The sequence below is a fragment of the Archocentrus centrarchus genome, chromosome 18, assembly GCF_007364275.1.
Source record: "Archocentrus centrarchus isolate MPI-CPG fArcCen1 chromosome 18, fArcCen1, whole genome shotgun sequence".
NCBI classification, from domain to species: Eukaryota; Metazoa; Chordata; class Actinopteri; order Cichliformes; family Cichlidae; genus Archocentrus; species Archocentrus centrarchus.
Window position 1 is genome coordinate 23,588,116 of NC_044363.1, and position 121,896 is coordinate 23,710,011.

The window sequence follows — 121,896 nt, forward strand, 5'->3', positions numbered from 1 at the left end:
TACCATGGATGTATTTCATTAGCTCTTTAAAAGATTTGAATAGTATTTTTGTATTACCACATATAAGCTAATATAATTAGTTTTATTGAAGTGTTGGTAATATTTGACAGTGATAACTTGAACTATATTGTTGTACAACAGAAAAAACTTGAAAAGTGACTGAAAAACCCTTTAAATTGTAGCTTTAAGCTAATGGATATTAGTTTACAAGGTTTTAAGCTACTTTATTCTGGCCTTGTTCTAGGTCAGGTTTTTTGTTGGTGCACTATTTGATCCATAGTGCTACAGTGAAGACTGGATTGCATTTCCAGAACTGGATGGCGAGCCCCAGCCCAAGGATCGGACAAACCGGTAGATAGTGACCCAACTGGTCACTATAACTGAGACATTGCATGAACAATTGATGGACACTGTGACAAAAGACTAAAAAGGAAAAAAGACTACAGACTGGATTATTTATTTCTAATTGTTTATTTTCCTTGTGTTGTTTTTGCTTTGGGTTTAAAAAGGGAAAAGCGCGCAGTTTGTTAATTGTATATATATATATGTGTTGGTTTAATGACATTTCATTCAGTAAATTCTACTCTTTCTATAAACTGTGCATCTTCCTCTGTTGTTGCTCACACCTAGGCTCCCCCACGAATCCAGAGTCTTCTGATTAGGCCAACATCCCTTTATGTGTGTGGTATTGGTATTAGTTATTGAAGTAATTTACTCTACCATATTTCACAACTGTCAAGGGTACTTGAAGGTAACCTCTTGTGGGTTACACACGTGTTATACACGTGTTACAAATAAGTGGCGAGCCAGCCAGGAGCCTAGAGTTGTGTAACAACAGTGGAATAACGATTGAAACAAACTTGTAAACGCATTGCTGCAATGGATTTCATCTCAAAGTTAGGTATTAAGATACCAAATGCAGTCATTATTAGCGGTGTAACAGGATCAGAAAAAGACAATGAGGTTTTTGAATACTTACGGCAATGTGGTTCGATAAATAGGACACTAACCGTTGAGGATAGCTCATCTGAGTTTTACCAGAATCAGATTGTGGAATTTACCTCTGGTTTAGCTGTTCAACAGTTAGCACCTGCGTTGCCTTACCTCTACCCATCAGCTGATGATCCGGATGTCAAATATTGTATCCGTGCCTTAACAGATGTTTACAACTGTAGGGGGCAGTGTTACCGACACTTACCTCGCTGAACTAAAGGGTTTAGCCAAACTAAGTGGGAAGGATTTTGAAGAGGTGTTACGGGAGGTGATGTCAAAATTTGAAGAGTCCATGGGGTCTGTTGAGGCAGCCGCAAACCCATGTCCAAATAGTGACACAGAACCCACACAAAGTGCTGGTTTCCCTACACACCACATTGACACCCCCCACTCACCTAAGCTCTTTCAGAGCCCTGATCCAAGTGCCTTGAAACCCAACCAGACGCCTCACATGTTAAGTCAAACTGATCTAATCTCACCTGAGGTGCAGAGAATCGTGGTTGAACATGTTGTCAAAACTACAGAGAAGACACCTAATAATCATTCCACCCTTAGGTTGAGAGCTTTCTCTGGAAAGAATCCTAGACCATACACTGAAGTTGACTATGAGACATGGCGTTCCCATGTTGATTTGATGATGGGAGATTCATCGCTTTCCAACTTGGAAAAAATTCGAAAAATTCTTGAGAGCCTTCTTGCTCCAGCGTCAGATGTTGTTCGGCCTCTTGGGCCGGACGCATCACATGCTGACTATCTTAGGCTGCTTGAGTCAGCGTTTGGCACCGTTGAGGATGGTGAGGAACTGCTAGTGCGATTCATGAGCACCCTGCAGGATCCTGGGGAAAAACCATCTGCTTACTTACATCGCCTGCAGGTGGCGCTGAGTCTTGCAGTGCGCAGGGGTGGTGTAGACCCCAAAGAAACAGACCGACAACTCCTAAAGCAGTTCCAGAGAGGCTGTTGGGATGATAACCTGCTGACTGAACTGCAGTTAGACTTAAAAGATAAAAATCTGCCCACATTTGCAGAACTGTTACTCCTTCTCCGTACTGCAGAGAACAGACAAGAAGTTAAAAACGCAAGAATGAGAAAACACTTTAGTGCTGCAAAACAAAAAGCAGTCTCCCATGAACAAACAGCCACTGAAACAAAAATTAACTCTTCTGAAACAGTTTCAAGTACCCTAAATGATCTAAAGAAACAAGTTGCTGATTTAAAAAGCCAATTAGCAGCAGTTGTGAAACAAAAGAAACTGACAGTACCTAAGAAAATCCAAACAACAAAACCTGACGATGCAAAACCTGAACCCAACTCCCCTTCCCACAGCCGCTCTAGTACAAGGCCCAAGCCCTGGTATTGCTTTCGCTGTGGGGAGGATGGACATATTGTTGCCAACTGTGACTCTGAGCCAAACCCTGCCTTGGTGGGAGCTAAAAGAAGAGAGCTAAAAGTGAAAAGACAAATATGGGACAGTCAGCATAGCGGCTCCCCCTCTTTAAACTGAAGTCTGCCTCTGTTGTGGGACAAACAGAGGCTGACACAGAGTCGAAACGTCCCTTTGAAACCAAACCAAATGTGCCAAAAAAACAACGTGCCACTATAAAGTCGCATACTAAAACTGACAGATTCAAACTGCCTCAAGGCTTAATCGGCAGTAGATGCACAGCCCAAGTGAAGATTAATGGTAATACTGTTAACAGTTTACTAGATTCTGGCTCCCAGGTGACTACGGTCCCTCAGTCATATTATGAACAACATTTGTCCAGTCATGAGATCAAACCACTTTTTGACTTGCTCGAAGTCGAAGGAGCAAATGGCCAGTCAGTACCTTACTTAGGTTACATTGAGATGAACGTCACCTTTCCAAAAGAGTTCCTTGGCATTGAAGCTGATGTGTCAACACTTGCCCTCGTTGTACCAGATATTCGAGCTACTTCCCAGTCCTCAGTGTTAATTGGGACCAACACCTTAGATGTGCTTTATGAGTTGTATAGTGAAGCATGTCCCGGACTGCAGCCCCCCACTTCAAATGGTTATAAGGCAGTGCTAAAAGTCCTGGAGTTAAGACACAAACAGACCCAAGACAGTAGCCTTGGCCTAGCAACCCTGTACAACAGAGGCCCTCAGCTGGTCCCAGCAGGCCAGACAGTTGTCCTAGAAGGCTCAGTAACTATGTCAACCAATACCACTGAGAAATCAGTGCTGCTAGAGCACCCATCCTTTTCAACCTTGCCTAGTGGCGTCTTAGTAAAACCAAGTCTCATCAGCTTACCTGAGCGAGCACCTTACCTGATACCAGTTGTTCTCACCAATGAATCTGAACACGACGTGACAATCCCTCAAAAGTGTGTGATTGGAGAGATCCATGCATTCCAGAGAGTCCTCTCTCATGAATATTCAGTGAAGCCTCCCCAGTCTGAGGTCAGTCACAAAAACAACTTGGCCTTTAACTTTGAGTCTTCCCCTATCAGCGCTGAGTGGAGAGAGCGTATATTGCAAAAACTCAATAACATGCCAGACGTTTTCGCACAAAATGATCTCGATTTCGGTCGAACTGATCAAGTCAAGCACACCATTAAACTGATAGACGAAACTCCATTCAAACACAAAGCACGACCCATACACCCCAATGACCTGGAAGCTGTTCGTAAACACTTGCAAGAGCTGCAACAAGCAGGTGTGATTCGAGAATCCACTTCACCATTCTCTTCGCCCATTGTCGTGGTGCGGAAGAAGAACGGCGAAGTCCGCCTCTGTATTGATTACAGAAAGCTCAACCTGCAGACTGTAAAGGACGCTTATGCGCTCCCAAACTTGGAGGAAACATTCTCTACTTTGACTGGATCCAAGTGGTTTTCAGTCCTTGATTTAAAATCTGGCTACTACCAGATCGAAGTAGAGGAAGCTGACAAACCAAAAACCGCATTTGTATGTCCTAGTGGTTTTTGGGAGTTCAATCGAATGCCACAGGGCATTACAAATGCTCCAAGCACCTTCCAGCGCCTTATGGAGCGATGCATGGGTGATATGAATTTGAAAGAAGTGCTGGTGTTTCTTGATGACATTATAGTCTTCTCTAAGACACCAGAGGAGCATGAGACTCGCTTGATGAAGGTTCTTAACCGCCTCAAGGAGTACGGGCTTAAACTCTCCCCCGAGAAGTGCAAGTTCTTTCAAACTTCTGTGCGATACCTTGGACACATAGTATCCCAGAAAGGGGTAGAGACCGACCCTGAGAAAGTGAGGGCTCTGAGTACCTGGCCTGTGCCCAAAGACCTTAAGCAACTCCGTTCATTCTTAGGCTTTTCAGGGTACTATAGGCGCTTTATCAAGGACTATTCAAGCCTTGTTAAGCCCCTCACTGACCTAACATCAGGATACCCACCGTTGCGTAAGAGCACGAAAACCAAAGTTAAGCCTAGGGAGTACTATGACCCTAAAAAACCCTTTGGTGAACGGTGGACTCCTTCTTGTGACCTAGCTTTCAAAGGCATCATTGAGAAGCTCACTTCTGCTCCTATCTTGGCTTTTGCTGACCCTAAGCTGCCGTACTCACTCCACACAGATGCCAGCACTACAGGTCTTGGCGCTGCCCTTTATCAGAAACAGGACGGCCAAACGAGGGTCATTGCTTATGCGAGCAGGGGGTTGTCCAGAAGTGAAGCTCGTTACCCCGCCCACAAATTGGAGTTTTTGGCCCTAAAGTGGGCTGTAACAGAAAAGTTTGCAGATTATCTTTATGGAAACCAGTTCACTGTCATCACTGACAGTAACCCCCTCACTTATGTTCTGACAAAGGCTAAGCTTGATGCAATGAGCTACCGTTGGTTAGCTTCCCTGTCTACTTTTGACTTTAAGCTTCAATATAGAGCAGGCAAACTCAACTCTGATGCAGACGGCCTTTCGAGGCGACCGCATGGTGAGTTGTTAAACGATGCTGTGTCACAAAAAGAGTTTGACAGAATACAGCAGTTCACCCAAACTCATTTGGCACAGCAAGAGACCAGTTTAAGTCCAGAGGTGGTGTCGGCCATCTGTGAGAGACCTTTGTGTTGTAGTTTCTCCGATGAACCTACCCCTCTAGTGCACTCATTAGCTATCTCTGTAACTGCATTACCAGATGACTTTGTCAATGAAGATAACTGTGGTGGTCTTCCAGTTGTACCTCATCTGTCAGCTGGGCAACTTAAAAAAGAGCAAAGAGCTGACCCCTGCTTGCGCGAGGTCATTGTCCAAATGGAGACTGGAGAAAAGGTTCCACCTACAGTCAGAACCAAACTCCCTGATATAAACTTGTTGCTCCGAGAACTTAATCGTCTTGAACTGCACAACCAAGTACTGTACCGAAGACGCCAAGATGGCGGCAATGTCACTTATCAGCTTGTCTTACCTGAAGGGCTCCGTGAGACAGTTTTCCACAGTCTCCATAATGATATGGGCCATTTAGGCATTGAGCGTACCCTTGATCTTGCCCGAACAAGGTTTTATTGGCCTCGTATGGCAGCTGACATTGAGAACAGGATCAAAACATGCAACCGCTGTGTACGGAGAAAGACCCCTCCAGAAAAAGCTGCAGAGCTTGTGAACATAAAGTCCGCCAGACCACTCGAACTGGTTTGTATGGATTTCTTATCCATTGAGCCTGATCAAAGCAACACCAAGGATGTGCTTGTGCTAACAGATCATTTTACCAAGTATGCAATAGCCATTCCTACTCCTAACCAAAAAGCCCAGACCGTGGCAAAATGCCTTTGGGATCACTTCATAGTTCATTATGGCATCCCTGAACGTTTACATAGTGACCAAGGGCCAGATTTTGAGTCACACATAATAATGGAACTTTGTAAGATCATGGGCATTCATAAGATTCGAACAACCCCTTATCACCCCAGGGGAAATCCTGTAGAACGCTTTAACCGCACATTGTTAAGTATGCTTGGGACTTTGGAACAGAAAGACAAAACGCAGTGGCGCAACTTTGTAAAGCCATTGGTCCATGCGTACAATTGTACGAAGAATGACACAACCGGATTTGCACCTTATGAATTGATGTTTGGTCGCCAACCAAGGTTACCCGTTGACCTCGCGTTCAACCTACCTTTCCGGACCAAAAGTTTTAAGTCCCACTCGCAATATGTGGAGAAGCTGAAAACAACCCTTCAAGAAAGCTACAAACTAGCAACGGAGAATGCTAACAAAATGGCAGACAGGAATAAAGCCAGATTTGACATGCGTGTAAAACCTTCCAAACTAGAACCAGGGGACCGAGTTTTGGTGCGAGCTGTTCGCCTTAGGGGCAAGCATAAACTAGCCGATAGGTGGGAGACAGACATTTATGTTGTGGTCAAACAAGCTGGTGATCTACCAGTCTACACCATCAAGCCTGAAACCAGAAATGGGCCAGTGCGCACAGTCCATCGTGACCTTCTCTTACCTTGCGGGTTCCTTGCTCCCACAGAAGAGAATTCCACTCCACCAAATCGCGTCTGCAAACCTAAAACACGACAGTCCCCTGAGCAAACTGAAGAATGTGATCTTTCTGAACCTGAAAATGAGGATGTCTACTGGCTTAGAGAACAACCTGTCCCAGAGCCAATCAAATTTATGCAAGTCTATGAGTTCCCACGGCAGATATACCCTGACAACTTACCTGAAAGCGACAATGTACCTGGATGTGAAAACTTACCTGAAAATGACAATGTACCTGGATGTGACAACTTACCTGAATGTGACGATGTACCTGGATGTGAAAACTCACCTGGAAGTGACAATACGCCTGGATGTGAAAGTGTGTCAGAATGCAAGAATCTACCTGATTGTGATGACACTCCTGGCAGTGACCCAGTAGTCCCTACTGAAGAGGAGCTTGAAACAGTAGCAGATACAGAACCTGTAGTCCAGGACAATGATCATGAGAGTGAAACTAATGTACCCAGTGAAAAGGGATGTAACAAACAGGTATCAGAGGATACTCCAATGCACCCAAGTCATGACACCACAAATCCTGTGAGACGCTCAGAAAGACCGTCAAATCAACCAAACAGGCTCCAGTATAACCAGTTAGGAAACCCACTCTTAACTATTGCTCAGTCCCTATTTCATGGTTTAAGCCTTGCTTTTACCAGTGCCTTGACAGAGACTGACCTTGAAGCTACTTGGAAGGAATCTAGTTTTCCTGTTATTTCAATGCAACCCACCCCATGCAAAGAGACTTGCATGTTCCAAGGGGGGAATGTGTAACCCAGTGTTAAAAACACATGCGAGAATGAATGAATATTGATTTAATAGCTTATTCTACAATGAGGTTAAAAAGTTATAAGTTAATATTTAAAACCAAGTTCTTAAATAAGTTTATAAATATATGTAAAAAGTGTTAAAAATCTTTACAAATTGTGCCATACACCTTTAATAGTAGTTTTAGTGATGGCTTGACCAATCAATAGCTGGCATGGTCTGATATCACATCAGCCAATGAGGTTGGTTGTCCCGCCCTCCCGCTGCGCGGTGCAGGGAGTCTGCTCGGATTGCGTCAGACACAGACACAGCTCCATGCTACTGTTGCTTCTGCGGTTAGCCTGAAGAAAAAACTTGGAAAATAGCGAATAAACTTGGAAACTGGTTAGAAAGAGACATCCTAAATAATCGCTTTGCCAATGAGGAGGTTCCGAATGGTAATGTCATGCTTGCCAAACTTTGGAGACTTCTGATGCGACCGGGTTGGAAACTGGAAATCTCCGTGTAGCCTCGTGTAGCATCGGTGAGTGATTGCACGTGTGTAGTTAGCATTTTAGCACAGGCAATGCACTGAAAAGTGGCTAACATCCTTAGTCATCACTAAACTCAGTTAAAGATAGGTTGATGCTTTATGGTGTTGTATAACTATTGTTGTGTATGTTGTATTTTTCATAATGTATTTGCCGTATTTTATTATTAGCACCTGTCTAGCATTTTCACTGATGCTAATTCCGTTCATGGTGCTACTGCCTATGTGAAGTGCCTTTTATTAGCACTTGCTAGTATTTTAATGCACTTTGCTACTGTTCTCATTGAGATAAAGCTAATGTGTTTTTACAATCCACCTTCTGATGGGAAATCATTACACTACCATGGATGTATTTCATTAGCTCTTTAAAAGATTTGAATAGTATTTTTGTATTACCACATATAAGCTAATATAATTAGTTTTATTGAAGTGTTGGTAATATTTGACAGTGATAACTTGAACTATATTGTTGTACAACAGAAAAAACTTGAAAAGTGACTGAAAAACCCTTTAAATTGTAGCTTTAAGCTAATGGATATTAGTTTACAAGGTTTTAAGCTACTTTATTCTGGCCTTGTTCTAGGTCAGGTTTTTTGTTGGTGCACTATTTGATCCATAGTGCTACAGTGAAGACTGGATTGCATTTCCAGAACTGGATGGCGAGCCCCAGCCCAAGGATCGGACAAACCGGTAGATAGTGACCCAACTGGTCACTATAACTGAGACATTGCATGAACAATTGATGGACACTGTGACAAAAGACTAAAAAGGAAAAAAGACTACAGACTGGATTATTTATTTCTAATTGTTTATTTTCCTTGTGTTGTTTTTGCTTTGGGTTTAAAAAGGGAAAAGCGCGCAGTTTGTTAATTGTATATATATATATGTGTTGGTTTAATGACATTTCATTCAGTAAATTCTACTCTTTCTATAAACTGTGCATCTTCCTCTGTTGTTGCTCACACCTAGGCTCCCCCACGAATCCAGAGTCTTCTGATTAGGCCAACATCCCTTTATGTGTGTGGTATTGGTATTAGTTATTGAAGTAATTTACTCTACCATATTTCACAACTGTCAAGGGTACTTGAAGGTAACCTCTTGTGGGTTACACACGTGTTATACACGTGTTACAAATAAGTGGCGAGCCAGCCAGGAGCCTAGAGTTGTGTAACAACAGTGGAATAACGATTGAAACAAACTTGTAAACGCATTGCTGCAATGGATTTCATCTCAAAGTTAGGTATTAAGATACCAAATGCAGTCATTATTAGCGGTGTAACAGGATCAGAAAAAGACAATGAGGTTTTTGAATACTTACGGCAATGTGGTTCGATAAATAGGACACTAACCGTTGAGGATAGCTCATCTGAGTTTTACCAGAATCAGATTGTGGAATTTACCTCTGGTTTAGCTGTTCAACAGTTAGCACCTGCGTTGCCTTACCTCTACCCATCAGCTGATGATCCGGATGTCAAATATTGTATCCGTGCCTTAACAGATGTTTACAACTGTAGGGGGCAGTGTTACCGACACTTACCTCGCTGAACTAAAGGGTTTAGCCAAACTAAGTGGGAAGGATTTTGAAGAGGTGTTACGGGAGGTGATGTCAAAATTTGAAGAGTCCATGGGGTCTGTTGAGGCAGCCGCAAACCCATGTCCAAATAGTGACACAGAACCCACACAAAGTGCTGGTTTCCCTACACACCACATTGACACCCCCCACTCACCTAAGCTCTTTCAGAGCCCTGATCCAAGTGCCTTGAAACCCAACCAGACGCCTCACATGTTAAGTCAAACTGATCTAATCTCACCTGAGGTGCAGAGAATCGTGGTTGAACATGTTGTCAAAACTACAGAGAAGACACCTAATAATCATTCCACCCTTAGGTTGAGAGCTTTCTCTGGAAAGAATCCTAGACCATACACTGAAGTTGACTATGAGACATGGCGTTCCCATGTTGATTTGATGATGGGAGATTCATCGCTTTCCAACTTGGAAAAAATTCGAAAAATTCTTGAGAGCCTTCTTGCTCCAGCGTCAGATGTTGTTCGGCCTCTTGGGCCGGACGCATCACATGCTGACTATCTTAGGCTGCTTGAGTCAGCGTTTGGCACCGTTGAGGATGGTGAGGAACTGCTAGTGCGATTCATGAGCACCCTGCAGGATCCTGGGGAAAAACCATCTGCTTACTTACATCGCCTGCAGGTGGCGCTGAGTCTTGCAGTGCGCAGGGGTGGTGTAGACCCCAAAGAAACAGACCGACAACTCCTAAAGCAGTTCCAGAGAGGCTGTTGGGATGATAACCTGCTGACTGAACTGCAGTTAGACTTAAAAGATAAAAATCTGCCCACATTTGCAGAACTGTTACTCCTTCTCCGTACTGCAGAGAACAGACAAGAAGTTAAAAACGCAAGAATGAGAAAACACTTTAGTGCTGCAAAACAAAAAGCAGTCTCCCATGAACAAACAGCCACTGAAACAAAAATTAACTCTTCTGAAACAGTTTCAAGTACCCTAAATGATCTAAAGAAACAAGTTGCTGATTTAAAAAGCCAATTAGCAGCAGTTGTGAAACAAAAGAAACTGACAGTACCTAAGAAAATCCAAACAACAAAACCTGACGATGCAAAACCTGAACCCAACTCCCCTTCCCACAGCCGCTCTAGTACAAGGCCCAAGCCCTGGTATTGCTTTCGCTGTGGGGAGGATGGACATATTGTTGCCAACTGTGACTCTGAGCCAAACCCTGCCTTGGTGGGAGCTAAAAGAAGAGAGCTAAAAGTGAAAAGACAAATATGGGACAGTCAGCATAGCGGCTCCCCCTCTTTAAACTGAAGTCTGCCTCTGTTGTGGGACAAACAGAGGCTGACACAGAGTCGAAACGTCCCTTTGAAACCAAACCAAATGTGCCAAAAAAACAACGTGCCACTATAAAGTCGCATACTAAAACTGACAGATTCAAACTGCCTCAAGGCTTAATCGGCAGTAGATGCACAGCCCAAGTGAAGATTAATGGTAATACTGTTAACAGTTTACTAGATTCTGGCTCCCAGGTGACTACGGTCCCTCAGTCATATTATGAACAACATTTGTCCAGTCATGAGATCAAACCACTTTTTGACTTGCTCGAAGTCGAAGGAGCAAATGGCCAGTCAGTACCTTACTTAGGTTACATTGAGATGAACGTCACCTTTCCAAAAGAGTTCCTTGGCATTGAAGCTGATGTGTCAACACTTGCCCTCGTTGTACCAGATATTCGAGCTACTTCCCAGTCCTCAGTGTTAATTGGGACCAACACCTTAGATGTGCTTTATGAGTTGTATAGTGAAGCATGTCCCGGACTGCAGCCCCCCACTTCAAATGGTTATAAGGCAGTGCTAAAAGTCCTGGAGTTAAGACACAAACAGACCCAAGACAGTAGCCTTGGCCTAGCAACCCTGTACAACAGAGGCCCTCAGCTGGTCCCAGCAGGCCAGACAGTTGTCCTAGAAGGCTCAGTAACTATGTCAACCAATACCACTGAGAAATCAGTGCTGCTAGAGCACCCATCCTTTTCAACCTTGCCTAGTGGCGTCTTAGTAAAACCAAGTCTCATCAGCTTACCTGAGCGAGCACCTTACCTGATACCAGTTGTTCTCACCAATGAATCTGAACACGACGTGACAATCCCTCAAAAGTGTGTGATTGGAGAGATCCATGCATTCCAGAGAGTCCTCTCTCATGAATATTCAGTGAAGCCTCCCCAGTCTGAGGTCAGTCACAAAAACAACTTGGCCTTTAACTTTGAGTCTTCCCCTATCAGCGCTGAGTGGAGAGAGCGTATATTGCAAAAACTCAATAACATGCCAGACGTTTTCGCACAAAATGATCTCGATTTCGGTCGAACTGATCAAGTCAAGCACACCATTAAACTGATAGACGAAACTCCATTCAAACACAAAGCACGACCCATACACCCCAATGACCTGGAAGCTGTTCGTAAACACTTGCAAGAGCTGCAACAAGCAGGTGTGATTCGAGAATCCACTTCACCATTCTCTTCGCCCATTGTCGTGGTGCGGAAGAAGAACGGCGAAGTCCGCCTCTGTATTGATTACAGAAAGCTCAACCTGCAGACTGTAAAGGACGCTTATGCGCTCCCAAACTTGGAGGAAACATTCTCTACTTTGACTGGATCCAAGTGGTTTTCAGTCCTTGATTTAAAATCTGGCTACTACCAGATCGAAGTAGAGGAAGCTGACAAACCAAAAACCGCATTTGTATGTCCTAGTGGTTTTTGGGAGTTCAATCGAATGCCACAGGGCATTACAAATGCTCCAAGCACCTTCCAGCGCCTTATGGAGCGATGCATGGGTGATATGAATTTGAAAGAAGTGCTGGTGTTTCTTGATGACATTATAGTCTTCTCTAAGACACCAGAGGAGCATGAGACTCGCTTGATGAAGGTTCTTAACCGCCTCAAGGAGTACGGGCTTAAACTCTCCCCCGAGAAGTGCAAGTTCTTTCAAACTTCTGTGCGATACCTTGGACACATAGTATCCCAGAAAGGGGTAGAGACCGACCCTGAGAAAGTGAGGGCTCTGAGTACCTGGCCTGTGCCCAAAGACCTTAAGCAACTCCGTTCATTCTTAGGCTTTTCAGGGTACTATAGGCGCTTTATCAAGGACTATTCAAGCCTTGTTAAGCCCCTCACTGACCTAACATCAGGATACCCACCGTTGCGTAAGAGCACGAAAACCAAAGTTAAGCCTAGGGAGTACTATGACCCTAAAAAACCCTTTGGTGAACGGTGGACTCCTTCTTGTGACCTAGCTTTCAAAGGCATCATTGAGAAGCTCACTTCTGCTCCTATCTTGGCTTTTGCTGACCCTAAGCTGCCGTACTCACTCCACACAGATGCCAGCACTACAGGTCTTGGCGCTGCCCTTTATCAGAAACAGGACGGCCAAACGAGGGTCATTGCTTATGCGAGCAGGGGGTTGTCCAGAAGTGAAGCTCGTTACCCCGCCCACAAATTGGAGTTTTTGGCCCTAAAGTGGGCTGTAACAGAAAAGTTTGCAGATTATCTTTATGGAAACCAGTTCACTGTCATCACTGACAGTAACCCCCTCACTTATGTTCTGACAAAGGCTAAGCTTGATGCAATGAGCTACCGTTGGTTAGCTTCCCTGTCTACTTTTGACTTTAAGCTTCAATATAGAGCAGGCAAACTCAACTCTGATGCAGACGGCCTTTCGAGGCGACCGCATGGTGAGTTGTTAAACGATGCTGTGTCACAAAAAGAGTTTGACAGAATACAGCAGTTCACCCAAACTCATTTGGCACAGCAAGAGACCAGTTTAAGTCCAGAGGTGGTGTCGGCCATCTGTGAGAGACCTTTGTGTTGTAGTTTCTCCGATGAACCTACCCCTCTAGTGCACTCATTAGCTATCTCTGTAACTGCATTACCAGATGACTTTGTCAATGAAGATAACTGTGGTGGTCTTCCAGTTGTACCTCATCTGTCAGCTGGGCAACTTAAAAAAGAGCAAAGAGCTGACCCCTGCTTGCGCGAGGTCATTGTCCAAATGGAGACTGGAGAAAAGGTTCCACCTACAGTCAGAACCAAACTCCCTGATATAAACTTGTTGCTCCGAGAACTTAATCGTCTTGAACTGCACAACCAAGTACTGTACCGAAGACGCCAAGATGGCGGCAATGTCACTTATCAGCTTGTCTTACCTGAAGGGCTCCGTGAGACAGTTTTCCACAGTCTCCATAATGATATGGGCCATTTAGGCATTGAGCGTACCCTTGATCTTGCCCGAACAAGGTTTTATTGGCCTCGTATGGCAGCTGACATTGAGAACAGGATCAAAACATGCAACCGCTGTGTACGGAGAAAGACCCCTCCAGAAAAAGCTGCAGAGCTTGTGAACATAAAGTCCGCCAGACCACTCGAACTGGTTTGTATGGATTTCTTATCCATTGAGCCTGATCAAAGCAACACCAAGGATGTGCTTGTGCTAACAGATCATTTTACCAAGTATGCAATAGCCATTCCTACTCCTAACCAAAAAGCCCAGACCGTGGCAAAATGCCTTTGGGATCACTTCATAGTTCATTATGGCATCCCTGAACGTTTACATAGTGACCAAGGGCCAGATTTTGAGTCACACATAATAATGGAACTTTGTAAGATCATGGGCATTCATAAGATTCGAACAACCCCTTATCACCCCAGGGGAAATCCTGTAGAACGCTTTAACCGCACATTGTTAAGTATGCTTGGGACTTTGGAACAGAAAGACAAAACGCAGTGGCGCAACTTTGTAAAGCCATTGGTCCATGCGTACAATTGTACGAAGAATGACACAACCGGATTTGCACCTTATGAATTGATGTTTGGTCGCCAACCAAGGTTACCCGTTGACCTCGCGTTCAACCTACCTTTCCGGACCAAAAGTTTTAAGTCCCACTCGCAATATGTGGAGAAGCTGAAAACAACCCTTCAAGAAAGCTACAAACTAGCAACGGAGAATGCTAACAAAATGGCAGACAGGAATAAAGCCAGATTTGACATGCGTGTAAAACCTTCCAAACTAGAACCAGGGGCCCGAGTTTTGGTGCGAGCTGTTCGCCTTAGGGGCAAGCATAAACTAGCCGATAGGTGGGAGACAGACATTTATGTTGTGGTCAAACAAGCTGGTGATCTACCAGTCTACACCATCAAGCCTGAAACCAGAAATGGGCCAGTGCGCACAGTCCATCGTGACCTTCTCTTACCTTGCGGGTTCCTTGCTCCCACAGAAGAGAATTCCACTCCACCAAATCGCGTCTGCAAACCTAAAACACGACAGTCCCCTGAGCAAACTGAAGAATGTGATCTTTCTGAACCTGAAAATGAGGATGTCTACTGGCTTAGAGAACAACCTGTCCCAGAGCCAATCAAATTTATGCAAGTCTATGAGTTCCCACGGCAGATATACCCTGACAACTTACCTGAAAGCGACAATGTACCTGGATGTGAAAACTTACCTGAAAATGACAATGTACCTGGATGTGACAACTTACCTGAATGTGACGATGTACCTGGATGTGAAAACTCACCTGGAAGTGACAATACGCCTGGATGTGAAAGTGTGTCAGAATGCAAGAATCTACCTGATTGTGATGACACTCCTGGCAGTGACCCAGTAGTCCCTACTGAAGAGGAGCTTGAAACAGTAGCAGATACAGAACCTGTAGTCCAGGACAATGATCATGAGAGTGAAACTAATGTACCCAGTGAAAAGGGATGTAACAAACAGGTATCAGAGGATACTCCAATGCACCCAAGTCATGACACCACAAATCCTGTGAGACGCTCAGAAAGACCGTCAAATCAACCAAACAGGCTCCAGTATAACCAGTTAGGAAACCCACTCTTAACTATTGCTCAGTCCCTATTTCATGGTTTAAGCCTTGCTTTTACCAGTGCCTTGACAGAGACTGACCTTGAAGCTACTTGGAAGGAATCTAGTTTTCCTGTTATTTCAATGCAACCCACCCCATGCAAAGAGACTTGCATGTTCCAAGGGGGGAATGTGTAACCCAGTGTTAAAAACACATGCGAGAATGAATGAATATTGATTTAATAGCTTATTCTACAATGAGGTTAAAAAGTTATAAGTTAATATTTAAAACCAAGTTCTTAAATAAGTTTATAAATATATGTAAAAAGTGTTAAAAATCTTTACAAATTGTGCCATACACCTTTAATAGTAGTTTTAGTGATGGCTTGACCAATCAATAGCTGGCATGGTCTGATATCACATCAGCCAATGAGGTTGGTTGTCCCGCCCTCCCGCTGCGCGGTGCAGGGAGTCTGCTCGGATTGCGTCAGACACAGACACAGCTCCATGCTACTGTTGCTTCTGCGGTTAGCCTGAAGAAAAAACTTGGAAAATAGCGAATAAACTTGGAAACTGGTTAGAAAGAGACATCCTAAATAATCGCTTTGCCAATGAGGAGGTTCCGAATGGTAATGTCATGCTTGCCAAACTTTGGAGACTTCTGATGCGACCGGGTTGGAAACTGGAAATCTCCGTGTAGCCTCGTGTAGCATCGGTGAGTGATTGCACGTGTGTAGTTAGCATTTTAGCACAGGCAATGCACTGAAAAGTGGCTAACATCCTTAGTCATCACTAAACTCAGTTAAAGATAGGTTGATGCTTTATGGTGTTGTATAACTATTGTTGTGTATGTTGTATTTTTCATAATGTATTTGCCGTATTTTATTATTAGCACCTGTCTAGCATTTTCACTGATGCTAATTCCGTTCATGGTGCTACTGCCTATGTGAAGTGCCTTTTATTAGCACTTGCTAGTATTTTAATGCACTTTGCTACTGTTCTCATTGAGATAAAGCTAATGTGTTTTTACAATCCACCTTCTGATGGGAAATCATTACACTACCATGGATGTATTTCATTAGCTCTTTAAAAGATTTGAATAGTATTTTTGTATTACCACATATAAGCTAATATAATTAGTTTTATTGAAGTGTTGGTAATATTTGACAGTGATAACTTGAACTATATTGTTGTACAACAGAAAAAACTTGAAAAGTGACTGAAAAACCCTTTAAATTGTAGCTTTAAGCTAATGGATATTAGTTTACAAGGTTTTAAGCTACTTTATTCTGGCCTTGTTCTAGGTCAGGTTTTTTGTTGGTGCACTATTTGATCCATAGTGCTACAGTGAAGACTGGATTGCATTTCCAGAACTGGATGGCGAGCCCCAGCCCAAGGATCGGACAAACCGGTAGATAGTGACCCAACTGGTCACTATAACTGAGACATTGCATGAACAATTGATGGACACTGTGACAAAAGACTAAAAAGGAAAAAAGACTACAGACTGGATTATTTATTTCTAATTGTTTATTTTCCTTGTGTTGTTTTTGCTTTGGGTTTAAAAAGGGAAAAGCGCGCAGTTTGTTAATTGTATATATATATATGTGTTGGTTTAATGACATTTCATTCAGTAAATTCTACTCTTTCTATAAACTGTGCATCTTCCTCTGTTGTTGCTCACACCTAGGCTCCCCCACGAATCCAGAGTCTTCTGATTAGGCCAACATCCCTTTATGTGTGTGGTATTGGTATTAGTTATTGAAGTAATTTACTCTACCATATTTCACAACTGTCAAGGGTACTTGAAGGTAACCTCTTGTGGGTTACACACGTGTTATACACGTGTTACAAGTCTCTAGGGGGGGTTGGGCTTTAGGGGTTTAGGGCAGTCATTCTGTTGGAATACGTAATTAGTCTTTATTAAAATGAGTTGCTGAATTTGTGGGTCCCTGCCTTTTGCAAGCAGTCATTAGACTGGGGGAACAAACCTGAGATTGGCTGGGACCCAAAGCACATGAGTTTTTTGGTTTTTTTTGTCTTTTCTCCACCGAATCTCATTTCCTCACTGGCTTGCTTGTTGCCGATCTGAATCACCTATTTGAGAAAACAACAAGTAAGGCCTCAGAAACATATGGCAAACTTGGCAAGAACTTACCAGCCTCACCTTGGCTGCTGTTAACATCTCCTCTCCTCTTCAACAGAAACTCCAGCCCTGCTCCAGTAGTGAATACTCCCTCTCAGTTCGCTTACTGGTTCTCTGATTCATCATTCCACTGTTTTAACAAAAATGTTCAAACTGCTATCAGTTGCCTGAGTCTGTTTGTGTTAAACATGGCCCAGACATTTCAACACTGAGTAACTCTTGGCTGATAGCCTTGACATATTGACACCTAACCTTGGCTGAAAAGTATGTAGTTCCAAAATAAAAGTGGTCTTGACGTCAGCGGTGTAAGTTCACTGTCAGCAGATGTTCTTCTTGAAACGTCGTTTTGGGTGTGCTTTTTAGGCTTTCCAGCAGGAGAAACCTGGTGGTCAAAAATTGTTTTATAGAATCATTTTATTGATTAAAACTCAATGAAATAAACTAAGCAGTCTTGATTAACAAAACTGCAAAAGTGAAAAAAAACAACCCCCAAAACAAAGATGAATGGAATAAATTTTTTCTTTGCAATAATCTGATTGCTTTGTCAGAGAAAGTCTCACTATTCTGCAAGGAAAAAATGTCAACATCAGTCCATCATTGATGCAGTTATTAGATTTGACCTGGGAGATAAAGTTACTGTTTCAACTGCTTTACAAATTGATCAGATATGTGTTTTTATTTATTTATTTTTATTTTCTTGTTTCCACTGCCCTCAATTGGCCCAAATTTCAGCCACAGAAGGTATAGAGATGTGGAATAACTGCAACATATCATCACCCTCTTAAAAAATGGCCTACATTATTTTTTCAGGTTTTTCAAAAAGACAAAAAACTGAAAATATGATGATTTGGACAAAGATAATTTTCGTCAAAAATTGTCTTAGGTCATTATTTTAAGAGGGTGACGATACTTAACCTTTTGTCAGTTTTACTGTAAAAATATTGTAACCCAGATCTGCCTTTGAAACCAATAAACACACACTGGCTATCTAAAGATGATAGCTGAACTGCTACATTTGTATCTACTGCTGTATTCTAAGACTTGTGGTTATCACATGAGATAGAAAACCATTATAGATTCTCCTGAGTCCTGGCATTGGCTTTTTATTTGTATTCATTTTGTGGGTGCTGTTGAGCTAAATTTCCCAGGTCAACCCACTAATATAAGTCCTACCCCCAAACTCTAACCTTATCACCATCCCTTAATTTCCACTCAAGTGTAGATCTGTTACAATGAGAGCATACAACGGTGCATGAGAAAGGAATAGAAAATCCCTTCAGTTCCCATAATAGCCTACACCATTCACTGTGTTGCCAAAATTATTCACTCACCCAACCAAATCATTGAATTCAGGTGTTCCAATCACTTCCATGGCCACAAGTGTATCAAACTAAGCACCTAGGCATGCAGACTGCTTCTACAAATGTGTGAAAGAATGGGTCACCCTGGAGTACTCAGTGAATTCCAGCGTGGTACCGTGATTGGCTGCCACCTGTGCAACAAGTCCAGTTGTGAAATTCCCTCACTACAAAATCTCTCAGAGTCAGCTGTTACTAGTATTATAACAAAGTGGAAGCAACTGGGAATGACAGCAACTCAGCCATGAAGTGGTAGTGACAGAGTGGGATCAGAGGATGCTGAGGTATATAGTGTGCAGAGGTCACCAACTTTATACAGAGTCAGTCTCTACAGACCCCCAAACTTCATGTGGCCTTCAAATTGGCTAAAGAACAGAGAGCTTCATGGAATGGGTTTCCATGGCTGAGCAGCTGCATCCAAGCCTTACATCACCAAGCACAATGCTAAGTGTCAGATGCAGTGGTGTAAAGCACACTGCCACGGGACTCGAGAGCAGTGGAGATGTGTTCTCTGGAGTGATGAATCATCTGGCAGTTTAACAGACGAGTCTGGGTTTGGTGGAACGGTATTTGTCTGATTGCATTGTGCCAAGTGTAAAGTTTGGTGGAGGGGAGATTATAATGTGGGGTTGTTTTTCAGGAGTTGAGTTCAGCCCCTTAGTTTCAGTGAAAGGAACACTTAATGCTTCAACATACAAAGACATTTTAGACAATTTCATGTTTCCAACTTTGTGGGAACAGTTTGGGGATGGCCCCTTCCTGTTCCAACATGACTGCACACCAGTGCACAAAGCAGGACGTTAAAGACATGGATGAGCAAGTTTGGTGTGGAAGAATTCGACTGGCCTGCACAGAGTCCTGACCTCAACCTGACAGAACACCTTTGGGATGAATTAGAGCAGAGCCTGTGAGCCAGGCCTTCTCATCCAACATCCATGTCTGACCTCACAAATGTACTTCTGGAAGAATGGTCAAAAATTCCCACAAACACTCCTAAATTTGTGGAAAGCTTTCCCAGAAGACCTGACATTGTTATAGATTCAAAGGGTGGCCGACATCATTTTAAACCCTCTGGAATAAGAATGGGATGTCACTCAAGTTCATATGTGTGTGAAGGCAGACGAGTGAATACTTTTGGGAATATAATGTACCAATCAATACAGAGAAGGGGAGCACATTTACAGGTCAACATTGCTTCCTATATGGAGTTTGGGAAAATAGGTATGACCCTGGGCTAAATTGGGCTAAATTGTGTACTGTTAACTGTACAAATAGCTGCAGTTTAACAGCACACAGCACAAAACCCATGCAAATGATTTTTCATTTTGAATAAAAAAAGTTCTGCCACACTCCTCTAACTGGTTTCGCACCAGACTTACAGATGCAGAAGAGTCAGCCATATTGTTTGTTTTCATTTCCTTCCCTGAGGCTGGATGAGCTCACAGGTGTAAACAAAACACTAAAAGTGACTTAAGGTGTGTTTAAGGACCTGCCTGTTCTCCAGCATCTCAGTGACACTGTTGTTCCACATGAGCATGAGTCATTAAAACAGTAAATGTAGAGAAAACTAGCATTTTTTTTTGGTAAGTGTTCATAACCTTTTTTTTTTCTTTGTCAAAATATTAAGAGCATTTGGTATGTGTTTATCCTTAGCTGTAATTATTTAAAGTGCAAGACAGAGTTGAGGTATTTCAGATGATTCTTGGAGACGTTGTCATTTAAAGCTTCAAACAGTAATTTCAACTGAACAGAAAATCAGCTGAGTCTTTTTCCAGCTGAGTCATTTACATATCTGAGCTGTTTGACAAGACGGCTTTCTGCTCAGCCAGCGAATTGTGAGCTCAGCTGTGAGGGCGTTAGTGAACGCCGTCTAAGGTGCTCTCCATCATTATATATGACAGGCGCAATGCGATGCGTTATTGGCTAGAATGAAACGGGCTAATTCATCACATTGAAATGTAGATTTAAGTTCATAGCATCCTGCTGCTGGTTCAGCAAACCTCTCTGTCTTACATCAAATACTAATCTAATGTCAAACACTTTATTATGCAGCATCTTATAAATCTTATCGAGCAGTCGGTGCATTATGAACACAAACAGTGTAAAAACTGGGTTTTATTAGAAGATTTTGAGGCCCGTCTTCAGTTTCTGCAGCTGCAGAGATTCTTCGATGAACTCAGCATTTATGCATTCAGTGCTCAAAGAATGAAAAAGTAGAAAACTTATTTTCAAAGGGAAACACACATTTGGATGAAACTGTTTCTTCCTTCTTCTTTTTTTTGGAAGAGCTCAGTCACCAAAATGGTTTTTGGGAAAAGTGTACTTCTGCAATCTCGTGATAGCCTGTCCATGTTTTCTCACTGCTGGGGTCTGATGTCCTGCAGAAAATTGAAGCTGGTCAGGTGTGGCAGCATCTTATCCACAAGACTCTGAGGCCTTTCATCTTCTACAAAAATGTGCCAGGTTTGATGACACGAGAAGCCCTGCCTGCTTTATACTGAGTACAAGTCTTATTTTCAACAAATGCACCTATAAAGCAGCTGAAAAACACTCGATGTGACTAGACATCATGATTTAAGATGTATTTTTATGGCTGTAGTCTTTTCACATCTTACATCATGCGGTATCTGTTAAAGTGCTAATAAATGCATGTCCACATTGTAGGGTTTATGGATTTTTGTGTTAGCTCTCAGCTGTCAAATTTGAATTTACTGTCTTTTGTAGTTTCCACACAGCAAGGGATGCTGACATCTCACTGAGGAAAGATGCTCCAGCACTCAAACCTCCCACTTAGAAGCAAGGATTGATTATAAGACAAAGAGCATTAAAAGAAAAGAGAGAGAGAATTAAAAATAACTCCAAGTACAAGAACCACAGAAGTACGTTTATCTGAACGCAGTAGATGGATGTGGGCCTCCCTGTGTGTGTCACAGTTTTGGCATCTGTCTGTTTCATCTTAAGTCTGGAGTTTTCTTTGAATTCACGTTGCAGTTTTATGGCGTTGTTAAATTAAAATCTGGACAAGACAAGAGAACAAAGTCTGAGACAAACTAAGTAACACAGAACTGTCCACTGAAGCTGAGTGAAATGAGACACCTGTCGATCCTAAAATCCTCCAGAGGAACTTATGCTCATATTTATCGCAGATGCACTGCTGTGCATTTAAAGCAGAGCCAGGATGCCTTAAAAATCATAAATGTCTTGGTAGACTAAAATATAATTTAATAAAAGCAATTTGGTCAGACCTCTGCATTAAACGAGTTCAAGGTACTGGAAGAAGGTTGTTCCAAGCATCGTGGAAATCTTGTTACAGTTATTTTGGACTTTTTGCTGAGCTGCAGAAAAAAAAAAATTGGACCCAACTTTAAGTACCTTGAAAAAAAAAAAAAAAAAAAAAGATAAATGGCACTGTTTACTCATAAAGGAGCGAGGCAGGAAGTTTGAATCTTTGTGTTAATCTTTGTGGTGACTACAGAGTGAGTATCTCCTTACAAAAGGAGCTTTTCAGAACCTCACAGGTTTGACAGTGAATCTACTGGAGCTGGAGCTACTGAGTGGAAACAATGGGAAAGTAAGACTATATATCAACAAGCTGTGGTATGTACTGCATCTAGAAAGAATTAGAAATGAGTAAAAAGACTAACTGTAAGCTATCTACAAAACACCAGGCAGACAATATCTATTGACTATCTGCTGAACATAATGGAACAACCTTCAGCTAAAGGCTCAGATGTTTCCCTCAGGAGGGTGAATATTGGACTTACATTCATTATGTGGCCAGAAAATAAACTCCAATTGATTGCTAATGTTGTTGTGTGTCTGCTGGATGTTATTTTTGTTGTAAATGGGAACATGTACATATTGAAAAAACTGTCAGGTTCCTTGTAGAATCAGCTGATTGAATACTTTGCGTTCTGTTGATTATTTTTCACTTAACGTACCAATGAAATGTATTTAAAACACAGTTTGACATTTTTTTCTGATTTTTCTCCACAACACTTCCATCTAAATTTCAAGCCTCAAAAGAAACAAACTGCATTTGCTGTTCAGGAATCGGTGTTTCACTGACTTTTAAAGCAACATTGAATCACCACAATCAATCACACACTCTATTAAGCCCCTTTGTTGTTGATTCTTGAGGACATATTTTATTTATCCTAGGTGGGAAAGCAGCACTTACTAAACCTATAAAAATAACTGAGAGAATAACACCGCCACAGTTCTTGTTTTTTATGAAGAAACCCATCTACTTTTTATAAACGAGCTTAGCATGTTACCTTTGCAGGTGCTCACAAAGGTTTGATCACATGTCCATTCTCAACAAATTATGTAAATAATGTGCATATCTTACTCTTCAAAAGCTGGCTACTCTGTCATTTGTGTCCCAACCCTGACAATGGATGACATAATGAGATAATGTTCCCCACCATTTATTATTTAAAAACTATGTAAAGAAAATTCAAATAATTCTTCATAATTCCATTAAAGAAACTTTTGGATTTCACGTCCTCTTAAATACAATTTTGAGATTTTTTTTTTTTTAGCCTAGAAGTAAATGGTTCCTAATTATTGCATAATTATAAGCAGTGAATGATCCCGTCAGCTAAACATCAGCATGTTAAATTTGCTTTGCTTCTTTAATTTCTTGCATCACTTCATTACGGTTTCTGGTGAGATTGACAGCTCTCTCACATTTTCTCCCAGCTTTTCAGTTTATTGCACCGTGCAATCATAAACCTGATATTTTAGGTTAGATCTGCTTTTTAAAAATTATTTGCTCACTCAGTTTCTTCAGATTTAGTAGAAATATGAAGAAAAGGTTCTGCAAACCCACCCCAGCCTTTTTTTGAAAAAAGTAATAAAAACTGCATCTTCGCTGCTGGAGCAGTTTAGTCAAATATTGCTACTATTGTGATATTAATGCAAAAAAGACAGAACTTACTTTTTTTGCTTGGTACAGTATATCCATCTGCTGATATACAGTATAAATCAACCACTCTGCATCTCCTTACATATTCTCGGTACTGAAACAATTACACAGGCTGGGAAAATGTTTGCTTGTTGTGTTTTTTCAGACATAAATCTCTGGTGGCTGCAAACAGCAGATGGGCTTGTAACCCGTTACAAATGGCTTTTGGCTGCGCACACTCAGCCACAGCAGAAAGGCAGCAGGACTTTGGTGTGTGGAGAATTCTGTTTCACCTCAGTCTTGCCCACAGGGGCTTTGCTGAGTATTAGATTATGACACTGCCAGAACCAACATCAAACCTGTTGTGCAGAAAGGTCACCAACACGCTGAAACGCACATGGCCTCAGTCCATCAGAGGGACTGAATCCTTTTTACGGCCCACCATGGCAAGTTCAGGGATTTGAAACTGCTGAACGATGCGTGGACTCAGACAAGACTGACTGAACACATTAGGCTAAAATCTCTGGGTAAATAGTGATAATGAGCAGTTTTGGAGTCACCAGTTTGCTCTGGATTGTGAAACTGTTCCACATAATTAGGACGCTGTTTACACGACTGCTGTGCATCACAGTCAAACAAAACCCTGGATCCCACTGGATGTGCATAAATGGGGATTTTCTCCTTTGGATGGAAAGTAAACTTCTCAGATGGATTAACTTTGGGTGAATTTTAATTTGATTAAAGTTCAAACATCTACAGATAGAAAGATGATTGTAAGTTACTGTTGTGGTTCTGTCGGTAAGTTTTATCCAAACGTGTCCATGAATTTATAAGGCGTTAGATTAGAATATAAATTTGATCTTATGTTGAAAAATAAAACAACAGCGTCTTATAATTTCATAATATCTTCTGAACTATTTGATCCCCAAGTCCATGACCATTAACAGGACTTCATGTTGCAAAATCACAACAGCAGGTGACATAAGATTTCTTCATCTTTTATTATTGCACAACAGCAGACAGCTTAAGCAGAGGAAAAGATGCAATTTGCAAAATGTCACTCCAAAATCAGCAGCAAATAAACAGAGGTAGTTTCTTGGAAAATAAATGCAGGATGAATGCATTTAATCTGAAATGCTCAGTAGTTTAGGGCAACTGTGAAATTAATGACCCCTTTTGTACGTAATATTAGAAAAATAAAAGTCAAACCAGTGATCTGTAATCTGCACTGACTTATTCTGCTGTCGCCCCTTCCCATTTGTCAGAGTGATTTATGAATTCCATAATGACAGTCAAAGCACCGAGGTACATAAAGAGCTCAGTTTCGAGTCTGTTTACAGTAGAGATGCTCAAAAAAAATACAAAAGAAAATATGACCAACAGTATCAAGGCAACTGAAAAAACAAACCACTGGTTTCCAACCTGGTGCTTGGCTGTCTCAAAGAGGCCAGAAGTAAAGATTCAAACATGCTTGCACATAAAAATCTTTTCAGACTTTTCCACAGTAGCCCCCATTTCCTTAAAATAGTAGATTTGCTCTTTAAAAGGTAATCAAAATGAAACTAAGTAAGAAAGGAGAATCATTTTGGTTTGACTCCTCAATAACTGAATATATTTTAAAACAAACAACACATATAAACAGAGTTTCATTTGCAGGGGAAGGAAACGAGGTTGGGAACCACAGCTATGTGAGTGTATGAGCATTATTAACCTGGGCCAGGTGGGCAGCCTCCAAAAGGCTTCATCATTTCCGGGGCCCAGAAAGCTCCAGGCATAGTGTGTGTGAATTGTTTTGTGCTTAATAGATTGAAGCCTTTTTTTTTTTTAAAGCTTTTGTTAAAGCACATCACTGACCCGTCAGGCATTAAGACTGGTCCTGTTTTTTTGTTTTGTTTTTGTTTTTTTGAATCAAATCTTTAAGGAATAGTTTGACATTTTGGGAAATATTCTTCTTTCACTTCTTGCTAAGTTAGATGAGAAGATCAATACTACTTTCATTTCTCTATAGTAATTACATAGTATCAGCCAAAAGCTGGTAAGCTTAGTTTAGCATCAGCAACAGCTGCCCCAGCTGTGTCTAAAAGTAGCTGTTTTTCTAAACGCACTGAAGCTCAATAATAAACACATCACATCTTTCTGAAAAAAAAACTGAAGCAAAAAAGAGGAAAAGAACAGTTTTATGACACTATTAACCTTCCGTAGTCCCACCTGTTGCATGCAATGACCACAAGCACAGACCCCTTTCTCTGTCACGGTAGTTCTTATAACCCAGTCAGACCTCATCAGGTGTAGATCTTTTAAATGTTCCTAGAATCAGATCCAAGCATGCTGAGGGTGCTTTCAGTTACTGTGGTCCTGTTCTATGGAACAGGCTGCCTGCTGACCTGAGATCAGTTACATCTGCGCCGACATTCAAAGTGCTTGCTCATAGGGGTTTTCTTTCTAATACTGTAAGCGCTTTGCTTTACAATAAAAAGTATGTTGAGGCAACTGTTGTTGTGATTTGGTGGCATACAAATAAACTTGAATTGAATTGAATCTATCTGAAAGTGCATGTGCATTTTTCTCAAAATGTCACACTAATTTACACAGATTTAAGAGTGTCTGAAGAATCTGGTGTTATCACATTTTGTGCTTGTATGTTGCATATTTTTATATTTTTAAATAATATGTTAAATAATATGTCTTAATATGTTTGGTCTAATTACCAAAGCGAAAATGTGTGATCAAGAAATATCTTAGTGCGCACCTTGCATGGAATGGGACAAACTGAGCTGAACTGGGGGCGGTCTTGGCACGTAAATCACCCATGTGTGCATCTTTTGTGGATGTACAGGGAGCTTCATCGGTATTGATGCTTTAACACAGAATTACAGCACATTTCAGTGGGAGTAAAATAAATGTGGTGCACACCAATCAAACTGGGAAAGCCTGTAAGAAGTCTGTAATGAAAACATCTATGCTGAAGCTTGGAGGGACTCCTTGAAGGGTGTACGCTGTCATGACTGGAAAAACAGCAGGACAATGAGACATGAGTGGCAGAAACAAACACAACAGATTTCCTTTTTCTTTTTCCCCCCGTTTTTTTGTAAATTCAACATGATATTTCCAGTAAGATTGTCACAGTGATGCAGCAGCTCTGCTTCACAGCTAAAAGGACTTTTTCCAGGACTTGCAGAGGATCTTATGGAAGGCATGTCTAAAGTCCCGGTTGAAGATGGTGTAAATGGCGGGGTTGAGGGAGCTGTTACAATAGCCAATCCAGAAGAAGAATTTAAAAAGTGGGTCCGGAATCTTACAGGAGTCCCTACACACACCATACAGGCTGTAGCTAAAGAAAAAGGGGAACCAGCAAACAACAAAGACCCCCATGACCACAGCCAGGACAAATGTGAACCTCTTCTCCCTGGCTTGAGAAATCTTCTTTCTGGCTAAGGAGTTCCTGCGACGTTTCCTCCTGGAGGCGAAAAGATCCCTGGATTTGTTACTAACCCTGGCGATGCGTGTGGATTGTTTGGAGAGGGAGCTTTTCTTTTGGCTGGTCCTCTTTGCTCTCTGGGACTCCTGACACTGGGACTTGGGATCTTTGCCCTCTGAGGAGGAGGTTTCCTCCATGTCAGCCTCCTCAGTCTGTTGCCCGACGGTGACCGTATGTTGGCTGGGCGTAGGAGGGCACTGACAGTGACCATTCTCTCTCTCGCCGTGGAAAGGGGAGGTGGCTTTGCTCAGTCCATTCTCAGTTTGTGTGACACCATCTGGCCTGGGTTTTTTACCCGACATGCTTCTGGTTCTGGTTTTGGCCACCTGGTATATTCTGATATAGACCAAGATCATGATTAAGCAGGGAGCGAAGAAGGATGCGATGCTGGAGGAAAGAATGTACCAAGTGTCATCATTCAGCTCACACTGAGGCTGAGAGCTGATCTCGTTGTTGCTATCGATAGATATGAGCGGCGGAGATGAGATGAAAGCAGATATAAGCCAAACGATCAGGATGATGCACTTGACGCGTTTAGGAGTCCGCTTCAGGTTGTACTCTACAGCCTGCGTAACGGACCAGTACCGGTCCAGGCTTATTGCGCACAGATGCACAATGGATGAAGTACAAAACAAAACATCCAAAGCCAGATAGATACCGCACCAAACTTTTCCAAAATACCAGTAACCCATAAGTTCATTCGCCAGAGAAAACGGCATCACCAGAGTGGCGACCAGGATGTCCGCTGTGGCCAAAGACACCAGAAAAAGGTTTTGGGGGGCTTTCAGCGCCCGGCTCGTTAACACAGCGATAACCACCAGAATATTTCCAACAACGGTAAAAAGAATGAGAAAACTTACAAGAGCAGCGATGCCAGCTATCGCTGCTAAAGAATATCCACTGTCCAGCGCCCAGGAGGAATTCAAATGGATCACCGTGAACGCATCCATTCCGCTGGCGTTAAACGAATCCATTGTTATGTGGGAGCGTGCGTGTGTTTATGTATATATATATATATTTATGTATATATATATATATATATCCCAGACTGGATGGATTTTGGCAGTTTGTTTTTTTTTCAGATCTCTAATGCCCCTGTCATTAGAGTCCATCAAAAACGCGCGGCTCTGCGGTTAATTTACGAATCTGACGACATGGATACGGGCGCACGCAAAAATTCCCAATTAACGGAGTCCCTGGAGGATTTTTCAGCCTGTTGATCAGATGTATCTAAAGATAACTTACTTGTATTGCAAAAAAAAATATCCCATACCCCCTGTGATAGTTTTGTCACGGGTCCTGCTCGTCAGGAGTTGAATGACATCCAACCGCAGATCTTCCTCCTTCAGCATGGTGCGCTCTCGCTCTTAATGATGCCCCGTGTGTTGCTCTCATAAAACTCACCCACTGCCGCCACGCCCCCGGCACACATTATTTTTTACATTGTTGGAATTTTATAAGGCCGGGGACAAACCTGTGTCCAGTTTATCTCAACCCCAAACTCATTTCTAAACACAATTCTCAAATAAGGATGTTATAAAAACGTGCGAATGTACAAATCGATACGAGCGAGATGTCTGTATATTGAAGTGCTGGTTGAGTTTTAACTGTCTATATAACCTGAAAGACTTTCTCTCCTTTTAAAATAAACTTCAACTTACTGGAGGTCAGTACTGCTGCGCTCATAATCAAGTATTTTACTAGTGAATGCTCCTCAAGGTTGTCTGTAGCCGTCAAGGAAAGAGACTGCCAGCCAGAGATAAAATAGAAAAATGTGTGATCAAGAGTCTTACAGGTCGTGTGCGGGATTTAATTTCTGGATCAGTGTTTGTGTGTGGCAGCAGTTTTGAGGAGATCACGAAGGCGGAGTGTGAGAGTAGGTGTGCTGAGGGAATTGGGATTTTGAAGCTGAGCTCATTGCTGAGAGGCAGGCTGCTAATCCGGACACACCGCCGTGTAAATCAAGTATAAAAGATGGATTGCACTTTCAACAGTCTGCTGCGTTTCACCTCTTCGTACACACCTCCACGCTACACGCTCTCTCTCTCTCTCTCACACACACACACACACACACACACACACACACACACACACACACACACACACACACACACACACACACACACACACACACACACACCTATATGCACTCGTGTGGGCTGGACTTGAACATCTGGCAGTACATCTGGGGGATGCACAGCACGTGTGTTAACAGGTTGAAAAAAGACGCCTGGAGCTATGCCAGCGTTAACATTTCTGAGCCCCATGGGATCCGTTTTTGGTTGGGTGTTTTTTTTTATTGTTGTTGTTTTTTGACAGGAATAACACTTTTTGGTTGTGAAGAAACCTAAAAAAAATCCAAAATGGCAGCTCCTTTTACCACAAATATATGAGGTTAAGAGACTGAATTTCACAGCTTAAATTCTATTCTATGGGACAGCCAGCAGATAGTAAGTGGATCATATTTTCACATCTGTATGCACAAACAATCCTGTAGTCCTTCCTATATACACGAGAGCTTAAGTGAAGTAAACGCTATGTCACAACATATTTCATTGTAGCAGCTGAGTGATATATCCACTCACTCGAATGAGCACACACACTAAAGGATAGATCTGAATAGGATTAAGATGAAGAGGTGCCTCACTTGGTGATTGTGACACCGCTGATCTCAGTCAAAAGCAATCATCACTCAATTATAGTTTAGTTTGTATTCAAGACAAGACAGATGTGACTGACTCTGTGAAGACATAATATACCAAAAGCAGTTCTTGAAAATCCAGCAGAAACATAACTTTTACTTAGTCCAACCATCAAATTAAGTAAAATGAAAAAGGCACTGAAAATGAGTTAAAAGAAAACCTAATTTACATATTTAATAAAATGATAAGTGCCTTTTGATATCTACATGGACAGCTCGACAACAGATGATACAGTTATTCTCCTTAGAAATACTTCATATGCAGTATTAATTAAGAGCATCGTGTATCTTCACAGCAGCTGAGTTAAAACAAGTTAATTTAAATGAATTTGATTGTTCAGACATTTAAATATGAATAACTGGTGGCATATAAACAACGTGTCCTGAAGATACAAGGAAGAAAAACTGATTTGTCTTCTTGCTTCTCTGTGTTTTTTCTTTGGCTTATTTTGTGAAAATCAAGGGACAAAAAAAGGCTTATGACACGTTGGCTCATCTATTTTATGTCTATGTGTCCCTCCCTGTTTTTCTAAGGATTTCCTTCCAGTTAAAGGGATGTTTTTTTCCTTCTCAAAGTGAGCCCTGAAGGGAAATGGAAGTTCATAATGTGTCATTTCTGGTTATTTCTGTATCATTTACTTTCCAGTGCTAATAATAAAAATAAGATGTTTAGGATATGGCATTTATTTGGTTGGTACAGATGCAATCATGCATCTTTAGTACATATGAAACAGCCTGTGCTGTAGTGGTGGCTGTAAAAGCTAGTCCAGGGAATCAAACCTGTGACCTCCTAGTCACCCAGCCTGCCTCTGTCAGCATTGTAACACGCCTCCCTGCAGCTCACGCAGATGCAGCAGCACACCTAAAGGTCAAAGCTCACTTCACCAATCTGGACTTACCAAGTGAATACCCAAAAGTTAGAATGCATTGTCTTTACAGCTCCTCTTAAGAGACCAGGACAACAGTAGCAAGTTTCAGTACTTTTACACTGCTGCCTCATACTGCCTTGTATCTATATGAATATTTCAGCAGTTAACCGGTGTTATACTATTTCTCAATTATTGATTGGAAGCTCTTATCAGTGTGATAAGAGCTTCCAGCTCTCACTGATAAGATGAGTAGGTATGCATCTTATCAATGTGTGCCTACTCTTTTTTTGTGAAATAACAGAGACATAAAAAACTGCACCATCTGTATTTTAAAAGTCCATGATTCACCCTTTTACACAAAGTGGCGTCACTTATCTGGGAACATGCTGCAGAGGTAGATGGTGCTCAGGTAGCAGTAACCTGCAAGGCTTAGTATGTGTGGAGTGTGCGAGATGTTCTGACAGCAACCAGAGATGTTATTTTTTTTTAAGGAACTCAGTGATGGTGGGGAATGATCCCTCACTTTCAGCCATAATTACTGCTCTCTTCTTATTGGTCTTGCCTCTCAGCATGTATCACTAGAGTAGGAATGGTCTTCCTTTAAAGGGACCTATTATGCTTTTCCTTTTATTCCTGTCATGTACAGTATATACTGACACACTGGTGGATACTTGTATTAAACAAATTTCAAAAAGCTCCAGGCTGCTCCAAACATTTAGTTTCCGAGACCTTTACTTTACTCTTGACGTCAGTGAAAGTGGACATCCATCCATCCATCCAGCCATCCATCCATCCATCCAGCCATCCAGCCAGCCATCCGTTTTCTTCTTCTTACCTGCCTAAGCAGAGAAGCCCAGACCTCTCTCTCCCCAGCCACCTCCTCCAGCTTGTCCGGGGGGGGGGGATCCCAAGGCATTCCCAGGCCAGCTGAGAGATATAATCTGCCCCGGGGTCTCCTCCCGGTAGGACATGTTCGGAACGCCACACCCAAGAGGCGCCCAGGAGGTATCCTAGTCAGATGCCTGAACCACCTCAACTGGCTCCTTTCTATGTGGAGGAGCAGCAGCTCTGCTCTGAGACCCTCCTGAATGGCTGCACTCCTCATCCTATCTCTGAGAGGCCAGCCACCCTTTGGAGGAAGCTCATTTCTGCCACTTGTATTTGTGATCTCATTCTTTCGGTCACTACCCAAAACTTGTGGCCATAGGTGAGGGTAGGGACGTAGATCGACCGGGAAATCGACAGCTTCGCTTTTACGCTCAGCTCTCTGTCTTTACCATGACAGACAGGTGCAGCGTCCGCATCACTGCAGATGCATCCCCAATCCCTCTGTCAATCTCCTGTTCCCTTCGCCCATCACTTGTGAACAAGACCCTGAAATACTTTAACTCCTCCACTTGGGGCAGCAACTTGTCCCTGAGCTGTTGACATCCTCAATATGTCCTCATATCTCAGACACAGAGTTCTTCCTGTGAGCGTGCATCCCTGCCTACCTACTGTTTAAACCTTTTGTTTATTAGGGGCAACTATTGAGGAGAAAGTTGGCTTAATGGGAGTGAATGCAGCTTGTTTCACAGAGTGCATGAACTGAGAAGTTGCACCAAGGCCCAGTATAAAATAAGTAAGGATTATTCTGAATCAGGAATGCAAAAGCCATTCTGGTAGAGTCCAAGAATAAAAATATGGAAATGAGCATAATAGGTCCCCTTAATGAGTTCTGAACAATGAAGTTGTCTTAAAAAGATGTTTTGCAGGAGACAGCAGTGATCCCAAATATTAAAGGATGGGCTGAAAGTCTGATGTGTTGTGTTGAGAATTTTTCAGCTACACCCCAGAGAGACTAACAAATACCACACATCCAGACCTGTGCTGTGGACCGTCTGATTCGAGCATCTCGTTCAGCTGTCAGGACTGTGATGTCTCTGTTACAGACACAAATGCAGTTCCTGCAACTGTTGTATTTTATATTTTAATGATGGCACAGAGAAACAGTAAAAAAATATTGTTGTAAAATTCCAAATTCACACTTTGCGTCACATGAAATTAATGGGCAGCACTTGCTTCATGCACATTAAACCACTGCACCCTGTAGCCACTGAGAAAGCCTGTTTTTTAATAGAAAATGATGTAATATATTAAACAGCTGCCCTTAGAAGAGTTGGCCCTTTCATGTTAATAATTAATTGTGTGCCTTTTACTGATTAAATATTGTCTTATGGTGCTTTTTATGTTAGAGCACATAAAAAAATGACACCTTTATCTGTTCTTCTTCTGTCGGTCTTTTGTTTTCTTTCCTGGTCCTGTTTTTTTTTTTATGACTAATGGTGGTCTGTCTCTGTGAAACTGTTGACACTATAGAATCAGTCAGGAGAAATAATTCAGTCCCTAATCTTTGCCTCCAGTTGTGTCACAAACTGTCAGTGTCTCTTCATCACAAGCATCCAATTATACTGACGTTTACCTTTTATAAAACTAGGACGCATTTAGGATTCGTTCAGTGTGACGGATTTTCTCGAGTAAGTGCCCGTGTTTGGTGAGGCAGTGATAGTGGGCTGTTTGCCTGTTGGGCGTTTTCACAGCCTAGCTGCCTGTTGTCTAGTTTAGGGTATATAAAGAATTTTCTGTGGAAGGGTGAACTTCACAATAGGAAGACTGTACCTGCAGTAACATATGTTACACTGTACGTATGATCCCCTCTCTTCTCCTTGATGTCAAGGATTTCCAGCGATATTTTATACTTCACATCTGCATCTCCTTTATTTCCATTATGACCACCAGCATCCTGGATTGGAATGAGAATATTCAATTCCACGGGCTGGAATTGATAAAGTGTGTGAATACGCTATTATAGCAGCTTCAGTGTCATTAAAACTTGGGGCCAGCAGCATTGACTGGACTTCAGAGCCAAGCAGCCCCTCAAGCAGAGCAGAACTAGTCTGAGCCCAGCCGCCGAGGATGGAGCAGCGTATTCTTAAAGGAGCACAAAAGGCATCGGCGAGGTATGACAAGGACTTGTGAGGCTGAGTGAAAGCTCAGCATGAACCTTTTGTCCGTGAATCATTATGGATGCCAAGCTTGCAGCCCTAATTCCACATTTATTTGCACACAGAATTATTTATTTCATTTACATGTTTGGTGTCAGGAAAGAGATTTTGACTATTTTTAATGTGTCACTATTATCTATGAGAATAAAAAAATATATAATTTATGCTTCCCCCTCCGTGTTTTATTCAAATGTGACGGTCATACAGCAGCTTTAACAGTTCCTCCTCCCAGCAGGGTTTTGCTATTAGTTGCTTAAATCACAGTTACTTGAATTTAAACTCCAAATCACAATTCTCCAGTTTCTGTGAGCTTTCAGAAGCAGTGCAGTTATTTTACCTTCCTTTCCTCTCCCTGAAAGCTCTCTTCTGTTTGTCTGCTGGATGTTTGAGCAGCGGGTCAGTGGTGCTTCTGTGCTTCCAGCCAGAGATGACCGTGTGCTGGGGGTTGGGCGGCTCTCGGGCACCTGGGGCCACAGGGCCGCGTTCTCAGCTCACACTAGGGGACGGCCTGCAGGGGGGTGGGGGTGGTGGGCTGCTCACTGCCTCTGGCTCTCTGGGGCTCTTGCCCTTTGGCCATGGGAGCGCCGTCTAGGGCAGGGATCCTCAAGTCCAGGTCTCGAGGGCCGGTGTCCTGTAGGTTTTAGATGTGTCCCTGATCCAACACACCTGAATCAAATGGCTGAATTACCTCCTCAGTACGCAGTCAAGTTCTCTTCCTGCCTATAAACGACAAACATTAACAAGAGAAGCCTACAGAGAACTTATAGTGCTCTTCCTGCAAAAGCAGAAACATTTGGTACAATAATGCACTGTAATGCATCATGATTCCATTTGTGAAAACTGCCAGACATGACAGGTGTAATAAAAAAACAAAAAACATTCAAACAGGTAAATCCTGATATATTTTACATTCATTAAATTAAAAAGCTATTTTCAGCTGCTCTCTTCCTCACAGGGGTCACCACAACATATTTGATTTGGCAGATTTTTATTTATTTATTTATTTCACACCGGGTGCCCTTCCTGATGCAGCCCCAAAGGGAAACAAATATAAACTGAAATATTTCAATACTTCTTGTTTTCATTTTAATGATTTTTACTCATAATTTGTGCAAATCAGAAATTCTTAAGTTATTAGAATTTTTCATTTCAAGTTTGAATAAATTACTATTAAAATAGTATAAATACCACATATGGCTCTCATTTGGTCAAAATCAGAGTCAGCGCAGTCATCTACCAGGAGATTCCTTCTGCTGATGAGCTTTATGGAGATCCTGATTTCCTTTTCCCACAGGTCTTAGCGACTGCATACAGTAATAAAACTACTACCAAATGGTTTCCTGTGCATGTCATTTCTGTGCTTGATTGGCCAGCCAACTCATCTGAACTCCACAGAGAATCTATGCAGTCCTGTCAAGATGAAGATGAGAAACGCCCGACCCCAAACTATAGATAAACTGTAGGCCATTATCAAAGCTTTAATAACACCTCAGCAGAGCCACAAGCTCCATGCCACGCCGCAGTGATGCAGTAATTCATGATAAAGGAGCTCCAACTGAGTAATACATAAAGGAGATGAACATTTCTATGGTAAATCCTTCATTTGAAATATTATGATCATCAAAAGAAAAGAAGAAGAAGAAAAAAGAATGAAATATTTGAAAATATGTATAATGAATCTAGAAGATATGAAAGTTTATGTTTTTGAATTATAAACAAAGGATTTTTTTTAAGATATTCTTTTTTTTTTTAGCTCGAAAATGGGTTGAACCACGATAGGCCCATTTCAAGTTGCAGATCTCGATGCATTTCGTGTGAGAAACTAATGAATAACTCAGTCTGCAGCGATCAGCGGCCAACGCGAGATCAGCTGACCAGCTAACACCAGTAACACCTTGATGCCAAAGTCTGATGGAAATCCAGCACATCCTAGTCAGCATCACCGAATGAAAGAAATCACCTCTCATGAGTCATTTAGATTCTGTGGCAACATTTGTCATAAAAAGCAGCATCCTGTCAAGAAGGTTATGTTAATTTAGTTGTGAAATCGAAGAGCTTCCACAACAGGAAGGGAGCACAGAGTGCTGAAATTGCTGTTTTTCCTCTTGTACATTTAAAAAAAAAAAAAAAAAAAGAATGATACGGTGAAAACGTTTAGCAATTTTAGATCACATACCATCATCTGACCCATTTCATATATGTTGTTGCATGATAACTGTCTTCACAGACAAGAAAAGCAAGAGTCTTTCAACAGGTTATCTTAACAGCAAATATCAACAGAAGAATCCTGAAAATTACTTCTAAAGAACAAAATGAGAACTCAACCAAAACTCAAAGGCCATCAAGATCAGAGTGAAAAAAAGATCATTTCAGTTTTGCAAATTTAGCTCTAGTTTGGAACTGAACCCTGGCAGAAGGGAAGCTGGTGAGGGCATGAGAGTGGCTGGCACTGGCCAGAGTACAGAGCTGTGGCTGCTGAAGGGAATGGGAGCAAAGATGGCCAGCAGGTGTAGAGTGGAGCAGAGACACGCAGGCAGGTGAGCTTTACTGAGAGAGAATTGAAAATTGAAAGCTGGGCAAGGCTCCTCTGCTTGTCAGTTTGCCATCTGACAAGCAGAGGAAAGAGAGCGTGAGACAGAGATGTGAGGATAACTCTGAGGTCAAAAATAAATTGGGGAAAGCTAGACAACAACTTTTGTAGCACATAGAAGGACTGAACAACCTGGCATCAAATGATGAGATGTGCTGGATTTTAAATGCTGCAGAGCCCCGATGAGTGGATGGGTTTCGGGAGTGCTGTTTGACTGTCCAGAGAGGAGGGAACTTGGCATGGCGCCTGCACAGATACAAGGAGAAAGAGAGCCAGCAAAGCACTAAGGAAACAAAGGAAAGAGGGAGCGATACCGCCAGCATCATAACAGCTCATCTGGATGGGTGTGCATGTGTACTTCAGCAGTTCTGTTGCAAAGGCAAAGAGCTCTCATCAACCCCATGAGGATGTAAAGCTACTAGATAAAAAGGCCAAGGAAGTGATAATCCATCTTTTTAGTGCTTCATACTTCAGGCTTGCGCTTGTGCCTTGAACACACTCAAATTTTGGTGTCTAGTATGATCATGATATTCATAATACATTTTTAATTTGGACTGTGGGAGGAAACCGGAGTACTCGGAGAAAACCCACGCAAACACGGGGTATTCCGGTTTCCTTGCACAGTCTAAAGACATGGAGTTATTGGGCTTAGGTTAACTGGTGATTCTAAATCGTCCATAGTTGTGAATGTGAATGTTTATAACATGTATACAGGCTAATATTACCAGTGTCTGTTTACATTTACAGTCATTACTGGGATAGGTCATTCATATGAATGGGTAAGTGTCCAAACTTTTGATACTGAATCTTTAAAGATCACTGTGTTGTATAAAATGACTGCATGTCAAATGTTGTTTTGTACCTTCTGGCTTCTTGAACACTTACTACTGGATAAAAACAGTCTGAGATAAATATGAGACGTAGCTTTAAACTCATGTGTTGATGATGACAACAAAATTGCGTCCATTAAATGTATTAATTACATTTGTCTTCAGCATACTTCAGAGTTTGGCTGCAATATGTTTGCTAACTAATGAATGAACTGTATTAGAACATCATTCTGTGGTTCAAAAGGTACCAGTATGAAATTTAAAACAGAAATCATCATCCAGTATTGATATAATGTAATGCCTATAAATGTTTACATGGGTAAATATTTACTCCAAAATTGTTTCAGTGGTGTGTTTAGAGATGTGGCGTGTCTCATCTTTGTCTACTGCTCATATCCATTTTTATTCAGTTTTATATGTGATATTAATATATAAAAGAAGACTGAGTAACACAAATATCTTGATAACCATTTACTTATTTAAGCCACCATTCATTTTCTTTTTCAGTTTAAAGTTTGTTTTTCTTTTTGAGCTTGTTACATTCATGGTTGGTTGTTATGTGATTGTAAGTTTAATATAGACTGAGAAAAGCTGCCATGTTTATGATGCATTATAACCTAATTATACTTATTTCAAACCTATTACTTTCTATTTTATGAACCAGTTATTAAAATTAAGACAATCATTTGCAGCTCTAAAGAATATTATAGGTATAAAGTGATAAAGGTTCTTATAATTGCCACATTAAAGAATCCACACTCTATTCCTAGTGTTTTAAACCATTTATAATCAGCTGCCTTAATGATGCTGTAAATGTTAATGAAATATGGTACCAAGCTGACAACACCCTCTTAGTCTGTCTTGTAAAGTTTTACATTTATTGCTGAAAATTTAGTGGTTCAATTACCCGTTGACTGTACACAGTCATCTCTTATATTAAGTGCACTACAATTCTTAGCTTGCAGCAGAGTGACAGTGTGAGGATTTCATTGAACAGGGACACACATATATATGACACGTATTTTGTCCCACATCCAGGTTTCATGGTCTGCAGCTGTCATCCCTTTTGTATTTTGAAGGCCTGTGAAAAGCACCTGTGTCAGACCTGGAGCTGCTGCAGGTTTCCCTTTAATGCCTTGCACAGTGTCCACTGTTGTAGCAGCAAACCAGAGTCTAGCATTAAAAAAGAAAATCTGTCACATGTACAAAAGAGCAAAAAAAAAAATGTCAAGGCAACTCAGTCAGGTTTTCCTCAAGCACAGGACTCTGATGAAAAGCTTAACAAGTTTATTTACAAACACAAATGATTACAACAGTTCAAATGGGGGTTCCCAAATCCAGATCTCCAAACCAACGGGCTATTTCCACATCTCCACTTCTTACGGAATCTCACTCCACAAACAAAGAGCTTCCCTCTCTCCAAACACCAAGATAATCTGTGCAGACAGCAAGACAAGGAAGTTACTCACAGCAGGAAAACAGGGCAACACAACAAACAAGAGAGCCAGCTTCACTAACTGTGATCAGTGCAACAATCCAGCAAAGACTGAATGTTTTCCAACCTCCTTAAGTAGCAACAGGATAAAACCAGATGGCAAACAGGTGAGCTTGTTACTTCCTGGTGTGCGATCTGTAAGATGGGAACCAGGACCGGTCCCGTCCCGTCCCTGAGACGCGAGAGTGAGGTCATCTCGCCCACTCCAAACACATTCACACAGATAGGGGAGAGAGAAAGAGACAGCAGGAGAGAGAGAGAGAGAGATAGAAGGTGGTGAACCAGCACAGCAGGACGGAGACAAAATCTGTACATAGATTAATACACTTTCAGGATCTAAAGAGTCTTTGAACAGCCAGAGCAATCACTGACTTCCTAATTTCAATATGATGGATTCCAGGCAACCGAAGGAGGAGTTAAACTCACAGTAACACATCCCAGAATGTAGGTTTGTGTTATTAAACTGAGCCGACAACCAAAACGTGAGAGTCTGTGGTTCATTAAAATAATGTAGCATGTGAGAGAATCTCAGATCGGAGCTTTAAAAAGTCTGGATGCTGTGAAACCATCTAAACTTTTCTCAACTACGTAAGTTGGAACTGCATTGAAATAGAAACTGTAATGTTAGTCTATAATGTGTAAATGTCCTCTGGTATTACCCATCATGTTAATGTCCTTAGTGGCCATATATGAAACATTTCATACTGAAATTTAAATGAAGCAGTAGCACTCGGACATTATTAACCTAAAAAAAAAAACAAAACAAGTTCAAGCACGAGCTCTTATAAATAAAGGAAATTTCCTCACATATTAGAATTCCCTTACTGCTTCCAGCAAAGAGATATTTCGCACCACCACCGTCTGTATAAGGAAACAGCACTTTTACTGTCTCTGGTGTCAAATATTAGCCTAGCTTAAAAAAACTATCATTAATTTAGAGTGTGAGTACAGAGCACCATCAGAGCAGCCAATAAAACTAATACATGATGAGAAACTCAAAGCATCATAGCAGCGTGTTCAGTGATGCCATGTACTCTGATGGGTGTTTACTGAGCATAAGTAGTCCAGACCTACTTCCCATGAGCCCAGTCTCATGCTGGTTTCAGAGGAATTTTGAATTAAATCTTTTAGGGTATGAACTACAATTCAAGCAGGTGCTTTCCAGCCCACCCATTTGGATAATTATTTTCTTGTTAATTTTAATGAACTAATTTTTAAGTTTGTGAGGAATTTGCACCAACAGTCTGATATAAAATAAGACACGATCTACCTTTGTACCATAACAAAATCTGGTTTTAGGACTTAGCTGTCCTCTTCCCTCATAATACTTAGACTTTTTTGTGGTTATAATATCAGGATGTATATGCATTCATTTCTGAATAAAAAGATGAATCGAATAGGAAATTCTTTATGGAAGATCATTTGGCTTGTATCTCTGATAGTATGGGGGTACCTATGAAACTGGCAGCTTGCACATCTGGAAATGTGCTCGACCATCATATCAGCAGCACGTGTTGATCAACATGTGTTTCTCTCTTTTCTGAGGGAAGCAAGACAATACTAAACTGCAAACTGCATCTATTACAGGGGAATGGCTTCGCAGTAGAAGAGTCTTGGCATTGAAGTGGCCCGCCTGCAGTCAGGACCTTTCACCACTTGAAGACATTCCAAATGTCATGAAATTAAAAATATGACAAAGAAGATCCAGAACTGCAGAGCAGCTGGAATCCTCTATCAGACAAGAATGGGACATCATTCCTCAAAAGTCCAACAGCTGGTCTCCTCGGTTCCCTGACTTTACAGACTGCTGTTAAAAGAAGATGGGACGAAACGCAGTGGTAACATGAATTGTGATGTGGATGGTACCCAAATAATTTTTTTCCTAAAAGTTCTTAATTTAAACCTTTGATATATTTAAATGTTCTTTTGTGAGTAAAATCTGGGTTTATGGGATTTGCAAATCATTGAATTCTGATTGAATTTTTAAACAGGGTCCCAACTTCATTTGAACTGGGGTTGTAATTGCTGTGGCCATAATGTAAAGAGAACCTGTGAACCATGTAAGATAAGAGCATAAAAAGCTTTGAAAATATTTGAAAATAAGCATCAATATTTGACTGAATCTTCCAGCCTTACAGTAACTTGCAAATCTTTGATATGTGTTTGGACCACAAGATTTTCATAATGTTTCAGAGTGAGTCAGTGTTTGTTTGGTTTTTCTAAAGTGTACAAACAAAAGATCCAATCAGGCAGTGGACATGCCTGATTAAATGACATCCCTCTGAATACAACCTCAGCTTGACTGTGTGTTATCGCTCTCTGCTTTGTTATGATCAATTTTAGTGTATTTGTTCAAGGACTAGCATGCAAATGAAATGTCAATGGGTTTCTTGTTTGGCTGCACATTAGCTGATAGCTGTTTACGCTGTCTATTGCCTCCCATTGTTTTGAAGTAGTCTAGTTCAAGTGGGTTGAGTTTCAATAAATTTATTCAGCAATTTACTTTTTTCCTTTTTTTTTCCTATTTTAATGTGGTGGGTATTCAAATCATCCAGCCATGATCTGCAGATCTGAGGATAATACGTGTCTTTCCTTTTTCAATCAAACACTTACAAACTGTCCTTTTGCAGCGTGACTCCTCAGGTATTAACATTTAGCAGAACACTTTCATGTACTCTTTATGTATTTTCTGCACTCTATGCCATGCTTCAGGTTTTAAATTTCTCTGGGTTCAAACTGACTGTAAGAATCTGCAATATTTAGAACTTCAGAGTGATGCCAGTAAAGACTAATAAATTATGGTGTTATTACATTTTTTCACTGATTAATAAATACTTGAATGTTTTTATTTATTAATTTTCTTGTCAAGTAAAATATACATAGCAGCATGTAAGCTAATGCAAACTTTTACCCACTTGATATTATTTCATGAAATCATGAACGAGTCTCAATGAATAAATGATCAGGATCTTCTTCTTCTTCTTCTTGTCCTCCTCTGAGGGACACTTATCATGTTCTGTCTGCTTTCATGACCTTGTGAAACGTTCATGTCTCTCAGCATGGCAGCCAAGGATGAGAAGTGCTTGTATAATAGCTGTCTTTGTGAAAGAAGACACAAATAGCATAGCACCGTCGATTCTCTACAGCATAAAAAAATGCATTCATCATTTCATGAGAGTAACAAAGTCACTATGACTGTTAATCCCAGTGAAGAAATATACATTCAAAAAAAAAAATGCATTTTCTCTCAGCATTCCACGGTCTGACCTCGGGGTGAACTTGCAGAGACATACTCCTGCGAAGATTGACATACCTGAATGCTCTAGACCAGCAAACTACCAAAACTTCTGCTTTTACAGCAGTACTCACACTCGCTGAGGATCACTCACCCTGTGACTTGTCCTATAGAAACAGGAAGGGTGTACTTAGTTTTCCACAGGACTGCACAGAGTCCTGTGGAAACTTTTTTCACTTGACTATACTTTGAACAAACCAAGAAACCTTGATTCATAATCACCCACAGGGTTCCTTTATTATAGCATAGGAATGCTCAGTTTGTCAACCTCACCTCACTGAGCGTAAACTGAGGGAGGACTTCTGGAATTTAACTTCGTCAGCATCTTCAACATCAGAGTAGTTTATCATTTGAATCCAGTGGGGAGGAAATGGGAACTAAACTAAATTAGAAGCACATATCATCATTCTTAGATCATCTACAAGTAAACCAGATGGTGTGAGTGAGATTGTGGTCAGATGGATTTAATTTGCCTCACAGAATAACGTCCACTAAAAACAAAAGGAGATGGTGTAAGTGATACTTGAGCTACATTACACTAAATACATCTGTAAGTGGTACAGTTTGAACACAGATTTAGAAGTAGATACTTTTTTTTATCTGCAGTTTATTTGTACATAATCTGACTGATGTTATCCTATTAGTCAGCAGTTTTCTAATTTTTTTAGCAGACATAGGCAAGTGTGGGTGTAGTAATATATTTTTGTAAGAGTGTTTGAAGGGCTGTAGTATTTTTTTACTTATGCAAAACCTGTACTGCAGGAGCAGAAGTGGTAGGAATTTGTTAGACAAGTGTGCTTCTAATGCAGCTAAACTGGGATTATTAGTACACTGTATTATTGAAAGTATTCACTCATCTGCCTTCACACACATATGAACTTGAGTGACATCCCATTCTGAATCCATAGGGTTTGCAGCTATACAGCTTCAACTCTTCTGGGAAGGCTTTCCACAAGGTTTAGGAGTGTTTGTGGGAATTTTTGTCCATTCTTCCAGAAGCACATTTGTGAGTTCAGACATGGATGTTGGATGAGAAGGCCTGGCTCACAGTCTCAGCTCTAATTCATCCCAAAGGTGTCCTATCAGGTTGAGGTCAGGACTCTGCAGGCCAGTCAAGTTCTTCCACACCAAACTCACTCGTCCATGTATTTGTATACCTTGCTTTGTGCACTGGTGCACAGTCATGTTGGAACAGGAAGGAGCCATCCCCAAACTGTTCCCACAAAGCATCAAATTGTCCAAAATGTCTTGGTATGCTGAAGCATTAAGAGTTCCTTCAGATTCATCCATCAGATTGCCAGATGGAGAAGCGTGATTCGTCACTCCACAGAACACATCTCCACTGCTCTAGAGTCCAGTGTTGGCGTGCTTTACACCAGAGGTCCCCAACCCCCGGGCCGTGGACCGGTACCGGGCCGTGGGACATTTGGTACCGGGCCGCACATAAAGCATAAATAACTTAAATTATTTCCGTTTTACTTATTATCTGCGCCTAAACTATATTTTATTTTGAAAAATGGGCGGATTCGCTCCGTTACTTCCCTCCATGACTTCCTCTTGACGTGTCAAGACGTTTCTGCTCACATGATACGTCACCGCTAAAATTAAACCCAGAAGCTTCAGGCCTGTCTAACGAAATCGGTTGGTTGACCTACATAACGCTTCTTTAAATTTTTGAGTGCTCAACAAGAGTAGAAATGCGCTATGTAAGAACTAGTCCATTTACAATTTTTATTAATCAACACCGGGGATAGCAGTGAGGTAGACCCAGCCATCAAACTGACTCTCCAGCGCTTGACACCGCGGCTCTGCATCCACGCTCCATGTGAAATCGGCCGAACCCAGTCAAACCAGAAGCCAGCAAAAATGAGTATCAGAAAAACAAGCTCAGGGGGCTTACACTGATTCAGTGTTATGGTGAGTTGTATTTTTCATGCGCTTTATACAGTAAAAATCACCTAAGTCGAAGTCGCACAAATCGGGTTTTCGCTCTAGTTGGATGGCATCTGCAGGTCCTGATTTTTCCTAACATTAATTCCAATAAAATCATCACATAAATCCGTCGGATATTCACCTACCTCGGATGAAAAATCTGGTCCCATTGTAATAAATTTCCAGTTAAATGTGATCGCATAAACTGGATGAGTTTAGCGCTAAAACCCTCCTCAGCTCCTGTCCGCCCACTTCCATGCATCGGCTCGTTCATGCACAACTACACACACACTAACAACGCCTGGAAATTGTTTTAGTGTTTATATCAGTTCATTTCACTGGGGACAATCGTGGCAAGTGTAAGCTACAAACTTGCTTTTACGAGTAAAATTTCAGATTATAAAATTTGCAGAAGCAAATTCATAGATGAAGCAGAAGCCATTGCAGCGAAATTCGATAATAGACCCCAAACTGGGCCATTTGAATCCGACTGAGGTGATTTCTACTGTATTTGTTTTTGTGGTGTATCTTATTTTGAAGGCATGTTTTACCATGGCTCTAACAGCTGACCAGGGAGCGCTGTGGGCAGAGAGCCTGTTATTCATGTTGAGGCGGGATGTTACGAGAACGCTGCTGATAGAGTTGCATACGAATACAAAGTGGATTCACGTTTTTTATTATTATACGTAGAAAATATCACACTTGGTTATGGTCGTATCATTTATTTTGACGTATTTATTCGCCACACCTTAAAAGCCGGTCCGTGGAAATATTTTCTAACACTAAACCGGTCCGTGGCTCAAAAAAGGTTGGGGACCACTGCTTTACACCACTGCATCTGACACTTTTGCATTGTGCTTGGTGATGTAAGGCTTGGATGCAGCTGCTCAGCCATGGAAACATATTCCATGAAGCTCTCTACACACTGTTCTTGAGCTAATCTGAAGGCCACATGAAGTTTGGAGGTCTGCAGGGATTGACTCTGTATAAAGTTGGTGACCTCTGCACACTGTGCACCTCAGCATCCTCTGATCCCACTCTGTCATTTTACATGGGATACCACTTCATGGCTGAGTTGCTGTCATTCCCAATTGCTTCCACTTTGTTATATGACTACTAACAGCTGACTCTGGGAGATTTTGTAATGAGGAAATTTCATGACTGGACTTGTTGCACAGGTGGCATCCTATCACCATAACACCCTGGAATTCACTGAGCTCCTGAGAGCGACCCATTCTTTCACAAATGTTTGTGGAAGCAGTCTGCATGCCTAGATGCTTGGTTTATACACCTGTGGCCATGGAAGTGATTGAAACACCTGAATTCAATGATTTGGATGGATGAGTGAATTCTTTTGGCAATATAGTGCATGTGCAACTAACTAGCGTACTACCTACATTAGTGCCTAAGTTTTTTCCCCAAATGTCAGAAATTCCACCATTATCCAATGGACTTAGGCTGTGGGCTTAGAAATTACAGTTTTAGAAAGCGCCCTGTCACAATGTCATTGAACAAATGCCAGGATTGGAGATTCACATTGAAGATGAGACAACTACTCTGGCAATACACTGGGTTTTCTCTCAGCCCACAGCATATAGCAGATTAATATTAATGCACTTGTCTGTGGTAATGGGCTGTGTATGCTGGCTTGAAACACTTTGCTACAAGCTTCAGAGGATGAGTTTTGTCAGCAGTTTAGGAGTTTTGTTCTGTATCTGCAAAAACAGACACTGATCATTTTTGATAGCTGGCACTTTATCTCTGAGAGGATGTTGCTTTTATTGAATGCTGAAAAAGAGAAAACAACCCAGAATTTTTTTAGTTGATTAAAGAAACGGTTGTAAAGTATAAACAATGAAATGAAATCAACTTCACATAACCTGCTGAGTATGATGTCCAAGAAATGTTTATCTTGTGATGAAATGCATTTACATGTTGGAGAATTTCAGGGACCTCACCAAAATCTCACACAGGCGTTTAAACATTAAAGATCCATTACAAAATGGTTCTTCATCAAAGTTACTCTTTTCTTTTGGGTTATGTTGTCTAAAGATGAAGTATTATTTAATTTTCATGTAAAAATTGAAAATTTGAGTAAGGGAGTGGCCATCAGCTTCCTACCCTGACATTCTTTGGGATTTGGGCAGAAACAGAGGGTAATCCAAACAAGCCTGACTGCTTTTGTAGTGGCACTTATCAGTTCATTGAGCTGTGAGCGGCTCAGCCGTGCCATACATCAGTGGATCTTCTGAACCATCTGTGTAAATAATGTCTGATGCTGCGTGAAAATGAAAAAATGAATCACTGCCATCCCGCTCGTGTCTCACAACTCTATCTGCTCACCCGCAGTAAGCCACTTGTTTGAATCACTCCAGTGAACAGAGGAAAAAAAACACGTGCGTGCAGGCGTTCTCCCCATCACCGTTCCTGAAAGGCAACAGTTGCTGCACAAACTGAATTCCCTTTACAACAATAGTTCATTCTGATAATAACACTCAGAAAGCCAAGACTAATAGATCTTTAACTCAGTTGCCTGGCGCCTGCATTAGTGATGTAGCTCCTTTGCAGTGGGAGGTTGGGGCCAAATTAGAATTTGATTGCTGTTGCGTCATTGAAATTTTACTAGTGAAGACTGGGTTAAAAGGTCTGTTAATTGACTCCAGAAGGTAAATAGATTAATCATGAAGGCCTTCGAGACCTGCCATGAATCACATTTATTAGTAATCACATCAACAACAATTATAGGATGAGAAATCAACATCCCCACAGCAAATTGTTTTCACCTCAGAGATAGAGCCAGACATTAGCTTAGGGGAAAGCAGCAACTGTCTGCACTGACGTCAGTATTTGAGGCTGTGCCCAGCATCACGTTTTTAAACTCTGGAGATTCTACAGCAAATATTCAAATCTTCACCAGGTAGCAGATGCTGGATATTAAAACGGCACCATAAGTTACATAACAATAGCTGTCCTGTGATTGCTTAGAAAGTTCAAAGCAACACAATGTCTGTGACACAAACTGGCTGTTTGCAGTTTGCTGACTGGTACTGAGGGAGGTGTGCTTCACTCCAGGCTAGTGCAAGGGTGGCCAGAGACTGTTCACTAGGTGTTTATTTTGGGGGGGAAAGTCATTAAAGGGGTGAACTGAAGCATGAAGCGCTGCTGTCAGAGAGAATGATGTCAGGCAGACAAGCTGATGTGGTGAATATTATCACTTTTTAGACATTGTGCAAAAATCCTGTGATTACTGGCTCACTTCTGAGTTTATGAAGGTTGTCATAAGATGGAGAAATTAAAAAAAAACACACACACACACAGCAGTATGCAGAGGATAATATAACAGCACAGCAGGGAGAGTAGACAACCAATCAAACAAGAATAATGAGGGCGACAGGGCTATTTATACACAGTGAGCTGATTAGGGGAGTGAAGACATGTTGTGAACGAGACACAGGTCAGGAAGTAAAATTACACCAATGCATGAAAAATCAAATGCAACATGACAAGAAGACATGAACGCACAGACAAGTGAATTTATTGACAGGCCAATATTAGCTGTTTGTAAATTTATTCTCACTGGCATGTATAAGGTCGATAAATGAAAATTTAAGAAGCAAAGAAGCGACAGGAAAAGCACTCAACAATGTTGTGAGCTGCATAGTTTGTCCATCAGCAGGTACTCTAGAGCTTCCATGTTGGTAACACATGTTTGGAATTCCACAATCACGACAACCAGCTGACCGAAGTAGAGTTGTGCAGAGTGTAAATAAGTAAATAAATAACTACCCATAAAAAATGTTAAGAAAAATAAATCTGTTTATATTTCATGGGTCTGAAAGAAAAAGTTTCATAGAAGTACTATACACAGATTTATTTTCTTTCTTTACTAGGAGGTTTTTTTTTAAAAGAAATAAATGAGGAACAACAACAACAACAACAACAACTAGAATTTACTAATGCCAAAGTAGCTAATACTGTGGTGAACTAAAATGTGATGATCACTGCTGAGAATGAGAGAAATATCATATGCCCAGGGTAAGAGAGTAGATATTTTTCGCATTTAAAAAGAAAATAGATTATTAAAATCTCAAAATTAAAAGCCAGTTACATAAAAGATGATTAGCCAAATATTTGGGTACATTCTGACTATTAAGACATTTATTAAAGTTAACTAAAAATCTCTGAGTATTTTACAGTGTTTTCCTTAGAATACTTTATAAGTCTTGAGACATTGGCTACCTTTTCACTTATTTTCAGTCCAGTCTTTGTACATGACTACTTTCAGGGGAATGGCTTGTTAAACCACTTAATACTGACCTATTCCATTCCAGCATGAAAAAGGCACCAAACTCAAGGGATGGACACATGTGTTGTCTGCACATAACAGACAACTTAGCAAAGACTGAATTTTAAAACTTTGTTACCAACACCCTGTCCAAAAAACATATTTCTACAAAAGCTACAAAAAATGCCGAAAATAACAATTTGATAGGCATAAAATATTTAACAACAACATGAGCTGTTATCCAAAATATGGAACATCTCAGCATGGTGTGGAGTGTGTCCTTAAAAATTGGAGGAAACTGGGCAGGTTGAGGATGAAAGAAGAAATGGCAGGACTAAAAAAAAAAAAAAAAAAACTATCTGCAGCAGATCAATATTATCTGAAAATCATGTTCTTAAGAAACAGGAAACAATCCAGCAAAGACCTGACACAGGACCTGAGAGATGCATCTAGTTGAGAAGGAGGGAGAAAAGGCTGAATTATGCTAAATTACACAAGAACTGGTCTGACAATCATTGGCAGCAGGTCTGATGAATCCAAACTTAAAATTTTTGGTTCAAGTCATCATCAGTGTGTACAGAGGTGGTCAGGAGAGAGGTACATCAGCGAATGACTGCAGCCATGTGTAAAACACGGTGGAGGCTCTGTCATGGTTCAGGGCTGCATTTCAGCCAGTGATGTTGGAGATCTTGTCAAAATTGATGGTGTTATGAATGCAGAAAAGTACCATCAGATTTTGATCCACCATGTAATACCATCTTGAAAGAGTCTGATTAGCAACAGTTTTATTTTTCAGCATGGCAATGATCCCAAACACACTGTCAGTGCAGTAAAAGCATATCTGGCTAGAAAAAAACACAGTAGAAAACTATCAGTCATGGATTGGCCTCCCCAGAGCATGAACCTCAACATTATTGAGGCAGTGTGGGATCTTCTTGGCAGAGAATGGAACAAGAGGCAGAAACATCCAAAGAAGAGCTTTGAATGTCTTTCAAGAAGCCTGGAGGACTATTCCTGAAGACTACTTAAAGAAGTCATAGAAAGCAGCCTCAGAGAGTTCAGGATGTGCTGAAGAATAAAGGTGGTCGTAACAAATATTGACTTTCAAGCTTCTTAGAATTGTACAAACTCTGTTTTGCCTTATCTACTATATACCTATGAATGTTTGCATGCTTCAATGAATCTCCACACCTATTTCCCATTTTTCTTGCAAAACATAAAGAAATGAGGGGTAGCTCAAGACTTTTGCACAGTACTATACACTTAAAGCTGGTTGGTGCTTGAAAAAAACCCAGACTCATTGATGGAGATGATCAGATGAACATTTCATCCTGAGGGAACATCATGAGTGTGCACCAATCAATCACGTAATGTGTGTTTGTACAAATTTTCATCTACACAATAGATTGAGATTGTCCCTGCAGCTGTGTCTCCATCATGGCAATGACAATCATCTTACTCAGCTGATGGTTATCTCCATGTATCAGTATAATAGCATCTTGCAGCTAATTGTGATCATCATTAGGATTATAAAGACTTTCTTCTAATAAATGTTAGATAATGCCACAAAAAACTTGACAGTAAATACGGGGACATTATTATTATTATTATTATTAGATTATATATATTATTAATATATAATACATTATTATATTATATATTATTATTGTCCATTTTAATGTTTATCACTAATTTCATCTGCTATTACTAGTTATTGTTTTAGTATGGCTGTTTTAGTGAAAATAAAGCTGCTAAGTACAGTGTGTGTCTTGTACTTCATAATGGAAATGAACTGTCATTTATATGAGGTTTTCTTGTCTCCTTGACCACTCAAAGTGCTTTCAACTACCCATACAATCATATAGCTCTTTATTCTATGTACTTAAGGGCTTTATGTACCTCATACCCACAAATCCACAACCATGTTAGAATCATCACTTAGCCTAACATACATGTCTTGAGCCTGTAGGAGGAAGCTGGGACTTGCTGGCACAGGAAGAACATCTAAACTCCACAGTGAAACGCCTCAGGCAACCAGGAGATGGTGAACACTGTCCTCTCAAGGGCAAACTTTTTTAATTCACAAAGCACCTCGAAGAGCGATGATCTGTTTGATATGTAAATGTCTGATATTTCATGTAAAGCAGCATTTACCTTCACCACCAGGACACCTGTATCCTGAATCAATCTATTGCACAATAACAAAAGACTATCTCAAACTGCATTGAATCCAGTAAGGCTGAACATAAGTGTGCTTCTCACAAAGCAGGCCTCTGACTTTCAAGTGTGTCACAAGTAGATAAGAGAAACATGATTATTTTTTTCTAAATCTTGCTGCTTGGTAACAAATTTATTCAGAATGCCCCAGGACTGATAAAAGGGACACACTTGGTTGATTATTAGTTGATTAGGCCTGTTATGAATCATCACACATTGCGCACAGAATGCATTTCATCTTCTCCAAATTTAATTAAAATCAAACCCGTTGATGAGCTTCAGAAGTTTTGTGATTTCTAACATTTTCTGTCGCACGCAGTTGTTAGCGAGTTCGTGTCAGCAGTGCTGCACACTTTGCTTGCCATAACAACTTGTTACTGCGTGCTAAAGGCTTTTCATGCAAGCAGAAATGCCATGAATTCAAAATTTTGTGCCCTTTGTGAGGCCAAGCAAGATGCTTTAAAGCCTTAGAGCCTTTTCTAGGCAGCCCTAAGGGCAGAGTCCCTAATTGAAAGAGACAAGGAGAACAAGGAATAGGTAGTGCAGAAGAGGCTAGAGCACTTCTCCTTTAACCAATCAAATGTGGGATAAATGTCAAGCCAAGGAAAGGCCAGGCTCAGAAAAGTAGATTGCAGCTGAATCCCTGAAATGTCAGCTAATATTTGTATCACTGTGAGGAACATGCGCACGAGGAAGTTAATAACTAACACTATACACAGTCTATGTCATTGTGTTGTGTTTTCTTTCTAAATCTTTTTTCTTCTTGTCAAGCACAGGCCTTAGACCCACCTCTTCAATTAATGAAGGGTTTTCTGACGCCTTTTACAGATATTAGTAAAAATGAATTGCAGTGGGATCCTGAGCTTTCTCCTCTGCCCCTCTGTGCTCTTTAATAAAGAGATGTTGCTTTCACTTGCAGCCTGGCTTCCTATCAGTAATCAACTTTTTGTGTGGAGAACATTTCTTATTGCCTGTTCTTGCCAAATTCAATCATGTGCTCCAAGATAGTGTGGAGGATGAGCTGTACTTGCAAATGAGGGCAAAAGAAAATGATTTAACCTCACAAAACATGAGTTCTTTAAGCTCTTTCTGCTACTTTGTCACACAAGAAAGAATGTCACAGCAAGAAAGAGTGGATGTACAGATGTCACAGTTTAAAAAAGTGCAGTCTGTACTAATTGCAACCCTTATTTTAAGAGGAATCTTTTATGTTTTTCCTTCTTTTCTGTTATATATATTGTTTACAGTGGTGGATAATCATATTAAACACTCTCAAAGTTCCAAATAAACAGGTCTCACCTATGTACGGTTAATCCCAAGCTGATCCCAAGCCTGGTATAAAATAAATAACTTAACATCTCCATCCATCCATTCACTTCTGCTTATCCTGTTCAGGGTCACGGAGCCTATCCCAGCTGACATAGGGCGAGAGGCAGGGTACACCCTGAACAGGTCGCCAGCCTGTTGCAGGGCCAACACAGAGAGACACTCACATTCATGCTCTCACTCACACCTATGGGCAATTTAGAGTTTCCAATTAACCTAACCCCAGTAAGTGCATGTCTTTGGACTGTGGGAGGAAACTGGAGTACCCGGAGAAAACCCACGCAGACACGGGGAGAACATGCAAACTCCACACAGAGAGAGGAAGGGGCCTGGGCCAAGGTGGAATCTCGAGGCCTGGAGTTGAAGAGCTCTGACGTAAACTTACTAACCCTACTGAGAAGTTGGCGCCTGCAGCTCTTTAGCTAACAGCTCAATGAGTTGCCATGTAATATTTAAAACCTATCCATTGCTGAAGAAATGCAAAAATTACCGCTTTATAGATGCATTTTTCATGTGAATCTAAACCCTGTTTTCTGTGAGTGCTTCAAATGGAAAAAAAGCACTTTGTTTGGCAGCTGAATGCTTCTGTGCAGCAGGAAATGTTTGTTTAGCATTAGCTCTAACACAGCTCATAGAGCTGCACAAGAGTATATAAAAGAAAAGATGCCTCCGCGTGCAGTAACAGCAATTATATAGATGCATCTTTTCCTGTGAATTGCTCATGTGACTGAAAGCAGCTTGATTACACTGGCAATGGAATTGTGGAGCTCCACCCCAACAATGAAAACTGCATTACATAAATAATGTAAAGAAACTGAAAAGCCTGTGTTGGCTAAACGCCGAGCATGCAGAAATGGTTTTATTTTGTGAAAATGACAGCTGGTCTCACCTTTTAACCTTAGTGGATCTAGAAAGATGCTGTTCATGGCACTAGCCTGACACTGGGAGGAAACTGGATTCCAGTTTCTTGCCCCAGAACACGTCAGCATGTGGAGTATTGGGATCTAATAGCCAACCCTGCCATTAGCAGAAAACCCCAACTTTCTCACTGTAAAGGGATATCTTTAATCTCATTACAAACTTGAGAATTATAACCCTAACTCTCATTATACTGACAGAAAGAGGAAGAAAATAACTACATAATAAGTGTCTCAGTAAGGTGCTGGGCCAGCAGGTGCTACCAGAATAGCTTAAATGCTCCTTGGCCTTCTTTACAGGTCTGTGAACTCTACTGAATGGCTCTTTTTTTCAAAAGATATTCCCTGCTTTAGTGTTGTGATAACAATGTTTCAAAAGCACCATCTAAAATGCCAATCCACAACATCCCATAGCTGTTTCACTGGCTCAGGATCCAGGGACTGCATAGGGTACACCATGTTTTCTTTTTTTTTGCTTTTGTTTTATTTCCATTCACTGACCCATCATACTCTTTGAATGAGGTTACTTCACCCAGTGAGAGAGGGAGATTTAGGTTCATGTGTGTTTTCCCTTCAAGATGGCCTAAACCCTCCACGGTACAAGCAGCATTTCGATCTAAGTGCTTAACCATGTCAGGGCAAAGATAAGGTACTCTGCTGAGCCTTCATCAGCAGTAAAGAGCTTTTCTTGCTCTCTTGTAGAGGGGACAAGTGTCCATCTGCTCTTTGCTGGCTTTGGATCGAGTTTCTGCTCTTCAAATATTAGAAACATCAAGTTTTTGGCTGACTAGTTTACTGATTACGACAGTTTTCATAACTTTACTTTCTGCTGAAGCATGAAATATTTTACTTCAGTGCATACAGGCTTTGAGAAAAATATCTCTATTTTGCATGTAAATGAACTTTTCCTAATGTTGTTATGAAGTGACAACAGCCTATTTTTCTAACATTACCACAATCTGACTGCTAATGAGTGTCAGCCGTTTTGCCTTCAAGTGCATAAACAAATCCTTTCAAGCTGAAGCGTATTCAGTAAACCCCCCACCCCGCACCCCCCCCCTGCCAGCCCGACCCCATGTCCCTTGTCTCAACTCTGCTGCTTTTATGTTTGCCTGAAGGACTTTTGAGAGAAGAGTCGGGTTAAAAGGGAGTCAGAGGTCATTCTTTGAAGAGTCAGTACATCTGCGCCTGTCCCCCAATGCCCCTCCAACCTGCCACACTGATTGTTGCCTTGATAACTCGCCTGCTGCTTCACGGTTTTCCCTGCCTGATGAACAAAGGACGAGCAGAGGATACTTCATTTGCATCCTGCAAACATGGAAATTCCATTCAAAAGTAATAGTAATTCCTGCAAGAAGTGAATGTAATTTATTTTTCATCCACTGTTTGATGCCTCTTCCTTCTTTGCTCATCATGTTATAATACAAATAATGTAAAGAAACTGAAAAGCCTGTGTTGGCTAAACGCCGAGCATGCAGAAATGGTTTTATTTTGTGAAAATGACAGCTGGTCTGCACTTGTATCTCACCTTTTAACCTTAGTGGATCTAGAAAGATGCTGTTCATGGCACTAGCCTGACACTGGGAGCAAATTGGGTTCCAGTTTCTTGCCCCAGAACACGTCAGCATGTGGAGTACTGGGATCTAATAGCCAACCCTGCCATTAGCAGAAAACCCCAACTTTCTCACTGTAAAGGGATATCTGTAATCTCATTACAAACTTGAGAATTATAACCCTAACTCTCATTATACTGACAGAAAGAGGAAGAAAATAACTATATAATAAGTGTCTCAGTAAGGTGCTGGGCCAGCAGGTGCTACCAGAATTGTTTAAATGCTCCTTGGCCTTCTTTACAGGTCTGTGAACTCTACTGAATGGCTCTTTTTTTTCAAAAGATATTCCCTGCTTTAGTGTTGTGATAACAATGTTTCAAAAGCACCAAAAATAATGTTAAAGGCATACACTTTTGATCTGAAGGAAATGCTGCTATTAAATACACGTTTAATCTCTGTAAGAACCATTTTAAAACAAAACTTTGAATAACTGATGATTCCTGACATCTACAGACAGAGCACCATCAACTGGTTAATGTGATGACTGCTACTGGTAGCCCTTCCAGCAAGCAGGGACCTTTTCAGGGCTGAAACCAAGACTGAAGTGCCAAAAACTGCAGTTCCACTGGTGGACACTTGAGGCTGGCCTCAAAACATATCATAGATGGAGGTAGTTGCCGTGACATCACCCGATGGTTTGTGAAGTCACATTTCGAAGCCTCAAGACGAGCGATTTTGTCATTGTCTTCTTGGTTTTAAAAAACAAAACAAACAAACAAACAACCAAAAAATGGGTGTGACAAGGAGTATGAAACCACACATGCTCTGGTAATTGACAAGTCCTTAGCCAATGAGTGTGCAGTTTCACACCACAGATAATCCTCCATTTTGAAACACAGTTTGCAAAATAGACTTTCTTGTCTTTTTTTTTTAATTCACCGTGACCAAAATGAGCGACTGAGCCCACAAACTCAGCCAGAAGGTGTTTACAGAGGTCAAATCAGGCAGCTGTTTCCCATAAACTTCTATAGGACTGCCTTCAGAGAGAGTGCACTTTTCCACTTTGGCTTCATTTTTCCAACTTGAATCTAAGTCCATGTTTTATACTGTCCATTCTTCAAAAGCCAGTCAGTCTTCATATACTTACTCCCATTTCATGCCCAACTTTCCTGGAGTTAGGTCCGTGGCTGCTTTGATTGATGGGTGTCTCAACACAGGCAGCTACAGTAGAGCAGCCAGGGCTCACTTCTGCTACCTGGAGTCACTAAACTGGTTCTGTCTGCCTTCTTTTTACTGTTGGTGTCTTTTTGGAGCATGATATAACCTGCTTGTGCTTCACTTTTGGTGAGTGAAATCTGCTCTTATATTAGTCTGTGACTGAGCACTGTTAATTTGTTTCTATGCACTGGACTAGTACAGTTTATAATTTTCTAACAAACCTTTTCAGCCAAATATGGAAACAAATACAAACAACAACATGGCAGTGGCCAAAATGCTACCCTTAAGGCTCCAGCATGCACCCTCCAAAAACAATGGGCAATTTCATAGTGGTTTATACAGTTTATGGTTCTCACTATGTTTTCCTGACAAGTGACCACTTGTAGCTCTGTGAATAATGACTGTTGTCTCACAAGCAATAGAAGGAATGTTGTTAGACACCCACAAAATTTCAGATTTAACACCAAAACTACCATTTTCCAAAATTCTTTTTTAGCCTTTTATATTTGGCCAACCTAAAACCAGCCGACAGTACATTTATCACCATATCATTATTAAGGTACGATGTAGTATAAGGGTATAAGGGTGGATACTGTAGCATTATGCTTGGTAGTTGTGCGAATGCCGGTTACAACGCTATCTGTTTTTCAGATGCCAAAGGACACCAGTTTAATCCCAACATCAAATCCCATCTGAGAGCAGGTAGCTTGTGAATATTACTTCTTGTCACGTACATGCTTGATGTTACATTGAGACATTTTCCGTATTGTTAATTTGCATATACTGACAAGCTCTGCCTCGAACAATGCTCACCTTGAACTGTGACACAGAAGAATAATGAGCACAAAATAGGCTTTGCATAATAGTTGTGCTGTAGTTGTGAAGTGGAAAAGCAGTGTTCAGATAAAGTCGGGGGAAAACGAAAACATTTACTCTAATGGTTCAGAAACTTTTAAAATTAGAAATTAATCCTTTAATTATTAAATGTTTTTTATCTCTTTTAACAAATAGGTCACAGCATGTCAAGGTGAATGACATATTATTAATAATTAAATATTGTAGCCCGGGGGGGGTGCCCCAAGGAGCTGTGTGTTCTCCTTTCCTTTTCACCTTTTACACTAATGAGTGTAGAGGGAACCAGACTAAAAACCAGGTTATTAAATTCTCGGATTCAATTCAATTTTATTTATATAGCACCAAATAACAGCAAACAGTCTCCAAGGTGCTTCATGCTGTAAGGTAAAGACCCTACAATAATTACAGAGAAAACCCAACAGTCGATATGACCCCTATGAACAAGCATCTGGTGACAGGAGGAAGGAAAAACTCCCTTTTAACAGGAAGAAACCTCCAGCAGAACCAGGCTCAGGGAGGGGCAGTCATCTGCAGCAACTGGTTGGGGCTAAGGGGAGAGAGACAGGACAAAAGACATGCTGTGGAAGAGAGCCAGAGATTAATAATAACTAATGATTAAATACAGAGTGGTGCATAAACACAGTAAATAAGGTGAATGAAAAGAAACTGCATTATGGGAACCCCCAGCAGCCTAGGCCTATTGTAGCATAACTAAGGGAGGGTTCAGGGTCACCTGATCCAGCCCTAACTATAAGCTTGATCAAAAAGGAAAGTTTTAAGCCTAAGGGGGGGTGTCTGTCTCCTGAATCCAAGCTGGGAGCTGGTTCCACAGAAGAGGGGCCTGAAAGCTGAAGGCTCTGCCTCCCATTCTACTCTTAAGTATCCGAGGAACCACAAGTAAGCCAGCAGTCTGAGAGCGAAGTGCTCTGTTGGGGTGATATGGTACTATGAGTTCTTTGAGATAAGATAGGGCCTGATTATTCAAGACCTTGTATGTGAGGAGAAGGATTTTAAATTCTATTCTAGATTTAACAGGGAGCCAATGAAGAGAAGCCAATATGGGAGAAATCTGCTCTCTCTTTCTACTCCCTGTCAGTACTCTAGCTGCAGCATTTTGGATCAGCTGAAGGCTTTTCAGGGAGCTTTTAGGACAGCCTGATAATAACAGGATGATTCTAATATTAGAAATATTGCACAAATGCAAAAAAGCAGTCTTACATATTTGCTTAATATCTGCACTGAAGGACATATCCTGATCAAAAATGGCCTCTATGTCTTTAAGACATTCCTGCAGTTTAACTAACTGATGTGTGTCATCTGACTGCATGGATAGATAAAGCTGGGTATCATCTGCATAACAATGAAAATGTATGCAATGCTTTCTAATAATACTGCCTAAGGGAAGTCATTAGTGTACAATGACACTATTACATTAAGTCTGTTACGAGCAAATGACTGCTCATCTGTATACCACAAGGAGATTAATGACAAAGTGTGGTGCAAAAATTCTTAATTTTGAAATTTTTAATATTGAACATACTAAAGAAATGATATTTGACCCTAGAGGAATATGAGCAACTGATGGATGTACAGTAAACAGGTTTGCTCATATAAGTATTTGGGCATCTATATGGATACATTTTTAAAGGGGAAGAACATGCTGACTTTTTATGTTCTTTTTATTTTCTTTTGTAGGCTTAGATTGTGAGTTGCAAGGTTATGGGTACTTTTTAATCACACTATGCTGGAAAGTTTGATCAGATATGGGATGGCAGCCTGGTATGGATCGCTCACAGTAAAATTCAAATCGAGGATTGAGAAACTAGCAAAAATTGCCATGAAAATGGAAGGAAACAAATAGTACCAGTCTCTCCAATGAAAGCACGAAATTATTGGTGTACACCAGGCTTACAGGATTAAGGATTCGTCTCATTTCCTTTTTTCCAGAGGACAAGCTATTACCTTCAGCATCTAATGTACTATTAAATAAGGACTCAGCACAATTTAAAAGGTCTGGAGCCATACAGACCTGCATTTGATTGTTGCTCGAGATGGATTTTTTTTTTTTATTATTTACTTATTATCTTTTTCTCTCTGTTGTTTTTATTATGTGAATGCAGCCATGTAGCACTGTTTATCTAACACAAATTTCCCATTTGGGACTACTGTATGAAGTTTATTCAATTCAATTCAATATTACACACTAATTAAAAATGATCATAATTTCAGATTAAGGGTGTAAGCATTCAACTCTTGAGAGAAATTTAATTTAAAAACTGTCAAAAGTTAAAAAAAAAAAAAGAAAACAAAAAAAGAAAACCCAAATCTTAAAATAAGATAAATACAACCTCAGATGAACAACATCACAACATTTTATACTGTCATTATTTATTTAATGAAAAATCTTTGGTTTTATCTGTCCAAAGGAAAATTGATCCACCTTAATTTGTTTGGAAATGGACTCATAACCCTTCCAAGATTGGTGAGCAACAACAATTTCTTCTTTAAGAGCACTGATGTCTTTACTCCTTGGCATTGTATTAACACACACCTGAATGCTCCTGACCAACAAAATTTCTGTGTTTATAGAGGTGCTCACACTTGCTGATGATCAAATAATCAAGTGCATTGATTATCAGAACTTGGCTGCCACTTCCCCTCTTAGATTCTGTAGAAGCAGTAAGACTGTGCTAGTTTTTCACACACTGCTCCTGCATTTTGGCATAATTCATGTTAAATAAATAATGGCACAGTATAATATGTCATGTGCTTGCTAAGGATCACTTTATTATTATTATGCCCTGATATGTAAATTACCAAGACTGTATTTTCACTGTTTCCATGGAATTCCCAAAGGGTCCCAGTAAGATTTTTTTTTTCCCCTCAACTACTTTTCTGATCTGTTGCCATACTTTGATATCTTACTATAGAGTAAACCACCAGTCTGTATTCCAGTTAGCTCATTATAAGCCCTTGTTAACCTAGTTCTGGCTGCTGCCAAAGCCTTTTGAAGGTGGAAATAGCTGCGATTATGACCAACAGATGAAGCTGCTGCTGTGACTGTCTTTAGCCACAGCTATGCTTTGGCTGTTATAATTAAACACCTGCTTTGAATGTTACAAACCCACTGAGTGGCTGTTATCAGTTGTGATCACTCCCATAGATATGTCCAGTAGACACCCTCCTTTAACTACTGATAGTGCAGAAGATGCTTAATCATCCATGTTATTCATTCATAAACAAAAAAGCAATCAGATTATGCAGCAGAAGAAACCTCTCATGGTCAAGTAAAATGTCACCCCAGCTGTCCCTTCAGCCTCACACTCAACACGTTCATATTTTCATCCCTGTGATGAGGTCAAGAGTACTGAAAGGTCAAGGTGGCACTGACATCCTCACAGCCGTCTTCCACATTATCAGCTCCGGAATAAAATAATCCCCCGTATCAACTGTCCCGTACACAGACAGGCGCTCGGTGAAGTGATGCAGAGATGATCAGCAACCAGAGGAGTCTGTTCAGTGACAGACTGCTGCTTCCCAAGTGTAGGACCAACAGACTGAAAAACTCCTTTGTTCCTCACACCATCAGACTGTACAACTCCTCTTTGGGGGAAGGAGGGGCAACAGGAGGATAGTGGGGGGGGCAGCCTGAGCCTGAGCCTGACCATGACCACAATGTAACGTAAAACAGTACTGGACAATGAATGATATCAGTGTGCAAGTATTACCTCAGCTGTCTGACATCTTATATCTTCTTTGTCTTGTTGTGTCTTTGCTTATTATTTATCTATTTATTCTTTGCTTGTAGATTTCTGACTGTATATTTTCTGATTGTATATTCTGTATATTTCTGACTGTACATTCTTGTATGACTATATTTCCAACTATATCTCTGCTTGTGTGACTATAATGTAAAAAGCGCTACTGGAACTTTAATTTCCCTGACGGAACCCTCCCAAAGGGATTAATAAAGTTTAATCTAATCTAATCTAATCTAATTTAATTTTTAACTTATAAAGTACGATTTAAAATTATATATCACCAAAAGCTTGTTAAGGATCATCTGTGATGAAAGAGCTCCTTATTGCTGCATTAAACTTTCACACAGTATAAACATTAAGTGTCTCTCACCACCACAGTTGCCTCTGTCATGGTGGCTATTTGCTAGCTAAACACTGCTAATAGCAACACTGCAAACTTAAGAACTTGAACCTGAACCTTAACAGTAAAAGTCTCTGGCTGCTACAGTACAGTCTGTCATCTCAATCTTTTTTCACCTTCTTTACAAACATCTGGCATGGGGATTTAAATCTATGCATTACTGGTTGGGTCGTTAACCAACATTTCACTTTCATTTAAACATTTTCACATCACGTTATTTCCATATTATTAAATACCTACCACTCACACAAGTGTAAGATTAGCATTTCAAAGTGGCTTTTTTTTTAACCTGGCTAAGTCACGTAACCTGGTCAGGAGCAGGCTATGTTCAGAGTTTCAGTTTAAAATCCACTACGTTTTCACTAATTCTTTTATTTACAGCATGTTTGAAGAGCAACAAATTCTCTCTACCTATAGAACCTCTGTTGGGGGAATATTCTTTATATGGACAACTTGTTAAACTGTCCCTTATTAAAACCACTGAATGAAGCATAGCTGCAAAGTTACAGCAGCACAAACTGTGCGTCACTGGAATTTCCATGTGACGCAGAGTTGGTGATGCAGAAAATACATTTATACTTGTTTGTAATCTCCTGCTAAGTGTGCTTTGCACTGCTGAAATTACCTCTTCTAGAGCACAGATTATGAAATTGATCAGGAAACTTATCACCAAGAATCAATCGGTAAAATGAGGTCCTGTACAATGTTTGTGGAATGTTTCAATGAGACTGGCCCTTTAAGGAGACAATAGGGCACATACAGGCATGTATAAACTTGGCACAAAAGTAAGGAAATTTGTGTTTGATTGATTATTTTTTTGTGGTAACAATACTTCTTGGCACTAAATCTTATACCGTTGGAAAGCCTGTTTTTTTCCGCTTAAATGGTGCCACATTTGTAAGGAAAATGCATTTGTGGGTTTAGCAGCAGAGTTGAGTATGTGAGTTGCACCCATGAAAAAAAAATTCATAAAATGTCTCTGCTTGGTGCCAAACACTGGCCACTAATGGAATAAATACTGAGTGAAAGTGAAAAGTCAGCAGTGAAAACGGAAAGTCCAAAAGATGAGGCTCAATTCATGCGACAGTCATGGGATTTAGGGAAGAATGCCGCCAAATTCTGGGTGAAACTCCAAAAAATAGACTTCCCAATTTTTTTTTACGTGTTCTGTAGGTTTTTGCATGACAGTTGATTTAAGTTTAAAGTTTATATCCAGAAACTGTCAGAGATGTTGCTACAGTTCATAAGTTTTTGGACAATCACACATTATTTGTAATTTTGCTTTGATGAAATCAAAGCACAGATTTTCAGCATTAATTCAAGAAGTTCAACAAAAGTATTGCACTAATTGTTTAGCTATACAGCCCCCCATGTTCAGAGGTTGAACAGTGACTGCACAGTTGCCTGATGAGCAGTTTCATGGACAAGTGAGGCCTGTTCTTTTGTTTTTCCTTCACAAATTAACCAGATAAAAGATCTGGAGTTGATGAATTTGAATTTGGTAGCTGTTCACTGAACTCTCAATAATGCTGTGAGGAAAAATTATCCAAAAAAAAAATTAAAAATCCATTCTTCACAAACTTATAGACCTAACCTAACTGTATATTGTGCTTTTCTCCTCTAACTGACGACTGCATTCACACAGTGTTTTATACCTCTCACACAAACAGTCACACACTAGACTTGAGGCAATTTGAGTTTCAGTATTTTGCTCAAGGACACTTTGACATGCACACTACAGGAACTGGGGTTCAAACCACTGATCCTCCAATTAGTAGGCACCTTCTCTACCACCTGAGCCTCAGTTACCTTTTGATTTTATTTATTTATTTATTTTGCTCCAAGTCTTAATGCTTTACCTGATCTGTGTATAAATGTACATTGTTTTCTGATTCCTGTGGAACAGAATAGCTGCTGAAGTGAAACAACCTGCACTGGGAATTAAAGTGTACAACTTGAAAAGTGTCAAAAGTTCAAACAAATCTATGCTGGACTTTGATTTCCAGTTACAAAAGAGAGCAGAACATTGACGAAACCCCCAGTCAGACATTACGCTGCATTTTTGCAGGAATGGAAAAAGAATCACTGAAACTCACTGTTGCAAATGGCTCCTGATTGCTGTTGACAGATTGCTTGGATCTGTTTTCAGTGGGGTTTCTGAGAGGACTGTACGAGGCAGGTCGTTCCATGTGGAGGTACAGTGGGCTCTCTGGTGATGGTTTTTTGGCCCAGAGTAGGGACCGCCATATCGATTTTGTCCCCCTCTTCAATCCATTATCGAGGCTCTGTCAAGACAGCCAGGAAGCCTGTGGTTATCTGATTTCCCATTTTATAAGCAGATTGAAAAACAGCTACCAAACTTTGCAATTATAATAGGGTGGTCTCGGTATCAGTGTGCTCCCTTGTGATACTCACGCTTTTACTTGATTTTTTTTCTCATATACGCAAACACACCTGAGAGCTGCTACTGTTGTTCTTGTATTGTTGATTTGCAGAGCAGAGCAGTAAGTGACTCCTATACGCCTGCAGCCCGGTGTCTTAATTACACTCCTAAGTCTGATAATTACTTTATAATGACTTTGCTTTGCCTTTGCTCTCTTTGCAGTTATATTATTCTGATGAGGTACTTTTCATAGCTTGGAGTAATTCCTCGGAGTGTAACCAAACCAGAAATCTTACAGGGCTTCCAAACAGTAGCTGCAGGTCTTTTTTAGAAAGCCTTTTTTTTTTTATTTGATGATATCTAATTTGTTCCCACAAGAAAATCCGTTAAAAGCAATATTCTTAAAGGAGCAGTTTAGTATTTTAAAAATGCTCCAGTTTGTATTCTTTTTGTCTTGTTCAAGCTGCAGTTAATTCAGTTTTGCTTCTCAGACCAGCTTTTTAAAAGAGACTGTAGTCTGGATTGGATTTGGGTGTCCAGACAGCACCAATAAACCTGACTGGGGTCACAGTTAGCTTAGCTTAGCATTAATACTCTAGGCAAGGGGAGATGGTGAGCTAACAGTTGACAAGAACGGTAAAGTTCATCAATTAAAATGTACTGTGTTTGCTTCATCTGTGCACAAATAGAATAATGGAAAATGTCTGTGTGGATTTTAAGTACATGGTTGTTGCCCACACTGAGGATTAATAAAGTGACTTGTATAATCATGCTTCTACATCTCCCCAGCAACACTTTCCAGTTCTTCCTAGTGGATCCCAAAGCATTCCCACACCAGATGAGATCTAAAAATCACTCCAGCAAGTTCTGGATCTCCTCCCAATTGGTGATGCTCAGAAATCCTTCAAAGCGAGGCATCCTAATCAGATACTGAACCTCTTCCACTGGCTGCTTTTGACACGGAGGTGCCGGGAGCTCTACTCCAAGATCTGCCCAGATGTTCTGGCTCCTCTCTCTGAGCCCAGCCACCTTACAAAGGAAGCTCACTTCAGCTGCTTGTATTCATGACCTTATGTTTACTAGCTACTAGTCTAATTGTGTTTTTAAAAAAAATTAGCTCAACAACAAGAAGATTGCCAGTGAACACCACTATGTCATAATTAACCAGAACAGGTGGAGGAAAGAGAGTGGGGCAGCAGACAGACAGGGTAAGAGTTCTTCTGGTAACAGGTGAGGAGTAGACAGGCAGGTGAGTATAATGCCTCTTTTCCACTAGCACCTACTCAGCATGACTCGACTCAGTTTTGTTTGTTTTCCATTGCAGTTGAGTACGGCCTCACAAGGTGGCCCGGAAGTCCCGAGACGTTATTTGTATGCGACACAAACACAAACAGTCACTCTGTCTAGCTCCCTCTGGATTCTATCATCAGCCACCAAGCATAAAAAAAAACATCTGTGTTTGTTAGTGTGTAGCCATTTCCCTTGTTGCCAGGTTTCAAAAATGGCAGGTTTGATTCTTATGAAGGAGCTGCTCTCATGACTCATCTAGTGACTTAAGTAACAAGTGGAATGCATTCTGCAGACGTCACATTTTTGGGTCACCTCAGCTCACTGAGGCTGAGTAGGTACTAAAAAAGTACCTGGTACTAGGTACTACCACCTAATGTCGAGTTAAGCTGAGTAGGTACTAGTGGAAAAGCAGCTTAAGGGGAAGGGGCAGGTTATTCTCGCAAACAGTCCAATTTCTTTTCCTCTTCATTTAAGCACAAGAATCGGGTGAATATCCAGAAAAAAGTAACTTTCCTTCTTCAGGGGAGCAGTATAATCCAATACTACATTTAGCATCAGCCAAGGAGTCCAAGACTCACGCCAGGAAGGAACTAGAGACAGACAAGAATCCAGAATTAGTACAAAAGCAGAAGTAGATTAAGCACACAGAACAACACGTGAGCATGAATACCACTACTGAAGCAGCAACAGTCTGGCAGAGAATGGAAGGATAAACTGGTCCGGAGATAATTTGGGAATGGGAAACAGGCGTGGAAGGAAGTCCTACAGGGCAGCTCCAGGAGGAGGAATGGTTTCCAAGCCACTGGCCTCGAACCTACAGAGGCAGAGCGGGCTAGAGAAAAGAGAGCGAGGAGAGAAACTGGGCGTGCCAGGTCAATGTAACTGTTATTAATGAAAAAATAGTACAGCATGATACTAACTGAAATCCTGGTTTGAGTCTCAGAGAAGACACAAATCCAGCCTCAGGGGGTCACAAGCCCATATAAATGGGAGGACTGAGGATTATCTGGAGTAAAATCTGTGCTAAATCAACATGTGGATCCATCCATTGAGGGGACCCCCTTGGGAAATAAGGTAGCAGCCTGAAGCACAACCTTCTGCTTTTACGAGAATAATATTATCTGCAGATCAATGACATGATACAGGAAGGGAAAAACTCTTACACAAATAAATATCCTATTTTATGAACTTTGAAATATTACCAGTAAAATATGTGACAGGCGATACTCATCTCCATGGATGCAGTTTTCTTTTATAGCGTCCCTCACTGATGGCCAGCTCTGCCAGTCTGCAGTGATACCTCACCAAAGTGGAATATGTCTGAGGCTTTATGTGCCTACTGTGAGTGAGCCCATTAGCTTCAGTGAACAAGCCATATCAATAATCCTCTGTGAAACCCTGCATCCAAATCTATTTGTTCCAATTATTCATAAGAGTGTTAATTGCTGAAAGAGGTCCGATCTTGTTTTTTTTTTTTTTTTGCGTAGGTCCATGTGCAAATCTGTTTGAGGTGGCATGCTGTAACAACTCCCACTCATCCTCTTGTGTTCAAGTGAAGAGAAAAATGGAGAAAAATGGAAAAAAATGGAGCGATTTCAGCATCAGGATACTCTAAACAATGTCCCTGTGATTCTGCTTCATTAATGTTACTGTATTTTGCATTTTACCTCCATCATGCTCACTGGGTTTCAACTAGAGACACAGCTTATTACAGGATTTTGTGTAGTATTTTGCTCTCAACCACCAAAGACATAAAAAGAGACCTGCAAGTCATAAAAGAGCATTTTAAATGTCCATCTTGCTGCCATTAACTTGTCCATTATTTCCTGTTCTGATGACAGATAATCGTTTATGGTTACATTTTACTGTGTCTCACTGAGGGACCAAATCAAAGTCACACTGAAGCAACAGCACAAGTGAATCTGCTCAACCTTGAGCAACCATATTTTTTTATAACTGTGTTAATGCCTCCTTAAATAAGGCCTTTCACTGTCAATACAAAGTCATTCATCTTGTTGAGTTGATTCACACACAATAGTGGACATACAGGAAAGCAGTGACGTCTGGTGTTGCGCAGTGAGTTTTGTGTTAAATGTGTGATGACCTCAGTTTGTGCATCTTGGTCAACTTTTTAATGGTTTACACCACAGACTGGTTTGTTTTTCAAACCAACACACAGTCAGTAGAAACAAATATGAAATTTTACTGTTCAGTAGTTTTGCTTCTTTTTCCAGTGCATTTGACTGAATCTTTTCAAAGTTCTCAAATGAAGCCATTACGTAAACTGATGCAACAGATGTAACATTTTGAGAAATTGAATTAGTTGCTTTCTTGCAAATGGATCCAATGCAACAGACTGCCATGTTAAACAGAAAAGTCCTCCTAATATTTGGGAGAAGTCAATTAACACCCACGAGGCTGACAAAATATTAGCTTTACTAACGTAACATCAAATATTTACACTCACAAGATTATTAGACTAGTTTATCATAAGGCTTCTGGGGGGGATATTTACTCATCACTCCCCAAGTCTTTATGCAACACTCTAACACCAAACTCTAACTGCATTTTGATGTAACAATATCTAATAAATCAAACATTTCAAATGTTAGTTTTCTGAATATCTTAATGTTAATGTAACTCTTGGCAGAAAAGCAAATATGTATATTTCCCAAATGTCAAAATATCAAATCTCTGTTCTAAGTAATTAAAGCACTGGATAAGAACCTGAGACGTGAGATGAAAAGAAAAATGACATCCTGAGTCAATGATGCAGTTAGTTCAGCTTTCGGGAGTCTCAGAACAGCAGAGCAGCTACAGTAGCAAATGAGATGAATGAACCTGTCATGCATGTTAAACAGACAATAGTGCAAAAAAAAAAAAAAGATTCTCAGCAAACGAAGCTTCCCTCCTGGATTAGAAGTGTCATCTTATCATTGTCCGATTTGTACAAGTGCACTAAAGTATCTGCACACAAGTCATGTTCACTGGCTGCACAAACATAATCTTACAAACATTTTGCTGAGCAACGGTTCTCTCTTTTTTTTTCTTGCAGCCTACACAACTGAAACCTTGTGACTCACTTACAGAATGTCAAGTCTTTCTGAAAGTGTAATGAGTGTCTCATTTGATTCTGCCTTAAAGAGCTAATCAAAGGTCATGTTTCTGCTTCGCACAGATGTGCTGGGATCCCCTTCAGTTTACTGAAAGCCCAGCAGGGGAAGTATTCATGAAAAACACTCCACTACCTTTCATAGTGAGGTTAAAGATATTTATCTTTGATAACAGCTAATTATCAGTTAAGGAAAGAAAAGTTTGCATACAACTGGGGCTTTGTTGAGGGGGGCTATGATTCAGCAAAGCAAAGACTATGAAACCAATACTATGCAGAGATATTTTAAACATTAAAGCCTGGAAAGGTCCACGAGGGCTGCCTGGAAAGACGGATGACAGAGTGCTTACTGAGAGGGCTACGGGCATAATGTCAGACATAATGTAACTCAACAACAAGGCCTCTGCTCAGATCTCACTCCTGATGGTGCTCCACGCCATTTCCATTCACCTCATCATATGTGATGTTTACGAAGATCAGACAGAACTACCGAAGCCGACGCATTTCACAGGGTCACGGCCTTTAAGCTCCACTGGGCACTAAGTGCTGCATGCCCTATTTTGCAGGATAAAGATGTCATAACTTTCCATATAGTAAACTGAGTTTCTTTCCATAAAAAAGATGAAAAGTATTTTGTAGTAATTAAAGTGTAATCACTATACAGTGAAAAATTAATTTGGGCAGCATATGAGACTGAAGTGATGAACATGTTCTGGGTAAGAGTGCATTTTGTGCACAAACTAAATTCTAAATGTGACGGAAGTAGCTGGAAATAATGTATGCTGATCCAGAGTATTAGACCTTCAGTTCACATATTTTAGTTTAGTGTTCAAAACTACATGTTTTCTTGAATTAAATCAAAGTTTATTTGTCACATGCATGGTCATACAAGGTACAGCTAGCTGTGAAATGCTTTGACATCTACCCTTACACAATAACACAAGATGAAAATATGAATAGAATAATTTAAAGAATATAATCAAGATAGGTTCAGAATATACACTAAGATAAAATGAAAGTTGAATAATTAACAAAATATAGTCAAAATAAAATATAATATAAAATGTAACAAATATACACACTAAATATATAATGTATACACTCAAGACAGGGTGGGAGGAGGTGTAGGGTGCACATTACAGTGCAAATAGCATGACATGATTGTCCAGATCAGCAGGAGAGTCAGTGAATGATGAATGGTGTCTGTGTGTGTGTGTGTGTGTGTGTGTGTGTGTGTGTGTGTGTGTGTGTGTGTGTGTGTGTGTGTGTGTGTGTGTGGGGGGAGGGGTGTAGTAGTCCATCAGCTGTCCTGATTCAGGGCCCAAATAGCCTGCAGAAAGAAGCTCCTCCTCAGCATCTCTGTTAGCCTTCAGGCAGTGAAAGTGCTTCCCTGACCTCAACAGTGAGAAGAGTCAATAGTTGGGATCTTTCATGATCTTTCTGGCTTTGGTCTGGCACCGCCTGCAGGTCAGGAAGTTCAGTCCGAATGATGCATTCTGCTAAATGCTCTAAACTTTTTCTGTGGTCTACACTGCGAGTTCTTGCATCCAACTGCTTGAAACACTTTACAGTTAGCGTTTACTTTAATGGTGGGGAAGCAGCTGAAATCAAGAAAGAACATCCCAAGTAATGTCAAAAGGCAAAACAAGCAAAGCCACGGGACAGAATAGCAAGAAGGTATTTAGATGTTGCTCACAATCATCATCATTTTTCTGATTTCCTTTTCCCATTCTTTTTGGATAAGTGATAACTTACCAAAAATCAGCAAGCCGTTTAAAAGATTATTTGTATCATGCTGGGGTGAGTCATACTGTGCCACACAGCTGTGACTGTGATAATTAGTCTGCATGTAAAGCGACTTTTCTGACACATTTCTATCATCCACACAAACACGGAGAGATTTCAGTTGATTCAAGATGTGCTGAAGACGAGTGAAAATAAAGGGAATGTTTGCTGAATTAAAAAAAAGAAAAAGTTTGTTGTACATAGAGTAAAATAGCATGTACATGTTTAGCCCCTGGTGAATGATTTTACAAGTACTGTTGGAACTCAGCAGACAAGACCAAATGGCCACAGCATTAGAGTGGGCATGAAAATCTCAGTGCATCAGCTGTTGGCTCAGCTGATACCCTTCTACCCTTCCAATTAGTGACTCACATACAAGGAATGCCACTTAAGCTGCTTTAGATCATTTATACCCTTGGTGCTTAATCTGAAAGTCACTTTGCAACCCACCTAAACCCCAACTTCCTGTCTTCATGCTGTGTCCTACTTAATCAGTCTGATCCCTTCTCTGTTATGTACTCTCCTTTTGCTCTCCCTGCCTGTATATGTACAAATAGAAGAACTGGTTGGTCCCCAAACAGGTCCGTGACATCACACAGATATAAATTACCGCTTCTTCTTCTTCCTCTTCTTTCAGGTGTTTCCATCAGCTGATCATTTTCCTCCATTTCATTCTTGCATCATTTTCTGGTCACAACCCTCTGCATGTCCTCCTTCACTACATGAATACATACTCATCAATCTTCTCTGTGGTCTCCTCCTACCGCCTGGCAGCTCCATATTCAAAACCCTTTGCTTATCCCTCCTCTGCACATGCCCAGACCATCTCAGCCTTGCCTGTCTAACTTTGTCTCCCAAATACATATAAATGATGCATATGGAAATTATTTTCCTTTACTAAAGTGGTCCTGGCTACACAGAAAAATATGCTTTTGTGTTAGAGTTGTGTCACTAATTGTTTTTCTCAACAATGAACCGCTTGACCATTTCTGTTGTTTTTTCCATCCTAAGAACAGCCATAAGATGAGCATCGACTTACAAGGCTGAAGTGTTTGGCTGAATGTTCATTGCTCATATGACAGAGAAATAACAAGCCTCCATTTGGTGCATTACATAACTCACACCCAAACAAAGCTTACTACAGCAACACGGCTCACTGAATGTGCCAAGGAGAGGTCAGATATTGACTGGTTTTGCTAAAGCTTTGGCTAATTTTTTACACATAGTAAAATGCAGCAGCTGCTTGTCTGTTCCGCACAACTCTCTCGCAGTTATCTTACAAAGTTTTGAAGCTCAAGGCAGCATTAGGCAAATTATATTTGGGATCTCAGTTATCTCTCCTATAGCTCTAAATCAGTGAATCATAACCAAAACTTAGACGTCTAGCCTGCAGCTGCATAGCTGATGACACGTGAGACTGAGAACTGAAAGATCGAATTTGTTCACGTCTTAATGTGCTTTATGTCTGGGGGATGATCACACCCAGCACAGAACATCTAGCCTGCAGAAAATCTTCCCAAATGCTGTTACTGTCGTCTTTTCAGTAATTTTTTTCACTTCCTTTTAAGAAGTGGTATATCTGTGTGCGTGTAAGAAAGTAAGTTGTAGAAACTTAAATTAAACCGTATTAAGATTTATAGCCCCATTTTTAGGCAAAGTGACCCCTGAAATGAACACTCAGTACCCAGCCAGTGAATGAACACATTAAAGAGCTATTGTACCAGGACTGATGCAGAGTTTGGTGTGTATGTGTGTGTGTCAGTGTGTATTTTCAGTCTTCGGAAGTAAGATCCTGCAGAGATAATGATGATGTTTGCATTCTGAGCTGTTCTTAAAGCACCACGTTTAATGCCCGAAAGACTCTTATTAAACTATAATGTGATTATTGCAAATTATAATACACTATTATCAGCATATGAGTGCATTTGAAAGTGAACACAAAAAAAGGTGATAATGAAAGCATCAGGCAACAGAGCAGCTGTAGTCCAATGAGAATGAAGGCTGCATAGGGAGGAAAAAAACAAAAAAACAAGATTAAGGCATTTCCTCCTGAGATGCCTTGTGGGTAGTGACTGCAAGAGGCTCTTTATGTGTTTGTGTGAGACATTAGGGGTCGTAATTGTTGAGTTGGGCTGAACAAGGCCAATGACCAGGCCCAATGACCAGAGGAAAAAGGTCAGTGGCTCGAGTTTATTGGGTTGGCGTTTGAAAATGCTACCAAACCCTGGAGGCTTTGACCATTGCAACAAATCACTTCCGACAGATAAACCGATCAGATGCTATTTGTGGATGCATAACATTTAGTTAGATGCTCCGAGGTCGTTGGATTAAGCATCAGTGCGTCATGAGTTAAGAGACTGTAGTTTATTGCTTAGTGAACTCAGACTGAACACTTGAGCCATTTAAAAACCTGAAAAGAAATACTTTCAGGTTTTTCCAAACTGTCTCACTGCGACATACCCTCACCTCTGTGAACTGTTTAACAGTATATAAAATATTCCATTTGATCTGACTGAATTTCAGTCCAGTGTACAGTAAGACAAGGTCAGTTAAGCTAGAAATAAATCATTTCAGTGTCTTTTATCCTCTGCCAGATAAAAGCTGAAGAAAATATGTGCTATGGAAAATGGGAATTGATTTAAACAAGAAGAAAGAAATATGTGAATAACTATATCATGCAGTGCAATGAATATATCAAATCAGTTGGAAATAGTTTGTGCACTTATAAAACTGTGGTTACACACTGCAACCCCAGATCTTTGGCAGGCAGGGGTGGAGTTAGTGGTGGTTGCAGTTTATTAATGTTCCTATAGTGATGGTTTACCCTCTAAGAGGCATTGTTTTTCCTTTGCTTATTTACCCAACTCCTGTCATTGCCTCTGGTATTGCTGTTGTTTGTTAACTGACTTGGGTGGCAGGTTAGACCAAGAGGAGGCTGGCTGCTGGAGCTTGGTGGGAGTGCTGTTGGGCTGCAGGAGGTGTCTATGCTCCTCACCCCTATCTATAAGGACTGCAACATATGTTGTTCAGCAGCTAGATATCAACCTTGACAAAGATTTTTTTCTTTTTACCTGAAATTGTGCGCTGCTGTGAGTGACGAGAGGATGTGCCAAAGAAAAAGACGGGTGGAGCTCCTGTATGGTTCATAAATAAGAACACCAGCTTTTCATACACATAGTGATCAGTGCAGCTTTAAGTTACAGCTACAAATTGATTTTCCCCTGTGATCTCAAAAATTTCCACTAACTTATGAAGCCATGTAATCTGATTTCAGATCTGCTCAGCGGACTCATTGAGACTCGAGAATTACAATTATCGGAGCAAACAAAAATCTATTAAATGTTCCTGAAGAATCATTAATGCACTTTGAGGCAGTAATTTCCTGTTTTGTCTTAAAGTGCTGTCATTTGAACATGATGGTTTCTCACAGTTTCTGCATAATTTATTAAATTTAGGTTTTATTTTGTCTGAGTCCTGTGAAATTAGAAGCAACATCAGTGATAAAGCACCACAGAGCAGAGGGAGAAAAATTACCTTACATTAATAAATAAACAGACTGAGTTGTTTGAATTTGTTTTCTGACAACTAAGTATAAGAATGGCAAAGCAAGTTAGTCGAATTACTTATTCAGTAGATGTAATTTTCTTAGAGGCGGAGAACCCGATTTCAGATAAATGAACAGGCACAAAGACCACAGCTGAATGGCCCTGGATTTTAATACACGGCCTTTGTTTCTTAGCCCAGTGTAACCAATGTACATCTGAAAAGAGTGGCTTTTACAGTTCTTGCCAATTTGCTGGAAGATCACATAGATCTACTTCCTACACATAGCCTGCAATCATGGTAAAAAGAAAATAAACTCTCTTTCAATTCTAAGGCTTTAAGTATCAAAATATAATATAAAGCATCTGGTCCTCAGCAGGTCTTAAAATTAGTTAAATTCAACCTCGGGTGAACTACAGAACCTGGTATATTACACATTACTTATTTAACAAGAACTAGCACAGCCTTACTGCTGCCATGGAAATTAAGAGGGTAAGTAGCAGCCAAGTTCTGATCATCAGTGCACTTAATTATTTGATCATGAGCGAGTGAGAGCACCTCTATAAGAATAGAGACACTGTGACCATTTGCTGGTCTGGAGCATTCAGGTGTGTGTTAACACAACGCCAAGGAGGAAAGACATAAGCAGTTGGATGGACCACGTTTGGAAAAAAAACAAACTCAACATATCAGCACAAACACCTCATATTAACTGTCAGCACGGTGGTGGAGGGGTGAGGACTTGGTTTGTTTTGCAGCCACAGGACCTGGACACCTTGCAGTGATTTGGTATATATATCAAAGTATTCTAGTGTGTTGGTCACGCAACAAGATAATGATCTCAAGTAAGCATAGATGTCTACAGGAAAACAACCCTTCTATGACCTCAGTAAATCTTTTCCTGATGATTTTATGGTGCCAATCACTAGTTCCAGCTCTTACTGAATACAGCATGATGTTCATTTTGTAAATTCTTTACCTCATTAGAGTCAAATGCAGGATATCCTTTAGATCAGGCCTGCCTGACTGACCCATTGCTATCACATGTGTGCAGAGTCCACAGCAGGACTTCAATGACCAGAGGGTTACGGTCTCAAGTCAGTTGAGACAATTCTCAGGTAAACTCAAGGTTTTCTTAATGTAAGTTTAAAATTAAATCTTAAGAATTGTGATTCCTGTGTCAAGTTTCAACGCCACTCAAGATTTCCCAGCAAGTCCTAAGTCAAGTCTCAAGTCTGTTGCAAAATGTCATGGTGACTTTCAGGACATGTCTCAAGATCTTTAAAACCAAGCCTCAAGGATAAATAATTTTTTGTTCAGTAAAATGATATTTGGACATTTTTACCTCTAGTTTTTATGAGCATTATTGAGGAATACAGATTCTCAAAGAACTGTATTCGCAGCTTTATTTGATTCCAGTTGGAAGCCACTACTGTTATTCCAAAGCTATTTCATTGTTCACCTGGCCTTTGTACAGCAACACACTCATAAATGAGCACTAACGCCTTGTAGGCTATTTGTTCACCTTATATTCAATTTGCACGTGAGCCTATTTAATGTTTTGATCTGTGTTTTTATTTGTTCTTTACTTGCTCCCAGGAATGTTCATCATCATCGGGGTGTTAAACCTTCCTAGAAGGCCATAGAAATGCACAGTATCTAAGCAATACATTAAATTAATGGGAAAACAATTACATTTTGATCTACCCATGCCTTAATGCTGAGACAGTGATATAGATAAGCCCAGCTGAACATTTTTTCCAGGTTTTGGCTGCTGCAAATTTGTTGCTTTTAGCCAGTTTTAAATGTCTGATTATAAATTTGCCCCTGTGTGTGCTCAAACACGGCCCCTTTAATGTGAAGTCATTGCTAGGCTCGGAAAATCAGACTTGACTTACCGAGGTTAAAACCACTGTGGTGTGACCACTCAGTGGAGTCAGATATCCTGCTATGTTTGTAGTACAGGTCCCAGGCTATTTCACTGAAGAGGCCTCGTATTTAATAGCACATGAAGTCATATGGCCACATGTGGCATTAAATAGTAGCTTCGATTTTCCTCAGGTCAAGACATACATATAATATTGCAGGGGAAGTCTTCAGGTAGACAAGTCTCAAGTCACGTAAGTCTCGCAAATCCTCATTTTTTATCACTTAAGTGAGTCGCAGGTCCCCAGCTTTTGCAGACAGATGGTAGTCCTGAATTAGGCCTGTGGTTTATATCGCTGTTGGTAGGCACAGTGGGAGAGATTCAAACTGCTTTGCTTTAAAGCAGGCACTACAGTTACAAGCTGTCTGTGGATTTGCATAGTTCATTAAACTGCTGCCACTAGTTTCTCAATGGCATTAACATTAATTTATTTATGTCAATATTTTTCCATGGAGGCAATCCATTATGCTTTGTGATTTTAACAGCTCTATTCATTTATTAATAAAAATGAGTTTTCACGAAACACTTCACTGCACCGTATGTTTCCGTTCCAGTTCAGTGACATTAATGTCTATGGTAAGTAAGCCTGTGACAAGTCAATGTGAATAATGTTCCACTAAGAGTTGGTGGATAATACATTACTGCCTTAAAAAAAAAAAATACATGGAGCAGGAACAATCCCATTGACGATAATCTTGCTGTATGGGAGTTTTTAATTTGAAACTTATGAACTTATGTGTGCAGTTTACAGTGAGAATAATAAACAACTGTATGGGAGCTTTCTCTCCCAGTGCTCCCACACTGCCAAGCAGCTCACACATCCTTTCCTGGGCGATATTTTGACTGGGGATAATGAGCGTTTGCTCCTGCACGGGCCCTGTGGCTCAATCCAAACATACACTGCATCTGAGGTACGAATAAAGTGAGAAATTCTGGCTCCATCTCAGAGTTTTAGAGAGTTACCTGTTGGAAACCCAAATTAATATCAAGAGGCTTGGCTACACATGTTGTTAAAATCAAAAAGTTTAAAAACTTTACCCTTGCTGACATCACCACATTTATCATATTAAATCCTCTCAATTTGTTGGGCACATTCAGGAAACAGACTGGAATTCTACCCTTTTAGGCCCTTTACCTCCTTAACCATCATACTGAGAACAATCCTGTCAGCAAAGAACAGGAAACTGAGGCTACAGTTCACATAGGATCACCAAAACTGGACAGCAATAGACTGAAAAAAGGTTGTCTGGTCTGATGAGTCAATTTCTGCTGCAACATTCAGATGCTAGGGTCAGAATTTGGAGTAAACATGAAAGCATGGATCCATCCTTCCTTAGATCGATGGTTCAGGCTGCTGCTGGTGTAATGTGTGGGGGATATTTTCTGTTGGGTACCAAATGAACACCACAGCCTACCCGAGTATTGTTGCTGACCATGTCCATCCCTTTGTGACCACAGTGTACCCCCATCTTCTCATAACATGCCATGTCCCAAAGCTCTAATCATCTCAAACTGGTGGACATTTCTCTTCAATGTATTACTTCTCTGTGCTTATTCAGTTAGAGTCCATGTGGCCTCTGCATGTGCCAAGTATCCTGCAATTTTAGGGTAGCCGTTACCAAAAGTATCTAGTCTTGCTTGCTGTAAGGAGTAAAAACTTAGAGCGCCACAGTGTGCATGCAAACAACACCCTTAGGCTTGAAAACAGAGTCAATCCCCACAGACTCCAATGTTAAAATGCTCGACTGTACATCAGAAATAAACACGTTTCCAGCATGATATAAAAAAAAGGTTAGATCTATGTAGCTAATTTGTGATAACATGTGATCAGTATTAATGCTCTTCATACTGTCTATTACAATGTTACAGTTGAATGAAGCAGACACCTCAGTAGTAAGGCTGCTTTATAATATGGTACCAATCAAGTTTACAGCTGTACATGGAGGAAAGAGCCCCATGTGAGATCTACTGTAGTTCTAGAAAAAAAACACATCAAAGCAGTGTTATCATAAATAATTTACAAGAAAAAATAGTATTATGTGAAAAAAAAATAGTTCCTTAGGAAGCAGGCACTCTCCTTGAACTCTTTCCATACAAGTTTACTGTACAGAAACTCCTTCACATTTTGTGACAATCCACATCACCTAGATAGAAAGAAAATGTATTTACAGTAAATCAGAACAGTGGTATCTGAGTAGACCATGAAACAAAAACAATATGGGATCCACCAAGATGGGTAGCACTAAAAAAAAAAAAATACATACGTTTTTCATAACTATGCACACACAGACACACACAATATGGAATAATAAAAATGCCAACAGCTTCAGGGAGGCAATTAGAAAAAGAAAAAACAACTTTTTGTTAGCACATAATTTTGACAAAAACAGCCACTGATTTAAAAAAGAAAAGAAAGAAATCTCCATGTGAATTTCAAAAGTGGTTCTTCTCAGCTTTGCATTATTTATGAAGACTCCCACATTAAATCCCATTCTATATGAACCGGGAAGTGAGAAAAGAAAAAAGAAAATGCACAGCAGCCATCAACATTCTCCCCATTACTTACAACCAGGCTAACAAGAGTCACCATGCACAGAGTGGAAGTGTTATGCAGAGCCATTACTTATGCTACTTTTAAACAAAAAATCTTTTATTTATTTTTTTGCACAGCAAGCTAGTCTGAATTTTGCATCATTGTGAGTAAGACTGGATGGAAAAGTTATCCTAAATTTGAAATGCAGAAAGAGTTACGTGCAACAACATATGGAATTACAGATCACCGAGGAATAAATGAGCGTCAACTCCTTGTTAGAACAAACACTGTTTCTGCTTCCTTTCTTGCCCAGACCCTACCTCTTTCACCCAAACAAGGACACAACAGCACATAATTAGGGATGGCCCGAGTGAGCTGTGAAATGCCTTTGCTCTGGGGTATTATCGGGGTCCGTGACTCAGCCCAGGGTTTGTACATCTTCATTCTAGATAGCCTTAGGCCTGAGGAACATCATAATGCCATTTAATGAGACATCTACACACAAAAAAAAATGCTGCCCATGATGAAGAGCGAAACCTTTCGAAGGGAGCTCCATTTTCAAGCTCCTTTGTGATTACAGTCTCAATCTCTAAAGTAGACACTGGGCAGAATATATTTTTCTGGGATTCTGGCACATGTAAAGTGGCTGAAGCAGCTTCAGAGATGGAACAGAACAGAGAAGGAATCCAACAGTAAGTCCCTCAGAGCCACGTCTCTTGCAGACTTTACAGTCTGATGTTGTAGTTCTGCTGTTGCGGGGAAAAAAATTCCTGCTGAGATCAACGTTTCAGTGAAAGAAAAGTCAATGTGGCGTCCCCTTTCTTCTCAGCTCCAGAGTGTGCAGGCCCTCCTGCCGACCCAGAGCATGTAACGTGCCGACTTTGTGAGCCGTCTCTGTGGCAGTGATGTCAATCTGTGCGTACTTGGTGGAACTCTTTCCTGTCGAGACAAAAGAATGGGATTTTTTAAAAAACTTGATCATTCCAGCCTTTGTATATCATCACTGCTGGTCTCCATGTTTGTTGCAACAAAATTAGCTGCACGTGGTTGCAAACAGATCAGAAACTGTTAGATGATTAAATCAACACTGCAAATTTATAAATTTAAGCAACAGCTTGTCATTTTACAAATGCAGTTTCTTTCAGAGTTGCATGAGAATATCAGTATCATGTTTATCTCTCTCACAACAGGAGCTTTTCAATTGCTTCTTCTAATTTTGTTTCCTTTTCTGCTACTTTGTCTTGTGGTGTGCCCCAAGGGTTGGTTCTGGGGCGTGTCTTCTTTGCTTGTTTGGACACATCCTGAGTGATTCTGAAGACATCTCATACCATTGCTATGCAGATGATATCAGGTTGTACATGTCATTCAAACCTCAGAATGTAGCCAAATTATTTGTCCTATAAAGAACTGGATGGCAGCCAACTATCTGTCTTTAAATACAAGAAACAGATATTCTCATATGTGGCCCTGACAACTGTGTTCCCTGGGTCAGTTCTCCCAACCATGAGAAATCTGGCTGTAACCTTTATTCAGATAATCATGTTGGTTGTTTTGCACAAACTTGTTTTTATCATCTGTCAAACATTGCCCATCTTGTGTCTCCCTGGACCACTTTCAGATGGTCCAGCATGCTGCTTTGAGGCTTCTCACCAGCATCTCTAAAAGGTTCCAGCAATGTTGATTCTGTCGGCTCACCACAAAGTTTAGGGTTCAGTTTAAGATTGTGAAGATCACTTTCAGAGCACTGCCTGGCCGGGTGCCTCCTTATATTACTGAACGTTTACATCCACGCATAACTACTGGGTCTTTGAGGTCAGTTGAGAATGCTTGTTGGTGGACACTGAAGCTGAAGACCTGCTTGCTTTTATTAATTTATACTGTTTTGTTATATTTTATTTCATATTTACAGCACTATATAAATAAACTTTACTTACTTATATCAGTAAGATCAGTAAATATTAAGCTACTGGTAGCGCTTGATTAGCCTAGCTTAGCTGGAAATAGGGGGCGAGCCTATGGCTGTGGTTCCTCTTCAGGAGCTGTCAATCATCAACAATAAATATCCAAGTTCACCTTTTGTGAAATAAAGGTCTACAAGGCAGCATCATAAAATTGTTGTTGCAGGTGTTTCTGAGCTCTAGGAAAATTATGGGCATTTTTTTACTAAATCCTGACATTCTCTTGTCAGCTCTTGTTAGGGGAAGTAATCATTTGTTGAATTTGAATCATCAATTTTGGAAGTGAAATAAAACACTGCTGAATCATTTTGTAAAAAACAATAAATATATATATACACACACATACTGACTTTTTGACAAGTGATAAAAATATCAAAACAAACATGACATCAGAGTTCAGAGTGAAGTGCATCTCTGCCCTCACTGCCAGTCTGACTGCTTTAAGAATGAGGCAGCGCATCACAACACAAACCACATGCAAATGACTTAGCTGAAGCTTTTAATATTCCCCTCATGTGCTGTGTTCCATATGCACATTGCCAGAAGTTGGTAACTTTCCTTGTGTGAAAATCAAATACGTAAAATGTCAGGGTTTAAACCCAGAAATTGTTCCCCATCCATCCATCCATCCATCCATCCATTCATCCATCCCTTGTTAGAGTCTTGTCATCTTACAGTCTCAGAACTGAGGAAATCAAAACCTGCTTCTTACAACACATAAATAGTCCCAAGAGGAGGATCCCATTAGGGCCACTGAGTTTACAGCTGTGATCTGAATGCCCTGTGGCCTCCTTTCAGTGGCGAAACAGGACACTCCTCCTCCCAGTTGACAGATTAATGAGGCTGCATGCCGGGATATAAGCTGTATTGCTGACATTAGACATTAACCTCGGTCATGTCAGAGCTCGAGCAGTGATGCTAACAGCCGACTTGTCTGTCAATTATGGCTCCAATGACAAGGACTCAGCTGTCTTTTACAGAGATGAGAGGAAATCATCTCAGTTGTTTCGGAGCAATTCCTGTAACTCTGACTAGGGTCGAACAGAATTGCACAAACATGTAAGTACAATGGCTTTCATCCTTGTGTAATTTATTTTTCACAGATAATCTCTGAATGGACAGTGCTTGGAAAATCTCACAAATGTTTAAGTGCAATCTGAATAAGGACTAAAAGGCAATACTGATTTTAGTTTATGAACTAAAAGAAGAGAATGGGATTCAGCTGACCATCTTTGGTAATTCCTCAAAAGTTCAGTTCTGATATTCTTCTTTTCTCTCTTTTATTCCCCCCTCACTCCAACCTGTGCCTGTTCATAGGGGATCTTTGGATTGTTGGATTTCTGTCTATAACACCAGATGTTTGCCTCACAATATGATGAGTCTCAAGAATAATATAGTTTTTAATTTGCACTACATAATTAAGATGGATACAGATTGCAGGAAGTTTTGGTACTGGAAAGTAATCAGTATGGGCACTCTGACCCCCCCCCCCCAAGTCTATGGTAACACAGCCCCATATGCAGCAAGTCCATGACATACTTTATCATAACCAGCATTAAAATTGTCAGCAATTCAAGGTGCCACTAAAGACAAAGTGTAGCTTAGGTTAGTAAGTAAGTTTCAGAGGAAACTGGTGCTAAATGAAAACATTGGATACATTTTCCTGTTTACTAACTGGTGGTGCTATAAAGTATAACCAATAAAGTGTGTGCAATTCATCCTGAGGTGGACCTAAAAATTCAGGATTACCAGAGTCATTAAGATTCAGCCTCTGTGGATCATGAACGTGATTACAAAACTTATTTTGGCAGTTTGTTCAATATTTAATGAAAGATGTCCACACAGAGCTGTGCCATTAGACTGGCTGAAAATAACCTCACAAGACAGTCTGAGAATTTCTTTCAGTTTGTAATATTTGACAGTTTAACAGCTGGTCTTAGATATATTTCTTTGTGCCAGAAAAGATCACATCTCAGTTCAATACCCAGCCTATTAACAGTCAAAGATTTAAGGCAACACTTAAACTTTTCATGATTAAGTACTTCTCTCCTTAGATCAGGTCCCTTTAAACATGCTTTCAGTATGCAATTCTGTACCAAGGTTATTATCGTTAACGAAAACTAACGGAAACGGACATTGAAAAAACATTTTCGTTAACTGAAAGTGAAACTTGTATATTATATTCATTCATTACACAGAGACTGATATATTTCAAATGTTTATTTCTTTTAATTTTGATGATTATAACTGACAACTAATGAAAACCCCAAATTCAGTATCTCAGAAAATTAGAATATTTCTTAAGATCAATACAAAAAAGGGATTTTTAGAAATGTTGGCTAACTGAAAGTATGAACATGAAAAGTATGAGCATGTACAGCACTCAATACTTAGTTGGGGCTCCTTTTGCCTGGATTACTGCAGCAATGCGGCGTGACATGGAGTCGATCAGTCTGTGGCACTGCTCAGGTGTTATGAGAGCCCAGGTTGCTCTGATAGTGGCCTTCAGCTCTTCTGAATTGTTGGGTCTGGCGTATCGCATCTTCCTCTTCACAATAGCCCATAGATTTTCTATGGGTGTAGGTCAGGTGAGTTTGCTGGCCAATTAAGAACAAGGTCCTTAAAGCAGGTACTGGTAGCTTTGGCACTGTGTGCAGGTGCCAAGTGCTGTTGGAAAATGAAATCTGCATCTCCATAAAGTTGGTCATGAAGAGCATGAAGTGCTCTAAAACTTCCTGGTAGACGGCTGCGTTGACCTTGGACCTCAGAAAACACAGTGGACCAACACCAGCAGATGACATGGCACCCCAAACCACCACTGACTGTGGAAACTTTACACTGGACCTCAAGCAACATTGATTCTGTGCCTCTCCTCTCTTCATCCAGACTCTGGGACCTTGATTTCCAAAGGAAATGCAAAATTGACTTTAATCAGAGAACATAACTTTGGAGCACTCAGCAGCAGTCCAGTCCTTTTTGTCTCTAGCCCAGGCGAGACGCTTCTGACGCCGTCTCTTCTTCAACAGTGGCTCGACAGCTGAAACCCATGTCTGCATACGTGGTGGTTCTTGAAGCACTGACTCCAGCTGCAGTCCACTCTTTGTGAATCTCCCCCACACATTTTTGGATGGGTTTTGTTCCACAATCCTCTCCCTTCGCCTCTCTATTAATGTGCTTGGACACAGAGCTCTGTGAACAGCCAGTCTCTATAGCAATGACCTTTTGTGTCTTGCCCTCCTTGTGCAAGGTGTCAGTGGTCATCTTTTGGACAACTGTCAAGTCAGCAGTCTTCCCCATGATTGTGTAGCCTACAGAACTAGACTGAGAGACCATTTAAAGGGTTAGACCCAGCACTGAAGTCTAATTAACGAGCATCTAACCAAGCTAGCTCTCTGAGCAGCTCCAAAACAGACCCAGCTTCGTGTGGTGGATAACATCAGGATGCAGCTCGATTTGAGCTTTGATTCCTTCAAAGAGTTCAGTTTGTTTTTGTCAAACATTCGCTGCGTTCTGATGTTATACACCACATGTAGGTGTTGTTAAACGTTTAAGCATTAAACCAAAAATAAAAACGAATAAAACCACTCTGAAAACTAATTAAAACTAACTGAATTAAAGAAAAAAAAATAAAATAAATAAAAACTAAATAAAAATAAACTATAATGTAAAATACAAAACTATAATAACACTATTCTGTACCACCAGTTAGAAAGTTATCTGCAAACTTAATGGTTTGTTTGGACAAATAAAATGGGAACAATACACCCTTTTGGTGGCATCCTTCACATTTTATGAATCATCTGGTTACATTACTCTCCCACCTGTTCAACATGGCTGCAGTATGAAGGAAAAAATGCTGGACTGTTTATAAATTCATAGGACAGCATTCATTCTTCAGAAACCAACTATCCGGAGTTCAGCTCCTTTACTAATCAGAGGTTATTTATAATGCATCCTTACTTTGAGCTGGCAGATGTGCGGCAGCCGCTCTAGCGCTGTGCGCAGGCTCCTGCAGCTCCAGCTCCATGTAGTTGAGCTGCTTCTTGGACGTGGGGCTAACAGGAATATTCACGTACGTCACACCTTCACTCCGAGGTCTTTCAGGAAGCGGAGCCTCTGGAGGGAACACAAACACGGCCCCTGAAAATGCAGGAGTAAATTAAGCTCAGGCGGTGTTAGGTTTGTTTGTGTCATGTTTTTTTTTTTTTTTTTTAAATAAATGTGTGAACAGTTATTTTTAGTTTCTTCGGGGGATTATTGTGAAAAACAACAATTGTCTTGTTGATAATATTCCGTGTTTCTATTACACCTCCAAGCCTTCACTGCCAACCACAATCTATTAAAATCATAAAAGAGCAAGGCATTGGTACATGAACACGCACCGCAAACATTTCGAGATTCACTTGTGTTTTCTAGAAAAGTTTGTGTTTGTTATGAAAAATGCTGCTTGAATGCAACAGAGCATTTAAGGATTCCAGTGGCACAGAGAAATAAGCTCAAGCTGGCTACGACAACACACACAGTACCAATCAAGTCGTTCTCAGAATTGATAATAATTAAAAGATTAAATTAAACCAGACTTACACTTTGACACTTCTTTGAAACTGGATTTGTTTTTGTCATTATAACCTTAATCAAAAGCTAGATTCACCATCCAGTCTGAGCAGCTCTCCAGGCTACAGCCCCGTGTTAATTAGATTTATTCAAATGCAGACATCCACAGCACCAGTATCAATACTGTTTTCAGCAGTAAAACACAATAGCTTTAATAGGATCAGCAGTAGTACAGGGACACGGTGTTTCACAATGAATTGCTTCTTTCCCCAGAGACTAATTATGCAAAATTAGCTGAGATGCCCCAGAGATGAATTATGGGATATACATTACTTTTTATTACATTTTACTTCCTCAAAGAACAAAATGCTTTGAGGAAACAAAGAGGCAATTATTCTTTTAATTCCATCATCAAGCTGTTTTATCACGCTGGTGTATACTGAACAACACCAGATCAAATACCTGAGGGTTTATGGACTAAACAAAACAAACAAACAAACAATGAAAAACGTTTAATAAAAACTGAATAGGAACACCCAAATCTTGGTTATCCATGCAGCTGATCAAAGCAGAAATAAGGGTATTAAATATAACTAAAGGCTTTTTAAACCTTTTAAACTGAATAGTTTTCCTGCCAAATACATATACATCTATAATTCATTGTGCTTGATTAATGATATCCAATGACAAGAAGCCCCTCGCAGCTTAATCTTCATAAATCTAAAGGCCAAGAAAGATAGAGATGTCTGGTCATGTTCACAGCTGGCTGCAGGAATCTTTAGTTCAGTGTCTCAATGATACAACTTAAGAACAACCACTACATAAAATATGTGCATATTTCAGCTCTGTGACACACACATCATCCCAGTCTCTTTTTTTTTCCATGCCTGGGTGTGCATTACTGCAGTGATAGCAACAACCTTCAAAAACAGACTACAGTACACTCAAGGATATCTTGTCATTTGCATAGCTTGAATACCGCTCTGTGAACAGAGAACAGTGAAACACAAGATATACTCCATTTCTCCTGAACAGTGATATAAAACATGTTCTGTGATGTTAAAAGCCAAATGAACCTACATGCTACAGTACTGTTCATCTAACCAGGTTGATGGGCTCACATCCACCTGTGGTTTGTCGAATCGGGTACTAAAAGAAGAATGAATGAGGCATGACAGTCACACACTGTCTGAGTTTAAAGGGGTTTTTTTTTGTTTGTTTCATAATGCACCAAATGCCATCAGCAGGTCAAAGTTCTGGACTTCAGGTACGTCCAATTATCATGCAGATACTTTCTATTGTAACCGTCCAGAATGTGGTCTGGCACTGGCTCACTGCAATAAGCAAGACTTTCCTTGAAAAAGACATCATCTGGATGGCAGCATATGTTACTCCAAAACCTTTACATATTGCTCAGCATATTGTTAATGGCGCCTCCAAACGCACAAGTTATTCATGCTATATGCACTAATGCCCCTTTATACCAACACAGATGCTGGCTTCTTAACTGTGTGCTGGCAGCACACCAGATGTTGCCTCTGCGCTTTAGCTGACTTAAAAATAAATACATTTTTATTCATCAGACCAGACGACTGGCCTCAGCTCACAGCTTCCTTCTCTGAGCCACAGAGAAATAACTTTATCAAAAATTAGAAGCAAATCCTGAACCCCAGGGGGCATCTTGATGACATTGTTTGGGCCCGCTTATTCCCTCATAGAGGAAAAGGTCAATACAGCAAACCAATACAAATTCTGATTGATTATGTTTATCCTAAAATGAAACATTTCTATCCTCATGCACAGAGCACGAGGGGTCACTGAATGTTTGATGAGCATGGAAATGATACTGTAGCCAGCAGTGATAACACTCAGTGTTCATCATCAAAACACCTAACTCCAGTCCTTGTACCTGACTATTTTCAGAGGTATTTTTTGTTTGTTTATTTGTTAAGTAACTTCACACTGATGCATGGAAAAGACACAGAATGCAAAGGATGAACCAGTGCTGTGTCTACACATAACAGGCAACTTAGCAAAAGGACCTATTTTAAATCTTCAGGTACTTTGTCACTAGCAGTCTGTCACAAAGACATCGTTTGTTCGCATTTCTACAAAATCTGCAAAAAATGCTGCAAAGATAACAGCTTGACAGTCATAAAATAGTATTTAACAACGAGGTGATTCTCAAAGAGCTATTATCAATAATTTGGCATGGTGTGCAGTGTGTGGACAGGTGGAGGACAGAAGAAGAAGTGGCAGGCCTAAAAAATAAATAAAAAAAGTCTATAGCAGATGAACAGTATCTGAAAGTCATGTCCTTAAGAAAGCGTCACATGTGGCAAGAAGGGTTGGACCCCAAATGCAGGGCGCATGAAACTGAGCTAAACTCAAACAGCTTTATTGCTAAAGGTTCACAAGATACAAAAAAAAAAAAAAAAAAAGGGGGGGGGGGGCATAAATGGGGGTACACACAGCTAGGGGAACACAGACAACACCACAACAAAGAACTAAACAACACTGAGACCTTAAATACACACAGTAGGTAATCAGGGAAAAGAGAGACAGCTGGGGAAGACGAGGCACGGGTGAACAAAATGACACTAATGACACAAAGGAAGTAAAACTGAACACAACAAACACAGGACAAGGAACTGCCAAAATAAAACAGGAAATAGACATTATAATATGGAAACCTATACACAACTCAGGAAAACAGGAAGTGAAGCTAAACACAAAATATAGGACAAGGGTCCAAGACACGGGCAGACAGACACACTGAGGAAAACAGACACAGGAACACAGACATGGGAAGACAAGAACAAAGGAAAAACAGAATGAAATATAATAACTAAAACCAAAAACAGAATACAAAACCACCACAAACCAAGAATCTCAACTAAGAAACGCAACTAGAAATACAACAAAAAAAGAACCTCATACAAAAAACACAACACTGGGCCAACGGTCCAGGACCATGACAGAAAGAAGAAAAAAAAATCCAGCAAAGACCTGACACAGCACCTGAGGGATGCATCTAGACCTTCAGTTGAGAAGGAGGGAGAAGAGGCTGAGGGATGCCAAATGACACAATAATTGGACTGACAGTCAGTGGCAACAGGTCTGATGCAAAACCAATTCTGAAAATTTTGGTTCAAATCATCATCATTGTGTATCGAGAAGGCCAGGAGAGAGGTACAACAATGTCCACAGCCATCTGTAAAACACAGTGGAGGCTCTGTGATGATTTGGAAAGAATCTGATTGGCAGCTGTTTCATTTCTCAGCATGACAATGCTAATGCAGTAACAGCACACCTGGACAGCGCTCCACTGTGTGTTTTTCTATCATGGATTGGCTTCTAAGAGAGGTCAAGCTGTTTTGAAGAATAAAAGGCAGTCGTACCGAATATTGACTTTCAAGCTTGTTATAATTATTCATACTCTGTTGACTTATATACTCTATTGCCATGAATATTTATTTGCACCTTTCAATGAATCACTGCATCTATTTATCAATTTTTTCAAACAAAATATACAGAAATGAAAGGATCATCTTGCCATTGGAGTTCCAGAAACCTGCCGACTCAATGCCAAGCTCGTCTGGTGATCAAATATCTCGCTAAGACAACTATTTGTTTGGAAATTAATTTTTCACTCTTCTGTACAGTCAGAAAGTCGAGGCTGGAGGTGGACTTTTGTAAAGATAGACAAATAAAATTACGTCACAACTATCCTTGCAGCCACAGACTTAAAGCAATTTTTACCTGCTGATTTATTTATTTATTTGTATAAAAAGTAAAAATTAAAATAAAATGGAAATTTTGCAGAGCCTAAAAACACAGTCCAAAAATATTTGCATTTATGTCAGTGAAAAGCAGCAATTCCTCAAAATCTGGAGTCTTTACTTTATTAACTGATGACTCTATCACATTTAAAAATCACAAAGCCTCCAATCAATAAGTCATGCATAATTTCTTTAAAATTATTGTTGGGAAAAACAATATATGCTGTTGTATTACTAAACTGAGTGAAGTGTTGAAAACTGACCAGGCTCCAAAACAAATCCCTTACTCCCTGATTTACCCATCAAGACTGACAGCAGGGCTGCACAAACAGCGCCTGTGTTATCTTTTTCAAACATAATGTCAGCAAAAACTGTTTCATCATTAACCAAAAAGAAAAAGGGAAAACCTGAATTCAAAGAGCCCAGGCCCTTATAGACATAACCCCAGTGAACACCATTGCTTCATAACAAAACAACAAATGGTGTTGATAACAATGCAAACGCTGCTGAGCCGAGCCTGTGAACATTTATTTGCCTTTCTTTGAGGTAGATGCTGTGCATGCATTGATGTTTAAAGATTAAAGAGAAGACCTGGATCACAGAAAAGATTTTTTTTTTTTCATCTTCTGTCATTATTAGTCAATCAAAACAACAGAAAGTGGTTTGGTTGGGGGCATTTCACAACTACAAACAGAAACACTAATGAGATTGAAGACTCTGTAGCAGAATGTCTATTATAACCCTCTTACAGTAAATAAAATTAAAACAATGTATTGCTATGCTATCGTACGTGCATCACCATAAAGTTTGCCACAGATTCATATTTCTGTCGCTGTAATTTCTCTCACAGATACTGCTTTAAATTTAGCGTAGGGATTGTACGGAAGGCGACATCTGGCGAAAGAGAAGATTTCACCTGCTATTGACTCTTCCTAAATGGCAGTAGGCAGTGGTCATTACCCGCAGCTCAGAAGCATCAACCGCAGGGGACACTCATACAATCAGTGAGAAGCCATTAGACGCCAGCAAAGTCTCGGTGGGTACAGCCTTTTGGCAAAGTCTAACCTAATTGATCAGACTCCAACCAGCCCTTGCAGGAGTGTGGTGTTTTATAATGGCTCCTATTACAACAGTGGATTTGCCCACAGCTCTAAGGCCCGGGGATGTTTCGATAATACACTTTGCAAAGGCTCAAGGGGAGATGTTAGAGGCAATATCAGACAGAGCATGGCGACCCCAGCTTACAAAGTCAGCTGCTTTTTGATGGAAAACACAGTTGAGATAATAGCTGTGTATTCAGGGTGAGTTGATTTAGCACCTTTCCCACATTATTGTAGTAGGCGTAAACTAAGCTGCGGTATGTACAGGAAAACCTGTCTAACTAAAGCTTTTTCTTAGATTATAACATCTTTCATGGTCTCTCCAGTTTCACCTTCCAATAAGACCTGCACCAGGACATCACCATCCCCTTCAGGATCCCTTTGTCTATTTTTACCTTTAATATGTGGTGCCAGATGTGCTATGTTCACAAAATCAGCAACTTCTTTTAAAATCTGGGCTTGTTTTGCAGCCACAGGACCTGGACATCTTGCAGTCATTGAGTCAATCATGAACTCCTCTGCATACCGAAGTATTCTCGAAACTAATTTCTTACTTTGACGTGATGCAGTTGATAGGTTTTCAGTTCTCATGTCTCTTCCTCTGAACCTTGCAAGAAGCTCAAGTAGTGTTACAGTTTACCCGTGAGGTAAAAGCTTTAGCACAAAATCATTCCTTTGTTTTAATCCCCAGCAGGGAGTTGTTGGTGGTTTGTAGTCATTTCAGTATTAATGGGATAAACTGGTGCCGACATGAAGAGTGTTAGTGTTTTGGTGGAAAACAAATCAAGTAACACAAGAAGTTGTGGAGGAAACACACAAGTTTAGAGTGGGAGATAAACTTCATTGTTAATACACTAAGTTAAGTAATTAAATTCAACGATGATGTGGCTCAACAAATATCATTTCAGAAATGGATTAGCAATGTTTATCCTGAACCAGCTTTCTTAGGCGCTGTTCAGCAGTGTGAGAAACACTTTGCTTTAAGCACACCTGTCCCTGAAAGCCTCCTGCACACTGTGCAATTTCAGGATGCCCCAGGCAAAAGTTAGTACTCAAAGAAACTGTTGAAAATCTTTGGGCATCAGTTGAGAACATCGGCCCAAGTTTGCGCCGTGAGAAATGATGACTAAATGAACCTCCTTGTGTAGCTGTGGCCCACATCTTAAAGCCAGCCGTTTAGTGTGTGCCGTGTAACGGCCAACACAGCATCTTGGGTGCCACAGGCAAAGCTAGTTTTTGTTTTGCTGCATTTTGCTCTCATGATGTAAGCATGCACTGTGCTATGACTTATTGGAAAGTCTGCCATACCTCAAAACTGATATTTTATTTGACTTGTGTGCAAAGTTTTAATATGAAAAGCTGTATCATAAATCGCATGACAGCTTTTCTTCAACTTAGCTTCCACTGAGCCCACATAACTGAAGCTGCTGGACTTAGCGACCTCTCGCACGCCTCCATCCATTAAGAGTCTGGTGAAGCAGGATGATGGGAAAGATGATGTGGGAGCTGAGTCGTGTGTGTAGGTACTTGAACATGACTGATGGGTTTGGTGCCACACTGCGACAGCTGCTGGGACTTTGTCGAGCAGGTGTGCATTTGACTGAGGGCATGTTTCAGGGTGTGGGATGCTTAAGTGGCCAAACGTCCCCTGACGACTGTCCTCTCACCTCGCATCAGGGCAGGCAGCCCGTCACATGTCACTGCACTCTCTGGTTACACATCTCAGTGTTTTCACAACACACAATTGGCCCTTATGTAACTCAAGTTTTTGGCGTTGGATAAAATGCAGATGAAGAAATAAAAATAGCAACAAGTGTGACTCATGCTGTTGTCATAGATAAATCGGCTGTAAAACAGACAACCACAGACAGGGTAAATTAATGCCATTTTAAATTAAACCAATGTTTGGCCCTAATTTGCCCCCTTTGTGTATTTATTCCCACATTGGAAAGAAACAAAAGCGCAGGCTAATTCACAGGGTAAAAAAACTCAGTTTAACCTTGGGTAAATGTTGATTTAATACTAATTTGTTGCTTTTACCTTGAACTTTCAAAGCCAGAACAAACAGACTTAAAAACAGTTTCTTCACCAGAGCAATCACCACCCTGAACTCACACACTCACCCACATAACTGTGCAATATTATATCATTCATACTGAACAACATCTATCACTCCTGTATTGTGTAATATCCAATATTCATTCACCAAGTGCAATACTCACGTCTTCATTTTATATGTATACACTTATTTTATTTTTTACAATGTATTTATTTTTATACATTCTCTTATTTTCTGTATTTTAATACATTTTATTTTCTGTATATTTTTAGATTATATTAGATTAGATTATATTTTTATTTTTATTTTAGAAAGTCTGACTTTCTACAGCATGGCACTGAACAGGAGTGACCCTCCAATCTCATTGTACATCCTGTATAATGACAATAAAGGCATTCTATTCTATTCTATTCTATTACTTTCTAGCAATTTCACTACATGTAATATCTACACTCAGTGTTGTGGAGACCATGTTTTCAGTATAGTAAGCTACACAACTGTTGCACCTTGCAATGAAAACTTTAATAACAAAAAATTTCTCTATACAAACTAGTTTGTATGACACAACTAATTTACATTTAATAAAGTGCAAATTTCCACTCTGTTGAAACTAATCTGATGCTGGTGAGTCTCTGTACTGCGCTTTGTGTACCATGTAGCAATAGCCACTTTATGAAAACAATTTCCTATCAGTGCTACAGTCCACTGCACTGACTAAAGTCAAGTACGTGCATGGCAAGCGTAGTGAGGTATAACATGTTCCTATGTTCAGCCTTGTGGATGTTATGCCTCATGCTGGTCTGCTTTTCAGATGCTGAATGAGCCCCATTTTATTTATTCACTTCAATTCAAGCATGCCAAGCAACAGGTGATGGTTTACAGCAATTCGGGCGTATGACTCATCAGTTTAATTCATTTTTCGTAAGTGGGCCCCAGTTATTATAAGAAACCTGGGTAATGCACTGCTGAAAAGAGTTCAGAGCACTTAAAAAACTAAAATGGTCCTTTCAGGAAAAAGAAAGGTCCATTTGTGCAGCTACAGACTTGAAATTCTGCATATATTTGAATAGCTTGGTTGAAAAAAAAAAGAAAGAACTAAATCACTGAAACAGCTCGGTTATGTTGATTACCAGATGTCAGTTTCACTCACCTTCAGTCTCTTGAAGAAACCTCTGCTGGCCATAGCTGCCCATTAGTTCATACTTGTGTTTTTCCTGTGCCTGAAACACACACGTAAATAAGCACTGCTGATTATAGCTTGCACTGAGTGAATATAACCGGGACATAAGTTTATTACATAAGTGTGACGATGACTTTCACTTTTCTGTTCTGTGGGCATATCAGGAGTATTTATATACATTTGGAATTTACTCAGAACTCAGGGCTATGTGCAAACACTGTGCAGAATCAGAAAGATAACCATGGATTTCAGATTGTGTCTCCATAATCTAGTCTAGTCTAGTGTGAAAACTGCAAATGGAGTACAACCATATTGATTTCAGTCTCACAAACAAGCCACCGCCTGCACTGAGCACTCAAAGACAGATTCACTGATAGGCCCATCGGCACATTCAGAATTAAAACGCGTAAAATTAGGTTCCAGCAGCCGTAGCTTATTGCTTTCTGCTGTCTAGGATTCACCTCGGCTAGTTTGAGTCATCAAAATGGACCCCCTGACCGTGTTTGTGGTGGTGGTTGGCTTCTGTTCAACATTTCTGATGGAGTTCTCTGATAAATAATATGGCCTAAAGAAGTTTGTGCTCCAGTTTTGGTGAGTTTATCCATATTTGTTCAATGCAGTTTGTAAATGCAGTATTCCTGACATTTTAGCGCCTTACCCTCTAGACTACAGGAAGGTCACTTCTGGCTCCAAAAAAAACATGGTAGTGGGCAAAATGCTAATATTAAAATTTCAAAATACAGAGTTCAGAAACCAATAGGTGACATCATGGTGGCTAGGCCCATCTTTTACAGTCACGTGAAAAAGAAAGAATTCAGGACACCCCATGATCCAGTAGCTGTAGAGTCACCTTTAGCAGCAAGAAGTTGAAGTAATTGTTCTCTGTGTGATTTTATCAGTCTTTCACATCACTGTGGAGTAATGTTGGCACACTTGCCTTTACAGCGTTGCTTCAGTTCATTGAGGTTTGCAGGCATTCATTTATGCGCAGCTCTCTTAAGGTCCCACCACAGCATTTTAATCAGGTTGAGGTCTGGACTTTGGCTGGGCCATTGCAGCACCTCCATTTTTTTCTTTTTCAGTCATTCTGTTGTAGATTTGCTGCTGTGCTTGGGATCATTGTCCTGTTGTATGACTTTTTTTAAACTGTGCTGTCATGAACTTTAACATTTAACATGCTAACTGAGTCCTGTACAGGGTGAGCTGTAGCTCTTGGGTTTTTTGCAGTTTCTCCGTCTGACCTCGGGGTGAATTTGCTGGGATAGTTTTTCTACTTGTGAATAATGTTTCTCACTGTAGAATTATGGACTTCAAATAGTCTGGAAATGGCCTTAACCCTTCACAGACTGATGGACAGTCACTTCTCTAAGATCATTGTTGATGTCTTTCCTCCTTGGCCATTGTGTTAACACACCTGAATGCTTCACACTCGCTCATGAGCCATTACTCAAGTGCATTTGATTAGCAGCACCTCGCTGCTACTTACTTCATTCCTATGAGGCAATAAGGGTGTATTTAGTTTTTCACAGGATTGCATGAAGTCCTGTGAAAACCTTCTTTCTCATGTGACAATCTCTGACCTGGAGGGAATTTGTAACATGCAAGATGGAGTCAGAAAATTGAGAGACAGAGAAGTCTTAGACAAGTACGCAGACTTAAAAGACTATATATATATATATATATATATATATATATATATATATATATATATATATATATATATATATATATATATATCTCACACAATGCTTTATACTAAAATTTCAGTTCATTGGCAACCCCTAAACTTGCTTATTCTAATCCACATGCTTAATAACTAGCAGGTTATTAAGGCTCAAAACTATAAAATGCTGATTGGACATATTTTTTATGTCTAATTTCAGATTTACTACTGAAGCCTATTAATAACAAACCCCTACGGGCTGCCCTTTATTCTGTCTCTGCATTTGGTATTCTCACTTCCCCAAATGCTTAGTTGAACTCAGAGCACAGTAAAAATGTGTGAGTTGTTGATAGCATAAAGCGGATTAGAGAGTTTTGGATGGGTCTACCTCCAGGTTCCTCTCCGGCATCCGACTCTCCATGATCTCATAAGCAGGATCGGCTCTGCGTCTTTCCTCTTTACTACAAAGCCTTTTGTCTGGTGGAAGATAAGATATTGTGCATTTTAAATATAAGAAACAAAATCATGTTTTGTTAATGGCAATAGCTGACACAGAAATGATTCCACAATGTTTTTTAAAGCACTTTGTGAACCAAAGCAGACTAGAAGTTCTCCACATGCAAACAGATAAATTTGAGCAGATCCAGTGTTGAGAGAAAAAACAACAAAGGCTTGAGTCATCATCACACAATACCAAGACTTCTTTTCTTTTTTTCTTTTTTTAAAGAACAAATGGTTAAATAGGATCCTTTTGTTGCCTGGTATGAATCATGGATAATGTGCAAAGGAAAGATATCGCACCCTGAATTTTGATAAGATGTATAAGATCTACCAGTCGGTTTGGTCTCATTGACTGTCAGTATGTAGAGATATCCTTTCTAAACAAATGGCCTTTCAAGAGCCTCTGGAACCCTTTTCCAGAAGCTGACTATATAAAATGATACAATTACACAGAACAACTTTTTACAGATTTCATTTCAATAGAAAGCTTGAGTTAATCTCTCTATGAAAACCACCCATCAGCCACTTTATTGGTTACAATGTTGTACAATGCTTGTTAATCAAATATCTAATCAACCAATCACATGGCAGCAACTAAGTGCAATTATGCATGCAAACAACCTGCTGAAGTTCAAGCTGAGCATCAGAATGAGGAAGAAAGCTGATTTGGCATGGTTGTTGGTGTCGGACTGGCTGGTCTGAGGATTTCAGAAATTGCTGATCTGCTGTGATTTTCCTAAACAACCATCTCTGGGGTTTACAGAGGATGGTCTGACAAAGAGAAAATATCCAGTGAGCTGCAGTTCTTTGGCGGAAACAGCCTTGTTGATGTCAGAGGAGAATGGCCAGACTGCTTCAAGCTCACAGGAGGACCGCAGTGTCATGTCTTGTGCTGGTGTGCAGGAATTCTCTGGGTTTGTAAGAGTTGGTGCAGAGCCTTGTTCCCGTGCAGCAGCCTGGCACACCTGCCTTTTTCCCTCCTCCTGAACGGACTCCCCACGCTTCACCAAGTAAGCATTTTTCCTTTTTCTGTCCCTGCATGGATTTCCCTCATAGGACCACAGTTCCTAAATCTGTAGAATCACCCCAGCAATCCAGCCCCTGCCCACAACACCCAGAAGAGTATCAGTTCCCATCCCTTCAATTCCAGTGCTCCCTAAGAATCCATTTGAGTTTTTGGCTCAGACCCTCCACTAGAGTTTTAATGGTTAATTAGTTATTTGTGCTTATTGTGTGACTACGCTTTTTAAATAAAGTTTCTTTAACTTTTAAGTAAGCTGTCTCCAATGTGTCTGCATTTGAGTCCTTTTCCTGAGTACGACTCAACCCTCATAACAAAAAGTAATGCAAATAACCACTCATTACAACCAAGGTATGCAGAAGGTCATCTCTGAACACACAACATGTCAAACCTTGAAGGAGATCGTCTACAGCAGCAGAAGACCACACCTGTGCCACTCTTGTCAACTATTAACAGGAAACTGAGGCTACAATTCACATGGGCTCACCAAAATTGAACAACAGAAAATTGGAAAAATGTTGCCTGGTTTCATGATTCTCGATTTCTGCTGCGACATTCGGATGGTGGGGTAAGAATTTGGCACAAACAACATGAAAGCATGGATCCATCCTGCCTTGTGTCAATGGTTCACTCTGCTGTTGGTGGTGTAGGGGATATTTTCTTAGTTCACTTTGGGCCCCTTTCAGGTACCAACTGAACATCGTTTAAACCCCACAGCCTACCTGAGTATTGTTGCTGATTATGTCCATCCCTTTATGACCACAGTGTACCCATCTTCTCATGGCTGCTTCCAGCAGGATAAAACACCATGTCACAAAGCTCAGATCTACTCAAATGGCCTCCACAGTCACCAGATCTCAAAGGAGCACCTTTTGGGATTTGGTGGACTCAGAGTTCGCATCATTGATGTGCAGCCGACAAATCTGCCCCAACTGTGCGATGCTGTTATGTGTCAATATGTTTCCAGCACCTTGTTGAATCTGCATCATGAAGAATTAAAGCAGTTCTGAAGGCAAAAGGGGATCCAGCCAACCCAGTACTAGCAAGGTACACCTAATAAAATAGCCAGTGAGTGTATAAATGCTCTATAAGCGTGCATTTGAAATATAAAAATTATGCTTTTTTCTTTTGCATTTTTGGCCACAGTGGCTTTTTATCAGCAGTGGACAGAGACAGGAAATGGTGGAAAGCTACAGGGGAAGACACGCGGGGAAATTGGCAACAGGCCAGGATTTGAACCCGCACCGCAACGCGGCATATGTATGTGGTCGCGGGCTTCACCACTAAGCCACCCAGGTGTCCCAAAATTATGCCTTTTTTATTAGCCTTATAAAAACACACTTGAATCATATACTTCCATGAGACTACATGCAGTGTACTATGAATACCTGGGAAGTGTACTCACAATGGTAAAAATGATCAGTGTGGGTTTCTGTACACTTCACACCCTTGACTGTTGCCATCTTGGCTACAAAGAGCAAGGGAAATCACCACCAACCAATTTTCAGCCAACAGGCTGAGAAGAGGATGCATTATTAATGCTGGAGCTAAAAGCTGAAATTATGTGAGTCGATAGCAATAGTGTCTCTCACATCACAGTTAACTTCAGTAAACCACATTTCCAAAAAGGGCACAGTTTGCTGTGTTTGATTTGAGACATTACCCTGCTGAAATTTTCACACTGCTCTAGCAGGTAAAGCACTATTAGAATTGCACTAATGGAAGCATCTGAGCTGCAACACAGCAACAGTCTTCAGTATACCTTATGTATCATTTCTGATTTTTCAACTTTGGAGCAGCTCACCTATAAAGCTGCAGTTCTACAGGGCAACAGAAGTGGCTGATTAAAGAAAATAAGCCAGTAAGAAAGAATATTTTCACTGACAGAAACAGGAACAGGACAGAAAAAGGGGGGAAAAAAATCGATATCAAAGGGAACAGAAGGGGGGGAAAGGAGACCAGCTGAGGATTTGAAGGTTTGTGATCAGTTGAAGGGGAAACTGTTGAAGGTGGCCTCTTACCTTCACTGCTTACTGTCGGACCATTCATCTCTTTGTACTGACACTGCCCATCCACTCTCTGTGATGAATCATTCAGGGCTGGGTAATGTAACTCCTCATTAGCAGGATGTTCTTGGCTTTTCTTCAGGTGCAGCCAAATCGGGAAGGTTTTTAAAGTGGAAACGTTCCTGTTGTGGCCCTTTTTAGCAGGCGGGGCCTGTGGTGGAGGCTGGCAGCGCTCTCCTTGACACTTCAAACAGTTTTCATAAATGACAGCTCTTTTCTCTTGCTGTGAGTCTTGTAATGGTACTGCCGGTGCCAAATTGAGCTCATTACCCAAAGCAGGGCTCATTGACTCATACGGGTTCAATTTGTGTGTCTTTGCCTCTGGCTGGCTATCTGTGCTTGGAAAGCCGAGCAGATCAGCTAAAAGACAGGCTAATTTCTCTCTTCCTTTTTTTGACAGCGGTGACTCCTCACTCATCGTCACAGTTGGCATCCAAGCAGTGTGGACGATTTCAGAGCCAGGAGAGATCTCCTGAATTTCCATCTCTGCAATAGTGCATTCACTGGTACTGGGTCTGAATGGTGATTTGTCAACACTTTGATCTGCTGGATTGAAAATAAGATGTTCTGGAGGCAAAAAAAAAATCTTCAACAACTTTAATTTCTGTCCCAAATCAAATCAGCAAGCTGTGGCTGCTACATCAGTGTTTCTGCCCAGCATGCTTTAAATCTGTTTATGCATGCAAGAGAAACCGCATGCAGCGTGCATTAAAGACTTTAGAGTATCCTTACCTGGTATTGCGGGTATCACTGAAGAACTACTAGGGATGTATGGAGTCCCCTGTGAAATAATATTGGAAAACACAAAACAAATAAACTGGATGACTTTTATTTAAGACAAACGCAAGCAAAAAAGCCCACCCTGGTATTGAAATATGAGGGAAAGGCTGGCAGTGACCTATATTTCTTGTCAACAAAGCTGATGAAAAGAACAAAACTGACTCAGGAATTTCACACTTCAACAGCCTGGCTATGGCTCACAAGCCCACTGCTTCTTTTGAGAACAAAAACCTTTAAAATGAATCACAAATATGTACTTTTTAAAAAAAATTTATTTGGTTTTAAAAGGCTCAGCAATTTCCCTAAACATCTGCATTGCGTGTTTTGACCAAATGCTCCCGATTTGACTGGTACCAAGCTACAAATGGGTACAATCTGCCTGATTCTGAGTTTAAAAATCAGTCAGGTGACATAGCTGTGAACGCTTTGAGTGTTTTATTAGAGGCTGTCTGATGTCTGCATGCATCACATGATCACAGGTTGGTCTTACTTTTTTTTCTTGTACCGCCAATGAGCACTACATTGTGGATTGTGTTATTCAAGCTGAAGAAATTGAATCCCCTCTCATGGCATTCATGGCATTTCCACGCTTAAATAAATACACTACCAGCAGGTGGAGCTCTCTGTATGGAGTAAGAGTGTCTAATAAGGCCTAGTAAAAGCTTCAGTTACTTTTGTACCTGACTGCAGTAAGCTATCTCATAATGTACTGTATGTGAATAACTCCCAGTTACTCTAAAAAGCAACATGTGATTTGCCCTCAAGCCATCGTTGGCCAATCGGTTGTCAGAAAATGTTTCTGTAACTCTGAAAAGGCTCTGATTCTAGCTCTGAATTCATTGAAGTGAGCACATCTTTGGAATGATTGATAAAATACCCTCCAGATTAATAATAAGGTAAATAATTATCAGTTGTATCCCTCACAAAGACCAAACTCTAAAAAAGACAAATTCACAACTCTGACAGCACAGAAGAAGTCAACACAAGACACAGCTCAGACAAAGACTACCACCTAACCTCAGTCTGTACGCAAGTATATTAAAATAAACTGGTTTAGAGCTCATAGGCAGTAGGCAGGTTTTACAGCCTAAAGTAAGCCATTAAAGGCATTAAATAAAAATTGTGTGTTTTGACCTAGATATGCAAAAATCAGAGGCAGAGGTGTAATGAGGAGGGAAAATTGCAAGTCACTCGCAACTTACAAGGTGTGAATCTGCCATGTTCAGTGACAGTGTAAAACTCAACTGGGTGCTGAAACGCTAACGTGTTAGACAGATGGGCCGTGGGACTGTTAGTTGTTCTGACACCAAACGCAGAGCGGCATCACCGTCAGCCTGCACAATACGACAAAGGTCACACTGACAAGCGAGCTACAGAACAGATGATACACTGATGATAAAGCCTGTGCACACAAGCTGCTACTGCATGACGACGAGTTATACAATGGAGCGTGTTCACGAGACCATTTGAACGGGACTGATGACTTTTTTTTTAAGTTTGACAGAAAAACAGATGGCTGACGAGAATGCAACTACGCTCATCGAACCCAGATTTGGACCACATTCCCTTGTGCCAGAAAACAAACAGAATAGGCATGTTTCCACTTACCTTAAATCCACCGCAAACAGAGCAGATGGTCACGATGGTTTTGGAGACAGAAGTGAGGGAGGTGCAGGTATTACAGGAGTCACTAGAGGGTGCCACCTTGGTTTTCTTACTCGCCACTGAAAGGCCCTGTAAGCGTTCACTGATTGATGGACTTTCAGTAGCTTCTGAGTGACCCTCTGGGGTTGTACCACAGCTCTGGTCCTGTTGTGCTGCCTCTGCTGTGAGGCCTAAAAGGACTGAAGGGTCTTTAGTGGAGGTGGAGGCTTCATTTTCTTTGACACCTCCACCTGCTTCCTGTAACAGACTCCGAGGAGTGTCATAGACGTACCTAAGTGATGTTGGCACCTGGTACTCATGCCCAGGAAGAGCAGGGCAAGTGCAAGGGCTCAGGTCTTGTGCCAAATGTGGAGGCAAGCTTAAAAAAGAACCAAAGTCCTCTCCAGGGGTCATATCCAGACTGCCTGTGTAGGAGGAGAAGCTACCAGTGTACGAGGAATGGCTTCCAGTGGCGATGCCACTGTCTGATGAGCTCTGACGACCGATTTCCTGAAGTTGCCGGGGCAGCTTGGCCGCAGGCCGGTGTGCACCTCCCTGGTTGGCCGAAAGCTTATCGCCAATCTGCAGTGCCAGTTTGGTGCCTGCGTGGCTGACGTTTTCAGGGTGGTTAGAAGCTGGTTCGGTCCAAATGGCCAGCCGGCTGCCAACACTGCAGTCTGAGTGGCTGGTGTCTGAAGTGTCAGAAGAACCAGATATGCTGCGGTCGTCGCCCCCAGCAGACGGGCAGTAAGTGGATGAGACTGCCAAGAGGAGCAGAACATAATTACCTCTTTAATGAATTTAATCAACAAAAACACTGCTTCCATCAATAAAGCATATTAAAGAATCATATTGGGCTTGTTTTGGCTCAGCCGCTTTTTTCTCCCACATAATAAGAACAATAAATCACCGAGCTAGTAATGTCAAACCTAAAAACTTGGGTCTTGTTTTCTACCTGTGCCACTCCCGTGAGACAGCATGCTCAGTCGTTTTTCTAGCTCCTGGGCCTCAAGGTTCAGCTTTTCCTCTGAAGTAGTCTGGCTGGCACTGGGATCTTTAAAAAACAAACAAACCAAAAAAGTTAGATTACATAACAGCCAGAATGATCTTGATTATGAAAAGTCAGGCAGAGAAAAATTAAGTGTAAGTGCTAAGTGTGATGAATCCTGATGCTGTCAATGAGATATGGGATCAAATGTGACGCAGCTGAGCCGCTGCGGTCACACGGGCACAGCTGTGAAAACACATCCAGCTACTTCAAGACATGAGAAGGGACACTTTAAACTGCAAGGGTCTCACTCATCTGTCTGTGGCACCAAGCAAACAGTGTCAGCCACAAGGCGTAAGTGAAAAGAAGTAAACAACTTTGCAGACGTGTGCTATTATTTGATCTGTGAGTGTAGCGTGCTGTTGGACAGGCAGAGAAAAGGGTCACGCAGGGGAACACCTAGCGGTATTTGTGCAGCACTAAGGGGTGTATTAATAGTGCTGCCGCGTGGCTCTGTTGGTACGTGTTTTGCTGCTGGTGGCTAAAGACTCTGGGTGCCGTGCAAGAATCTAATGTGCCTTGGACCACAAAGGTCAGTTCTAACGCCGGACTGATACTTTTTTATATCTATCTGATCCTGCAGCAGTGATGTGGTAAATATACCATAACTCTGAAAACTTCACATCCTACGTGCCTTCCAGTGTGCAGGAGTGTCCAATAAACTTTATTGGACACTCCTGCACACCCTTTATTGAATAAAGGGTTTAAAAAAAAAAGTCAGCACATGACTACAGTCTTTTTTCTTCACATGTTAACTGCAAATTCTCCACATTGCTTTCATGTCATCACCTTAGAAAGCAGGTTTCTTCATATACATATATTTTAACTCTTTATTTATCTAATATTTTCTTTGTCTCTCCACATGTAAACTGAGGTTCCTCCAGTTTTTTTTTCTTTTCTTTTGTTTGAGCTTGTTTCTGTTTCAGCCTGAGATGACCATATTGAAGATATCCTCTCACTGACATCATACAGTGTTTAGAGGAGTCTGAAGATTGAACTTCTGGCTCACAGAGATTGCTGGCACATACACTAACCTCAATACTTGAAATGTTGGCCATGTTTATTTTGAGTATCCACTATTGTAGCAGTTTCTACAGGATATTGCAGAAGTGCTCAGAGAAACTTCAAAAAATCCAAAGAGCTCCATCTCAGACTTTACAGACCTCAGTTAGCATGTTAAATGTTAAAGTTCACGACAGTACAATTATAAAAAAAAGACTGAACAAGTATGGAAGGGTTGCATCTGAAGAAACCACAAGACTTCTAGAACAATGTCCTTTGGACAGATGAGACCAAAGTGCAGATGTTTGGCCATAATTCACAGCGCATATTTGCCAAAAGCCAAACACAGCATTTCAGCACAAACACCTCATACCAGCACGGTGGTGGAGCTGTGATGATTTGAACTTGTTTTACAGCCACAGGACCTGGGCACCTCGCAGTCATTGAGTCGACCAAGAACTCCTCTGTATACCAAAGTATTCTTGAATCAAACATGAGGCCATCTGTCTTACAACTAAAGCTTGGCTGAAACTGAATCATGCAACAAGGCAATAATCCCAAGCACAGCAGCAAATTTGCAACAGAATGGCTGAAAAAGAAAAGAAGAAGACTTCAACCCAACTGAAATGCTGTGGTGGGACTTTAAGAGAGACGTGCATAGACAAATGCCTGCAAACCTCAAAGAACTGAAGCAAGGTGCAAAGAAGAGTGGGTCAAAATTCCTCCACAATGTGAAGAACTGAAAAAGTCATGCAAATAATTATTACTTCAATAGTTACTGCTGCTAAGAGTGAATCTACAAGGTACAGAATCAGGTGTACTTAGTATTTCACAAGTGTAAAATGCGTAAAATGCGGGGTATGTCTATTCTCATATATATATATATATATATATATATATATATATATATATATATATATATATATATATATATATATATATAAGATTATGTGCTGTTTTGTGTGCTAAATTTAAACTAAGTGAAAATTAGTTGCACCGCTAACCAGCACTTACCAGTCTCAGGTCATGTTTGCTTGACTGATAGGTAGCCAGCCTATCAGAGTTAGCAATATTTTTGTGGTTTTTGAATCCCAGCTGAGCTCTGCTCAGGCCATCAGGGTTACTCCCCTTTGGTTTCATTTGGATTTCATGGCTCTAGAAGCTGGCAAAGATGGCAGTGGGCTGTAAACAGGCTTCATAAATGTCCTCACTACATTCTTCTAATGTCTGTGCTTGTGGCATAAGGAATCTAAATGAAATAAATCTAAAGTGATAAGTACAAATGATCAGAGAGCACTTCCAAATGTCAATCCTTTTTTTGCCCCATACGTAGGCAAACCTAACTAGCCATCAGTTAATCTTTACATAATCTTTAATCAGTTTGTTTTTTTTCTTGTATTGACAGCTTAAAGGCATGTATTTCCTGCCTTTTACATGTTTCATAGTTATAGACAAACATCCTTATGATTAAATGTAAAAATGAGCATTATGGGAATAGTTTGTATGCTGGAGACTAAACAGAAAGCAGCAAAGCTAGAGGTGATGCAGCACACAAAGGGCGACAGACAGGCAAATAAGCCAAGGAGCATTAAGGGCAATTAATGAAAAGAGCAGCTAGCGCAGATATTTAAGCATGAGCTGAGCAAGACTGACAGACAGGCAGACATGGACTGTGAGGTGAAAGGTAAGTGAGAACCAGAGACATGGTGAAGGAGTGCAGAGAGGGATGAGACAAAGTGAAAGATGAGGAAAAAGGGGAGGGGAGAGCCGGGCGCACTGTGACCGAGAATGACAGGGAGGGAGGCACCAGTGGAATGCTGTGGATGAGGTTACACACATGCCCGGAGCGATTAGGAGGCTTTGGCTGCTCTGCTACCATGACTTTGACCCCCCACCCCCACCCCCGCCAACCCCCCCCCCCCAACATCCTTCCTACTATTTATTCTAGTAGGCATCACAATAATAGGAATATGAGCTCAACATGCGATTGGGCGACAAGATGTGCGAAAACCAAAATATCCACAAGCCCCTACAGCTACTCTCTCAACATTTCCTGCTAACTTGGAGGCTGGGTGAGAAATTTTTTTTCTGAACTGCTAGTGTGGAAAATCAAAAGTGTTGCAGTAATCAGCGGGGCACCAAATAATGTTTAACTACTTCAGTAACACTGAATCTGAGTGTGTTTAAGAAAGTAACATAAAATATTAAATATATCCAAGAATAGCAACAGGCTTTTGTATGTTTTGTATCTATTGTTTGTACATATACATGTATATGATATGGATTATGGACTGGTGCCAAATTACAGTTTATGGTTTACTTTGAATTTAAAACTGCATTAATAGATATTTTGGCCACTTTAGGGGGCTGTGAAAAAAAGCTGTGAACACAACACAAATATATTAATGAATTAAAAAAAAACTCCTGTCCTTTCAGCTCTGTTTTTAATCTCCATCAGCTCCTGATGGAAATTAATCTTCCTTTAACTATTAAATGTTTTCTAATACAAGTGACCAACATTTTCTTGCTGCATCAGCAAACAAGGCCCATAAACAAAACCCGCAACAACAAACCAGCAAACCCACAAATAATAAAGCCCAAACAATGAACTAAAAAGGTGCTCAAAAAACACTGCAGAAACATGTACTCAACATGTACACGGGATGATTTTTTTTTAAATTTAATTCAATCATTTAGAATGAGCGTCCTGCATTTTTAGAGGTGTGGCTGCTTTGACTCACGTGCATGCTGACACAGACAGCTATTAAGGTTTTGCAAGCGCATGACCACTAACCAAGTGACATTAATTTGCCCGTGCTTTTGGATGTGTGACATTATAGGATAGAGTGAATAAGGGCCCAGACACACAAGTCTAGAAACCACTCAGTGACTCCCTGGTAACTACTGGTTGCTAGGGAAAATGTATTCCCTTACCAGCTAATGCTAACCTCCTTCTGATTGCTTTGGTCACTAGCAAACTGCTGCAGTTTTCTGCAGACACTCACTAGCTTATCCAAGCGACAGTTACACTGCGTAAAATGTGATGCAAATGCCTTCAAAGTAAAAGTTGCCCCTTTTGAAATGTGTTGGCTGCAGTTGTGAGGAACAACTTTTACGTTTCAGGTTTGTGTTGCACTTTTTTTCAAGTTTTACTACTGCTCAGCTAGTACTTAGAGAGTGTTTGCAGACAAGTCACCGTCTTCCATGCAAACTAAAGGCAACTGAAGCAGCCTGCTGGCAACCAAAGCTTTCATTAGCAGGTTTCTGGTGCAGCACACTGTTCGATAGATGTCACCCAGCAACAGCATGCAACTTCCAGGTACAACTCACCGGCAGTCTGGGAATACACATTTTCACCCTCGCAACCAGTGGTTGGATCACATCCAATACGGCAGACAACTCCTGCACAATGTGCGCATGATGTCACACAAAAAATCTCTATAGTCAAAAGCTGTCTGATAGGCTTCACCTCATCTTATGTGTGCCATTGAATTGGACCTGGTGTGTATTTTTAATGCAATAATCTAACAAATAATATGCACCATTTTTCAATACTTGTACAAAAGACAAGAGGTCTGCGCTAAAGTTTGTACAGTGAGTAAAATTCTGTTTTGTTGTTAGTACTATTTAGCATTGGAACAGTATTTTTGTTGTAGACTGAAAGATTTGGGTTTGACATTAAAAGATTAACAGCTTTTATTTCCAGCACCTTTTGTCTGAATCCACCCATTTTTCTTATGATTAAAAGTATTTTTAAAAGTACTTTGCCTTTGCAGACCGCATTTATAGTTAGAGGAATAACCAACAGGAAAACCAGAGAGCTGTCTTTGGGTGAAAAACAAGCAATTGTGAAGCTGAGAGAAGATGAAAAATCAGTCATTGCACAAACTTTGTCCATAGGCAGTACAACCGTTTGAACGTCCTGAAGAAGAACGTCATCACTGATGTACTAAGTAACAGATGTGGAGCAGGTAGACCAAGGAAAACTACAGCAGTTGATGACAGAAACATTGTAACTGCTGTAAAGAAAGACCTTAAAACACCTGTTGGTGACGTCAGTAACAACCTCCAGAGGGCAGGAGTGAAGGTATCACAATTTGCTGTTTACAGAAGACTTCATGAACAAAAGTACAGAGCAGGGGTAGGGAACTCCAGGCCTCGAGAGCCGGTGTCCTGCAGGTTTTAGATGTGTCCCTGATCCAGCACACCTGAATCACATATAGAAGTCATTAGCAGGACTCTGGAGAACTTGACTGCATACTGAGGAGGTAATTCAGTCATTTGAGTCAGGTGTGCTGGATCAGGGACACATCTAAAACCTGCAGGACACCGGCTCTCAAGGCCTGGAGTTCCCTACCCCTGGTACAGAGGCTTCTCCAGAAGATGCAAACTACTAACTATTAGGAAGACGAGGAAGGCCAGGCTGGAATTTGCCAAGAAGTACAGAGATGAGCCTCAAACTCTGGGACAAAGTTTTATGGACTGATGAGACAAAGATGAACCTTTACCAAGCTGATGGAGAGGCTAAAGTTTGGAGAGAGAAATGATCTGCTCATGATCCCAGACATCTGTGAAACACAGTGAAGTTAATGTCATGGCTTGGGCTTTATGGCATCTTCTGGGACGGGCTCATTTGCCACTAAATATTAAGTCTTATTTTCTTTAATCAATTTATCTGTTCCCAGACTTTTACACACAGGTAAAATGGGTGGTTTCAGACAAAATGTCTACAGCAAAAATAAAGGGATTGGCCTCACAGTTGCAATACTTTTGGAAGGGAGTGTATACCCATAAAATTTATGGGTGCCCTTTCTTCAACTAGCATTACCAGGTAAATCAGCACTGCTCCCTCTCGTTCAAAAATGGTCACTTCTCACTCCATAAAACCACAACAGCCACAGCCAAAACGCCAAGCTCACAGTCTGTGCAAAGCAGAGGGAAACCTAAGAATTCATTTCTCTCTCTCTTTGGCTTTGTCATATTTTTGATAAATAATCTTCAGTCAGATTTTCACATCAGATGGCAGAAGCAGAGAAGAAGTACCAGTTACACTTTGTGTCTTTCACAAACTGAAACCTGACAGCTATCTGGAACTGGATCCATCCAGTAGCACTACATCCTGGACTATACATAGAATACAATTGAATTTGTTCCGTAATTAGAATGAGTACAATAGTCATCCTCTTACTGAAGTTTAAGGTGACCTAAAGCTTTACATTCATCACTTAAGTCAGGGGTTAGGACGTTTGACTAAAATTATAAATTGCTTCAGGGGGATTTATGTAATTGCATAAAAAACAGCTGCCAGACATAATTTAGGCAGATCAAAGCACATCCATCATCAAAGAAATCCTCTGGCTTTATTCTGCCAAAAGTGGGTGGATTCGAGGATAAATCTCTACAAGCAACACGAGCAGAGTTAGCTAAAATTATAATGGTAAATGTTGACTTTAGTATTTATACTTAGAAGTTCACCTCTCGTCTTTGAGACAGGAGTTCTCAGAAGTCCCCACCCTTACTCCACATAATCAAAGCTCATGTAAGTGATTTAAAAAATTCCCAAGTTAAAGTTTAGTGAAATAAGTCGGCAAACTATCAGTTTGTTTTCCATAAGAACCACCAATTTAACAAAATTATTCTTACATCTAAACTTTCCCTCTCTTTTTAGTCCTTTTTCAGCCAAGCAGTATGAAACACTTCTGATACTGACCTGGCAAAATGGGCCGCAGTCCAAAAGGGCCTCGGGTGGGGGAGATGCCTCTAACGATGCAGTCGAATAGAAAGCTGATCTGCTCGCTCTCAGCAGATGTGAGCAGAAAAACGCCAGCCCCTGAAAATAGACCTTGTTAGTTTTGAGCTTTTTTCTTCTTTTTTCTTTTCTTTTTTTTTTTTGCACAGTACCAAAATACTCACTGCTAAGCTAAATAAACTCTAATTTATAAAACTGTGTTTTACAGCAATGAATAAAAAAGATATTGCAAGACTGGTTGGGGCAAAATGATAATTGTTCAGGCTGTTTACTCGCTATAAATCAGTAAAACGTTTCAATTTTACAAAATTTGTAACTTTCTTGAAAAGACAACTATACCATCAGAATGGGGTGTTAAAATAGGTTACAGGAACATACAAACATAACTATCTGATTAAAAAATATGTAAATCAGCACTACATGAACCCATCCCCAAAGAAAGTACTGAAGTATGTTTTTCATAAATCACAGATGCTGTTATTCAGTATTACATAATGGGGGGGAAAAATCTTTCCTTCTTTAGGATCCGAGTTTGTCTATTACAACAATTTGGAGTCTAATAAAGGAGGATTTAATATAATGCAGAGGTCTGAAAGGTCATGTTCTCCTGAGGTCTCTTGACCTCCCTATGACAGCACAACTGCCTGTGCATTACAAAGGGTTGTTGTGTCACCCTGTTCCTGAAACCACCTATTTTAAGGCTGCCCTCGCTTCATTCCTTACACTGCACTGAGTAAGAGGTCAAAGGTCAACAACAAAGTCTGCTCAGGTGTTTTAACCAGTTTAAACTAAAGATTTATTGCCTGCTTTGTCTTTTTATGATGGATCCGATTAAAGTGTCTCACCTCACACCTTTTCATGTTGCAAGCATACAAATTTATATACACATTGCTTTTGATGTTAGGTGAATGAATTTTAGGTGCACTACTAAATGCAGGAGCACAAAAAACCCACAAACACAAAAGAAAATGAAGAACAGGTGGCAGAGCTTTTTAGTTCACATTATTCTCTGTAGGAATGAAAATAACTCAAGTGGATCCTTCTGGTCTCTGTTCCAAGAGGTGATAAAAACACAGCATCCATACAAAGTAAGACAATTTATGAAAATCAACATTGTTAAGTGGGAAGTGTAAATGAGCAAGCACTGAGAGCCAGTTGAAATACAGATTTCTTTGATTATTAAATTAGCAACCTTCATAAATACTTTTTAATATTATGTAGTTTAACTATTAGCAGAAATAATTAAAAGAAACATGAGAAATAAATAAAGCCAATGAATAAAAATGACAATACTATACGAGCACTAACTACAGAGAAGCCATTTTGACTCTCTTCAATTCATTCTAATTTTCTGACCACTTTGGTATGGTAAAAGGTTAGAATAGTGTGCAGTTATAATACTGACAACTTGTTACCAATGGCTGTTTACACAGCCGGCAGATGGGGAGCAAAATGAGCAGTTATATGGAGTCATATTTAAACTTTCTGCTATATATACTGAGTAGTCATTTCCAGCTGTTTGGTATACAGCAGGACTTTTTCACCAAACCAAAACAGTAAAGCTGTACATCTATTTATCATGCATTACTGACAAAATCTGAAACTTGTGTATCAAGGAGCTTAGCAGCTAAACACTACTGGTGTTTAGCTTAGCAACTAAACACTTTTTTTTCAGTAACCATTAATGTAAGCACTACAATAAATCAGTAAATAAATAATTTTGTCTAAACAATTTCAGCAGTTAAATAACAGGACATGGACACACCTATGAAAACAATGGAAACTATAGATTCCAATGGCTCAGAGTCAAGCTACTTTCTACAAACAATAGCCAACTGTAGCCACAAAATGGCAGAAATTTACAAGTTGGATACAAACAGGCAAGAAACTTTATGAGACAAAGCAGTGTTTTTTCTAAATTGTTGGAAGTCAAAATCTGAATTAAAATGAATTTAGTTTAATCCTGCAACCCTCCAAGAGACAGACAACAAAATGTTGAGTGTACAAAGAAAAAAAACAAAAAAAATGAAAAATATTTCTAAATTTAAGAAGCTGGAACCTGTAACTTTTTTTTTTTACTTGATAAATTAATTAATTCCTTAATAATTATTTAAGTCTAAATCTAACTGCTAGTTAAGATTTCAATATTGAATATGAGTGACCTTGTGTTTTGTATTTTCTGATTTATCAGTGACAAGTGCTGTAATGCTGCAATTTCACACTGGGATTAATAAAGTATCTATTCAACAGATTTTTCATCTTGATTAATCGCACATTATCTTCCATCTGTACCAAGCATTTCACACGCACGCCTACACAATATTTAAATGCCCATTTGTCCATGGCATAGACAAAAGGCAGGACAAATGCAGATTGCAGTTCTACAACTGCCCTAACCAAACGTGAGACATCCAGCACTGTTAAACCACTTCTCCCTGTGCTGTGGATAAACTGTGCCGAGGGATTACATGACACAGGAATGCTTGGCCTTTACCACACACAAACACTGAGATGCACTTTCAAGCTGTCCCACTTTTCCTTTTTTTTCCCTTTTTGTAGATGAAAGTAAAGTGATGTCTGACCTTCTTCGTGCCATGTCAGATGGACTGCTGAAGGTTTAATGGATCTTATATAAAATAAATAAATAAAATAAAATCACTCCACATTCTTGAGTGTCATGTTTCCAGCAGGGTCATCGTGTGTCTTTAATGCTCCAGTGTCTCTGACTATCACCTCATGTCTGAGTCTGTCCCCTCCAGGTGTTCACATGCAGTCCTCTCCACTTTAAGAGTTTCACATCTATTCAAGTTTGCAAACTTTGGTTTATCTTATCATAGGGACACACACAGCCAGACGTGTTAAAACAGACCTTTAGGATAACTCCAGCTCCTCCAGAGTGATGCATGGTGCTGAGTTTTGGGCACAGCAGGGGTGATTATGCACAGACTGCTTCACTTCCTTTCTTGTTGCCCTGAACAGATGCTTTTCTAACGATTCGTCTTCCAAGGCAATAAAACACAACGAACAAATGAGAGCAGCTGAAAAATAGTTTGCTGCCTGTCATGTTGTGCGCTCTCCATTACACATCTAAGCAAAGCTGTGACAACAGCCCACTGCTTTCATTTTGGCTGATTTTACAAATGATCAAAAGTGGGCAGACAAAAAAAAATTGTAATTTTAAGAAATTTCTCCAGTGACAGCAGTCAATCAGCAGCCACACAGCAAACATCAAAGGCTTTTATAGGCCTTAAAATTATATTAATAACGCAATAAAGACCATTAGAATGCCTTTGAAAGAGTACAATGACCTGGTTAAAAAAAAATTACTGCCTTAATATTTTTTGAGGTGAGCTGAAGCCTTTTGAATGTGAGTCATTTAGGAAGTATTCTGGGTTACGAAGAGTCTTTAGTATTACATGTCTGTGGATGCTCTGAGCAATTAAAGACAAGGGGGGGGGGGGGGGGGGGGGGGGGGGGGGGGGGGGGGGGTAACAACGCTGCATTTCAAAGGAAAAACAAGAACATCTGAAAAAGGTAAGAAATATTACACAGGAGTCACAGCCGATACAACCCTGTGATCATTTTTGTGATCATAATCATATGCTGTAGTATTTAGAGCCAGACCTTATTAGCTGATATAAGCTGTCCAATGTGAATTCTTCTTAAGGTGTTACCATTCACCCATTTTTTAATTGTATTTTTGCCTATTGCACATGTCCAGATGGAAAAGCTTACAACCTCTTGTAAAAAATTATGAAGTCACCACACTTGGAGGCTGTTCAATGAGCTCTTTTACTTTGCAGCGCATAAACAAACCACAGATGTGACAAAGCTCTTTTTTATATATATATCTGAACACTCTAGCATCATGAAACAGGCCTCAAACTAATTAAATGATTTTAAGTAATGGCATTTGTTCCAGATGAAGTAGAGAAAAAGATACTGTGGAAGCTTGAACAAAATCACAATTAGTACTTTTTTCACACCTCCTCTGGCCTTTGATTCATTATGAACTTTATGAAAAAAAAATTCTACAAAAGCTGGTTCAAATGTTCTCAAAGAGCAGTTAACAGATCAGCTTTGCTGGATGGAGCCTCATCATGGACCATCATAAATGTTCTAATTGGATTAAAATCTGGACTGTGTGCTGGACATGTCATTTTTGTCACAAAACACCGATTCCTCTTTCTGCCCATCTGTTGGTTTTTCAGTGCATGTTGCTTTGAGGTTTTTCCTTCTGACTCTTTGACATCTTCCATGTACCCATATGTTTTCCCTTTTTTACTCCTAACACTTTGTACAGATGTTTTAAACACAGCTGACTACCAACAACCAACACATTTTACCACACTCTGTCCTGGATTTCCTTCGTGTAGGAGTTGTATAATCCTTTCAACTGACAGCTTTCTTCTTGGAGAGATGCTTCCTTTCACTCTGCCAGGTGCAACAGTTTGTTGAGGTCTGCAAATAACAGCTGGCTATTTTAAATATTAAAATTTGTACAGGTTTTTGTTTCAGAAATATAAATCACAAAGTGATTCCATGTTTTTTCCCTCTATTAATCTGAAAAAATTTGATCAGTAATTAAAATAATTTGTTTGGAGTATGTTTCATGAGGCTAGAATGTTCAGCTATTAAAAAAAAGTGGCTTACATCACATCTGGGGTTTGTTTATTTGCTACAAAATCAAAGAGTTGAATGAACATCCTCCAAATGGGGTGATTGCATAATGATTGCCCGGGGTTGTATAAAAGAAGAACCGCAGTGCCAAAATGAATGTAAGAGATTTCATTTCTAAGGTAACAGCTTAAGGTTTCTGTTTTAGTCAGATGCTCGTGGAGCATCTGACTAAAACACGACGTAAACTAAGTCAATTCAAATATCACTCAAAAAAAAAGACAACTTTGCAATTCTAAGAACAAAACTCTATACTTTAAATGTGTGGACCCTTGAAGACTAAATGGATAATTGGACACATCATTAGACTCAAAGTAAAGAGGTGCCTGTGTATTTTGTGTACCATGTGGAGCATAATGCATACAAAAGTTATTTTAGGGTGATTCAGAAATGGTGTCATCACATAGTCTGTCCAGCAGAGCAGACAGAGCAGACGGATTCAAGTGGTGTCTTCTTTTTAAGTTGCTGCCTAGTATGTGAATTCCACTGCTGTGACGTGGGATCTCCAGACGCTGCATTTTAGTGATTTAAGATGTGTTTGTGGGCTAGGACACAATCTGAATTCCACTTCCTCTCAGAGATTTAACTAAACTTATGTCATCACATGATTGGGTGTGCATATTGTTACCTGTGTAATGGGTGAAATAATAAATTGATCCCCTGCTGAATTTGTGGTTTTGCTCACTTCCAAAAAAACTGAACAGTCTAATTTTTATAGTAGTTTCATTTTAATGGAGAGAGACAGAATATCAACCAGAAAATAAATATTTATATATCATTACATAAAAGTTATAAACTGATCTGCATGTCATTGACTGAAATAAGTATTTGATCCCCAGGCAAAACACTTAGGAAAGGTGGAGAAACCCTTGTTGTGAAGCACAGCCCTTTGACTGCTCTTTGGTCTCACCCATGGTGGTGGAGAGGTTAAAATGTTTGAAACTGATTCTGTGGACAGGTGTGCATTATATACATAAAGAGTTGAGATCAGGAGCATCTGTAATTGATTGATTGTAATGAGTAGATTGTAAATACTTATTTTCTGAATTTTTGGTTGATATTCTGTCTCTCTCCATTAACATTAAACTACCATAAAAATTGGAGACTGTTCATTTCTTTGTAAGTGAGCAAACCTACAAATTCAGCAGGGGATCAAATTATTATTTCCCCCACTGTATATAAAGCCTGACGCTTCAACTCACCAACATCTGCATTGAGTTCTTTTTCTATTGATATTCTGACAATTTTGACCAGAAGTAACTATTCACATCTGTGCTGCTTTAACGCTTCTTTGAGCACAACATGGAGCAGCAAAGTGTGGAGAATTCTGTTATTTACTTAATGACACAACTGTGTGATTCACAGCTTTCAGTCACGTGCTCAGCATGAAGCCCTGGAGGGTGAAACATCGTTCCAACAAAGTGGATACTCCCTACAAATGCAGCATAAGTCTTTCAATTTACCATCTGTTTTAAGCCATGAATATTCAAATAACCCTGCAAATGGAAAAAAAAAAAAAAAAAGAACAAACTGCTAGTTTTGGGCACTTGAGATCCACATAGAGGACCTGCTGGAGTACTCTAATTAGTAAAAACACCAAAGTTATGCCACTGATGCATTTTAGCAATGTTTTCAAACATATCCCTTCTATTAAACTGCTGCCAAGACAAAAGTGCATAACGAGAACGTCAGCGCTAAATGTGGATGTGCTAAATATATAATGTTTAATGTGTTATTGAGCCGGACTGGCCAATAACGCTGCCATTTTGGAGGAAAACAACAATTGTTAAAGCAATAGTGAATGCTTTTTATCTAATGCTGGCTAGCTATCTAGTACTGATCCATCGCTTCTTATTAGCTATCAGTTTCCAGGACACTGTAGTCAGTGTTTTGTGGCAGCAAAGACAAGACAATAATATTTTTGAGTAGGTTATATGACAAATCTGATCAAAACATATTTCCAGCAGTGGTTTAAACGGCCCACCACAGAGCGTGGAGCTGGATGGATTGGTGGGATTTCCCATTGGTGAGATGGCAGGATTAGGAAAACTGTTTCACTTGCTTTGATATATTCATACTCATACCATACTCAATGATTTGCTTGTAGTTTCTGCAATGATGTGATGTCAGGTGAAAACTATGGCTATTAGACCTTCCTTCATTAGCAAATCAGGAAAATTAGAGCAGGAAGCAGCATATTAGCCAGAAAAACACTTCCTAAAATCTGAAAAAATATAAAGAGAAACAAGAAAAATATTCTAATGTAGAAGTTCCAATAAAACAGATGCAGAAGAAGAACCAAGTGAAGCCATCAGCTGCCTGATAAAAGTTTCTATATCAAGCCGTTCAAAAATGAAGCCGAGAAACAAGGTTCTATTGAGTATACTGCAGTCTCTCATGACGGTATCGGCACATGTAGCTGCTCACCCTACTAGCAACTATAAAAAACATTTGAAGGTTCCCCTTTCTTTGGTTTATAAAACTCCACTGAGCATCTTTCTCAATGTGCCTGCCTGAGGGAGGCCAGATGTACAACCAAAGAGAGAAAAACACATCCAGTGACTGTGCTGAACCCACTAATCTTAATGTTTGTAGTGATGTTCTCTGTGCAAAGATGCAAGTTCAAAGTGCGAGCACCACACAGGAATCCAAATCAGGTCTATGCAGTGATTTGTATGCTTAACAGATAACCGCAGAACTTTAAAAAAGCTAAACCAAAGGATAAAAAGTCAAATGTGTACATGTTGTTCTCTTCATATGCCCAGGTTTGATCAATTATTCATCAACCCAATCTTACAGACAATAGCATGATCAACATTAAAAACTGCCGAGATATTATTTCACTGCAGGATGAGTTCTCATCCAAGAAATTTTATGCTTAAGAAAAGAAGCTCTGAAAGAGCACAGCCAAAAAGATCAATTTTCTCTGGACTGCTGGACCAAAACATTATTGCCGCAGACTATTTACTGTTCCTGTCACAGGAAAAAGGGTTTTAGGTCCGCTCTATTTTGCACAAGAACAGCCTAATCATCAATAACAAAGGCTCAAACTTCCTTTCCTCCTCTACCTATATTTCCTGTGGCCATAAAGCATATTTTTGAGCTGGATTTATTGTACTGAGTATTAGCCTCTATTTCACAGACAGAAAGATAAGCATGAATCACCCCAAATCACAGCCAATGATTATTTTCTGGTTTTGAGGAGAGAAGGCCAGAAACTACAGCACATAACATGATTTAATGAGCCATTAGCCGCTAATGATGCAACCCGGTTTTACACAGGAAATATTAATGTTATGAAAGGATGTGGAGATGCTTAATGCAGTAATACTTGAGTCTCTCTTCGTCTTTTCTTAAAAGCAAATTTTCTCTGATATTCACTGTTGGGGTTTGATGTTGAGGTTGTTTTTAGCATTGCTATCTTTTTGTTTTGTCTTTTGTTTTTTTGTCTTTTGCTGTGTGTGTGTGTGTGTTTCAGATGGATCACATTGCAATCACTGATTAGCTTTTGCATTATTTTGTTTTTGTCACTGTCCAGGCTAACAGCCAATTATCCCATGAACCCTCTGCCAAGCACAAAATATTATTTTAATAGCCAATTTACATAAACTTAACACATGCAAATGTAGCATAAAATTGACAATAATTAAGCAGCTATAAACTTACAGTAGCCGCATCTTGTTCCTCCCTCAAACACAAATCCATTTGGTACAGGTCCATATCTACGCAGGTCTGGAAGGTTCCAGTGGCCAATAATAACAGGAGGGACATCCCGAGCAAGAGCTAACAAATTGTTGCACAAATGGAGAGTTGCAGGCCCGCTCTCCAACTTGGTCCCTGGTAAGACTCCAACACTGAATCTGTGAACTGAGAAACACACAAACGTGTGAAGACAGGGCAAAAGTAAACTCCTCGAACTTAATGCATATTTCAACAACTGTAAATTACTTTTCAGTAAAGAGACAGAGTGGCACAAACTATCAACAGGGTAAACAACCCAGAAAAAAATCAAACAAGCTGATGCTCAGTATGTCCACGTGTGTGGCAAGCATTTTGAATATCCAAATGTCTGTTCTGGACTTACAGTGAAATACATGCCAGTTAGAAAAGCTAGGAGCAATTATGTTTGCACAACTTGCTGACCCATAGCTGACATTAATTTCACAGCAGCCAACTAAAAATAGAGGGTGCTAAAAACAAAAAAAGATCCTTGGATATTGTGAAATGGGGGCATTTTGTTAGAATTTTAACCCCAGTTTGATATGAAACCTAAAATACTTAAAACTGACACAAACACAAAAAACTGCAGTTCCTCAAACATCCACTTGAGGCTGCTCCAAAAGCAATTCAATCCCCACTGGCCCACATGAGATGACTGTGGAGACCTTCAAGTTTCTGGGAACCAAAATCTCTCAGGACCTGAAATGGGAGCTCAACATCAGGTCCATCCTCAAAAAGGACCAACAGAGGATGTTCTTTCTGCGCCAACTGAGGAATTATGGTCTACCACAGGAGCTGTTGAGGTAGTTCTACTCCGCTATCATTGAACCTGTCTTGTGCTCTTCTATCACAATCTGGTTTGGAGCAGCAACAAAACAGGACAGGAACAGACCGCAGAGAACTATTAGAACTGCTGAGAAAAATCATTGGTGCTCCTCTGCCCAACCTTCAGGACTTGCACACTTTTAGAACCAGGAAACGGGCAAAGAAAATCATCACAGACTCCTCACACCCTGGACACAGTTCATTTCAGCTCCTTCCCTCAGGCAGGAGATACAGATCACTGTAAACAAAAACTACCAGACACTCAAACAGTTTCTTTCCTCGTGCCATCACACTCATTAACAGCTGATCAATAACACTGATCTCTACATACATTGCCTAAATGTTGCACACTATTGCTGTTACACTAGAACGCACACTACACTTTATTCTATTTTATTATTAGATTTTGTATATTGTATAGTTCTTAAATTACACTGCACCTTCCTTTCCTTTCCTAGATTTGTATTTATATATTGTATAGCATTTAAGTTGAATTATATGACACTGTATAGTACAAGAGAGACACCATCAACCGGAACCAAATTCCTTGTGTGTGTAAACATACTTGGCCAAAATAAACCCGATTCTGATTCTGATGTTAGCCTGCCCTAACTTTAGAGTGGAAATGCTTACAGCCAGGTAGGCTGTCTGAAGATAATTATTTTTATAACTCACCTGGATATTTTTTTATGGCTTCAATTTTGCATTATTTCAATAGTGGCAGGCATAGACAGTATAAAAGATGAACATAAGCTACCATGACATGAATCGACCGGCTTCTAGAGTTCAGTTTTGAAGCCTAGAGTTTAGATTGTCACCGTCTCCATCTTGGGTTAAAAAAAATAAAGAAAGAAAAATAAAAATGTGACAGGACATGGACATGAAAAATGAAGCCAATGCAAAAGTGTCTTAAACCTGCATTCTGTCTGAAGGCTACCAGATGGCGATAGCTGTGGTTGCAAAAAGGCTTCTGGTCCTATAGAAGTTTATGGGAAAACAGCTTTCAGACTTGACCTCTATAAACACTCTCCTGCAGAGTTTGTGGGTTCAGTCACTCATTTTGGGTCAGAATTAATAAAAAAAAAATTAAGCTTATTTTGTAAATCTAGGCCGTACTATGTTTCAAATAAGATGATCCTGATTTGAGCCACTGAACTGGACCTCTTGTTTGTGGTATTCTTGTCTTTTGCAGGACTTGTAATGCAGTTATCTAACAAATACAATACACTGTTTTGAATGGTTAATTGTACTTGAAAATCAAGATGAGGGCACTCCTATTTTTGTGGGTGAAGCTGTAGTATGTTATTCATTTGTAACTTACCATTAATTCACGCATATTTGTGTCTGTGTATGCAGTTTATGGATGAGGCTTGCTAACCATGGATTAGCTAATAATTTCCCACTCCACTTTCTCGTCACAGTATTTACTTCTTGCTGTTAAGAAAACAAACAAAGAAAAAAACAAACAAAAAACAGATGGCTGCTAGCTCAAGCTCACAAACCCAGGGCACAACAGTGGCTACATCCATCTTTTACTTACAGTCAATTGCTCTGCTTTGGCTCTAGAGGGACTTTTTGATGGGAATCTACAATTCTGCCCTAAAGAACCAGCAAAGTGTGCAAAAGAAGCATTTTCAACACTCTGCTGACGTTCAGTGATGAAGTGAGCAGGACTGCAGAAATAATGTGTAATGGAAACGCAGTGGCCAATGTAATTTTGCAGACACACAAAAACTGGACACTACAAGGGGTAGAAAATACTGCGTCCTCACACAGTGGATTTAATTTCATTCACAAATAAAAAGGAGAAACAGCTGCAGACAGAATGAAACAGCAAGCCGAGTGCTGAACACAACAGACTTAGATCTAAAGCCCAGCGCAATCAATCAAAGTGTGTCACAAACATCTGTGTCTCACAAGTCTGAGAGTCTTGCTAATAAGAAAAAGGAGAGAGGGGAAAGCTGGATGTAAAATTAGAGCGAAACACAACCCGTTATTGGGCTTTGAATCTGCAGACTTTTGCACAATGCAAAGCTGGATTTTCCTCAGCAACACTAAGCTGAAAACTTTCTCAGCTTTGAAAAAAACTTCACCAGGTGAGGCTGATTAATGGAGGCGACGACGAGGAGATGTTGGCCAGCTGCAGCACATCATCACTCAGGTTAAAAAGGACTCATACAGCGTCATATAAGACAACAAAAGCTTGGTACACGGTGGCCCTCGGCCCAGCGGCTGGCAGGTGACATTTCTGCCAACTTGGATGCACTCCACTCAGTGGCATTAAGGCGCGCACACGCACACGCACACACACACACACACACACACACCTAGCTCTCAGTGTAAGCCTGAACAGACACAAGTGCAACTATCCAAGCATGCGCATGTATATTTTAACACAAAACAAACGACAAATTGGAAGGAACAACTGCAATGCAATTTGTCTTAAGCCTCTTCCACATAATCAGGTCCCCCAACACTGTCATTAATCACTGTTTTAAAATTTAGCTGCCACCTGCTGAACAGTCCGTTGCTATTAATAGCGCCTATTTGTTCATGATGCATGTAACTTATATAACAGGTCCACACAGTAAACAATATGCACATTGGAGAAAGTCAGTGTTTGACTAAAAGAGTTTAGACATTCAGTCTTAGAGTAATAAGATGTGAATAAAACTGCTTCAGATTTTTAATATGAGCAACTTAGACAATAAAAATCTAGTATATGTCACCAGTTGAAATATATTTATTAAAGCAAGCTGTATGGGGACATCAAATGTGGTATCATTAAAACTTCTTGAAAAGTTATGAAGGAAAAAAACAAACAAACAAAAACACCTCATTTCCTCACCCTCTCCTAGGCTGTATCGCAGGCGGGCGTCCCACGCCTGCAGGGCCTCCCTGCTGTCAAAGCCCAGCAGAGCAGCCTGATTCAAGCAGAGGATGGTCAGAGTAAAAGCCACACCCTCATACCACTGTCCAGCTTCCAAACCGCAGATTTCCTCCAAGGTGACGCTCGCCCTCTCCTTGTTCCCCTGAAACTTGTCTGATTTGTCTTTAAAAATCAGCAACACGAGGCAATCTGCAGGAGCCAGATGACGAATAGAAGGCAAAACAAAGACAGAAGAACACAGGCCGCATTAAAACATTATTAAATTGCACTTTTTAAGATGAAACAGTTTCCTAAAAATGACTGAAAACAGTTTCCCAAATTACACTGACAGCCACTAATAGGATGTATTTTGAGCCACAGTAGCTACTGTAGTGTCCTCTAGTTTGTTGACACCTTTGGAACAATCAGTGTCAACTGACAAAACAACACCTTCTGTGTGTGTCTGTGTATCATCCCTCTCCTTCACAAACACACACACACACACACACACACACACACACACACACACACACACACACACACACACACACACACACACACACACACACGTCTTTACTCACATAACTGAGGCATGAGCACAGACAGCTGGGATAACATGACATCAAAGATCTGAAGAGGAGCAGCACTCAGCCTCAGTCCAACCTGCGGAGCATGTTAAGCTGTGCGGCACAGAATACCCAAGAAACCTCTCTGTGGCAAAATGTACTGCAGTTGATCACTTGATCACTCTGAATCCGGGTTCTTTTTCATAAAATATTTGGAAGTGTATATAAATTCAAGAATTGTGACTTAAAATTTTATTTCCGCAGACCTGAAGCCTCGTATACAAGACCATTCACATTCACGGTACATCTAAAAAATACAGCGAGGCTCTGGCTCAGACTTTTAGCACATTAGCTTTGAAGATGGGATCAAATAAGAGGCAACAGATTTGAAGTTTGCTGTTCAGAAATAATCTGAAAACCATGCTATTGTATGGCAGAATTAGTACAAAGTTCAAATCATTTATTAATGTGAACGTGTAACAAGAATAACTGCTCAGAAATGGTATCAAGAGTGAGGCTGCACCAAGAGGAAAAATGCCTTTGTGTCTATCGGCAGGAAATTATTCTGAAAGTCCTCCCAATTTTTAGCACAATCCCATCTTTAAAAAGGTTACAGAATTTGCAGCGAATAACGACAAAACCTTTAATGAAGTACTTCTTTCAGTGTGTGCTCATATGTCAGCTCTTTTTTGTGTAACATCATGACGATGTATCTTTATGCCGCCTCTGGTTTTCACACATTTTATTTTGAAGGTCTCCCACTTGAATTTCTCACGCAGAACTGTGTCCCAAGTTTAAACTGATATGCAGCCCCAGGTTTCAACCTTACTTGCATTATTTTATAAGCTTGACATATTTTTGTCCCTTATTGGACGCCATAGACTCGTGGGGTCAAAGCTGTGAATATTTGAATACAAACGCAGGCCCTTCAAAGTTTTACTTACTGTCCTCCTCCAGCTTGTCGTGGCTGATATGCGCAGTGATTTATGTAGCCGCAGCAAGGCTTCACGTTTCAATAACAATGTTAGTCAGAAATAATAATAATAACAACAACAAAAAAAAAAAATCAGCTGTTCCTCTTTTTTTTTTTTTTGTTTTTTTTTTACCTGCTACAGGCGACGGTTTGCGAAGTACGATCCACCTAGTTTTCCACTGTGGAACAAAACAAAAGGTGTTTTTTAGGCACTGATCAAAGCGCGTGTGAGAAATTACAGCATATTGAGACAAAGTAAAAGCACCTTTTTCCCGTCTCGGAGTCTGGCATATCCCTCCACGACAACAGAATCCGTCATCTTCAGTCATGGTTCCTGACAGCTGCAGAGCCGCTGCCTGAATGAGGGGTCACATTCAAAATAGCTGCGCTCTCCTCTTGCGGGGCGCAAACTCGCCCCCCAGCAAGGAAGGCACATGGAAAATGGCATGAGCGGTGTCTGCCTGTGTGTCCGTCTGCTGCTGCCACCTGGGCTGGTACACCACCTGCTGCTGCAGGGGAAACCGCCACGTTTAACATATCATGTAACTGCATTTCATGAAGACCCCCAGTCTAAGAAATACTGAAACAGAACAGATTAACTGATTAATAAATCAAAGTGGAAATATACACTCACCAGCCACTTTATTAGACACACCTCTTCAACAGCTCATTAATCACCCAGGCACATGGCAACAACTCAACTCAGTGCATTTAGGCACGAAGACGCGGTCGAGACGACCTGCTGAAGTTCAAACTGAGTATCAGAATGAAGAAGAAAGGTGATTTTAGTGACTTTGAACGTGGCATGGATGTTTCTCCAGGCAGGCTGATCTAAGGATTTTAGAAACTGTTGATCTGCTGGGATTTTCCCACACAACCATCTCTACGATTTACAGAGAATGGTCAGAAAAAGAGAAAATATCTAGTGAGCAGCAGTTCTCTGGGTGACAATGCCTACCTGAATTGATCTGATTGAATTGAGTTCAATTGAATTAAATGTATCACAAAGAGAGACCAACAATCAGAAATAAATACCACACCACGTGAAAAATGGAGCAAGTCATAATGATTTTAATTGTGGACAAACCTCCAGCCTGCATGAACGTGCATTTAGCAGATGTGCTGGCCTGTAACAGTATGACACCCACATCGAAGCACAAGATAAGTCTGTTTTCTGGTAGCTGAAAGGGACGTCAAACAAAGTGACAAATAAAGGACAAATTTCACTGTTACAAAGAGTCAGGGGTGCTGAGCCACTGTGAGGCATGTGAGGGGGA

At 40.3% G+C, this 121,896-nt stretch overlaps 2 protein-coding genes across 3 annotated transcripts; both read right to left on the reverse strand.

The window, feature by feature from the left end:
• Positions 1 to 26,360: 26,360 nt before the first annotated feature.
• LOC115797387 (alpha-2 adrenergic receptor) lies at positions 26,361 to 27,995 on the reverse strand. Its single transcript, XM_030753952.1, has one exon. It carries the CDS (start codon positions 27,993 to 27,995, stop codon positions 26,694 to 26,696), a length of 1,302 nt encoding a protein of 433 aa, XP_030609812.1. The 3' UTR covers positions 26,361 to 26,693.
• A 48,378-nt stretch (positions 27,996 to 76,373) lies between these two features.
• On the reverse strand, positions 76,374 to 121,027 carry LOC115797372 (protein Dok-7). 2 transcript variants are annotated; one of them, XM_030753937.1, is made up of 13 exons: positions 120,885 to 121,027; positions 120,753 to 120,798; positions 119,060 to 119,290; positions 115,333 to 115,533; positions 106,951 to 107,070; positions 100,146 to 100,244; positions 99,155 to 99,951; positions 97,499 to 97,547; positions 96,722 to 97,333; positions 93,567 to 93,655; positions 91,486 to 91,555; positions 82,801 to 82,980; positions 76,374 to 77,821 (listed from the first exon to the last, which is right to left on the reverse strand). In XM_030753937.1, exons 1-13 carry the CDS (start codon positions 120,936 to 120,938, stop codon positions 77,685 to 77,687), a joined length of 2,685 nt encoding a protein of 894 aa, XP_030609797.1. In that variant the 5' UTR covers positions 120,939 to 121,027; the 3' UTR covers positions 76,374 to 77,684. The 2 variants fall into 2 exon arrangements, with proteins under 2 accessions (XP_030609797.1, XP_030609798.1); XM_030753938.1 differs by lacking the exon at positions 96,722 to 97,333.
• Between the last annotated feature and the right edge of the window lie 869 nt (positions 121,028 to 121,896).

Bases quoted from the DNA above. Each gene is read 5' to 3' on its own strand.
- LOC115797387 (XM_030753952.1), bottom strand. From the start codon at position 27,995: ATGGATTCGTTTAACGCCAGCGGAATGGATGCGTTCACGGTGATCCAT.
- LOC115797372 (XM_030753937.1), bottom strand. From the start codon at position 120,938: ATGACGGATTCTGTTGTCGTGGAGGGATATGCCAGACTCCGAGACGGG. The intron at 97,548-99,154 runs GTAAGTGGAAAC...ATTATTTCACAG, and splicing joins CTGTTTGCGGTGGATTTAAG to GGGACTCCATACATCCCTAG. The intron at 97,334-97,498 runs GTAAGGATACTC...TTTTGCCTCCAG, and splicing joins AGTGATACCCGCAATACCAG to AACATCTTATTTTCAATCCA.